The following is a 144179-nucleotide window of genomic DNA, read 5'->3' as shown; positions in this document are numbered from 1 at the left end:
AAATTAAGAAAAAACTTACAAGACATTAAGGGTCATGTGTGTCCGTAAGATAACAGTAACGTGTATCATGTTTTCCACGTGCACGGTTAAGCGGTGGTTGATATACGTAACAAGACTTTTCAAATTGTCATTGTAACTTTATATACATAACAATTATGTTTTAATTGTGTTCACTATACCAATATGTTGTTGTTAAAGTTTCTCTCGTTCTGTGCATATCATGTGTATGTACTGTACATATTATGTGCATGTGGTGTGTGTATATAGTGTATTATGTGTAGATGGTGCGTATTTACATCTTTGATACTCTTCGCATCAACATAGTTTACTACTTTTTTACCTTTGATTCAGAGGCATGCCCTGCAAATACAAAAAAAAGCGAACGGGTTCGTGAAACAATTTTCTTTGATTCAGTTGATTTATTTCGTGCCAGTTCAAACTGCAATTTTTTCAAATCCTAGAAATATTTGAACTCAATCAAATTTGATACCAAATTAAATTAATGAATCTTCAATTCTTCATATAAAATTTAGGTCATTTATTTGATTGCGTCATTTTTCTGATTTCAAAGAGATATCTGTGAGCTATGGGTTTTTGGGTTGAGCTCAGATCTGTGAGCATAACACGTGCATGTCTTGTGAATGTCGTGTACATACAGTTTATGAGCGAGCTTAATACAAAGAGAGCGAACGAGTACGTAAAACAATTTCGTCCGTATCCTTCTCTCTTCCTTCTTTCCACCTTGATTTCTTTCTTTTCCCTCAAATTTATCTCTTCTCCAAAAGGCAACTGACTTTTAATACGTTTTTTTTCATTTAATTGCATCAAAAGCCAAACCCTATTTTAGTGCTTGTAAATTTGGATCGAGAGAGGGAGCAGAGGGAAGGAGGAGACAGAAGAAATGAAAACCCACATATAAATAAGAGAAATGATAAAAAAAATAAAATTAAAAAATAAAATATAAAGGATTTGGGTTTCCTCCAAGAAACACCAAACCAATCACTTCAACTCCAAAAATCCATCAATTAAAAAGAAAAATTAAGCAAACCCAATTCACAAAACCTACAAATGAATACGTAAAAATCAAAGAAGATGAGTGGGTTGGAGAGAGAACTCATGTGTATATTCAAATTGTAGAGAGAGAGAGAGAGAGAGAGAGAAAGAGAGAAAGCTCGGATGAAGAAGATATGTGGGTTAGAGAGCCCTTGGATGAAGAAGATGGGTGAGTTAGGGTTCTTTGAACTAGAATTAGGGAGAGAGATTCTCTCTCTCTCTCTCTCTCTCTCTCTCTCTCTCTCTCCTCTGTTTCTCTCTCTACAAAATAAGAAATGAGAGTTGGAACTTTTGGATAACCCACTTATATGGGAGGACAATTTAATTATTTCAAGGTGTAGGAAAAATCATATTTATGTCTAATTGTTGTGCATGGTGTGTGCATGCCGGGTGCATATTCGAAATGTCATATTTCTGTCCCAAAATTAAGAAACTGTTCTATTTCTGGGTATTTTCTCCAAAAAAAAAAAAAAAAAAAAATTCAAGCAATAACCATACCTAGTATAATGATAAATTTGTATATGGTGCATGAGAAATTTTGAAAAGTAGTCAAATTGTGGGGCACACCGAAGGGCCAACGATTCAAATTTTTAGAAATTAACTCAAAGGGAATTCAAGTCCAATCAAAGTTACACTTTTCTATTTAAGTTGTCTTTTTTTCAACAATCGGTATCAAAGCCTTCTTGATCTAAGAAAATTATATTTCTATTGTTGAATAAAAGAGAACTATCGCAGTAAACTATAGAATATTTTGGAGAAGGAAAAACAACTTCATTCAGCTTTGCCTAACCATTCAAGGTACAAATTACGACTTAAATAAAAAAGCGTAAAACAAACTACCCAAGAAAATAGGAACAACTATTTTCAGGACTCCCAACATGTCTCCAGTTTTGGAGTACTCGTAAAGAAAGGGATTTACTATCCACCTCATCAACAGACTTCCTAGAATAGACAACCCATTATTTATTCAAACATAAGTGAATAACTCTAAATAAATATTAACAACCTCCTTTAAATTGAGCGTTCTTCGGACAATCAGTTTAAACAAAAACCTCAGTCTTTTCGATGATTCTTCGAGCAATCATCCAAGTCTCCTTAAACTGATTTCTGCGGAAACAGTTTAGGACTAAACTTCACTTTAGTCCAATGCAACTACTCAATTCATGGACAAGTGTTCTTGCTGTACTGATACTTGACTAGAGCTTCATTGACATTCTTAACACCAAACTTGACATGAACTTGATGCTGCTGTAAGATCCTGTAAGGGACATCAAGAACAAAATAGGATCAAGTGATTAAATCACAGCATTGGCAAACATATGAAGAACTAAGTATTAACAGCACATGATAAGGTACTAACCTGCAGACATGTTAATCGATGAAGAAGCCATCTCAGCACTCGCACAAACCTTTTCCTCTTTGCAAATCTCAATGCTCTCCCAAGAATAGGTTATTGGTGCAAAACGAGAGAGTTATTTGTGAGAGCAGTGGCTTATGTTTTTATACTAAACATATAGATTGCCCTATTACAATCCTACAAGGAATGCAAGACTATATTCCTTATATCAGTATGAGTTCCAAGGAATGCAAGACTATATTCCTTATATCAGTATGAGTTCTATATGTGAGCAAACACAATAGTCCTTAATATACCAATATAATCGGATTAACTCTTGTCAACATGATTTAGATTTCTTTATAATAATATTAATTATCCCAAGAATCATACTCATACTCTTACATTCTCCCACTTGAGTATGATTCATCACAATAGATAATCACCTCAAATCATTATAAAGGTGATCACTTAAGTCATTCATCAACACACTAGTACACAAACACAACCAGCTTACACAAACCAAAACAATGAATTTATAATTTCCTCTGCAACACAAAATATAGATTTAACTTACAAATCACAATGTCTAGTTCGTGTTCATAGCAATGTATCTAAGCTCAAGAGTAAACCAAGACGTCTACTTCCACTCATATAGACCAAAATTGATATAAAAAATACCAAACAAATTTAACAGTAAACTATCAACTTAAAATTATTCATAATGATATAAAATTATGAATAGCATAGTTATGATCCAACCAACAGCTTTATCATAACTAAAAATGATTCTCAAGCTTTTATTGATCTAACAATTGTTCTTTAGAACTAGGCCTGGCAATTCCTGACACGACCCGATAACTCGACACGACACGATACGAAATTAACAGGTGTTCGGGTCGACACGATAACGAATCGGGTCGTTATCGGGTAATCCGATAAGCACTTGTTAAGAAAACGGGTTGATTCGGGTATACACGTGGTTAACACGATACACGATAAGCAGAATATTATTTTTATAATTTTATAACCCTAAAAAAAAAATGCTGTAATAATTATATACATTAATTTAACAATTTTATACCCCTAAAAACTATAATAAATATATATATATTAAATTAACTATAAAGTCTATTATAATTATAATAATTATATATACTATAATAATTATACCCTCAAAATATTTACTATCTATAATAATTATATAATTATATAATTATATATATATATATATATTTAATTTTGAATTAAATTTTATAAAAACTATAATAATTATTAATTAATATGCATGATGCATCCATTGATTTGATTCCATTCCATTCCTACCGCCCTTTTTGAAGAAAAATAGATGGAAAATGAAAATGATAAGAAAAGTTGAAAATGAAACAAAAAAGTGAGGGAATTAGGGAAAGATGTTGGAGGGAAAAGTGAAAATTATAAGAAAAGTTGAAAAGGAAACAAAAAATAGAGGGAAAAATGAAAAATAATAGAAGTAGTGAGAAATTTATTTATTTAATTTGTTTTTTTAAGTTATTAACTTTTTATCACACATATGACATATTTCACTATTTTTATAATGATACATGTGATATACTACTTCGTGTACTAGTCAATTATACGTACAAAATAAATAGATTTAAATCTACTTAATAAATAAATAAATATATATATGTGTATATATATATATATATATGTATGTACACCATTGGAACTTGATGGGATACGAATTCTTCGAAACTAATTTGAACGATCCCAACAGTCAAACTTGTTTGTATATGCTTTGAGATCACATCAGCAAAAACTCGCAAAAAACAAACATTCAGAGATCAAGTAACGTGACAAAACTTTTCGACGCTTATAAACGAAAAATCACGATTTAACGGTTATTTTAACTTCGATTTTGATGATTTTTTATAGCTACACTCCTCGACCCTATATGAATACAATGAATGAATTTGATCTTCAATTTAAAATATTTACATAAGTAGATACTACAAAATCTTCTGTTATACTTGATGAAAGTATAAATAAACTCTAAGTGTTAGTTAATCTATTGTTTTTATGGGATACGAATTCTCTTAAACTAATTACAATCCCAACATCAAACTTGTTTGTATATGCTTTGAGATCACATCAGCAAAAAATCACAAAAAACAAACATTCAGAGATCAAGTAACAGGACAAACCTTTTCGACGGTTATAAACGAAAAATCACGATCTAACGGTTATTTTAACTTCGATTTTGATGATTTTTTACAGGTACACTCCTTGACCCTGTATGAATACAATGAACGAATTCGATCTTCAATTTAAAATATTTACACAAGTGGATACCACAAAATCTTATGTTATACTTAATGAAAGTATAAATAAACTCTTAAGTGTTGGTCAATCTATCGTTTTGTTGGGATACGAATTCTCCAAAACTAATTTCAACGATCCAAACCGTCAAACTTGTTTGTATATGCTTGGAGATCACATTTAAAAAAAATCACAAAAAACAAACATTCAGAGACCAAGTAACGGGACAAAGCTTTTCGACGGTTATAAATAAAAAATTACGATTTAACGGTTATTTTAACTCCGATTTTGATGATTTTTTACAGGTACATTCCTTGACCCTATATGAATACAATGAATGAATTCGATCTTCAATTTAAAATATTTACACAAGTGGATACCACAAAATCTATTGTTCTACTTAATGAAAGTATAAATAAACTCTAAGTGTTAGTCAATCTATTGTTTTGTTGGGATACGAATTCTCCAAAACTAATTTCAACGATCCAAACCGTCAAACTTGTTTGTATATGCTTGGAGATCATATCAACAAAAAATCACAAAAAACAAACATTCAGAGATCAAGTAACGGGACAAAGCTTTTCGACGGTTATAAACAAAAAATCACGATTTAACGGTTATTTTAACTCCGATTTTGATGATTCTTTATAGGTACATTCCTTGACCCTATATGAATACAATGAATGAATTCGATCTTCAATTTAAAATATTTACACAAGTGGATACCACAAAATCTTATGTTATACTTAATGAAAGTATAAATAAACTCTAAGTGTTGGTCAATCTATCGTTTTGATGGGATACGAATTCTCCAAAACTAATTTCAACGATCCAAACCGTCAAACTTGTTTGTATATGCTTGGAGATCACATTAACAAAAAATCACAAAAAACAAACATTCAGAGATCAAGTAACGGGACAAAGCTTTTCGACGGTTATAAACGAAAAATCATGATTTAACGGTTATTTTAACTCCGATTTTGATGATTTTTTACAGGTACACTCCTTAACCCTATATGAATACAATGAATGAATACGATATTCAATTTAAAATATTTACACAAGTGGATACCACAAAATCTTATGTTCTACTTAATGAAAGTATAAATAAACTCTAAGTGTTAGTCAATCTATCGTTTTGTTGGGATACGAATTCTCCAAAACTAATTTCAACGATCCAAACCGTCAAACTTGTTTGTATATGCTTGGAGATCACATAAAAACAAATCACAAAAAACAAACATTCAGATATCAAGTAACGGGAAAAAGCTTTTCGACGGTTATAAACGAAAAATCACGATTTAACGGTTATTTTAACTCCGATTTTGATGATTTTTTACAGGTACATTCCTTGACACTATATGAATACAATGAATGAATTCGATCTTCAATTTAAAATATTTACACAAGTGGATACCACAAAATCTTATGTTATACTTAATGAAAGTATAAATAAACTCTAAGTGTTAATCAATCTATCGTTTTAATGGGATACGAATTCTCCAAAACTAATTTCAACGATCCAAACCGTCAAACTTGTTTGTATATGCTTGGAGATCACATTAACAAAAAATCACAAAAAACAAACATTCAGAGATCAAGTAACGAGACAAAGCTTTTCGACGGTTATAAACGAAAAATCATGATTTAACGGTTATTTTAACTCCGATTTTGATGATTTTTTACAGGTACACTCCTTAACCCTATATGAATACAATGAATGAATACGATATTCAATTTAAAATATTTACACAAGTGGATACCACAAAATCTTATGTTCTACTTAATGAAAGTATAAATAAACTCTAAGTGTTAGTCAATCTATCGTTTTGTTGGAATACGAATTCTCCAAAACTAATTTCAACGATCCAAACCGTCAAACTTGTTTGTATATGCTTGGAGATAACATAAAAAAAAAAATCACAAAAAAACAAACATTCAGAGATCAAGTAACGGGAAAAAGCTTTTCGACGGTTATAAACGAAAAATCACGATTTAACGGTTATTTTAACTCCGATTTTGATGATTTTTTTACAGGTACACTCCTTGACCCTATATGAATACAATGAATGAATTCGATCTTCAATTTAAAATATTTACACAAGTGGATACCACAAAATCTTATGTTATACTTAATGAAAGTATAAATAAACTCTTAAGTGTTAGTCAATCTATCGTTTTGATGGGATACGAATTCTCCAAAACTAATTTCAACGATCCAAACCGTCAAACTTGTTTGTATATGCTTGGAGATCACATCAACAAAAAATCACAAAAAAAAAAAACATTCAGAGATCAGGTAACGGGACAAACCTTTTCGACGGTTATAAAAAAAAAATCACGATTTAACGGTTATTTTAACTCCGATTTTGATGATTTTTTACAGGTACACTCCTTGACCCTATATGAATACAATGAATGAATTCAATCTTCAATTTAAAATATTTACACAAGTGGATACCACAAAATCTTATGTTGTACTTAATGAAAGTATAAATAAACTCTAAGTGTTAGTTAATCTATCATTTTGTTGGGATACGAATTCTCCAAAACTAATTTCAACGATCCAAACCGTCAAACTTGTTTGTATATGCTTGGAGATCACATCAACAAAAAATCACAAAAAAAAAAACATTCAGAGATTAAGTAACGGGACAAAGCTTTCCGACGGTTATAAACAAAAAATCACGATTTAACGGTTATTTTAACTCCGATTTTGATGATTTTTTACAGGTACACTCCTTAACCCTATATGAATACAATGAATGAATACGATATTCAATTTAAAATATTTACACAAGTGGATACCACAAAATCTTATGTTGTACTTAATGAAAGTATAAATAAACTCTAAGTGTTAGTCAATCTATCGTTTTGTTGGGATACGAATTCTCCAAAACTAATTTCAACGATCCAAACTGTCAAACTTGTTTGTATATGCTTGAAGATCACATTAACAAAAAATCACAAAAAACAAACATTCAGAGATCAAGTAACGGGACAAAGCTTTTCGACGGTTATAAACGAAAAATCACGATCTAACGGTTATTTTAACTCTGATTTTGATGATTTTTTACAAGTACACTCCTTGACCCTATATGAATACAATGAATGAATTCGATCTTCAATTTAAAATATTTATACAAGTGGATGCCACAAAATCTTATGTTGTACTTAATGAAAGTATAAATAAACTCTAAGTGTTAGTTAATCTATCGTTTTGTTGGGATACAAATTCTCCAAAACTAATTTCAACGATCCAAACCGTCAAACTTGTTTGTATATGCTTGGAGATCACATCAACAAAAAATCACAAAAAACAAACATTCAAAGATCAAGTAACGGGACAAAGGTTTTGGACGGTTATAAACGAAAAATCACGATTTAACGGTTATTTTAACTCCGATTTTGATGATTTTTTTACAGGTACACTCCTTGACCCTATATGAATACAATGAATGAATTCGATCTTCAATTTAAAATATTTACACAAGTGGATACCACAAAATCTTATGTTGTACTTAATGAAAGTATAAATAAACTCTAAGTGTTAGTCAATCTATCGTTTTGTTGGGATACGAATTCTCCAAAACTAATTTCAACGATTCAAACCGTCAAACTTGCTTGTATATGCTTGGAGATCACATCAACAAAAAATCACAAAAAACAAACATTCAGAGATCAAGGAATGAAACAAAGCTTTTCGACGGTTATATACGAAAAATCACGATTTAACGGTTATTTTAATATATTTTTATATGGTATAGTATTATTATTTTATTTTTTTCATAATTATTTTGGTAAACTTCTCATAATTTGAATGATTTTTAATGTTTGGTTTTTCTATACTTAGTTTATGCGGAAGAGAGTTCTGACGTGGAAAACCTCACTGAAAACATCTTCAACATAACTCTTCAAGGCAATAGATGAAGTCAAAGTTTCAATACAATTTCATGATGATCGATGTAAATTGAAGATTTTGTAGAGAGAGGTGTAAACTTTTGAGAAAGACTTACAATCTTGAAAACAAAAACTCTTTCATTTTGCATATCCTTGCACATTTAATATTTGTAATAGATTAGTAGTGTATGTATTATTTTTTTATTAGGCTCTTATTTTCGAATGTAGATATAGTACTTAAACGACAAATGTTTTAATGTTTTGAAGTAATATTTATGTGGCAATGTGTGATATGTGCAAATTTTTTAAAAAATTTTTTTTTTTCTTAACGGGTCGGGTCACTTTACCCGTTGGGTAAAATGACCCGACCTGTTAAGGACCCGTTAAGATAACGGGTGTGACACGACACGACTCGTTAAGATAACAGGTGTTACACGAAAACGACACGAACACGACAGACACGACCCGTTTGCCAGGCCTATTTAGAACAATTAATCACAGATATATTTGGAAAACTGCACTGAACAAAACCATAACTAACTGCAAACAAAACAAAACAAAACAAGCTAAATAAGCTAAAATACTTAGCTTCCAGAAAGCTTTTGTAGAATACCTCCTTTTGAAAAATAATCCATTGTCATCTTCTAGTAGCTCTAACACACTCTTGAATATAGCAGCAATCACTCCCACTTTTCAAAAGCTTCCAACACTCCCATTTGAGTAACATGAGTCTTGAAAATCCCATTAGGCAATGCCTTTATTAAAGGATTAGTAAATCAAATTAGTAGTCAAATGCACTACTATAATTGCACTTTGTCTAACTTTCTCTCTAACTTTCAAGTATTTCACATCCATCAACCTCAAAGCTGAAGTTCTTTTGTTGTTCTTTGAGAAAAACACAGCAGAATTATTATCACATAACATTTAATTGGTCTCTGAATTGAATCTACAATATTCAACTCATTGATGAAACTTAAGCCAAAATGCATGCTTCATGCCTTCAAAGCATGCCACGAACTCTACTTCCATAGTAAAGGTAGAGATCACAGTTTTCTTTGCACTTTTCCAGGAGTTGGCAACTCCATTTAACATGAAAACATAACCACCAGTTAACTTTCTTTCGTCCAGATAACCAGCCAAATCAGAATCTGTGTAACCAACTACTTCTAGTTCATTCTCTATGCCATAAACTAACATGAAGCTCTTTGTTCTCTGCAAATACCTTAATACTTTCTTTGCAGCTATCCAATGTACTTCTCCTAGAATTGATTGAAACCTTCCCAATAAGCCAACAATGAATGCAAGATCAGGTATAGTGCAAATGTTTGCATACATTAAGCTCCTTACTAGAGATGCATATGGCTTCATGTTCATCTTCTTTTTCTCTAATTCATTCTTTGGACAATGTTCTCGAGAAAACTTGTCCCCTTTATTGATAAGTACATCAGCTTTGTTACAATCTTCCATGTTGAATCTTGCTAGAACTTTCTCAATATATCCCTTTTGTAACAGCCCCAAGAATTTGTTCTTTCTATCTGTCATAATTTCTATTCTAAGAACATAGTGAGCTTGCCTTAAATCCTTCATCTCAAAGTTTGAACTAAGCTTTGTCTTGGTTTCTTGCAGTAATTGCAAGTTTGAACTTGCAATCAAGATATCATCTACATATAACACAAAGAAGATAAAGATCAAACTTGGAATATATGCAATTATCCATTTTGTTTTCAGTGAAGCCATGTGCTACAACAACTCTGTCGAATTTAATATACCATTGCCTGGAAGCTTGTTTAAGTCCATAGATCGACTTATTAAGCTTACATATCATATCATCTTTCCCCCTTTCAACAAATCTAGGTGGCTGTTTCATATAGATGTCTTCCTCCAAATCTCAATTGAGGAAAGTAATCTTTACATCCATCTGGTTCAATTCTAAGTCATAATAAATTGTCAAGGCCATAATCACTCTTATAGTATTTTGAAGAAACTGGAGAGAAAGTATCATTGAATCAATTCCCTCTCTCTGTGTATATCCCTTTGCTACCAGCCGAGCCTTGTACCTCTCAATCTAACCTTAAGCATCTCTTTTGGTTTTGTAAACCCATTTGTAGCCTATGGGTTTATATCCACCATTAGAGTCTACCAAGGTCCAAACCTTGTTTTTTTGACATAAACTGAAGCTCTTCTTCCATTGCTTTCTTCCATATAACTGCTTAAGCACTAGACATTGCTTGTGAGTATGGTAAAGGATGATTTATGTCACCCAAATCAAATTCAGTTTCTTGCAGATAGACATAGTCATTTGAAATTGTAGGTTTTCTCACTCTAGTTGACTGTCTTAGAGATTGCTGCACAATTTGATGATTCTGGTTTTGAGAATCTTCATTAACCACTGCTAAATGATCATCAACATGTGGTTGCAAGTCATTTTCAGCCATCTCTAATTCCTTATCTGCGGTTTCAAATTATGCATGCGAGAAAATAAGAATTTGCACATACTGATTTGCTGTAGGATCGATTTCTGCAGGATTGGTTTCTTCAAAAATGAAATCTTCATTTACTAAGTCTGCAACATCTTGTTCTTCTATGAATACTGAATTATGAGTTTCTTGAATTCTTGAGTGACCTTGTGGACAATAAAACTTGAAACGTTTGGATTTCTCAGAATATCTAATAAAGTAGCATGTTGTTGTTCTAGCATCTAACTTTCTTTCATTGGGATTGTAGAACTGGCCCTCATATTTACTTCCCCACACATGGAAATGTCTGAAACTTGGCTTTCTACCAGCTCATACTTCAAATGGTGTTCTTTTAATAGATTTTGTTTGAACCTCCGTTCAAAATGTAGCCTGCAGTCTTGAGTGCTTCTCCCCACAAGAAACTAGGTAACTTAGACCTTGATATCATGCTCCTGACCATCCTAATAAGTGTCCTATTTTTCCTTTATGATACACCATTTTGTTGTGGTGTGCTAGGAGTGGTGTATTGTGCCACTATCCCTTGTTGTCGAAGGTAAAATGCAAATGGACCCTTTTGTTGTCTAGCCTCAATGTACCTGCCAAAATACTCACCCCTCTATCTGATCTAACAATTTTAATTTCTTTGTTCAATTGTTTCTCAACCTCAGTCTTAAAGATTAAAAAGCATTCAAGTACTGCTGATTTTTCACTAATGAGAAAAGTATAACAATATCTAGAAAAGTCATCAACAAAATTCACAAAATACCACATATGGTTTTGACAGGGAAATGACCACAAATGTCAGTATGCACAATTTCCAAAAGATTTTCACTCCTTTTTGCATCAAAGTTCCTTGTATTAGTCAATTTTCCTTTCATGCAATCAACACACTCTTTTGCATTTTTGAAATCAATTGCAGGTATCAAATTATCTTTAGTTAGTTGCAAAACTCTTTCTTTTAAAATGTGTCCAAACCTTTTATGTCATAAATCATATGAGTTTCTTTTTCATGCATTCTTTTTGTGTTGCCATTCAAAACATAGGATGGTTTCTTTTCAATAATGTGATCCAACTTTCATAGTTCATCATATAAAGTAGCAGTCCATAATAATAAATCACTCTTGTTTCTTTTGATAAACTTAATGTATTCATCATCACACAGAAAACCAAGACCTTGTTTCACTAATTTGCACTAAATATCCAGAATCAAACAATGTGTTGGTAATGTGCACTAAATATCCAGAATCAAACCACCATAAATTAGTAGGAATTTCAATCAAGTTTGACTCCACACAAACATAGACATCATTTTTATCTCTACTCCTCAGCCAATCTTTGAATTTCTCACAATCCTTTCTATAATGACCTTTAAGCTTACAATGATGACATCTAACCTTAATCACATCTTTTATTTTGACATTAAGATTGTTAGATTTAGAGGGTTTGGAATACTTAGCAGGTTTACTAGACATATCATCATAATGAGGATTTAGATGCCTTACCAGAAGTCACCATGGTCTCTTTATGGCCAGTTTGCACAAAGTTCATAGATTATGTCTCTTTACCTTTCTCTTGCTCTACCAAGTTTTCTCTTGTACACATTGGGCAATTAACTCATCCACATTCCATGTCTTATCTTGGGTGTTTTATGGCACTTTTAGTTGGCTATACTTCGCTGGAAGAGTTTGCAGTATCATAAAAACTAGTTGCTTCTCATCAATATTGACTTCCATGGAATTGAGTTTATTTGCCGCATCCATCATCTTCATTATATGATCTCCAATGGATGCATTACCTTCAACCTTGTAGGTTGTCAGCATAGACATGTATTAACTGATCTCTGCCTTATCAGATTCTTTAAACTTGTTCTCAATGGCCTGGAGATAATCAACAGCAAGATCATGCTTCTTAATTCCTCTTCTCACAGTGCTTGTCATCCCACTTTCAAGAATGGACAAAACAATTTTGTTGGCCTTAGTCCACCTTTCAAACTCAACCTTTTCTGACTTGGTACTTTTGTCTATCAATGGTGATGGCCTAGGCGTGTCTAATGCTATATCAAACTCATTAAGAGTAAACAATAGACCAATTTCACGCCTCCATCTCTTGTAATTACTTCCCCCAGTGAGAATAGGAACACTTGCAAGATTGAGAGTTTTAAAAGGAACTGCAAACATGGAGAAAATGAAATCACAAAAGAGAACTATAAGTTCTTGATTTCAATCCACAATCACTAAAGACATCACTGTAATGAACCAATTGTCATATACACAAAACTTTTCAAATGTAATTGAAAAGCATATATAGATTAAACAACCCTACAATGATGAACAAATTGTATTCTGCAAATTCACAACTCATGGTTTTTTCCAGTTCCCACAGATCATCTCTTTTGGAAGTATTAGAATGTTCACGCAAAATTCAAATTTCTCAATTTGAAATTCTATCGAATAAATCAGAGAACATCATATCCTCATAAATCAAAATTCGAATAACTGTTGTAAATTAACAAGAATTACCTCAAATTCACAATCTTTGAGATCACACAATGGAAATTAAATATTGAAATATGAATCCACAAGAGATGTGTTTCCTAGATTGTTACTTGGATCTATACCGAGAACCCGATGAGGCGAGTGTGAAACTAGCATTGTGGAAAAAATCCCCTTTCCCTTCAGACCAGTAACAGTCAAAAGTTTGAAAACTTTTAAGAAAACCCTACCTTTTCTCTTTAGTTGTCAACGGTCAGCTAATTCTTAAACTTAACAAAACGCCAAGAACGACGTCGTTTATTTTATAATTGATCTAGCACAGATTGGTTCTTCAATTCGAGTGTGAAAACTTCAAGTTAAAAGCGTTTTCCAATTGAATTTAATCACAAGATTTATTTAGGCTCTGATACCACATTTAAGATCATGTAAGAGACATCAAGAACAAGATTAGTCTCTTCCCATGAACAAAATAGGATCAAATGATTAAATCATAGCATTGGCAAACATTTGAAGAACTAAGTATTAACAACACATGATAAGGTACTAACCTGCAAACATGTTATCGATGAAGAAGCCATCCCAGTACTCGCACAAACATTCTTCTCTCTGCAAATCTCAATGTTCTCCCAATAATAGGTTATTGGTGCAAAACAAGAGCGTTATTTGTGAGAACACTAGCTTATGTTTATATACTAAACACAAAGACTGCCCTATTACAATCCTACAAGGAATACAAGACTATATTCCTTATATCAATATGAGTTCTATATATGAGCAAACACAAGAGTCCTCAATATACGAATATAATCGAATTAACTCTGGTCAACATAATTTGGACTTCTTTATAATAATATTTGTGGAGCTTAAAATAATCCCAAAAATTCTAGAGGCAACACGTGAATTTTTATTCAAGAAGGACAAGATTGCCCTCAATAAATGGGCAGGCTTCTCAGATGCTCCCACGTGCAGCTCACATCCTTGGAGGACTCAGCAGCTAAACACAACTGCCCACAGCTCACCTGCCATTGGCAAGGAATTAAAGATAAGGATTAATTACCGAAATCCTATCTTTAAGGCATTCCTAATTGAAGATTGACTCCAATCAAGTAAGTAATCCTAATTTAAATCAATTAGGGATAATAACCCCATTATCTCAAGATATTGTTTCCTATTAAATATCTTGGGAATATTTAGATAATATCTCTCCATCAAACACTATGGCCGGCCCTATCCCTATAAATGCCCCATATTCTACCAAATTTTTAGGGCTTTTGCAACCCTAAAAAGTAAAGTCTCAAACACTTGACTCTCTCAGAGAAACTAACATAGGCATTGGAGATCCGTTGACCTAACCCCCCCTCCCCCACCTCGTGGGCACATGAGGCTTAGGTTTTTAATCAAAGGTGTTGATTGTTTTGCAGGTGCATTTTCATCAAGACTGAAGACGGCAAAAATTTGCATCGACAAATTGGTGCTTTCATTGAAAGTTGATTCAAAATACTCGAAGAAGCCTCTCGCATTTGTTTCTTGAATTTTCTGTTACGTTGAATTTCTCACATGTCGTATCAATTAATTTTTTCTATAAAAGTTTCTTGATCAATCCCTGGAGAAAGGATACTGATGTGATAAATAATAGCACTCAAATTAAACCCTCTTTTTGACAATTGTAGTATAGATATAAGTAGGGATCGTTCTAGGCCAGGGATTAGGAGGGATTGCTAACCTAATGAAAACTGACTCAAAGATACAAAAATATGCTTAAAAACACTTAAACAAACTCAAAGACTCTTGACTAAACTTATATGACTCAAAACAAACTCAAAATACTCAAAACAACTCAAAACAATCAAAGAGACTTAATTTAGACTCTAGGACTTAATTTGGACGAAAATAGAATTGGTTTTGATTCAAAAGACTAAAAAACACTCTATAGGACAGATTTGAAACAAGTAAGTAAAGGGGATTGGGTTTTGGACGAATTTAAGAGAAAAACAAGTAACTAAAAGACTTAGAAGAGATTTGGACGAATTTGGGAAAACCAATGGACGATTAGATAGCTAGAGGATACTTTTCCACACATGATACATTCAAACACAAATTGATTTCCAGTTGCTTTTCCGATAAACCATGAACCTTAACACCCCAGATTAACCGTGACATCACTAATTAACCCGCATATTTTCCTTAAGTTATTGGATTGGATGACATCATACGACAACCCAAAGCATTCTTCAAAAGTTCCCTACATGGCATGATTTGTCCTACCTCTTTATAAAAAAAAAAGTCTAACCATCTCTTCAACATAAAGAATGACCCGAATAAGTCATTTTGCATATACGTCAAGAGATTCAAGGTGGAGAATGCGAAGATTATCGGATATGATGACAGCATCGCATGCTCAAGGTAGATCACCCACTTTGCGGAGAATTGATCATAGGGAAGAACTTGACCTTGGCAAACTCTTGCGCTTTAACAGAAAAACACTCCCTTTAGGATGAGGAAAAACACTCCCAGAAATCACCTAAGCAGCCGCACAAAACGCAAGACTGACTCAAAAGAAGGAGAACGATAAACTGCTCAATAACAAAAACAAGCCTGGAGACAAACGAATGGATCGATCCCTAACGAAGGGAAACACATCACCCAAGATGTACACCAAGTTCTCAATGAGTTGAAGAAGAGGTCTTTCACCCCAGTAGTAGCAGCTGAAGTGCAAAATGATGACTCTACCTCCGCCCAATAGCAATCACATCATGCAGGTCAGGAAGATGACATTAAGGTCAACAATGGCCTGGCAGATAAATCAGGATGGAAATCCAATAAAGACGCCAAACACATCTTCTTTGACCCTAAGCAGCGGTCAGACAACGCTGAACACACATCTAAAAAAGATCTGAGCGATCCTAGATATGAAGTCCCTTACTACTCTAAAGAAGATCCAAGGTCTGACCTGACGAGCAGCTGCACTCAGTCAATTCATCTCACGACCTACAGCTGATGCAATCCAAGCCCGAAACAGCAGAGTATTTATGCATCTATATAGCGGTATCTGAACAACAATGAGCTTTACCCTCATACGAGAAGAGCTGAGGGCCCGACCACTTGTATTCTATAGTTCAAAAGCTATCCTAGATGCGGAAACCAGATACTTAAAAATCAAAACTTTGATTTTAGCACATGCAACCATATAGAAGATGTAACTTCAGACGTATGCAATCATCGTCATAACATGATATTTCGCACAATCCAGACGCACGACGTTAAAGGCGTAAAAAATGGCGGACATTCCGACGAACGCAATAACTCAGCCAAGAAACACCCCAGAGAAAGCCGAGCACATCGTAGCCGCACCAGCTCCACCTACAGAAGATTTCCAGCATTTGCACATCGACGTATAATCCAACTACCAGGATCAAGAGTAGGCCTAGTTCTGACTCGGGCCTATATGACATGACTAATCAATAGCAATACTCTAACACTCTACCGTTGTCAGCATCCAATGATGGCCTGACACCTCAAGAAGGTACGTAGCAGCTAGCGACGTTCTAGGCGTACATACTCACTCAGGTTCTGCGAGCAGAAAATGCCCACACAGACGCATTAGCAAGCCTAGGCACCATCAGCTCAGGCGCTCCATCCCAATTAAGTACTTGTGAAACCCAAGCATAGATAAGAAACCAGCAGTCGAGGTGGTGCATATCAGCACAACACCGAGTTGGCAAAATCCTATCATCGACTACATAGTCAATGAAACACTTCCCGTAGATAGACTGAAGTCCAGGAAGTTGCAGATGAAGGCAACGCACTACTACATGTGGAACAACATGCTCGTCCGAAGATCCTTTTTAGGACCGCATTTCTACTGCATATCACCTCCCAACCACCTGAAGATTCTTAGTTCAATCCACGAAGACGTTTATGGAAACTACTCTAAAGGCCGTTCCTTGGTGCAAAAAGCTCTCAACGTTGGCTATTACTAGCTATTACTGGCCAACCATGCATCAAGACGCCAAGAAGTATGTACAAATGTGCAACAGCTGCCAGCTCTTCAAGCCCGTGCCTACACTACCTGTCAACGAACTTTATCCGCATACGCCTTTGTCTATTCATGCAGTGAGCGATCGACTTAGGGCAGATGCATGATGATCGTAGTAACCGACTACTTCACAAAATGGGTTGAAGCCAAACCTATGACTACAACTACCCAGACGAACATAGAGCGCTTCATATAGAAGAGCATCATCTTCCGCTTTGGCATCCCACACTCCATCAACACCGATAATGGTTTGCAATTTGTGGGCAAAGACTTAGTGAAGTTCTTCGAAAAATATGGCATCAAACAGCACATTTCCATGCCCCTGTATCCTCAGGGCAACAAGCAGGCCGAGACTTCTAACAAGACCATCCTCTACTGCCTTAAGAAGACCCTCTCAGACAAGAATGGCAAATGGCCAGACAAGTTCCCCGGTGTTCTATGGAGGTATCGTACCACCAAAAGATAAGTAACCGGCGAAACTTCATTCTCCCTGGCATATGGTTCTAAGGTGATCATTCATCCCAACATCATTATGCCAAGCATCAGCACTGTACTTCCAAACTTCGAGCAAAACGAAAAGGAAATGGCCACTAATTTAGACCTGGTAGAAGAAGAGTGCAAAAAGGTTATCACCCATATTGCGGCCTATTAGTAGCAGCTCCTCTTCAGCTACAGCAAAAGGGCAAAAATTCTGCAATTCCAGCCAGGAGACTTAGTTCTTAGAAAAGCCTTCATCACCGCCCGACAGGAAGACTCCACGAAGATGGCTTTGATCTGGGAAGATTCGTAAAAAATCAGCCAAGTAGGCGGAAGGGGCAGCTACACCCTCACCACTATGAACGACAAAGAAATCGACAAGCAGTGGAATGCCTACAACCTGCAAAAATACTACGTGTAACCTCTCACCATTCCTTGGAGCCTGTTCAAGACTTAAAAAGTTTGAAGACTTAAGCAGCTCGACGAATAAGACCTCATATGCCGAGAATTATCAATTGTTATGCCATTACTGCCTATAAGCGAAGTTAATAAAAGCCTCTATTTTCAATGAAGATTGAAGGATTTATTCACAAACCTGTGCTACATGCATAAACAAACTGATCAACCCTTTGACAAGCAGAATACGCATGCTGCTATGCAGACATGGCTTAAGCTCTTCAGTGTGAGAGGGTAAACTAATTCCCCAACACCCATCTAGGGTCTGTTCTCCAGTGCGAATGGGTAAACTACTCTGGAATATCCAAACGTGGATAGGTTGTACGACTGCTCAGTTCCCCCTAAATGCATCAACTACCTGCGTCAGACGACTCCCTGAATTGGCCAAAATAGTCCTTCCACTAGAATAAACTTAGCCAACAGAAGGATTCAATTCTACGAGATCTTGGATCTCTAACCGGAAGAGACAATTAAGTGTAAGACCCCTGCCCATGAAAGATGTCGTGTGACAAGATGGTCTATCCTGGATGCGTAAATCTTCATGAAGTGGCTTAATTTTAAAGTGTTGCAATACTAGTTAAGCGACCTGTGGGATCAAAACTGCAACTCGAAAGGATATGGCCTCTGAGGAGTGACTTCGCCTACACCTCACGCCAAAAAATGCCTCCGAAAGCTAGGGATGACACTTGAAGTAGATACGTGGGTCGTTTGCTTCTGTAAGTAAGACACTTGGCTGACACCCCGTTAGTTAAAAGCCCAAGGCAGCCCGTAAGCCGAAACTCACACCTGCTATGACTATGCAAACTCGCCTACTTACTTATAAGCAGCACTTTCGGCCGATGACCTATGGTTTAAGTTTTGTTGGGACAAAGTCGAGTATCACGAGTATAGTAACTACGCATACCTTCTTTGTTTCCTACGAGAAGCAAGAGTCTGGCCAATGGCTCTATAAGTCAAAAATCTCGCAACATGTCCTGGGAGGGCTAAAGCTCAAGAAGCCACTAAAGTCGAGAGTCACGACTATAGTAGCTACGCGAACTCGCTTGCTTTCAACAGAGGCAACGAGTTCGGCTGCTGGCTATATAAATTAAAAATCTTGCATTTTTCCTCTTGCAGGTAAAGCTCTATGAGCATCAAAGCCAAAACTGAAGCCTAAAGTGATCACGCGAGTCAACTGCTCCATCAAAGTAGCCATCCCAACCACCCATCCTAAGGCAAAGTTTTGCAAGTCGCCTCCAGCAGGCGAGGCTCCCAAGGCCCAAAAATGTCACGCCTCGATCCCGACATACGTCCAGGATCGACACGTGACGTCACCAAATACTTGTCTTTAACATACCCCGCCTCCGGAAAAAGGTAAAACATAACTTAAGATCCCACTGCATAATTATTCTTCGTAGACTCTATGGCTGCATTTAACATCCTTGTTAGACTGCCTACGTACCCTAAATAGGGATCAAGCCATTCGTAGTTCATTACTTCACTACACTCAAACATTCATTACATAAGTCGTTAAGTCCCAACGAAACACCACAATGCATATCATGCAATATTGCAAAGAACAAACGACGAAGCACAATCATATTCTCTCGCCATATTTATCAACAAGTCTAATCATAACAACAATGATATCCCACATAATAATCCCACATGACGAGTAACATTTCCACTTCATCCATCACATAAATCATCACGTTTCCCACATAAAATCACAATTCGTAGCGTGTAACACATTAAAGAATTAACAAAGCACAATATTATTCTCCAAAAATATTAATCAACTAAAATAATCATAATCACAACACTCATCTTCAACGTCACTCTACAATCCCATCAATTAATCAATTCGTGAATCAAGATGTATAATCATAGCATTTAATTACGTTCATCAAGCAATGCGTTAACAAAATATTTCACGAATTAACCACGAAACTCTATATAATTCCCCACTTGGATTACAAGTAATAAACATGGTAATTCTAATTTATTTTCACAATATCTATTGTGGGTAATTCCCATCTACTCGAATTTAGGATTCTAAGATCACCTTACGGAATGAACAAGAGCAAGGATTCTGGACCACTTAACGGAATCCAACAACATCGGGTTCCGGACCACTCAATGGAACCAAAATATCAAGCGGTTTCACGTAATCTACCCAGACCTGTCATATGTAAAGTCCATGTCTACATTATGGGATTGGTGCACTGGCAAATCAGGCACTCAAATAAGCTACGAGGCTCGGGTGAGTGACAATAATATAAGCATGTGATATAATAATAAAACCAGCCATCAATCACAATTTATAAACCTTGAATATAAATCATTCATAAAAAAATCAATACCAAACTTTTGAAAACTCCGAGGGAGTCACCCAAACATCCAACGGTTTGTCTGAAACAATCACAACATCACACAACCACATTCTCATACATACAATGAAAAGTAGGGTTAGAGCGATACAGTTCGGCCAAAACCTACATCTTTGAAGCTATCTCAATCTAAACTCAATGAAACCCAAGGTGAATACGAACATGAACCATCACTCAACGAAATCGCGGATTAAGAGAGATTCTGGACCATCACATAACGGAATCCGAGTGGATACGATTCCAGGCCATCACTCAACGGAATCGCGGAATGGAGTAGGAAGGATTCCGGACCATCACTCAACAGAATCCAAACCAGGATACGATCCCGGACCAGCACTCAACGGAATCGCGGAGTACAATGCATAACCACTAATCAATGAAACAACACATGAATCAAGTTACTCAAGTTATAAAGGCTCAACGAAACAAGAAATGAAATAATGAAACACGTTTCGAAACAACAAACCCCATGACAATGGGTTAACGGTCCACCACTAGCCTTCACCTTTCATCAAATCAAGCCAATCATACAAAACAAACCATATTTCCAATATGCACGTCAAATCCCACTTCATAAAACTACCTTGATGGCTAATTATAAAAATTAACAATTTATAGGAAACATAATTATAAAACCATTTCATATTCACATATATTAAAGTCAATCACATTTCATCATAACATACCATCTACACAAATCAACCACCTTTCAAATATGCACGTCAAAACACATATCACGATCATCATCAGTACACAAGCCAAATCATGTTTAATAAACATAGGTCTATGGCTAAATACACACACACACACACACTTATATATATATATATATATATATATATATATAATCACATTTCAATAGAAATCACATTATAAAACCAAGTCATATTCACAAATGATACCAATATAAGAAATCAAGGTAATAACAATATCACATATGTTCAAGTCACTCTCTAACCAATGTAGGCCCACTAGACTTCACTTAAGTCTCCCATATTACTAATTTTATTATTTAGAACGTTTCGAGACATGTTGACCACAATTCAACTCTCAGTCAACGATGGGGTCCACAACTCTACGTAATTTGATCCTGAAGATCCACACATCGGATTTATGATCCATAACTTCCCAAAGTCCACATTTTGCTTCTAGAATAACATACTAAAATTTTATTATGATCCAACGGTCAGATTGTCGTCAATCACACAAAAAAGTGGCGGTCCAAATTGATCACCACACCAAACAATTGAATTTTGGGAAACCAAGCTAGAAATAGGTTCACAAGGTCACTAGAAGGTATTTAGAACCTAGACAACACTCGTGAACGATCCCACGCACCGCCACATGCTGTGGTAGTCAAGAATGAGGGTTTAGAAACCCCAAATTTTCAACATTAACTAGATGAGCTCAAATTTACGTGGAAGCTAGAGCTCAACAAGGGAAACACTTTTCACAACTAGGTTGACGATATATTCTAACCGGAAACCGTGCAAATTCACCGGAGAAAACCAGATTTCTAGGTTTCTAAACGCCCAACTCTAAAATGAATACGAAAGCACAAACTAAGCATACCAACTTGAAGATTACGAAGAGTAGATGAAGTTTAATACCTCACTCGAAGGAAATGGTTGCCGGAATCACCGGAAAAATGATAAAACCGTCGGAAAAGTCGTGGGCTTTGTGGCTTCGAACTGCAAAGATGGAAAAGAAATTGGAAAATCTAACACCACAGAGATATAGGGTTCGTCAAGAGCTTTCCATGGACACCAAGATCACCCAAAACGGAGCTCGGATGAAGAAGACACAAGCGGGTCAAGTTTGTGGGTTAACGGTTCCAAATCTCCCCTAAAACAGGTTAGTAGCAGCTTCCCTTGCCCATTTTTTTCAGAAAACCTCCCCTTTTCTGGAGGTTTCACTCCCATTTATAGCATTTTGGTAAAATTACCAAAATGCCACCAACTTCAAACGACTCCAACTTCTCCGTTCTGACTCGGAAATATGATTCGTTTACGCCTACGCGTTCATGGAATCGAACTCTACCTAAAAAATTCAAGAGTTGACCAAAAAGGTCGAGAAATTTAGAAATGACTAAAGTACCCCTCACTTTGTTTTTCTCAAATTTGGAGAATTAACGAACTAGTTCCAATCAAAACTTCGAAATGCGTCAAGAAAATAAAATAATAATTTTGGGTACGGGATATTACAAAAAAGTTGAAGCTGAAACTTAAGTGGTGATAGAGGATCGATTGCTTCACTGAAGCAACACACCCAACCACCCGTCCTATGGTGAAAAGCTTCGCAAATAGCATGGCAAAAAAAAAAAAAAAAAAGGGATAATGCACAAACAAGGAAAGCTGTTTATTAAATTTCTAGCAAATTGATAAACCGGCTCGAAGGCCAACAAAGTTCAAGCACAGCTGAACAAAAAGGAAAAGAAGAAAATTCCTAAGTGTAAGCAAAAAGACTGCTCCTTGGCAGACTGCGCAACCACCGGTTCCTCGATTGCCACGCCTTCAGCAACCGCACCACTACTAGCAGCTAAAGCATCCATCAACTCATCCTCAGTCGTCCCTTCCTAGACTGCCTGACCCTCAGCTACTCCACCAAAGGTAGCCTCAAATGAGAAATCAAGCAGCTCAACTAGAAAAATGGAAAAAGTCTTGAAGTCCTTCTCAAAAAACTCATAATCTAACGGCCTGCCCTGAAGATAATCTACATAGCCAAGCTTGTAAAAATCGGCTTGACAAGAAGCAAGCGTTACTTCTTGACCAGCTTTCTCATTCTTCAGCTGCATATTCTCCTCAACAAGCCCAGTGCGAGCACCCTGCAGCTCATCTAGTTCTTTTCTCAGGTTCTCGCTAGCAGATAGCGTGCCTTATAGATCTACTTCCTGGACTCAAGCTTATTGGCAATCTCCTTGAGACGAGACACTTCAGCATGCATGAAGATAAGCTCCTCATCCTTGGCAAAACAAGCATATTGTAGCTCCGAATTGACATGTTCAAGTTCCTCAACCACCGAAGAAACACGACTGACTTCCTTCTTTACAGCTTCCAACATCGCCTGAGTCGCACTAAGCCTAGCATTTAAATGGGCAATTTCTAGCTGCAAAGAAGTGGGGGCAAAGATATCAAACCTCTTCAAAACGACAAGTTCATATTCGAGTTTCTCGATCTTTTCAGCAGCCGAGCAAAGCTGAGCCACCAACGCCACTTCAGCCTCTTTAGCACATTTGACAGCAGCCTGATCAACGCGCATAGACTTAGCTGCCAGGATCAAAGTCTTATGCATTGTAGCAATCAGGGAGAACCCCCTTGAGTAGGCAGGATGCTTCGCAAAGGAGTCTAAGCGGATGAAAACTTTCCCAACACTGTCAACAAACTTGGCGTATGCATCGACGTCCTCAAGCAAGTCAACCCTTAGCAGCACACAAACCTCGGGAAACTCACCAACCTCAGAATCGGTGGATCTCTCACAACTGCCTATGCAAGCAAATTTCCTCTTCTCAACAGACGAGTCAGTCACGGCAAAAAGATGAGCAAGCCCAGACTCCCCCTTAGCAGTAGAATCCACTTTCCAGCTCCTCATAGCGGCGAGCCTTTCAGAAGTGGAACCAAACTTAGCTCTCAACGGACGCTTCGATACAAACCAGGATACCAGAAGCGTCACTAAACTCTTTCGATAGGCAAGTCTCTCAGCAATAGATGCGGTCACCTTCCGAGCAGTAGGTTTCACATACTCAGGCTCAGCGGTCTTCTTCGCTCCCTTAAGGGAAGTTAGATTAATGACAAGCTTCTCGGTAGCAGACGAGCTCCCACAAACAGCAGAAGAAGTTCTTGGCTCCTTCTTGGCCGAAGGCTCACAAACAATTGAGGAAGATCTCTTCTTTCCACCCTCATTGGCAGCAAGCTTTACAACATCGATCGGGCGAGTCAACGCCTCGTCCTTTATCTGCTTTTTCTCTTTCCTCGGAAGCAGGCCACCAAAGACCGAGAGCCGGCCCAGGCCAGACTATCCCTCTCTCGCATATCTGCTACATGGGTCCCTGCCCAGCAACTTTCAAGGTTTGGCCCGGGCCAACCTTTCAGCGCCTCAACGCTGCCAATACCTGACAAGCCGAGTCGATCCTCTAGTTGCACCACCTGCAGCCTCGTGGCACCCCTGCCACGCCACTCACACCTTCTTAGCACCCACCAAGCTAATTTTTCAAGTCCCAAGACTCCCAAAAATTCAAGAAGAAGAAAATTCAAATTTTTGTTACCTTGGTGCAGCACAGAGTAGAAGAATTACAACGAGAAACGACTTTTTGCAAGGGCAAAAAAAATAAAAGAACTCTAAGGGATAGGGGATAAAAATTTCCTCTGGCTTCTCTTCCTTGTTGATATAATGATTGTTCTCCAAATTTATTTAATCCCCTGCTTAAGACAGAATTAAATAGGTATTGGGGGCAATTACTTTTCTTTTCCTAGAAGAAATCTATCTCCAAATCAAGAAAGAAGATCAAGTTCAAATTGGGAAACAACTTTACAAGCCTAAGCAACTTAGGATTCCTACATCTACTATCATTTTCCTGCGTGCAGCACAGTAGGTGTGGGGGCATTTGTGGAGCCTAAAATAATCCCAAAAATTCTAGAAGCAACACGTGGACTTTTATTCAAAAAGGACAAGATTGCCCTCAATAAATGAGTAGGCTTCTCAGATGCTCCCACGCGCAGTTCACATCCCTGGAAGACTCAGCAGCTGAACACAACTGCCCACAGCTCACCTACCCTTGGCAAGGAATTAAAGATAAGGATTAATTACCCAAATCCTATCTTTAATACATTCCTAATTGAAGATTGACTCCAATCAAGTAAGTAATCCCAATTTAAATCAATTAGGGATAATTACCCCATTATCTCAAGATATTATTTCCTATTAAATATCTTGGGACTATTTAGATAATTTCTCTCCATTAAACACTATGGCCGGCCCTATCCCTATAAATACCTCATATTCTACCAATTTTTCAGGGCTTTTGCAACCTTAAAAAGCCTCAAACACTTTACTCTCTCAGATAAACTAACTTAGGCATCGGAGATCCGTTGACCTAACCCCCCCCCCCCGGCCAACCTCATGGGCGCGTGAGGCTTAGGTCTCTAATCAATGTGTTGATTGTTTTGCAAGTGCATTTTCGTCAAGACTGAAGACGACAAAAATTTGCATCGACAATATTAATTATCCCAAAATTTATAAGAATCATACTCATACTCTTACAGCTGCTGCAACAAATCCATCATGGTTCCTTTGCATTCTCTATGCTCTCGTGCTATGCAAATACATCCATCAGCCGGATGCCGTTTCATTCCATGCTCTCAAACCCCAATGTTCACCTCTCTTGCCTTGTATTTGTTGATGTGCCTAGCCACCAACTCTCTGATCATGACATGATTTCAAGGCTACACTCATGTTATGTCATAACCCGCTACTCACGGGTGTGACAAATCATCCCCATCAAAGCATGACGACTGCCTTGTCGCCCGTCCGTCTCCTCCATTTGGGCCATCGCTCTTTTGGCCTCAATGCCATCTCAACATCCAGCTTTCATCCCTGCTGCTGCCGATGATCTCTAGTGGTTCACTATCGCCTTCCTCAACCTCACAAACCACCTCCTTGATATTCAAATTCCCAAAATTCACAACCTGTGCAGAAGCATACCTTCATCCTGGTACCACTTCTGAACGCGGTCGCGAATCTTCTGCGAAAGCCCTGCACTCAACTTCCCTTGTTCTCTCACAATCAGCAACACCTCCCTCTGCACAGGCGCCGGCAACAAACACGGCCTCGCCCTATGAATCCTTCTGTTGTAATCCTTCTCCTGGTTCCCCAAATACTCGTGCTTTTCCTTATTGGTCAAGTCCGGGTCCATTTCGATTTGATTCGAATGCGCCATCAGACCCACAATGATGCATCAAAACTTGTCTTGCTCTCTGTAGACGAAATCGTCACGCCCAAAGTCCCATCTGGGTTGGTCTTCCCTTCCAAATCGATCTTCTCGAGCATCCTGCAATTGGCTAAGGTCTCGAGCTCCTTTTGCAACTGGGCTTTGGTGTAAACGCCGCAGGGTCTGAGGAATACCATGAAGAACGAGTCTTCGGTGCCGACGATGCTCCACGGCCGCGGATCGGAGAACAAGATCTCGGGGACCTTGTATTTCTTGAACCCACTGAGCTTGTTGAGCTGGACAACAATGTTGGCCGGTAACCCATGTGAGTCCCACTCTTGGGATCTTCCGCCATGGCCGTCTGAACCTTGGAACCCTCCCGTAACCAAACGCAGGATAGAAGGGTGCAGCAGGTACGAAAGGCCTCCTGGACTTCCTCAGGAGTACATGATAATCAACATTATCAACATAGATGGATCTAGAATCCACCTCCTCTTTCTCAGCCTGAGATGGAGAACCACTCCTGGAATCTTGAACAGTGCCCATCTCCTTCTGGACCTTGGCCGGCATGTCGCGGAGAGCGCCGGCCTCCTCCTGTATCCGAGATCCCTGAATGACATGTCGACGTATTTTCCATCTTCGTTGGGGATCTCGGCACCGTAAACCTCGTGCTCCTGTTGTTTCTCCATAGCTCTCCGATATGCTCTCCATCGCTTAGCCTCTCACTGGTTTTCCGTCCATCTCTGCTGAGTCTGCTCTCTCTCAATCTCGTTAACACTCTAACCCAACATTCTAACGGCATGACTTTAAAGCATCCAGAATCACCTTCATCTGATCTCTCATTAACTCGGTCCGCTTCACAAAAAGGCTCCAATTCAGCAACATGCAGCTTCCCCTACTTCTTATACAGCAAATCTCTTTTGTTGCAATAAGGTTCCGACATTATCAAACCCCAATCTCTTTAAATTTTAATATATCAGAACTTTTTTCTCATTTCCGCAATTTTTTCTTCTTTAATTAATTTCCAAACTAGGGTTTCTCGGTTGTTTTAGTTTTAATATATCAGAACTTTTCTCTCATTTTTGCATTATTTTTTCTTTAATTTGTGTATGGGACCCTGTGGATCTCTTAGATTTTTTTTAAAAAAGAATCTCTTAGAGTTTTGATGCACAATTGCACATTTTATTAACCAAATCCGAATCAGAGACACAAAAGCCAAAAGTGTGCACACATGAATCATTCATTCTATGTATGAAAAAGCAGAAACATTGAAACATTAAATTAAAACCAGATAAGCAAACCACATATATAGATTAAAAATACAAAAGCGAGATACACAGAATTAAGTACTTTTGGGAGGACTTTAAAAGAAAAGGAACTGTTGGGAGGAGTAGAAAAGCTGCTGAATCATATGCATTACAATGGTATTTGATATTGTTTGAGGTGATGATGTGAGAATTAGAGATCTATTAGGGTTTTGGGGCTTGGGATGCCAAAGCTAATTATGAGGAAGGAGGACGGTGAAAAAATGAGCCAAAGTAGACTACTAAACGATCAAACATCATGCGTTTCACTGATTTTCTCTTGGCGGGAAACACACTCCCTACTTTTGGCTTGAAGCATGAGTAGTATTGCGTCTCCCGCAGAACCATCATCTTTATTTCCCGATCATCTGGATTCTTCTGCTTCTTCATCCCTTTCTCTTCATCCTCTTCAATATTTGCCCTCAGTGCCATCTCTCTCTCTTGTGTAACGTGTATGTGTATGTTGTTTCGGTTGCGAGTTTCTGTGTTTTGGTTGTGGGTTTCTTACTCTAAGAAGAAGGGGTTTAAATAATGAAAAAGAACAACTAATGATGAGATGACTAGATGAAAGGACAACCCAAAAATCAACTCAGGAAACAACGACATGCACGAGGACGAGACAAATAAAATCACTTTCAAAAATGAAAATGGGATGCATTTACAAATGCCACGTGGTTTTGGCGGCCCACTGCACATACTTTCATTGGAGTTTCTTGCAGTGCCCACTTGCTGGAACATGATATTTTGGGAAGATTGATTAGTATTTTCAAACCAACTAACAACTAGAAAAAAAAACATGTAATATTGTCAATATAAAGAATATACGGAAGAAAGTGATTGAGCTTGAGGAAAAAGGTAACAAAAAGCTATATGAAAGTGGTTGTAAATCTTCATCCCTTAAGGAAACATCAAAATTGCAATTTGGACTATAACAAGGTCTCAAGTTTATTTGTAAATCCACTCTATTATTCAAGACATTTAATATTTATCAAGACAAATTTATGGCGTACAATTTCAACATACATATAGATAAATTCACTTTTTGCAAGAATCGAATATAAGACCTATCACTTACAAGTGAAGAGGAATACCATTAGATCATAGTACTAAGTGGCAAAACAACAATAATTTTGAAAATAAGTGTTTATAAGTCAGTTTCAAAATTGGATAGATGAAAATTTTGAAAATAAAAATTATAAAGAGAAAATAGTAATTATGTGAGGAATTGTTCCCATTATATGAGATAATTAAAAATACATACCAACTGAAAAATGGATAGTTTAATATACATAATTTTATTTATATAGTTTACTTTTGTTTCAAACCTCGGCGATTCAAGGAAATTTTTTCATTATGAAGATACAATGCGTAAATTTAAAATTCTTTATTAAGAATTAAACATATTCATTTTGAGTTATATATATTATTGAGCTTTTGACATAATCTTATGTGTCACTTTCTTTTATGTCTTTATTGATTCTTTTTCTTTACAAATAATAAAATAATCTCACGAAATATATTTGATGGAGTTTTAATGAAAAGGGCTTCTAAATTTATTTTTTTTTAACCAAAAATCATCTAATAACTTTATTTAATAAAAAAAAGACTTGAATTTTAATGAAACTGATAAAATTTTAATATAATAAAAAAAATTAAAAAAGCATACACTATTTCTACAAATGTTCGCACTATTTTTTAAAATGTTCACACTATTTCTAAAATTGATGACATTATTTCTAAAATCAGTGCCACTAAATCTTGAAACGAGGATACTATTTCTAAAATCGGAGCCACTAAATCTAGAAACGAGGACACTATTTCCAGAACAACGCCACTATTTCTAGAATTGATGTTGCACGGTGAAACTATTTATAGAAATAATGGTCACTATTTTTTGTAAAATTAATTTACAAAATTAGACTTTAAAAAAAAAATCAGTTTATATCAATGTGTCCTTTTTCAGACAATTCCACTTCATAATAATTTCAATTTAATATTTTAAAATTTGATAAAAGCAAGTTTTAAAATAATAAATCAACAAAATAAATTCTAATTAAAAATAAATAAAAAACATACTCGCGCGCGCGTGCATACACACACACACACACATATATATATTATCTCTAAAATTGCATTAATGAACCCCTTTTTGTCAATCAAAAGATGATGAAAAGGCATATTTGTCTTCTATCATAACAAAAAAGTTAAAGATGATAATGTAATTTTACAGTACAAAATTTTACCTTTTTTTTTAAACCTCACTTTGCATGTAAGTTTATCATCTCTAATTAAAAAATAAATAAAAAAAAAAAAAAAAACAACAACAACAACAATAGCAACCTATCTCCCACTCTCCTCACTCACAAGTTCTCTCTCACTCTCTTCCTCTCTCTTTCAATTTTAACAACCAAATTAAAAAATTTCACACATTTTATGGGCGGGCATTTACTAGTATATATTTATAAAGAAAGAAAATGAACGGGAAGAGAAGAGAGACAAGGGGGTGGGGGCCAAGTGGAAGATGAGAGAGGAGAAGTGGACAGATGGAGGAGACGTTGGAGAGAAGAGACAGGAGAGAGGGAAAGAAAAAGTTGGGGGCGAGGAAAAGAAAGGAGGGAAAGAGAAAAATTAGTAATTGAATTGTTTAATGTCGAGTTTTGGTTTTTGGTTAACTCTCAAAGTTTTGAAATTTTTTTATTAATATTCTTTATATTTAAACTAGCATTTGCTTACATATTTTGTGTGTATGAACACCTTCTTCTGTTTTTAGAAAATGAGAAGGGGGGAGAGAGAGAGAGAGGGGGAGAGAGAGAGAGAGAGAGAGATCATGAGGAAGTAGGAGGTTTTTGTTTTTGGTTTTTTATTTTTTTATTTTTTTTTATAAATATTGGAGGTATTTTAACATCACCTATAAGTGAGGTTTCAATAAAAACAGTAAAATTTGAATATGTGAAATTACATTATTGTCCATCTTTTTTGTTGTATGATAGAAAACTAATTTGTCTTTTCACTCTCTTTTGATTAACAAAGAGAGTTTTATTAATTAATAGAGATTATGAAGAAGACGGCGGTCTAAACTCGAGATACGGTGAATTGACGAAGACGACCACATCCCCTGAGACCAATCTACCACTACTAGTGATTATTGATTTCTAGAAACTTTATATAAGAATCTTATATAGACAACTTTGAATTGAATTAAAATCATTAGCATGGAATGGAGGGAAGCTTCCTGGACAATATCCCCATAGATGTGAATGAAGTGACATTTCCATGGGAAAAAATACTCCAGATAACGTGTTAGTTTTGGTTTCCACTTAATGGATAGCATCCAATTACGTTCTCAACGAAACGCATGCAGTGACACCAACTTTTCTTCTTCTTCCATGCATCTTCCTTGAGTAACATTCCTTATGACTAGATGTTTGAGGACCAAGGCATCGGCTTCTGTGACACAAATCAAACTCTAAGTCCATATTTTCTTTTACCCACCAACCATGGTAGCCGAAAGAGTGGATTGGAAGAGGAAAAAAGATGGAACCAGACCTAGATAAAAGAATAGTGAAGTGGAAATACAATCGGCAACTTTTGAACAATTAGGATTGAAGTTCCAATTTGTTTTCGAGTCCACATATCTTATCTGAATTGGTACAACCTCATCTTCATTCATCTAGGACTTTATAACCCTAGATTTACGTAATGGTTACGAATCGTTCTCAATTCTTTTTATTGTTCTTTTTTTTTTTTAAGTAGGTACGGTAGAGCATATCGGTACACAACATTGTGATTTAAATGCTTGAACGTTTTGTTTTGGTTTTGGGAATTTACAGAAAATATATAAACCCCTTAAAAATCAAAGTAAACGTGGAGACCAGGTCATTCAAAAGAAACATGAATCGATAAGAACAAAAACATAACAGAAAAAAAAAGCCGTGGAGCTTTATTAGGCCTGATTTAGTACTGAGGTGATTCTGAAAAAAGCTGGTATAAAAAAAAGCTAGGAGTTGTTTTTGTGTTTGGTAAACATTCAGTTTCAGCTTTTTTTCACAGTTTGGATGAAAAAAAGCCAAAAACAAGAAGCTACAAAACCCAGCTTTGAAAAACCGGCTTTTTTTCACATCTGTTTTACATAAAAGTTTACCAAACACTATAATACTGCTTTTTTTTTCAAAAGTACTTTTACAAAAAAGTTTACCAAACACTCTATTGCTTTATTTCATAGCTGCTTATTCTCACAGCACAGCAAAAGCAGTTTTTTTTCAAAACACAGCAATACCAAACCAGCCCTTAATTAGGTTTCGAAATACATCCCAGTGGGTTATTTATTTTGATGAACCAACAAAATTTACCAAGATGCGCTATGTAACTTCGTTTGGCAAAATACTGTTCCTCTAGACAGCTCTAGCATTGCTTAACTCATCAACTGAGTCCCCTCTTTCAAAAACTGCAGCAGCCCCCATACCTGAGCCTGCAACAAGGACACACACACAGTCGCGTTTCTTATTCTCGTATCAAGCCCTCAATATTCTACCTTCATTCATAGTTATATTAGACGGAACAGCGCAAAAGGATACCTATGCACATGGAGATCACACCAAAGCGGTTATCCTTGCCACGGCGCTTCATCTCATTCAGGAGAGTTGCAACACAGCGAGCACCTAGCACACAAAAACAAATACAATATTCGCCTCAGATGACACAGTGAACGAGTAGTTGTGTCAAAACATATCAGCTTTAGTTTATTGCAGAAATTTAAGATAAGATTCTAATTTAATTCGTCAGTTCGTATACCTGTAGCACCTAAAGGATGCCCTAGAGCAAGAGCGCCTCCGTTAACATTGACTTTCTCAGGATCAAGCTCCAATTTCTTGATACAATATATATATTGAGATGCAAATGCCTAAATGAAACCAATAAAACTGCTTAGTCAAAATCTTCAAAGATAAGCTAATTCATCTTGAAGCTTACAGAAATCAATAGCAATGCATTACCTCATTTATCTCAAATAGATCTATATCATCAAGCTCAAGACCAGCAGACTTCACTGCCACCGGAATTGCAGCAGCTGGACCAACTCCCATGACAGCGGGATCCACACCAACAGCAGCAAAACTCCTGCACAGAGATCATAAAGTTGTATCCAAAGTACAAAGAAAGCTTTAGCTAATTCTTGAACATATCCATCTCAAGGAAATTAACAACATTACCAATGAAAAGAAATATTAAGAATGGATAAACCTCTACCAGCCCATCTCTCAATTTTCGGTTTCTTAATAATTAGAGTTCTTCACTATTAATTTGCAGTATCTGTACTATAAAGTCAACTCGAGAATAGGAAGTCAAGCAATTAAATTGAACAAAAATAATCAACGGCATACCTGAAAACACCAAGAATAGGAAGTCCCTTCTGCATAGCTAAACTTCTCTTCATAAGGAGGACTGCTCCAGCACCGTCACTCACCTGGCTAGCATTTCCTGAAAGACAAAAGCAATGAACTGATTCACAATGCTTGAAACAAGTTTAAAAAAGACGAAAGACTTGTGTAAAATTAAACGAAGAAACTGTCCTGCATAACTAGCAGCAAGCTTTATGATAATTGAGTGACAAAATACCTGCAGTTGTAGAACCATCTCGTTTGAATGCAGGCTTTAGTTTAGCCAAATCGTTCATGTTTGCATTTGGACGGATCCCATCATCCACAGAAATTGTAACAGCCCTCTCCTCTCCAGTTTTTGGGTCCACAATCTGATGATACAAATAACCAATTACAAGAAAATAAAATACCATTTTACTTATGTAGGACTCTTCACAAATAAAGGGAGCACATTTTTATATTTACCTTAGTAGATACAGGGACAATTTCATCTTTGAATTTACCGGATGCTGCGGCTGCAGCAGCACGCCTATGTGATTCTACCTGTTCACAAACATTCATGGAATTACAGATTCAGCATTACCAGTTTATCGAACAGTTAATGCATGTTTTAACTTAAAACAGACAGAAAACTCACAGCGGCTCTGTCTTGTTCCTCCCGAGTCACACCATATCGCTCGGCAACATTTTCAGAAGTCATACCCATGGGAAGAACGCAGTCGCGTGCTTGTGCAAAGATATCCACCTATTGACAACATATATCAGTTCAAAATAACACCACGTAAACAAAACTATCAAGTAAACAAGGAGAGTTAGATTATACTTTAGGGTTAACTTTACTTAATCCGCTAATGTTGTCAACTGTCATGGACTCCAATCCAGCTGCAATGCCTGCATTCAAAAGACAGTTCAAGTCCATTGATGGAGACCACCTAGCGGCTAATTAGATGCATGCATAATCAAGAGTTTTTCTCACCAATGTCGTAATATCCTACTTTTATAGCAGCAGCTATATCAGCAACTGCCTGAAGGCCAGATGAACATTGCCTGTTAACAGTTCTAATGGGAACCGTATCTGGACAAAACCAACAAACCATCACACTATAAGCCAAACCAAACACAAAGAAGGGCCTCCAAAACATCAATTAAAGCTAAAAACTTACCTGGAAAGCCAGCGTAAAACGCTGCCATCCTGCATTCAATTGCTCTAAGTGAGCCGGGTGCCAGAACTGTACCAACAACTATATCCCCCACCTCATTTGGGTTCAAATTTGTTCTCTCTATCACTGCCTGCATAAAAAGCACACCAGATGTCAATATCCAATCCCCCTTTCTATTTGTACATGCGATACTCTACTTTAAGCTAATCCAAATTGTGAGAACGAAGATTCAAACTCCGCTGCGTAGAGGTCAGGGGGTAATACATTCACAATTTGTAGAAACACATTCATTTCTCTGCAATTAAGTTGGGAACTGTATCTAACCTTTAAAACAGGCGCCAGTAAATCATCAGGCATAGTATCCTTAAAACCGCCACGCTTCGCCTTGCAAATGGCAGTCCGGTAGGCTCTATGTAACATGATTTTGCAGCAAGATTCAATAGAGAGAAGCTTTAAAGCTATCAACTTTATTACAAATTCCATACAAAGATACAAATAAGAAAAATTTAAAAACTTCATCAAATCAGTTTAAAATTTTAAATTACTCACGCCACAATCACTATATCGTCTCCAAAAGCAGATGTTCTATGGTATGCAGCACTATCCCCAGCTGCACATGTTGAAGCCTAACAAACCATTTCAGAAGAAATAAATTAAAATAAAATTAAAATCAGCTGAATAATATAAAGCAAAAATATTTACAAAATTAATAAGTGAACTGAAAAGAAAGTGGATAAACTTACAGAGAGAGCAGCAGATTCATAATCTGGAGAAGAGACGGAAGAACTGGGTCTCAAATGCTGAAGCACAACCTTCTGTCTGTTAAGTGCTTTATCCATCTCTCCCTCTCTCTCTCTCTCTCTCTCCCTCCTCTCTTTCTCTCTCTAGAAAATGGAATGCAGAAAGCTCTCCTTGATCAGTACAATTTGTGGAGCAGCAAAAAATATGCAACGGTTTGTGGGAATTTATAGGATTATGATTGATAAGATCGACCCTTGAAATTTCCAAGTAAGGACTTGACCAAAGACACCAACCCCCTTAGTCAAATTGTGAAACGGAAGGGCTGATGCTACCTGATATTATACTCCGTTTCAGAAGACCACGAGTAACGCCACCAACCACAATAATTCCCACGTTTTCCACTGAAACCAACCACAGCAAACGTGAGTCTATTTTTGTCCATCATCATTTAGTTACGATGTATGTTCGTCATCTTATTTATTATTATAAGATAAGTTTAAATTTTAAGATTTATACTTATCTATTACACGAATTTTAAAATTCAAATTTATATAACGATGATAAATAAGATATTAAATATACACCACATTAAACGATGATGAATAAAAATGCTTTCTAATAAACACATCCATTTTTGCTTTTTCATTCTTCTAGGAAAATACAACGAACCAACAACTGCCACGTTTTTCCACTGAGACCAAGAGTAAAATCCATTTTTGCCTTGTTCGACGAGTGATACAAGAATAAAATATGAGAAAAATTCTAAAATGTCGGCAACCAAAGGTCAACATAAGTCCACAATTCCGTTAGTTAGGGGTATTTTCGTAATTTTAAGACGGGTCGTTACATTACGTTTGGTGGGTGTGAATCCACATGAGGCCAAAATCATTGACTCAGGGCTGCCGTGCAATTTCGTTTTCACTTCTTTCTCAAAAAATATAATTTTTTTTTCTTTTAAAGTATTATTATTAAGAGGATGGGAGGGTTCGAAATGAGGAGTTTAGATGACGCATGGGTTGGAACACAACTCAATATCTACAAAGATATTAGACCATATGTTTAAGTAAAAATCGAAACTAGGGCACAATAAATAGACAACAAGCCATATATAACACAGTTAAGTACTCTTTAATTGTCTATTAGTGTCACTCCGATTCTATTTTTATTAAAAATTTATAGCCGGTTTTATTTGTACATATATCTCCTAGACGAAGAGCCATCGTCATCAAAGGTTGGTGAACGCACATTTTATAAATCAATAAGAGAAAAGGGACAAGGTAAAAGGTAAACCAGACAAAGTCCTATCATTTGATTTCTGTGTATATAATATATACATATGGACAATCGTTTCTCCAGCAAAAATACATTGACACCAAACTTAGCAGAAAAACTGTCGATCGCCTCTTCCCAGCATGCTAGTATGACCCGGTGTTATTTTACAAAAGAATAAAAAAATTATGTAGTCTCTTATCAACAGAAGAGCAAATCAATACACCGACGAATTGTGGGGATGAATTGATCGCCGTCAAAGTTTTGATCATCGACCGGAAGGGTTTCCGTTGGAGATATCATATAATTCTGGTACCTGGCAAGAATGTCAAACATTGGGCTTTATCTGGCTTGTCTGATTGCTAGGTACCTTCGCCTGAAGTGCGTTGGACATAGCTCGCAACCTGTTGGTTATCTCGGTGAATGATGGACGGATGTCAGGATCAGGTGACCAGCACTGTTCCATCAGGTTCTTCCACTCAGAATCACAACGTTCTGGAATAGGAGGTCGAAGAGTGTTCTTCACAATTCCACCTTCGTTCACAAGTTTGCAATCAGTTGAAAAATTAATATAAAAATTTGAAGTATCCATGTTGATCCTAATTCAAAGAAAGCAGGGGAAAGATATTTAAAACAGATCCAATGAGATTTTTCAGCCAACGAAATTTCTTCATTTTATTCGCCATCAGTACCGATGATATTGATAATTAGGTCCATGACATAAACTTACCAATGATGGCACCGCAATGCATATTGGCATATGGTTCCTCCCCGGTCAAGATCTCCCACATTGAAATTCCAAATGAGAAAACATCAACCTGTCAAAATTAATACCATAGCGTTAATTACAAAACAAACAATTGTCTTTGCCTTCAACATTGCTGACATATATATATATATATATATATAGTCATACTAACCTTCTCGGAAACCCGGATGCTGCTGCCATTTAATAGTTCTGGTGCCATCCAAGGAAGAGTTCCTCGCACACCACCAGATACCAAGGTATTGCGTTTGATTCTCGATAAACCAAAATCCCCAACCTAAAAGATCAATTCCCAATCATCAGCATTAAAGAAAAATCTTTTATCCAAGTCCCCAGGGAAAAAATAAAGTAATGAATGAAACATTTTGATATGTGGCTAAAATTTCACATAAAAGGTTCCACAAGGGATACAAAAAGGGGTGTGCTATCCACACACCTCTTTTTACTTCTTACACGCCCTTTGTTAATTTCTGTCCTTTGATCTTCTTCAACTCATCCTATCTGACGGCCGAAAATTAAAAAGGTGTGTGAGAAGTAAAAAAAGGTGTGTGGATATCACACCCCATACAAAAATGATCACTTTCTCACTTCTACCCTCCATTTAAGAGAAAAGAAAACTCCCACTGGATCTACCCAATTGCATCAGCCGGGAAACTTTTGGCACCATAATAGTCAACCTAGTTTTATAAAATTTCCCAATTCCGCTTTAAGGAATTTCAAGGTCTCCGGAATTGTATAAGGACTACAAAGAAAAATGCTTTCTAATAAAGAGCTTTTATGTCAATCCCTGAACATGAAACTTGGTTCCAGATTAACTTACCTTGCATATAGGTCGTTGAGGATCCCTCAAGTTGACTAGCAGATTGTCACACTTTAAATCAAAATGGACAATATTCTTTGAATGCAAGTATTCCATGCCAAAAGCTGCATCCATGGCAATTATAAGCTTTCTACGACGGTCAAGTGATCTGCATAGGAATTCCATGTTCTAAGATATACATAAAAACTTTAAGAAGCAAAAAGGAAAAGAAATGACAGAAAAATTACCTATCCTTTTTTAGTAGGGCATGCCTCAGTGATCCATTCACCATGTACTCAGTTACAGTTGCCAACGTTCCTCCAGCTCCATCAGGTACTACTCCATAGAATGCAACCACATTTGGATGATGGAGAGCTGAAAGGATTTGCGCCTCTCTCCAGAAGTCTTTTGTCTAATACAAGCCAAATGAACAATCAACTTCACATGTGTGTCAAATGAAAATTACAAATATTCGCAGAAATTTACAGATTGTCCATAAGGTACACAGTATTTTCCAGATAAAAATGATACACTTGTTTGAAGGCAGAAGGTGTATGTTATAATAGATGCTAGAAGCCACAGAATGTCATATTACTCAAACATTTAATGTCACGAGTTATTGTCAATAAAACAACCACAGATGTTAACTTTTCTCAACACCAACTGTGCAGGTACTGGGAAAAATAACAAAACAAATTTGTTCAGGAAACCCACCAGTCGGTCTTGCTCTGATGATCTTCCTGCAAAACAGCTCTTTTTTATTCGCTTTATAGCAACATCTGTTCCCCGCCATTTTCCATGATAAACAGTTCCATATGTACCAGATCCTAATTCCCTTAATTCTTCAAGATCAGCATTTTTTATAATCTGGATCACATTTAGAAAATTCAGTTGCATAAAGAAATTGAACTTTCGTAAATTCCCAAAAAATGCTGGAAACTGATCTATTTACAAATCAGAGAGCATTTTAGTAATACTATTATCTCAAGGAGCGACACAATACTACTATCTACACACATATGAGAAGTTTACAAGCACATGAGTGATTGTTGTCCGCACCACACATCCCATTGTTATCAGTGAAAAAATCTCTCCATACAGACTACATATCTATGCTCTTAAGAGGCAAGAGGAGCAAGAGCCATCTGTTCTCATTAGGGATTTAGGAGACTCGAGAAACATTGAAATGAGAATCATTGCATTTACCAAAAGACAATCCCATCATATATAATCATCAGATGCTATACTTTTTCAAGGGAATTTAAAAAACAATGAACTCTTTCTTCTTTGAAGAAATAAATGATCAGACCTTTCAATTAATACAATGATTGGTATCCTCAAAATTGACCCACAGCAAGAAACCTCTTCAAGAATTTTTTTTTATATATAGAATGCTGCAACATAAGCTGGCAGCAGCGGGGACTCCAGTCAGCAGATGTAAACTTGTGTACTATAATAAACAAAAACATGTTCCAAACAAGAAACTTAAGACATCAGCGGAATACCTGCAAGCCATAGATGCTGGCTTCCATTTCAGCAATCATTGCATTACTAAATGATTCATTTTTGTCTTCTTCATCAGCCTTATCATCCTACAAATAACGCAAACAGTAATTCAAAGTTCAAATCTACAAGTATATACATAACTTGCAAATCAGATACAAACTTCATCAATTTTACCTCATACTCAGACTCTTCATTGACGCTCTCCACCTCTGTTGCAGTAGGAGATATGAGATCAAGAACAGGTTCGTCCACAGCATATGGGGAAACTGGTGATGAAGACTGAATGCCAGAAGTAATACCGTTCGTTATGTCTTCCACAATTTTCACTGACTCCAACTGTTTTTTATCATTCCTCATTGTTGGGGGTTTTGTTGGTGCCAAACTAACATCTTCGACATTTGAGCTCAACTTCTCAGCATTCTTATCAGGGTAATTTACAAAGTCATCATCAAGAAGAGAGATCTGTCTTTTAAACGCAACATCTTGGACTGGCTTATGCAACACCATGTGGTCACTCTTTTCCAGTACAGGATCATGAAGAACTGTCACTGGGTGCACATGTGCAGAGTTCATATGCAGGGGTTCTTGGAAACGCATATCCTTTTGACTTGCAACAAGTTCTGGTCGTGCAGGCTCATGGGAAACTTGGCCATTGGACAACCCTGAGATGAGATCAGCCAAAGAATTTTCATCACGAGAATGCTGTTTAGTACTTGGAAATATGCCTGCAACTTCAGAATTCCTGGCCCCTGAAACATCATGTCCTTTTTCACCACTAGGCATCACTGCCAAAGCACAGTCCTGATCATTGGCAGTTCTTTGACTCGTGACAAGAAGATCGGCAGGGCTTTTGTCACCCTGGAAGCTTTGTGAATCCTCCACCTTCTTGTTTACCAACGGTTGTAAATTAATTGCTGCAGGAACAACCCCAGCGGCAAAAGTAGATGATGGTTCGGGGATTATATTAGGAAATCCATTCCGATAATCAACTTCAGTGGCAGGTGATCTTGTCCCATAAAGGGTTTCATCTTGATGTAAGAAAGGATCCTTTTGATTGACCTTCTTCGTCTGCTCCAAAGTCAAAGAATCTTTCTGTTTAGCTGTCCGGCATTTTTCATGAAAATCATTACATTTGGGAGAATCTTCATTCCTGCCCAGTGATTCTAAACATGGAGATGAATTCGGCAAATCCAGTCTGCTGCGCAATCCTATCGATTCCGTACCATGTAACTGATTGTGTAACCTAGGATTCAAAGATTCAATATTGTCACGCAGTAGAGTCGGCTTTTCTTGAGAAATAACTGAGTTTAGCAGCAATGACGATTGAGCCTTTGCAAAAATTAAGGGGGATGGTGGGCTTATTCCTTCTTGTGAACAATATACAGACCTCCTTCCATTCTCTTGCAGTTTTGAATCAGAATATGCATGATGCATGCCAGGATGACAATCAACGTAATCATTAGATCCTGACAACATATTCTTTGAATCTTCTTGGTGTGAGACAAGCTCAGGAGAGAATATTCTTTCCTTCTGCACTGGCCTCTCATGGGAGAATCCATCAAAATCACCAACATTTTGACCGACAACTAAAGTAGACATGGGATCTTTGCTGGGATTGTGGTTGAGACTATGTCCTCCATGGTATAGGCCCAGTTGTCCATCATCAGCTTGCTTACAAGGGTGGTGATAATCCACAAGAGTTACTGCCCCCTGTGGATGAATTTTATAACCTTCCGTGCTATTGCTGGAGTTATCTTGTGGTGGTTGAGCACTTATAAAAGAACTGCTAATCTCATTACTGCCCTGGCATGAGTTTAGACCATGTGATTGTAAATGAACACCCTTGGAATCTCCTTTCTGATGCAGAATGGGAGAAAAGGAAGACTGAATGGGAGACCGAGTCACATCCTGGGGTTCACTTAAATTTTGATTAGGATGCAAAGCTTTAAGATCACTCCTAATTTCCATAGGGAATAGGACAGTCTTGGTTCCCTGTTGACTTGCTTCAGTAGTCGAATTCTTACCTCCAATGTTTTTCCTAGGACTAGGATCTATCATGCCATTTACAGCTGCAACATATTGGTAATCAGGGTTACTTTGATGTATGCTATCTGCCTCAAAGGAAGATGTGTTTTCAGATTCACCTAACGGAATCAAAAAGATTCGAGGTCTCTGAGAACCCTCATGCCTTTCAAGGCCATGGTACTCCTCTATCATATTTTGAAGATCTTCATCAGAAGAAACGGATATAAGAGCATCAAGATCCTCGCTTGGGAGCTGGTACTTGATTGTATGAGGTTGGTTGCAAAAACTGAAAGTTTTCTTCACAAGCTCTTCCCATGAAATACTTTTCCTGAAAGAAATAATGCGCGTCTCCCCCCCAACATATCTGAGTTTCCCATCGCTAGGCCTGGGCAAAATTTTTCCACCAAAACTGCAAAGAAACTTCATCTTCCCAGATTGAGAACCATCCAATGCTCCTGAACCATTAACAGTGTTGGAATGATGGGACTCAGACATATACATAGGTAAGGCAGTTGGTCCAAACCCAGTTCTGTCAACATTCAGTTCTCCAAAAGCCTTCCTTGATCCTTGTCCGCTATCAACCTCCTCCCTGTTGCATCTGCCTAACTTGTCAAGACAAGCCTCGCTTTCAATATCTTTACTGGACCCTTTTGCCGAGATAAAGTCAGACGTATCAGATGCACACTCGGAATCCATTCTCCTCAACCCCAGAAGATCAGTAAGATCCTGATATCCCAGCCGATTATTCTGATTATAATTCAACGCAACCCCATTTTCGCAATTCTCAACCATATCAGTCACAGCAGGAACTCTTCTCGCTGCAGAACGATCCTGAAGAAACTCCATAGAAAATTCCTCACCTGTCTGTACAGAAACATTCTTATGTACATTCTTTACTGTGTTTGGGACAACAAAAGTCGCTTCTTTCTGGATCCATTGACCTGATGTGCCAGGCACCTCATTGGTCATGGTATCAAACAAGTGCTTGGACATACTTAGCTGCATACGAATGATCACTCAGCTACCAGAAACTCTCCTTCAAAGTGACAAGTTAAGACCAGGCATACAAGTCACTCTTCATACCAAAAAAAACTTCTACTCTAATACTTCTTTTTCCATTACAACGAATCCTTTGGCAAAAACCACAATCAAATTCAGAAATCATGTACATTATCTCCCTATACTTCCATAATCAAATAATAATATAGTATCTCTATGATCAAATCACCAAACTGAAACCGCGAAACTCCATCCATCTATACAGAAAAAAGAATCCCACTATCTATATGTATTTTATTCAATTTCAACATATCTAATCACAAACACGAAAGGAATTATCATTTGCATGCTGGATTAGAAGAAGCTGAGACCATCCAACAAGAACAAACACAACTTCCCCTAATAATCCATCATTTCCTGCACAGTCACAGATCCAGAACACAATTTCCCTAAGAACCCATCATTTAAAACAATCCCATGTCATCCTACAATCAACATGTTGAAACTAGAGCTAAGCAGATCAAATACAGAACAAATTCCAAGCGGGCATGCTTAAAACTGAGATGGGTACCGATCAAAATCCAAAAAAAAAAAATGGAAAAGGCAAACAGAACTGGAGATAAAAATTTGAAATTTTAGAGTACCTGTGTGTTGAAGCTGGGTTTGGGGAGCTGGGAAGCTGTCATTTGTGTGAGGGGAGGGAAGGAGGAAGAGAAAATTGGGGGAATTGGGGAAAATTGAGGGATTTGGATTTTGGAGAGATGAAAAGGGAGCGTGGCTTACGGCTACAGGTTCAATCTCGGGCGTCGGAGAGCGACATTGCCGAGAATTAAGCGGCATCGACCCGCACGCGGTATTGCCTTTCCATATATTGTTAATTAGTTTATTATTATTTTATTAATTTCTTTGATTTGAATATTCACTCTATCCTACGTGGACTTTTAACTTTTTAGTATTTTTCACAAGAAGATATTAATTTCAAGTACAAGGTTTATTTTTTGTATTCATATAATAATATGCACATAAAGCATAGTTTGGAGGGTTACATGTAAAAGTTTAGAAGTATTTCTTAGACATATAATAATAATAATCTTAAAAATTAAATCATAGTTCTATTATTCATAACTTATAGAAAAAATTAATAATACAAGTTACAGTTGTCCACGACGCATTTTCTTATTTTGAAAACGTTGCGTTATAACTTTGTTGTCAATTGAAGAAAAAACATTGCTCTCAATATAAACCACTATGTTATCATTTAACCATTGATCTCCTATTTGGTTACACACCAGATTTTTCATAATATTCATAACGAGAAGGACTCTCTCCATTGAAATAGTAGCAACCAGAAGAACCAAAATCAATGTAATTACGAATTATACATGTATGAAGACCGGGTAATATTTAAAAGAAAATAATAAAAAGAGCAACTCTTTTTTAAGGTATTTTGTCAAATTGTTGGAAGATATATATGAAAGACAACTCCAACCTTCAAGGGGGGAGCACCCAAATTATCCATAGAGATTCGCCAGAGTTCAAAGGGTCAGTTGACCCTCTTTGCCCCTTCGTGCGTCCGCCTCTGTATAAGGCATCTTGAAGTTACAGTTTGTTTCATACTTTCTTTTCAATCGTTGAATTTATTGAAACAAAACGACTACATTTACAGTTTACCTGCTACTAATTACTCTCTTATTGATGTACATAACTTGTAGTAGTGAATTTGATCCATAGACATTAAAAGTGAAGCATGAACTAAAACTTGTTATCCTTATCAAGAGAGGTTTCTGAATGTTAATTTGTAAAATGCAAGATGTTAATCTCTATTAGTGCGCCTGCATGGCAACATGGCAAATAAAAAGAAATAACAAACCAATACATGGGTGGGGACTAGGGAGGCTGTATCTGCGCATGTTTGGTTTTATGTGTTTAGCTTGGCTAGGTTGTCAATGTCATCTGTGGCTTTTTAGTGGCTCCACCAATGTCAACACTCCAACAACGACTTGTTTTTTCTTTCTCAAAGTTTGCTAAACTTTGAGAATATTTGTGTTGACTTTGACTGTTGGCTACTTAGTTGTTGCTTTGTGACGAGCAGATATGGAGTCTCTTCTTAAAAAGTCTTAAGTTGTGTGCAATAAATATGTTATCACCTACTTTTCAATTGTAGCTAAATTATTGTGTACTTCCACGTGGGATCTTGCATTTCAATGATTTCATTCCTTCATCTTACACGTTTGTTTGGACTCGTTAAGTTTTATTGGTCTAAAATGAATTACATATTAGTGTATGCGTGTGTCTGTTACAGGCAAGATTAAATTCAATGGGATAAAGGAGGATTCGTCTAGACTAAATCCCTCTTTGGGAGGTCTTAGCCAGACCCCAAAAAAAAAAACTACGAGATTGCTCATTTTGTCTCCCTTGTCTGCAAACAGTCCCTCGAACCCAGTCTCTCATGCATCGTTTGCGATGGCTCGTCGCAAAAATCACCCTCGTCGCCCAAATCACCCTCGTCGCCAACTCCAACACCTCGCCCAAAACGAACTCGTCACCTAAATCAACGTCATGCTGGAAAGTTTCATGCATGCTTGATGGGATGGTTTTAGACGGATCCCGACACCTCGCCTAAACTGAACTCGTCACCAAAATCTCTCATTGTCTCAGAAAACCCATCACCAAATTCTTGGCATTCCTCTGAATCCAACTACAACAATTTATTTTTGGGAAGAACTCTGATCTGGGTTAAGTGGATTTGAATCTCAAAAATAATTTAGTCTGACATTGTATCAAACACATCATTATCCTTATACTACTTGTCCATGCTAAGCCAATCTAGCTTAGTCCCTGAAGTTAGTCCAGTTCGAAATAGTCTGATGCAACAAACGTACCCGTAATGTAACAAATTACGCCAACAAGAATATACTCATAAAATTTATGTTTTTTGGAATGACACTCGAAAGTAGAGAGCAGAGGATATGGTATTTGGGATTAGTGGTGGATCTAGGAAAATTTCTTCTTAAGTGTAAAATGCAGCCCAAACCATGCCACGTTTTTCTTTCATGCCAACAATGCAAGCTGAGGCCACTTTTGCCCCTTATTGCCTTACCTTGACCTTGTTAGAAGACTTTCTCAATCAACTTGACCCATGCCAAATTGTAAAAAAAAGTTATTTTCATAAACGTATTTGCTCCCTTTTATACACTTATGTTTATTTTTGGCTTTTAGACTGAACAAATAAAAAGAGAATTAAATGCACAAATAAACAAGGGTATGTTGTAAAAAAAAATATATAAAAAAAAAAAATTGAGTGTGCCGATATCATTTCCCTAATTATAATCAAGGAAAGCTAATTTATTAATTTTGGAACATTATGAGTGGTCACTGGTCAAGTACTAACACTAACAGTTATCTATCGAATAGGAAGAAAACCCAAATATTTTTATAGTTAAAACTCCTACCTCAACAGAATTTGACAGTGTTCAGCTCCCACGGTGTTCGTCTACTTGCTCAGCAATCACCTTGTGCTCCTCTTTCTTATCTATAGCTAAGAAAAACCATTAATTTAAACTTGTACAAAATACTACACAAGCCAAACCTGTGTCCAAAGTCAATTGAGGACTTTAATCAAGCACTTGATGCTCAACTTTAGAGCTTTAACATGCAATAAGATGCTTTCACTTTTCCTACTTCCACCAATTCTAATTTAAGGATTCTCAAACCAAATGACAATCAGATTTTTAAAGGGAAAAAAAGGAAATAACAGCTCTCTCTCTCGACTGGAAGAGAAAGCAACACAATGGAGAATTTCTACAACACACCCTTCCTTTGGTCTCAAAAGTATATTAAGGATCTTCTACAAAAAAATAAGATGGCTGAGTCTAAACAATGTGCTACTCCTTGTCTAATTTATAATAGACTTCTCAAGGATTATGAACAACCCTTTAATATTCCCAAACTATATAGAAGTGCAATTGGGGTATTTCTATACCTTGTGTTCACAAGACCTGATATTGTTTTCTATGTGCGTCAGGTTGTCAGTTCATGCATGAACCAATGGTTTCATAGTTTCTTGATATGAAGAGAATACTCAGATACCTCAAAGGTACTGTATCTTATGGTATCAAATATAGCGGGTGTGACTTGTATCTTAAGGCATTTAGTGATGCAGATTGAGCTGGTAACCCAAACGACAAAAGATCAACCACTAGGTTGGTAGTCTTTTTGGGCAATAATCCAATTTCATGATCTTCAAAGAAACATCAAACAATTAGAAGAACTTCTACCGAGGTCTTTTCACAATTGCATGATTGGATTAAGTTCAACAATTACTTGGTTTCTTACAGATTAAGTTGCCTAATCCTTCTATTTTGTTATGTGACAATCTATTAGCTATAGCATTGTCATTTAATCTTGTACACCATTAGAGGACTAAACACATTGAAATTATGTGCACTTTGTCAAAGAAAAAGTTGCTAGCAAAAAGCTTCTGGTTTAGTTTGTGTCTTTTGATGAACAGTTTGCAAGCATTCTCACCAAAGGTCATAGTGCCCCTGTTTTCAATACTCACTGTCACAACCTCATGCTTGGATAATTCAACCATGAGCAATAAGCATCTTCCCTACAGAAAACTTGACCCTCGAGCTAAAACCAGGGTCTAGGGCTGGGCACGGGTCGGGCCGGGGCCAATTTTGAAGGGACTGGACCGGACCTGGGTTCAAAGGAAATGGGTCGGGCAGGGCCGATGATTGCATTTTCTAACATAGGAATTGGACCTTACCCGACTCGGTTGAAACAGACCGATTCGGCCCGGGTCCACAGGTCCTTTTTTTTTTTTTTTTTTTTTTTTTTGAAAAAAAAAAAATAATCAAATTTGTAAAGATTGCAAACTGCATAGATTTGCACATATTGCAACTGCACAGAGTCACAAACTGCATTTATGCAGATTTTGCACAAATTCACCATTATTCACATCCAATCTAAATACAAAGTCCAACATCCAAGTTCATAAATTAACAATACATCCAAAATAACAATATTACATCGTCCAACATCTAAAAATCAAATCAAGATACAAAATATCCGAAAGTCCGAGACATCCAAATTCTAAGAATCAAATAATCCAAAACAACATAAACATGACATCCGCAATAAATTTCAAATTAACATCCAAAACAACCACACCCAACGCCCAAGTTCCAACAACAATCCTCATTGAATCTGTAAGCAAAAATAGAATATAAACATGACATTTTTAACGTCCAACATCATATTATCCTCATTGAAATTTAAAGTTTATTCATTTGAGTTTAAAATATTACCGCAACTCATTTTCCTTTATTCGTTAGAGTTGTTTGAGGAGCTTCAATTTCAGGAACACTTGATGAGATGGTTGAACTTGTAGATATAGTATTTGCTCTTCTTCTTTTATATTCTACAACAAATAACAAACGTTAATTGTAAACCAATTAATATAAAGTTATAAACCAAACTATACAAAACAAAATAATTACCTTCTTCACACTCTTAATAAAATTCAAGCTCCGCGGGATTTGCTTCATACTCAATGTTGTCAATTTGTTCACTTTTTAACCAGTTTTGGAGGTAAATCAATGACTCCACTGTTTGAGGAAGGAGACATGATCTACAAGGGTCAGTTACTCTCTTTCCTCCACTAAATGCACTTTCACTAGCAACTGTTGACACTTGAATTGGCAAGACATCTTTCGCTATCAAAGCAAATGTGGGATATGTGCTCCTCCCTTTCAACTTTCACCATTTCAAAACGTCAAATTGTGAACCATGTGGTACTTTCTCTACAGTGCCAAGGAGATACATATCCACCTCATGTGCAAGTGCAATATCCTCGGTGTCTTCTAGTTCTTTCTCCTAATCATCCATGATTTGGCTAAATATCATTGGATTTTTTGTTGGCATACTAGAAGATGATTGTTTTACCCTTGAAGAAGAAGTGTCAAGAACTAAATCTTCTTTACCCTTTTGTTGTGTTTGTGAACCAAAAGCTTGGCAAGCATATTCATCACACATCGCCTTCAACAATGTCTTCACTTGATTACTTTTCTGTTGAATCTCTTTTTCAGGAAGTTGTAATTGATTTCTACACAAGTGCATGTAGCGCCTCAATTTGAACCTTGGGTCTAAGACAAGGGCAACTACAAATATTTGATTAAGGGACTCAATTAAACCAAAATACTTTCAATATTTGGCTCTCATGTTGAATGTCATATCACGTAACACCAACTCTACAGTTCTTCCAGTTTGCATATATTTAGGCAAAAAAAGCTTTTCAATCTCGTTTTCCATAGCATTGACATCATGAACAGCTGTATTAGATGTGGGATACTTACTTGCACTAACTTTCAAAGTTATAAGATAGAAGACCTTCAAAAATTCCACAAACACTTATGCACCATCCCATTATTCCTCCTTAGGTGGTCTAACCCTCCCTTTACTCGCCACTTCTTCTCCTTCATCATTAAGCACATTTTCACTGAAATAGGTGGAGTATATATTGGCTTCATCATCTTCGGACATCCTTTCAAATGCTTTTTTAAACTTCAAGCAAGATTCTAGCATCATGTATGTGCTATTCCACCTAGTAGGCACATCTATAACAACTAGACCCCTACTATCCAACTTCTTATTCTCCACACATTTCTTGAAATAACTAAACCTTTGGGGACTTGATCTCACAAATTGCACGACATTTCTAAGAGCATCCACACTTGTATCTAATCTTTTCAACCTATGTTTCACTACCAAGTTGATAATATGAGCTAAGCACCTCACATGCATAAACTTGTCATTCATAATCATTTTACTATTAGGCTATTTCTGCATTTTATGAACAACATACTCAATTGCCACTTTATTAGTCGATGCATTGGCAACTGAGATACACATCACCTTTTCAATCCCCCGCTCAACCAAACATTGCTCAATCAGCTTCCCTATTTCTTTGCCTTCATGACTTGAAATCAAACAAAAGTTTAGAATCCTTTTGTGCATATTCCATTCATCATCCACAAAATGAGCAGTTAGCACCAAGTAGTTCAAATTTTGCACACTTGTCCATGTATCAGTAGTCAAGGTCACTCTATGCTTATGAATCTCATTTTTTAACTGATCTTTCATGGTATCATACATACTGAATAAATTCCTCATAATAGTTCTCCGAGATGGAACACATAATTTAGGCTGAACTTTACACATCATCCGCCTAAACCCCTCACTCTCCACACAACTAAAAGGTACCTCGTCGATCACAATATACTCAACAATACCTTCCACTGCCTCTTCTTGGCTCCACCCTTTAGCAACAAGCATGTTTTTAACGTCCCCAGAAGGTCCATAACTGCCTAGAACCTTTTGCAACTCATCAGTTGGTTTATATGACTTGCAATGTTTGTTGATATGTTTAATGTAAGTACTAGGTCCACCCCCACTAGTATCACATGCAAAAAGTGCGTTACAATGGTTACACTTAACCTTCAATACTTGTACCTCCGTCGTCTCTTTCTTTCCATCCTTTTCTACTTCTTGTATTTCCGATACGGTACACTTAGTGACATAATCCCAATCGCAAGATCTCTCAGAAGAAGATCTCTCTAGTGAAGCTATTATAGTTGGTTGTTTTGTCTTTGGAATAGGTGATGCTTTTCTTTTTCTGGAGGAGGAGGGTTTTGGGGGAGGCATTGATGATTTTGACTGTGTGGGTTATGCTTCTGTTGGTGGTTGTGGAGGACATGGTGATGTACTAGCCGTAGATGATGCTACATTAGTACTAGGGGTGCTTTGACTTTGAGAGTGAGACATAATGTAGAAAGAAATCTATAAAAAAATTAAATAATGGAAGTATATTCATTAATCAAATAAAGATATTTCGAAATATGCACACCAATTTCATGAAATTACCACAAAATATTAATCATCTCAAGAATCCATTAACTTAATCTTTCAAATTCAAGAATGTGTTGTATACATATAGAACTAATAGAATGATAGGAGCAAATTTAATTATACCTGTTGCAGATTTGTAGTTGTTAGAGAATAGAGATGCTAAACTTTGCAGAAACCAACCTCAAGAATCTGGCGCCAGTGCCACCCTTTCCAATCCCAAAATTGTACGACTGTGAACTACAAGTCTACAACACCATACAGAAAACCCTACATTTTTTATTCAATGAAATAAAAACAAACCAACACAGCTAGAACAGAAACAAGCCACTGGAACTTTTTTAACATTCATTATTTACTTCTTATTTTTATCTTCTTAAGATTGAGTGCAACTAATCATGGATTTGCAAGTTTAATTTGAAGTTCACATCAAACCCTAACGGAAGACAGAATTAGGACATATAGAACTATGCAAATATTTGGGTGTGGGAACTATTCTCACCAGAAAAACATATTACCTTCGAATGCAAAGTACCACTTTCAAATCATGTTCAATACAACTCAAAATATAAAAGCAGAAGCTATTAATTAAAAAAGAAGAGCATTCCCAAGTTGCTATACCTCAAAGCACAAATAATGTCATTACTCCTGCAATCCATACCAAAACCAGGACAGAAACAATCGAACACACAAACCACCAAGACTGGAAAAAGGAAACAAATCACACACACACACACACACAAAGACATGACCAAAGAACAAAACCAGATAACAACAACAAAATCCAAATATAGCAGTGATGTTGAAACTAAAGAATATGGCAAATTGAGAAGACTGGTCCATCTATAATACGACACTAACAAAATCCAATGATAATTAACTCAACCATTACACAACTGAGAAGACTGATCCCAAGTGAGAACCATCTGCATATATATAATTGGTACCATACTACCATTAAAGTAGAACACAATTCCCGCCAATTCATCAACAATACATGAGTTTGCATGAACATAATTGTGAATTTGTGACAATAAAAATTTATGAAAACACTGTTAACCTTAATATGAACCTTTAGAGTGAAAATTTAGTACAAATTTTGCTTATTCTGCAGGTACGAAAATTCAGCTCAATTAAGTATTAACTCTGAAAACACCTAATAAACAAGCTAAAAAAATTAGAAAATCCACCAAATCAGCAAGAACAAACATGAACATCCCAATAGATTGAGCACAGATTACATACATGATACACCCTAATAGATCAAATCAAAGTTCAAACTACAAAGTTACAAACATTAGAGGTTAAAGAACCTATAAAATAAAAATAAAAAAGAGGTTAAAGAATTCACCTGAACTAGCGACGGCGATGGAGTGTTGGTGATCGCGACGGCGGTGATGTCGTCGGGAAAGAGAGAAGGAGAATCAAGAAGATGGGTGGTGCGAGTGCCTGGGTTCTCTAGGTTTGGGGTGAGATATCGTCGAGGAGAACAATCGAGAAGAAAATCAGCTGTGGTGGTCGTCAGGGCCCAAACTCATGATGGCGGTGATGTTGGGGGTGGGCAAGGAGATGACTGACGAGAAGTGATGAAGTGTGGGTGGTGGGAACCGTGGAAGGGACGGGCTCAGGGGAGGGGAGGGGAGGGGACAAGGTCAGAGACGGAGAGGTCGAGGTCGAGAAAGAGTGAGACTCACTCGATTAGATTCAACTAGGGTAAAAACCAACGGTCATGATTGGAAGGTATGTTTATTTTCAATTTGGGCCGTCCATTTCAATTACAAACGGGCCGGTCTGGGGCCCCATTTTTCTATACATCTGGAATCACCCCGACCCTAAAATTCCATTGCCCCGGTCCGCCCCGCCCCATTTCCCCTATTTAAAAACAGGACCCGCCCCGTACTAGCCCTGAATCGACTATACCCGCCCTTACCCGCGGGCCTAGGGCCCATTTGCCCAGCCCTACCAAGGTCGTCAGGCTTTTTCTCCCTAACCAGATGTTTCGGTTGTCCATGTTGGCACACATGTTTTATTATTATATTGTTGTTATTTTTATTTTTATTTTTATTTTTATGGGTCAAGAATATTAGAATTTCTTGCCGGTTAAGTATTTGGGTCTTAGATGTGTATGTAGTAATGTGCTTATATTGGGCCAGCACCCAACTAAAAAACCAACCTGGCACTCAGTGAAATCACTCCAGCCCAGCATTTTGACCGGCACCCAGCCCAAGCTGGTCTCCAGGCCAGCCCAAAATCGACAGAGGCATGAGCCGGCCCGTATGACGCCATGTTGACGTTAGCGTGACGTCGTGGGCCTTTTTTTAATTTTTTTTTCTGCAATCTCCAACTGCATCCTCACCGCAATCTCCATCTCCATTACTCTCCGTCGCGTCTCCGACGCCTCCCGATCTCTGGAACCCCATCTGATACACCCGTACGCCTTCTTCATCTACAACCCATCTCAAATTCCTCCTTCCTCTTCCCAATTTCCACTCCGCCAATCCTGGGGCTCCGATTGCTCCGCGCAGAGATAACTCTCTCTGATTCGAGGAACAAGAAGAAAGACCTGCTGGTATTTCGATCCAAATGAAATCAGGCGCATAATCAGTTTCCTCATTTGAAGAAGAAAACATGGAGAAAAAGGAGAGAAAAAAAGAGTGGGAAGAGAAACGGTTGGTCGAAGAAATAAGGGGAGAAAGGACCAGAGAAGGAATGTAAGCAGTGGGAAGGAAACAAAAATGCTAAACCTTTCGAGAGAAAGGAAGAAAAAAGAACAAATAAATTAAATGATATAATATTAATTGATGTGAATAAAATAATATAATATTAGATGAACTGAGTGCCAGCGGATTTTTAGGGGTGAAGATGCTTTGGCCTATTACTATACAATGGAGTCCATTACTGTTCACTTGAATGAATAAATAAGCTGGGTGCTGTCGTAAAGTCTTTATGAGTGGAATTGCTCTAGGTAAGTCCCGGTCTGCAAGTTACCAAACATGGTAAGACTTAAGAGTACAAGTAATTAGCAAGTAAAAAAGAAGCGTAAAAATAGCTGTAATCCAATGTTTGTCGGAAATTAAACAGTAAACAAACAGCGCGGCAGTTAAAAAATTACAGGTCCCCCCGAACGGTTGTGCGCACGTGTCTCCTACTCAATCAATTACACAGCGATTACGAGCACTTCCTTCCTTCTCCCACCCACCACTTTTTCCGGACCGACGCCACCGCAGGATTCTCGCTTTCGAATCTTTCCACAATTTTCTCGCCATCCAAACACCCCCCACGCCACTGTCTGCGCTCGCTTTTCCCCTAAGCTTCCTCGGATCTTGATCATCGCAACAAGCCTCCCCGTCAGGAATCAGTGCCGATTATGGAGGAGCCGCCGGAGAAGCGCCGGGACTCTTCTGCGAGTTCGGGAGAAGTTCCGGTGAGAATCGAGGATGCAACTGGCGGCGCCAGTAGCGAAAATAGCGTAGAATTGGAGAAATCGGTGGACATATCTCACGGTGGCAGTAGCTCTACAGGTTTGTCGGTTTTACTTGGAATTTAGATTCTGTTTGGTTGATGAGAAAATGCAAGATAATTAATTAGATTTTGTGTGCTTTTTCTTGGTAATTAGTTAGTTAAATTGCGTTTCTTCTCAGTACTGTAGTACTCAGGAAATTCAAATTTTATGTATTTTCTTAATCATAAAGAAGAAATGCTATAATTGAGGTAATGGAGATTTTGGCGTCCAATTGACAATCACATTAAGTAAGATTTTATGGTGATGAAATCGGATTTTACGCAATTCAGGAATTTCTGGCGGGAGCTTGTCTAAAGGGAAAACATTGCCGCCGGCGGAGATATCACCAAACCCTGAGAGACGAGAATCAAACATTCCGGTTAAGTTGGAAAGATCAAAAACTGACACCACCAGACATCAGAACAAGTTGTCCAAAGATGCCGCAAAGATTTTCAACGACAAGATTCCGGTGCACCATAAGGTCTGATTTATCAGAGATGATATCTGTTTTGTTCCTTGTATCATTTTAGTTTTGTAGCCTTAAGATTTTCGAATGTTACGTGTATCACTGATGGTCTCAACATTTGATGTGTAAAATATTGACCAAAAAAAAGTTGATGTGTAAAAGATGATGCACAGTAATAGATTGAGATAAGATCATGGTGGCCAATCCGCATCTATTATTCAAATCTTTGACTAATCCTGGATATAATAAACAGTAAAAGGCTATCCGAGTTTTGTTTTATAACTCAAAAGATTCAATTGTGCAGCTTAAGTTGTTAAATAGAATAGCTACGGTGAAAGATGATGGAACCGTAGAATTTGAAGTTCCAGCCGATGTTGAACCTCAATATCTGGGAGATTGTAGCAGAACTGCTTCTACTGGAGCTGCCGATGATGAAAATCTTGATACAGAAGATCTTCAATGCATACCACCAATACAAATAGTAATGCTTATTGTTGGAACTCGTGGAGATGTGCAGCCATTCGTTGCAATTGGAAAACGTTTGCAGGTTCTCACTTTTCACATATTCAAGACTTATATAAGTGTTTTCCATTGTTGAAATTTAATTGTCGAAAATAGTAACCATTTTGATAGCATGGTTAAATGGTATAAACTCTTATGATTTTGTATTAAAGATTTGATTGGTGTTTTAGAGTTTATGGATATTCAAGATGGTTAAAAGCATATGTTAAAGTTTGTTTATGAAACTATTTTTGTTGCAGGACTATGGCCATCGTGTAAGACTAGCTACTCATTCAAATTTCAAAGAGTTTGTCTTGACTGCTGGTTTGGAGTTTTACCCTTTAGGCGGTGATCCAAAAGTCCTTGCTGGTTGTATGTACCAAAGTGCCCTATATGCTGATTTGTTTGGTTGCCTTTAGTGGTCATCTTAAAATATTTGTCAAAGTTTAATATGGTTCCCCCATTAATTTCCGTATAACCAGTTTACTTATATGTCTTTTGAGCAGATATGGTTAAAAATAAAGGCTTCCTGCCATCAGGGCCTTCTGATATTCCTATTCAACGTAATCAGTTGAAGGAAATTATATACTCCTTACTTCCTGCTTGCAAAGAGGCTGATATGGATTCTGGTATTCCCTTTAAAGCGGATGCAATAATAGCAAATCCCCCAGCATATGGTTAGCTTTTGACACTTAATGATTTTGAGTAAAAAATTTAAATCTTTTATTTTTTTTTTTTTATGGTCAAATAAGTTGGATTTTTTTTGTGGCAACTAATTCTCTCTGTGTTTGGGAAATGGAGGGTAGGAAATTTGGTTGCAATAATTTTCCAATTTTTATAACTCTGTATTAAAACAATGTTCCTTTTCCCCCCTTTAAAGAGTTTGTGTGTTCTGAAGTAGTTAAACTTTGTCTTCTGCTAAGATACATCTACATTTTATTGTCATATTTCACAAAAAGTATTTCCACTTACAATTGCATTGCTTTGTTTACTACTAACCACACAAATGCTTCTTTAGGGCATACTCATGTGGCGGAGGCGCTAAAAATTCCTATTCATGTGTTTTTCACCATGCCATGGACGTAAGTCTTGTTTGGGTAATGGAATCTTACTGAGTTGTATACTGCTTTAATTATTTTGGAGTTTGGGTTTCTGCATTTTTTCAATGTTTTGTCATGATTGTCAATGTTTAAGTATGTATTGTCTATTGTGTATGTTTTACCTTTTCCTACCAGGCCAACTAGTGAATTTCCACATCCTTTGTCCCGTGTCAAGCAAACAACTGGATATAGGGTGAGTCCTCTGATTTTTAACCCTTATTTATTTTTATATATATTTTCCACTTCCTGATTTATAATTAACTCTAACTTTCTGTCCTACGTAAATTTTCAGCTATCATACCAAATTGTTGACTCCTTAATCTGGCTTGGTATACGGGACATGATTAATGATCTTCGCAAGAAAAAATTGAAACTAAGACCTGTCACATATTTAAGTGGTTCGCAAGGCTCTGATTCTGATGTGCCATATGGATATATATGGAGCCCCCATCTTGTTCCTAAACCAAAAGGTACTTTAGTTATATTTTAATTGCATGTTTTAGTCTTCCATATATAATCATTTGGAGTCCCTCAGGTAAACAAGGTAGGATTGTTTTGAGAAACTTGTTGAGTTCAACAGAAATGTGGCTGTAGGTTGAGTGGCAATAACGTAGATAGTGCCGCCTAGGATAGTATATTGGACTCCGTTTACAGACGTATCTCTGCATTTTTTATTATTGAACATTCTTGCTTAAGAAGGCTTGAATCTTAGCAAAGTATGCCAATGTATGTCAGTCTTTACTGAATAATACTTGGTTTGCAGATTGGGGACCTAAGGTTGATGTGGTGGGGTTTTGCTTCCTTGACCTTGCATCAAATTATGAACCTCCAGAATTACTTGTGAAGTGGCTTGAAGCTGGTGACAAGCCTATATATATTGGCTTTGGTAGCTTGGTGAGTTTTGTTTTAATATACATATTTCTATCTCTGCAAGATTTCCTATATGGTAAAGCATACTTGAGCAGCCTTGGGACTTGTTTGAGTTTTGTCCAAACTTGAGGTTGGCCTCCATAATTATCCATCAATTGATAGAATAGTTGACTTGCTCAGGACACCGTTTATTCACTTTAAAACCGCTTAGTACATAATTGAGATTGCTATTTGTTGTTAGTCTACTGCAAGCTAAAAGAATGAATCTGATTAGTTATACAACCAAAGTTATTTACCATCTCAAGGATAAAAGAAAACTAGTGTTCTTCGGAGACATCCTTTGATTGCTTAAACAGAGTCACAGACACACTTACAATTTGCACATGCATGGATGTGTACAATTTGCACATGCATGGATGTGTGCATACACACATGCTGACACACAAACACACATGTAATTACGCACATACCTATGTAGCTTTCGTGACCAGAATCTACTTCCATGTGTCAGCCTGTTCAAGAGCCCCAAAAAATGACCCAAATAATCGTGGAAGCATTGGAAAAGACGGGGCAGCGGGGCATCATTAACAAAGGATGGGGTGGCCTAGGGGAATGTAAGTTGTTAATTCCGACAAACTTAGTACGATTTCATTGTTGTTTGGAGGTTTCCGTTATTCTCGTTTTTCCCTATCTAGCTGACCCTTTGGAATGCACTGATTTATTTCACTTAATTGTGTCTCCTCAGTGGCTGAACCAAAGGACTTCATATACTTATTGGACAACTGCCCTCATGACTGGCTGTTTTTACAATGCAAGGCTGTGGTGAGATTTAACACCTTAGTGTTGTGGTTTTCTTTATGTCATTTTAAACTGAGAAGAAAAGGGGGAAACAGAAACAGGGAACACCACCATTTGGTCGGGTCTATTTTTGTGGTTGGATAAATGGGCATCGGAGGGCAAACACCACCTTTGAGCTGGGAGCCTGGGTCCTTTATCTCTACTATGCTTTTGTGATCTATAGGAGAATATTTTCCGATGGGCAAGTGGATGTGAAATTATTAGGGTGGTTGCTTTCTTACTTGTAAAATTTCATTCAACAATCTCTTAATATTTCCAGTCTTCAAGTGTTTGTTTCTCCACATGCTCTAGAGTAGTTTTGGATTTTAAACGGTTCTTATGGTTTTCTGCCTTTCCTTCAGGTGCATCACGGAGGTGCTGGAACAACAGCTGCTGGTCTAAAAGCTGCAGTAATTGTTTGATAACCTATCTAGTGGTTGAATACTTTCAGTCCGTGTGATTTAGCCCTTGCCTAAACGTACATTGTTTTTCTTTTTAGTGTCCAACGTACATTGTTTTTCCTTTTTAGTGTCCAACGACGATTGTTCCTTTCTTTGGAGACCAACCTTTCTGGGGAGAGCGAGTACATGCCAGAGGAGTGGGCCCTGCACCCATTGCAGTTGATGAGTTCTCACTTCCCAAGTTGGTTGATGCAATAAGTTTCATGCTTGATCCCAGGGTAATCTTTTTTTTCCAAAAAATTGAACAGACTATATACATTCGAAAGGCATGTAAAATGCTACCTCCAGCATCTTACATGAGTGGCGAGATTCGATGTTCAAGTTTCTAGGTTTCTATTTTAGAGGTTCCGGAACTTCAGTAGAAGTACAAGCAAACCTTAACTTTGTCAGTTGTTTGATTCTCGTAAGAAATCTTCATGAAATAGTTAGGAAGGCTTATTATCTTGGTGCAAACTGAGCTTACTCATAAATTACACCAGGTGAAGGAGCGCTCTGTCGAACTTGCCAAGGCTATGGAGAAGGAGGATGGCGTGACGGGAGCAGTAAAGGCCTTCTTTAAGCATCTTCCCTGCAGAAAACCTGACCCCGAGCCAGAACCAGGGCCGTCGAGCTTTTTCTCTGTACGGAGATGTTTTGGTTGTTCATGAATCCTGGATGGCATTTTCAACTAGCCATTCTCCCTGCAACCTACTCCCCGAATGCGCTCACAAAGAAAAAGAAAAGCACAGGTCCCTACTCTCTAGTCGTGTTCATAATTCTCGATCTTGAAATTTTTTTAAATTAGTTTATATTGTTCACTTCCAACATTTGTTCAGAGAAAGGGCATTATTGTTCTGAAACTTGTAAATTTCATACTATTTTGCAAACGAAAATCGTCTTTTCCCCTCAAAAGGTTCACCGGGGCTTTAGTTTCTGTGGAAATTTTACCATACATCGGGAATTTTGGCCGTTAGACTAGCATTCAATGATCAAGATCCAACGGCCAAAAATCTAAATGTATATGATGTCACAAAACATACTAGAAAGTCTGCAGTTTCTGTTGTCGCAAGAGCCAGTTCTAGTGTACAAAGTGATTGAATTTTTTGGAATTTTGCTGAATTATAAAATTGATTTTGAAGACAAAAAAACAGAAAACAAACGTTGGGTTCTGAGTCGGAGATAAGTGGCATGGAACTCTGACTCAGTGCTGGATATTTTGAGCCTCTGGGTTGGTGCCACGTGTATACAGAGATGAGATTTGAGATTGGCGGTGGAGAATTGGAGGAAGGAGAGTAGCGGTCGTTAGCCCCATCACTCCTTTTATAGAGAATCGCAGAGGATTACTGCTAATGCTGCTGCAGACGAAAAGAAGAAGCCATTTTCCCATTTGCATTGCAGAGAGAGAGAGAGAGAGAGAGACCAATCCTTCCACATTGGCTTTGGAGATAACAAACCTGATCATGTAAGCTGAGCTTCCTCCGACAATCTGACTTCCACTCTCTACCCCTCTAAATTAGTTAGCCACTTCACTCTCATTAATCTGGGTTTTTTTGCATTGCATATTATCTTCAAATGATATGTCAAATTTTAAACATCAAATGATATTTGATAGCTTACGTAGCAATTTTATATTTTGTACAATTTTTTGTTCACCCGATATATTAAATATTAAGTCATCTAATAAATTTTTTATCTTTTTGCAGGTCCAATGATTTAGGCAACCAATTGGAAAACATAACAACATTTATTATATATTCTATTAAAAATTATTTAATAAATTTGACATCTGCTACCGCAAAAGGATTTGCCTTCAATTGATTCAGTGCCACGTAAGAAATTGAAGCCTCAATTGGAGAGAGTTTATTGCCAATTTTTACTATTGTATGTCTACGTGACAGTTTTGATATCTCATTTGGAGATGCTCTAAGTTTGAATCTCCCTCTATGTACCAATTTAGAATGTTGTGTTGTTTTTGTTTTTGAACAAACGATAATCTACACTAAGGATGTGAGAGATTAGGTTAAGCCTCAAAATGATGTCTTGTTCAAAAGTTATAAAAAACAATTGTCAAGATAAGAAACTGTCCCATGAATCATGTATCTTCGATTCTCTCTCAAGAAAAAAAAAAATGGTTAAAACATGATGAGAGGATAAGAAACTGCTCACTTGAGTTGCAGACTCTGGCACGTGTATCCTTAGGTATTGCACCAATATATCCGATTACAAAACGACCATCGAACAATTCCTTAACTAGTCTGACACACTAACGTCCCTTGATTTTTTCTATCTATCTTAAATTAATCACTCACTTGCCTTTGATTAATTTAGGTTTTCTTAAAATTGTCAACTTGGTTAATTACCAAAAACAGTTTGTCAAGATAAGAAACCGCTCCGCTTCGCTCCACTGAAGAGTTGCAGGCTGCATGGTTTAGCACACTGGTTTTCATTGGGGCAACAGTGTCTTTCCATATCTGTAGGGGACCTGATTAGCGAAGTAGTTCCTAGTCTTCGACCTTCATTTACTCATCACTTAATCACCCAACAAACTTAATTACTGCCCACCAAACCACTAAATTACAGATAATTGGGGAAGAAGTATTCATTGGTTAACTATAAACAGATGATTAATTAGGGTTGGGAAATGGAATTTCTATCCCTCTCTCTCTCTCTCTCTCTCTCTCTCTCTCTCTCTCTCTCTCTCTCTCTTATGATCTTATCTCTTGTGTTCCCAAGCCCATACAGCCCTCTGTGTCAAGCACTCTCTTTAATAATTATACTGAGACTCTTCACATTCTCCAACTCTTTGAGAAGTTAGGTTCTGAACTCTCTTATTTAACACTTTTGATCAGAAAAACACCCCATGCGCCAAACCTCCAAGACACTTATCCCACATCTTCCTTCGTTTTCTCTGTCGCTTATTTCTCAACTCTCTACCCATTTCTTCAACTCTTCTACTGCCTCTCAAGGTTGATTGCTCAACCTTACTGAATTTTCTCACTTGGGTTTTCCTTCTTTTCGAATATTTGTTCACCTTTCTATTTTAATTTTCGGTGCAGACATGGAAGACGAAGAGAACGGCGTCACGGAAGTCGATCACCAAGAGAGCAATGCAGAAGAAGATAGAGACGCAAACTCAAGAGTGTTTCCGTGCCTCTTTTGTTCAAGAAAGTTTTACAGCTCTCAAGCACTGGGAGGGCACCAAAACGCTCATAAGAAAGAAAGAACGGCTGCAAGAAAAGCGAAACGCGCTTCTGACTACGCTTCCTCGATGAATTTCCCAATACTATCCCATAACACACAACCCCACATGGTTTTTGCTCCAAACTATCACTTAGGCCTCTTGCATCCTTATATAACTGCCCATGCTTCCAATCTCCGATACTTTGCGAATCCTGACCAGTTCTCATCAGACAGTTTCGGATCCAACGGAGCACCAAAGTTTGAGAATTTAGCATATTATGGTGGGAATGGCTCGTCGCCGAGCAATAACATGAATGGTCATCAGTGTGAGGAGGATGAGCAAAGTTTCTTGAATTGGCAGAGGAGCATAAGATACAATGGCCTCAGTGGAGGAGGTTCATCACAACATTCATCAATGGCGAATGGGAATCACAATTCCGGGATTGGTGGTGAATGTAAGGGTAAAGAGCAAAAGCTTGATCTTTCTCTTCATTTGTAGAAATAGTGAGGGTGGATTGTGGAGTTGCAATTTTGGTCATGATAATAAGCATCTCTTTAGCTTTAAGTTAGTCTTTTTTGAGATATTGTACTTGCAAATTTGTCATGGGATTTTTTGCCTTATTGACATGATTAGTTGGATATAACGATTTCTCTATACATCTTTTCTCGTTTTGCACATGTAATTTTATTTTATTTTTAATTCTTTTATAGTTTATTCAACTTCATAGTAAAAAATGAGCACGAATGTGTTGTGTGTATGTGGAAAAAATTAGCGTGAAAATATTTCATTTTAATCAGTAGTGCGAATTGGTAGGTTAAATAGAGAGCCAAAATAGTCGAGTGGTTTAGAGCAAAGAAAAATGCCTAATTAACTTAAATGAATTGAAACTCTATGAATTGTAGGCACAACACATCACCCTTTACATTTACAAGTGATAAAATGAGTGTCCTACATAGGCATTATGCCTTCAATTGAATGTTTAAAAATAATCTCATATTGAAAATTGACAATTGGTTTCTAATTTCGCTGATGTTGTCATAAAACTTCCACACAAGTCGTGTTATAAAAATAGTAAGATGTAAGTTTGGCCAATAATAATAACAGTTTGTTAGCATGTCTCTTTAGAATTTTGACGTAGTATTGATTTCTACAAGGTTGTGCAGCAACAACTGAAACGGTGTATTAAAGACTTGAACAATGGTTTTGCAAAGCAGCAACAACATTGATAACAGATAAATTGCAAAAGCTTTGTAGAGAAAAGGCACAATTCTGAGAAGACGGGGACAAACATGAAAGTTTGTAGAAAATAGTCGAGTGGTTTAGAGCAAAGAAAAACGCCTAACTTATATGAATTGAAACTCTATGAATTGTAGGCACAACACGTAAACCCTTGCATTTACAAGTGATAAAACGAATGTCCTACATACGCATTATGCCTTCAATTGAATGTTTAAAAATAATCTCACATTGAAAATTGACAATTGGTTTCTAATTCCACTTGTTTTGTTATAAAACTTCCACACTAATTGTGTTGTGAAAGCAGTAAGATATAAGTTTGGCTCATAATAATAATAATTTGTTGTCTTGTCTCTTTTAAAATTTTGACGTGGTATTGATTTCTACCAGGTTGTGCCGCAAAAACTGAAACTATAAGAAGTGAAAATCCTAAATCCTGCAAGAAAATTATTCTCCTACTCCAAGAACTTAGTTTTTCTTCTCACACAAGGAATAGGGGAATAGGAAAGTTGGATTCCTATTTGTACTAGATACATACTCTCTCACAAGGAAATTAGTTTGGGCCTTGTATTGTCATGATTTGGGCTAAAATTTGGGTCTTTGAACTCTTCTAATTGGGCTTCAAAATCAACATCATAACCATTGGGGAAATAAAGGAAATAATATCAAAACAAGTCCAAAAGGTTAATAAAAAGAGATTCAGATTCAGATCCATTAGGTATAAGGGGTTTGCTGTCTCGACTCCCATGTCTCATTTGTGCCTTTAGTAGTTGATCACTTACTTTTAAGCTTAGATTATTGTTCTACTTTTCGATGTGGAATTTTGCACAATATTCCTTTCAGAGATGACAATGGTTCACTGTGGGACGTATGCGCGACATCTATCCTCATAACCGTGAAAGTTATTCATATCTATATTCATCACCACCAAATCAATTATATGGTATTTTATAACCATTCTCGTCGAGTAATACATTCCTTATTGGTTAAAAGTTTATCCATTTCATCACAAGTTTTCTCATACTTAATGAAGAAAAAGCGTTTTGTTCATATGATTTGAAGCAACATACAAAAAATATGGTTAAAAAATACTATCAATCAAGAACCTAACAGTAAAATTGACATCATCAACCCAAAAAAAAATTATGATTAAAATTATTTTAAAATGTAGAACGGGACAAATTTCAGGAACGGCTATATAACCATATCCAAAATTGAATAGAAAAGTTTTAGTTTCCCCTATTTGTTCCCATAATACGCAAATATCCATATCAAAATCTTTATTTCGAGCTAAACTACACCAACAAATCCAAATTTAACTTTTATCTCAAACAAATAATATAATTTAAAACTTCAAAGTTAAAACCCAAATCATGGGTTTTAGACTAGTATTTTTTGAACGTAAATATAAGAAATTAGGTATTGCATTGAAGAAGGCGGTCGAGTTTCTGCTAGCTAGAGATTGCTAACTGAAAAAATTAATGGCCAAGAATAGTCTGAACACAATGTTGTCGAAACCTACTTTTAGAGTAGTGTAAACACCACTTGAAGTTGGAGAAGAATTGGAATTGCCAGCGGAAAAATAAACACAGGTCATCAAACACAATCAAGTAACATGGGATGTGTTGTGAGCTGGATGCAAGTAAAGCTATGCATATAGAGATCTATCACAAATGGATAACACAACCCATGTGGGCCAAATAATGACATTGAACAACGACTCAAACTCAAAAGGACAAACTTAGTACGCCTACCAATATGATCCTCTGCCTGCCTCCAAATGAAGAGGGGAGAGAGAGAGAGAGAGAGAGAGAGAGAGATTAGGAAATAGTTGTGGTCATTATATATGAATTTTTCAATGCCATGTATAAGCGTGTGTGTGTGTGTGTGTGTCGTTAGGTCAATGTATATGCTTGAGATGTAAGATTGAGTGACTTGAAACAATTTAAAGATTGAATCTTTTGTTGGAGAAAAACTTTGGGTGTAATTAAAGATATGTCTCTATTTTATTGTCTTACTTATCACGTGATTGTAATAATTTTTTTTTTTTGTTTGTGATTAATTATAATGATTCTTCAGTGATTAAAAAGGGGAGAAATTTTGCACTCTTTTAAACCATGGAATGTGACAATCGAGTTTATCTTTCTCTCTTAGTATAGTAGTCATGCTCTCCTAGACTAAATCTTCTAAGAAAACTGTGGTTACCCACCACCATTGGATCTTAATTCAACAGTAGGTAGTTATTTAATTTTTGTTGTATATGTCGTACTTTATTTTCCATTGTTGGATTAAGATCGAACAATAGCTGACATATTTTTCTTAGACTATATATAATCTCTAGGGAAACGAAACTCAAGAATGTAGAATGACAACTACGACTGTCAGATGTGCAATGCAAGATATGCGACGACAACATCTTGTAAAAAAAGCTCAAAAAGGTTATTGAGACTTTGAGGGTTAAAAGTTAGGCTTCATCGAGCGACAAAGATGGGACTTGGATTTAGTGGCAGTTTTGGCTTCTCAAGCAATTATTAGTTATTTCCATTTGCCAGGTGTCTAGAGCAATAATGCTGGACAATATATCAAGTTGATAGAGAGACGAGGAGGGAAAATTAATTTTTCCGAGGAAAAGAGACAGAAGAAAAAACAATAAATGGAGAAAAAGAATAGTATGAAGCATGATGAATAGGGATGACAATTCTAATCGTTAAACCCGTTAATCGTGGATAATTGCCCGAATGGATTGGATTTGAATATGAAAATTCGGGTATGGTTTGGATATGGGGAAAAACCGTTAACTTTATTCGGTTATGGTTTTGGATATGATTATAGGGGTACCCAATCCATATCTGTACTTGAATCCGATCCGAATATTATATATATATATATATATTTGATATATATATATATATATATTATTTTATTCAATTATGCCTTTTGAAGTCTTGGAATCATGCCCACAACGTTTCCAATTATTCTTATCCCTATAGTACTAATTCATTATGCATGCATCAAACCCTATACTCTCTTTATTATGCACTAAACATCATACATGGGACATACCAACAACCTCATCAATTCAATACTCTTATTGTTATACTCAACCAAATTAATTCATTGAATCATTTTATATATCAATTATCAAATGTTCCAAGTTTATCAGATTCATCTCTCTTCAAGAGTCTCACTATCAAGGAATTGGTGCATGTTGTAAGCTCATTCTTTTTCATGTTATTTGATTCATGCAAATTATCAATTAGCGTCAGTTTTTCAGTTTATTACATATGTTATGAGCCCATAGAATTATGCAAAATTAAATCAATAATTGTCTTCTTGTTTGCTGTCATATATTTAGTTTACATGTTTTATCTTCCCTTCGTATTTGTTTTTGTCCTCTTTTTCTTTTTTATTGGATCAATTTATCGTATTGGCTTATCATGAACAACTTCAAATATATATTGTTATGTTTTTTGTAATTGGATGTGGCTATTTAATGGCAAAATTAGTATCTACTAAAATTTATAGTGCATCAATTGGATGAATATAATTTTTTTTTTTTTTTTTTTTTGACGAAGATGGATATAACTGATAACCGATTGAAAATCCGTTACACGGTGGATATGGTTATGGATAATCCCCGATGGTTATTTTGCGGTTATGGGTATGGTTAATTTTCATGGTTATGGGGATGGATATAACATTTCCGTCCTCAAACCAAACTGTTGCCATCCCTAATGATGAGTTTATGGCATTAATGCCGCGCTCCAATCATCCAATATAAGAATCATTTTGTGGTATGAATGAATGGATGTAGGCAAATAGGCAGTGTAAACTACCTACCTCTTGGCCTACAATATGTCCACTAATTTATACGTATCAATAATGTACCGTTGGGTGCGTATTATGGAGCCACTTTTGCGTGTGCGACAGGCTGCAGATTCACCTAGGTATATATCTTTTCTTAATTCTTAATTTTTCTTCTTTCTAAGATCAGAATTAGGCTTTAATGCCTTAATTTGAAGATTTTGGTATTGTAATTAGATTCAATTTGGAAAATTGAATTAGAAATTGGGGGTTTTAGTGTCAAATCAAATTTTAGGGTTAGGAATTAGGAGCATATATTTCAGCGTGATTCCTCTATAAATATGAGCAGTCTCATCTTCTACACACAGAGGCCCGTGATTGTCTGGGTATAGTTTATTTGTTAATGAAGATCAGGCCCGTGATTGTAGTCTATATACAGTATCGAAGAATCAGTCAGCCACCACAAGGTTATTGTAATTAGATTCAAAATTAAATTAGATTCAATTTGTAATTAGGCTTTAATTCCTTAATCTGAAGATTTGGTATTCTAAGGTCAGAATCAGGCTTTAATGCCTTAATCGTGTGTGTAGTTAATGACCTCAGAAGAGAAATGTTGTTCTATAAGATTGATTTGTCATTTGTAACTGGGTTGTGAATATCTGCAGCAGGCTTGTAGACAAGAAAGGAATGGGGTTCAAGTTCGAACTAATTTGAAACCTCCCCAGGTGGTTTTAAATGAGATTGTTTTGGGTACATGATAACTCTGACGATTATATGATTTTTATATGTTTATGGGGATAAATAACATTTACATCAACGCGGTATCTCTGTAATCTTTTAGGTAAGAGTATCTGTTTTTGCCAAAGATGTCATAACAATCTGGTCGAAAATCCTTATGAATAGAGTGTTGTGGAGTCTAAGGACTATATGGTTCTTTGCAATGCTGTTGACGTCAATCCTTCAAGCTAACTTTGTGCATGAAAATTGACTGATGTGCAATGCTGTTTATCTATTTTGGGTTTAAGAGAGTATAATTATCTTTAGTTGCCAATATTGGCTGTTATTGAGACATTATTGACTTTATGCTGAACTCTTTATTGAATTTTGCAAGCTTGGACTAGGTGTTGTAGCTCCCCGCCCATCCAAGTTTGTACCTTCAAATGATCCCTTGAAAGGAAATTACGTTACATGTTGGATGCCGCAAGAAGAAATGCTGCTAAAATTGCGGAGGAGTCCACACTAGCTGCTAAAGATGATGACGATGATGTTGATGATGAAGAAGACAGCAGAACTAGTGCCTTTGCAAAGAAAAGACCAGCAGCTCTAGTTCATGAGAAATGCTAGTTAATTTTTTTTTTTTGGAAGCTGAGAAATGCCAGTTTGTGTTTATGTAATTATATGGTATGGGAGGCAAATGAGCTGCATTGCACAACATTGTTGTATAAATTAAGTCACTTTCTTAAAACCTGACATAATTTTTTGTTATTATTAAAGAGGCTTGTGTGTTTGCAAATCACTTTTGCAGCTTCCTCTCCTATTTTTAATTGAATCCATGGCATAACATAACTTCAATTATGTGCTAGTGTAAAAAATATATCATAGATAAGTATATATGTGTTAAAAAAAATAAATAAATAAATTGTCCCGTCCCGTCCCGTCCCATGCTTACATTGTACCAAACAACAGATGGAACATAGGTAAGTTAGTCATTTAACATTTTGGTTCCGTTCCGTCTTGCGCTTACCAAACGTAAAACGGAACAATCATCTCGTTCCGTCCTGCGCATACCAAGCATAACATGGAACCTCTGTTCCGTCCCGTCTTGTCCTGTCTCGTCCCGTCTGTGTACCAAACGGTACCTTATTGAACACAAAATGAAAATTAACATTAAATTTGAGTAAAAACGCTTCCCATAGAGTCTTGTTCTATAGGCCATTAGGTGATTAAATATTTATGGTCACCCATCTTTAAATTTTATATCAAAAGTAGAGATTAAAACACTAAAAACACATTTATGTATTATTCGTCCTTGATATTAAATCTAACCCTAGTCTCCATTCATAGACGAAAATCATGGAGCAAAATGTATGCTCCCAGGTACGTACCGACATGTAGATTTCGGAGAAAAGTACTATGTATGTCTTAATGAATATCCTAGCTAGGTTCTCACTAACCAAAATTTTAATTAGTTAAACGCATATGTTTGTGTATTATAAAGTGGCTGCCCCATGTTAAAATAGTTAGGGTTTTGAACCAACCAATGACAAAGGCAGATTCCTTCCCAGCACATGCATGCATACCTTCAACTGCAAGCCTACGTGCCGATCGAGGAGAATGCATATGACTTATCACAACCGAAATACGAAATACAAAAACAAGTATCAAAAGTTTCATTATGTCAATTTTCAATAGCTTATAGCACCTCTCGTATCACATTATCGTCCATGAATAATAGAAAATATTGCATTGTTATCATTGACTTTTATCAACAATCATACGTATATATATCAATTAGGGTTTGGTTAGTGGGTGTCAACTCATTATATAGAATTATAGTTGATTTACTTGTTGTATTTGAATTTATATATTACGTACACAAAAAATGTTTGCATGCATATGCACTACAATGATTAAAATCAATGTCAAATACAATTCCATAATATGGTCAAGTTAACGGGCAATTACAAGGTTAAGGATTACCCAATTCGTGAATTGTTTGACATTATTATCAATGATGAAGTTATTTTAACTTTGGAGTGCCATCTCAATCTTTTGAGTTTGGTTGTAAATGATTTGTAGATATGAAACTTGAAAGAGTTTATTTATTCAATGACGGAGCCAAGAATTATTCAGTGGATGGACTAAGCTAAAATTATTGAACTTGCTAGACAAATTATGTAAACTGAAAATATCAAAATAATTGAGATTTCAAGTATGAACTCTTAAAACCCAAACAATAAACAAATCAAATAAACCCGCAGTTAGATCGTGAACTGAATGTAAAGTGGCAAGAACTTACTAATTATCAAAGAAATCAATACGCTTGCAGACTAAGAAGAGACGTCTGACTCTGTCTCTGCCTTTGTCTTTGTCTATGTGGATGACTGGCTCCTTGGCAAAATGCTTGGCTACTGTTCTAGACTTCTAGCCTTCAAAAAGCAAAAAGGTTTGGATGAATGGAAATTGGAATTGACAGCAGTGTGTCAATTGGCAAAGACAAAAAGATACGGTAAGTTTTCTAGGCATCTAGTCTTCAAAACTTTCAAATGAATATACGTTCTTTATTCGCTAAAAGCCCTGTATTAGTTAAAGTAATTAGTTTATTTAAGATTTATTAACTCTTATTTTCTTATAAGTAGCCATAGTATGTAGATTTTTCATTTGCTAGCTAGGCTATGACAAGTAAAAATCATAAAATAGCCTACATGATTAGTACTTTTAAGTTTAGGATGTGTTTGGTTGGGCTCATTAAGTTTTACCAGATTAGACTAGACTACTTATTAGTATAGTCCATTGTTTGTTAGACATAGGGATTAGCTGGTACTTGCTCCGACTAACCCCTTCCCTAAAAGTTCTTAGAGAGGACCCCCAATTATCACAGGATTGCTAAGCCTGTCTTTGAGAGCGTTGCTCGCTAGTCATTCTCGGTCGTCCTCCTCACTGGTCCTCCTTGGTCGTCCCCCAATTACCCTCAGCCACCTCCAAAGCTAATAGCTATCTCTCTCCTCTCTCTCTCTGAATCTACGGAATCTGACACAGAACCCAAAACCAAAACCCACCGATACCCAAGCACAAACACCAGAAGTGGAAGATGAAGAAAGTCACCGTCCCCAATCGGTCCAACCGTCCAAGCCGTCATCCAATTCATCCCAGAACACCCAGAAAAAACCCACCTAAGTGGCCAATTTCTCATCTAGGTTCAACCCCGCCAAGAACCCATACCCCAATTCGACCAAAACCGAAATCTTTGAATTGATTTGCCGTGCTCTAGAATTTGTTAGAGGGAGATAGATGAATCTAGACAAAAATGATGAAACAATAGAAAAAGTGGGAAAGGGGAAGGAGAAGGAAAATAGGTTTTGTGAAAGAGATGATTCTAGAAAAAAAAAAGAGAAAAAAAAAAAAAAAGATAGATGATTCTATAAAATAATAAAAAGATAAATTAATAATAAAATATTAATAAATATAGAATAAATAATATAATATTTCAATTTGTTCATTATCCTGCTTCTTAATTCAACTCTGCACCAAACACTTCACTAAGTCAGTCCAGTTTAGTATAGTCTAAGCCAGTCTAGCTTAGTCCTTGAAGCTAGTCCATTCCGAAATAGTCTGGTGCAACAAAAGCACCTTAAAGAACTAAAACCCTATGTATGCTATAGCCCACTAGAACCATATACTTGGCTCTGCCTGTGCCTTTGTTTATTCTCAGGTCTGTCTCATTATCAAATGCACCAGTATGATGGTAACTAATTTAACGAATACGTCCTTTTATATTTTGTTGAAGTGTCTTTGTGTCACATCCCGACCCGGGCGGGACCACTTTCCGGGCTCGACTCCACCGTAACACAATATTGTCCGCTTTGGGCCCCCAGCACACCCTCACGATTTTGTTTTTGGGAACACACACGAGAACTTCCCAGTGGGTCACCCATCATGGGATTGCTCTCACGCACTACTCGCTTAACTTCGGAGTTCCGATGGAACCCGAAGCCAATAAGCTCCCAAAAGGCCTCGTGCTAAGTAGGGATGGGAATATACATATAAGGATCACTCATCTGGGTGATATGGGATGTTACAATGTCAGTTTGGTATCAAAGCATAGGTTTGGCAGTCCTGTACTTTGTGAGTATTCTAATTGTTTTGGTGTTTTCTGTCAGAACTATGCAGCCTCGTAGGGAACTACGTCGCTCTGCTGAGCCTAGTTTCCCTGATGTAGCTCAACTAGGGGAAGCTATCGCCACCGCTATTCAGTCGGTGCTCTGCCCTCCCAGATGACTCCTCTGGAGACTATGTACAATCTGAAGCTGGATAAGTTTGAGGGCGACGAGGGTTTTGAGGGAGCGGAACGGTGGCTAGAACATATTGAGAAGACCTTTCGTGTTCTGCATAATCAGGGGAATCTCCTTGTTGAGAAGTGGGTTGAGACGACATCTTAGTTTTTGGGTAAGGATTCGGCATCCTGGTGGGAACAGGAGGTTCGTCGTTTGTCCCCAAGGGATATGACTAATTGGGAGGTGTTTAGAGAGTTGTTCAGGAGAAGGTTTGTGCCTCATGAGTATATAGACCGCAAAAAGCAGAAATTCACTGAGTTGAGACAAGGGAAGTTGACGGTGAACGAGTATTACCGGAGGTTTACTAATTTGTCCCATTATCATCTGGATGTTGTTGCCAATCCGGCAGAGATGCTTCGTCGTTTCCGTTTGGGTACTAAGAAGAAGTGGCGTTCTATGGCGACCACTACCCCTTGTGACACCTACCAGGAGTTCTATGAGATTCTGTTGAGGATTGAGGATTCCGAGAACATGCCTAGCGAGAGTGAGGAGGAAGAAAAAGATGGTAACCAGAGGAAAGATGACAAGGGCAAGGGTCAGACGTCACTCGGACCTCGCAAAACCCAGAACTTTAAACGGGGTAGAACCAATTCTAGTTCTTCTAGCGGTAGTTTTAGTGCCACTGGTCAAGGTCGTGATGGTAGATTTGTTGGGGGAGCTAGAAGCCAGAGGCAGGGTGATGCTAGTAGAGGAAAGGCTCTGGTTTGCCACAGGTGTAATAATCGACATTTTGGAGAGTGCAGGAGAAGCAGCGATAGTTGCTTCACTTGTGGGTAAATGGGACATCGGGCTGCAAATTGTCCCCAAAGTCAGCAGAGGCCCCAGTAGACTTTTTTGCCACCACCTGCACCGATCTAACAGGTTCCTGGTCCTGGTAGTTACAGGCAAATGGGTCGTGGTGGTGCCTATTACTATCAAGGCGATGTTGTTCCTTATGCCCAAGGACAGTATCCATATCCCTAGGATCCATATTCTCAGAGTGGATATCCCCAATATTCTGGTGGCTATATGTCGTATCCTCCAGTTCTAGTAGGTGGGTCTCAATAGTACCAAGGATGACAGCCTCAGCAAGGGGAGATTGCTGCGAGTAATGCAGGATCTTCAAGGCAGTCTTATCAGCCTAGTCAGGGGTGTGGTGCACAAAGTTGTGGTGGCCAAAAGAGTAGAGGTTGTGGTGGACGGTAGCAGACTCAGGAGCGTATTCACGATATCTCTCTGCAGGATGCTCAAAATAATCCAGACTTGATCATGGGTACGTTAAATATCCTTGGTTATTTTGCTAGAGTATTAATTAACTGTGGTGCTCACATTCTGTGGTTTCTCATACCTTTGCTTAAGTGATGCAACCTCACCCTACAGCTCTAGGGTATGATTTAGAGTTTGCTATGCCTAGAGGGGAGAGATGTATTGTTGATTGTGTGTATCCAGGATGTCCAGTGATGGTGGAGGATGTTATTATGCCAGCTGATTTTATCCCGTTGGATATTGTTGACTTTGATGTGATTTTGGGCACGGATTAATTGCATTTCAATCGTGCTAATATTGATTGTTACGGAAATAGTTACCTTCCATCGTCCTGGACTACCTGTGGTTACTTTTGTGGGCGAGCAGAGTGGGGTGAGACATGGCGTTATTTCTGCTATGCGAGCGAAAAGGTTGTTATTGAAAGGTTGCCAAGGATACTTAGCTCATGTGGTGTTGAACGATGCTGCTCCTAGTGGTGTGGAGGATGTAAGGGTAGTCAGGCATTTTCTTGATGTTTTCCCTGAGGATTTACCTGGTTTGCCGCCAGACCGAGATGTGGAGTTCACCATTGATTTGCTTCCAGGTACTAATCCTATATCTTTGACTCCTTATCGTATGGCTCCTGCTGAGTTGAGGGAATTGAAAGTTCAGTTGCAGAAATTAGTGGATAATGGTTTTATTCAGCCTAGTACTTCACCTTGGGGAGCTCCACCGTTGTTTGTGAGAAAGAAAGACGGAACTTTGAGGCTATGTATTGATTACCGGCAATTGAATCGGGTAACGATTAAAAACCGTTATCCATTGCCGCGTATTGATGATTTTGTTTGATCAGCTTCGAGGTGCTTGTGTACTCTCCAAGATTGACTTGAGGTTTGGATATTATAAGTTGAAGATTAGTAGGGAGGATGTCCCTAAGACAACTTTCAGGACTCGTTATGGTCATTACAAGTTTCTGGTTATGCCATTTGGATTGACGAATGCGCCAGCTGCTTTTATGGATTTGATGAACCAAGTATTCCAACCATATTTGGATAGGTTTGTTATTGTCTTCATTGACGATATTTTGATATACTCTAAGTCTAAATCGGAGTATGTTCGACATCTTACTTTGGTGTTGAATAGGTTGAGGGAACACCAACTGTATGCTAAGTTTAGCAAGTGTCAGTTCTGGTTAGATCAAGTAGCATTTTTGGGGCACGTTATTTCTGCTCAAGGTATCTTGGTGGATCCTTAAAAGGTGGCAGCTGTGGAGAAGTGGGAACAATCGCGAACCGTCACTGAGGTGAGGAGTTTCCTTGGTTTAGCAGGGTATTACCGACAGTTTGTGAAGGATTTTTCCATGATTGCTTTACCATTGACGAGGTTAACGAGGAAAGATGTTAAATTTGAGTGGGATGATAATGTGAGCAGAGTTTCCAGAAGTTGAAGTATTGTCTCACTCATGCACCTGTTTTGGCACTCCCGGACAATAGTGGTGATTTCAAGGTCTATAGTGATGCTTCCTTGAATGGTCTGAGATGTGTGTTGATGCAGCATGGTAGGGTGATTGCTTATGCCTCACGACAATTGAAGCCTCATGAGTTGAATTACCCTACGCATGATTTGGAGTTAACAGCCATTATCTTTACGTTGAAGTTGTGGAGACATTATCTTTATGGAGAAAAATGCAAGATCTTTACAGATCATAAGGGTCTTCAGTATCTTTTTACGCAGAGGGATCTTAATCTTCATCAGCGGAGGTGGTTGGAACTGCTTAGTGATTATGATTGCACAATTGATTATCACCCTGGTCGTGCAAATGTGGTAGCTGATGCACTTAACAGGAAGTCTCAAGGTCGTATTAATGAGTTGTACGCTAGTCGCGTTCCTCTTCTGGCAGACTTAAGATCCACAAGAATGAGGTTAGAGGCAGAAGATCAAGAGGTGGCTTTACTTGATAATTTTCAAGTTAGGCCAATTTTAGTTGATCGTGTGCTTGAAGCTCAGATAGCTGATGAGGAAACTCAAGAAATAATCCAAGCAAGGAATCAGGGGAAGAGGAAAGACCTCAGAGTTCCTGAATCGGATGGCATGCTTATGCAGGAAGGTAGGATGTTTCTGCCTAATAATTTGGATTTAAAGAAAGCAATTCTCGATGATGCACATATCTCGGCTTATGCTATGCATCCAGAAGCTACTAAAATGTATCATACCATTTGACCATTTTATTATTGGCCGGGTATGAAGAGGGAGATAGCTGAATATGTGAGTAGGTGTGCTGTTTGCCAGCAAGTTAAAGCTGAAAGGAAGAAGCCGTTTGGGTTGTTGCAGCCGCTTCTTGTTCTAGAGTGGAAATGAGAAAACATTACTATAGATTTTATGTACAAGCTTCCGCGTACACATAATGGTTTTGACAGCATTTGGGTGATTGTTGATCGGCTTACTAAGTCAGCACATTTTATTCCAGTGAGGGAAAAGTATTCTTTGGGCCGATTAGCTGAGTTGTTCATCTCGAAGATCGTGAAGTACCATGGTGTTCCTGTGAGTATTGTCTCGGATCGTGACCCAAGATTTACTTCTAAATTTTGGGTGGCTTTTCAGGAAGCTTTAGGTACGAGATTACTTTATAGTACAACATATCATCTTCAGACAGACGGTCAGTCAAAGAGAACTATTCAGACGTTGGAGGAGATGTTGAGATCTTCGGTGTTGCAGTTTAGCGATGCTTGGCACAAGTGGTTGGATTTAATGGAATTTGCCTACAACAACAGCTTTCATTCGAGTATCGGCATGGCACCATTTGAGGCGTTGTATGATAGATCTTGTCGTACACCCTTGTGTTGGTCAGAGGTCGGAGAAATAATTTTGGTGAGCCCGGAGATTGTTGAGGAGACTACTCAACATGTTCAGGTAATCAAGTCTAACCTGAAGGCGGCCCAAGATCAACAAAAAAGCTTAGCGGACCGTCATGCTACGGACAGAGTTTATGAGGTTGGCGATTAGGTGTTTCTGAAGCTTTCACCGTGGAGAGGTGTTGTACGATTTGGGAAGAAAGGTAAGTTGAGTCCCAGGAATATCAGACTGTACATGATCATTGAGCGAGTTAGTGAAGTGGCTTACAGGCTTGAGTTGCCTTCTAAGCTAGCAAAAATGCATAATGTTTTCCACGTGTCTATGCTTCGACATTATGTTGCGGATCCGTCTCATGTGATACCTCCTCAACCCTTGGAAATTAATCCGGATTTGACTTATGATGAGGAACCAGTGACGATTCTGGATTGGAAGGAAAAGGTTCTGAGGAACAAGACTGTGAATTTGGTGAAAGTTTTGTGGAGGAATCATTTAGCGGATGAGGTTACTTGGGAAACTGAAGATCGGATGAGAGATTTGTATCCTCGGTTGTTCTTTGATCACTAGTGGTTGGTGTGAGTGCTTGTTATGAATTTCGGGATGAAATTTTTTTAAGGTGGGTTGGTTGTGACAACCCATCCCGGATTTTTCGTACCGTAGGGGTAAGATGACGGTTTTGCCCCTAGTGTTTTGTTTCGTTGTATGGTTATTTTGGAGTTTTGGTGGGCTGATTTTGGACCACACACGCACCCACACACTTTCATCCTCATCTTCTTCCTGTCCCGAGTCTCTCTCTCTCTCTCTCTTTATTTTCTTCTGCTTGTGTACGGACAAGACTAAAACACTCGAAAACATGGTAGATCGAGGAAGAAAACTATACATTTGTGCTCATGAGGTTCTTAGGAGTTCAACTATACCCATTTTAGGTAAAGGAACCTTCATTTTCACGTCGAACCCAAGGGGTTCATTTAGGAGTACTCTTCATGCACACATAAAATCATGTGTTTTTGGGAATTTCAGGCTTGTAGGAAGCTTGGGATGGTTCATTTGAAGGTTTTGGACGTCGGGATCGTGAGTTGCAGGTTTGGCTGGATTTGGTGGAGTTTTTCTGGCGAGATTTCGTTGGTTTTAGTGCTTGAAAGTGGTAAGGATTTGTTCCTCTAGTTGTAAGCTTCATTTTGGTACTCATTTTCGTGAAATTTGGGTGAAAAACGAGTGAGAAATGAAGTTTAGAAATTTTCCCGGCGACGGCGACGGCGCCGGAGGTTAGCCGGAGAAAACGACGAAATATTCCATCAGTTTGGACGGAATATTTCTAACGGCGTTAGGTTAACTTTAACGGAATCTGTCATATATAACAGAATATTCCTGGTGGCGTTAACTGACGCCGTCAGTGTGCCTGCGCGTTGGCGGCGCGTGCGGCGTCGGAAAATTATTTTAAAAATATGGAGATGTTCGTGAGGTTGAGTAGATCACGTTGGTGATTCACACACCCCATTTGAGCATTGTTTGAGAAGTTATTACCTAGTTTGGGTTATGTGCTTTAAATTAACGTTTCTATAGTTGTTTCGCATATAGGTGAGACCTATCCTGAGGACAAGCATAGTCACTCGAGGCAAGGGGGTTACGACCCTTCTACATGCCAGTGAGTGGGCTTTTGGTTTTCCGTCTATACCTATATACTTGTGATTTTCCCAGAAAATGAAATGAAATGTTTATATGTTTTAAATGACATACTTTGCGTTTGCCTATTTAATTATGCATCAGTAGTTGCATATATATATATATATATATATATATATATATGTATATGTTTGGTGCTGCAGACGCACAGGTAAGTGCCAGGTAAGTTATGGCTTATATTTGTGTCTAGTAATGATTTGAAATGCACAAAGAGCTTTATAACCTGCACCCTCAGTGTTAGTGCTCCCGCCCAAAGTAGGGCACAGTCCTTCACGTGATGTTCACATCCCGCACCACACGCTCATCTTGGATCCAAGTTAGGTGCACAGTCATGTCGTACATACCACTTTAGGTGGTTCCGACTCGTAGGTGACCCGCGATTATTCGCCCAGTCTTCACGTAATCGTAGCATTTGAGCGTATTTATTTACACCTAGTCCTGTCGTACATACCACTTTAGGAGGTTCCGACTCGTGTGCAGGTATAGTTAGTGAGTTGGAGATTCGAGCTTTAAATTCAGCCGTACAAGTCACGTTAGGTGACTCCGGCTGACAGATTTCATGGCATTGATTTAACATTACCTGAGTACTTGGATTTTGTTTAGAGGCATTCGACATGGCATATTTCTAAGCATGTTTTATATATATGTGGATATTATATTTTCTGGGAAACTATACAGGTTTTATGGCGAGGGGTTAGAACTTTTGTTATTGAAATGATTTTGAAAAGCTTTGTTTTTGCCCACTCACGCTTTCTGTTTTGCGCCCCTCCAGGTTCTAGTTTGGATAGCTCTTTTGGTGGCTCTCGAGGGATTCCCGCATATCTGACAGATTATCACCAGTGTAGGACCACCTCTGGGTGTGTTTATTTGGTGTTTGTTTCCCCCGGACTGCACTAGGTCTTCCGTGCTTTGAATATTGTTTTTCACACTTACGCTTGCACATGTATGTTATCTACTCAGTGTATAGCTTGGTTTTTATTTATTCGTACTTTATTATTATTCTTAGCTTCCGCACTGTGCACATGGTTACGTCACTCTCACATGACGGCCAGTATGCCCTGATCTCGGTCGGGGTGTGTCACTTTGGATTGATCACCTCTTGAATGTTATCTAAAATGTCATCTTTGATTTTTGTGTCAATTATTAATATTATAATAAAACACAAAATGTTACTATTACCATATTTTTTATACCACATTTGTCTAACCTCTCTAATAGAGATGAGATACACATGTGTTGATGGACCCTACCTCGATTTGAGAGGTGACATGAATGTGTTATGAATAAATGTTGCATTACTATAATAAAACTGCTATCATTTCTTAAAAACAAATTAGGGCGAAAGATTCTAAACGACGTGGGATACATGTAGGCTTGCATATCATATGATCAAATTTTTGTTCCTAGGGTGCAATACACTACGGTTGAGTTAAGTACGTTTGATATATTTGTACTAATTAATAAAACACTCATTGTCAACCAAAACTATATGAAATTATTAATTTAACCCTCTAATTAAAACAGAACATGAATAACAAATATGGGGCAGAAATGTAATTTCACACAACAAAATTTTGATTTTTTTTTAAAGTCTCACCTATATGTAATCCTAACATATCTCTAATCATAAAATAAAATTAAAAAATTAAAAAAAAAAAAATCTCTCACTCCCTTCCTCCCTCCTTCTATTTCAAAAACAAAAATAAAAAATTTTCTCACACACTTTATTTGTGCCCATATGGTATTTTTTATTAAGAACTTAATCAGATTTGTTCAATCACCATCCTCAAATCCAGCATGAATCTTCAACAATTAATTAGGTTGCCATCCGTTTACGCGCAAGTTCATTCTCTAATTCACCTTGGATGTTTCTCCGCAGAGTCAAAGTGCATTGCATTCTCTAGACAAGGAGGAACAACATTAAAACCAAATACAAAAAGACGGTTTACGGGCGAATTTGGTTAAGTTTTGTAACTTTAATAAAGTTGCTTCTGTTTGGTTTGAGAATCATTAGTTGTAAAGTAGAATAGTTAAGTAATTGGTAAAACGTAATTTTAAAAGTGTTTAGCTTGTAAAAAGCAGTGTCAGAATGTATATTTGGTAAAATTTTATATAAAAATATTTAGGTGTGCATAATAACTAAAATGAATAAGATATGGTAAATATTGTGATATTGATTGTTGTGATAGCGACGACGACGATGGGATGTAATGGAGGGGTGATGCGGCGATGGTGTGCCAAGAGTAGTGATGATGAAGGAGTTGGTGGTGGCGCCGAAAATGCTGGGGAGAGGTGATGGGAATTATGATGGTGGTGGTGGCAGAAGTGCTAACAGTGGAAAGTGATGGAAGATGGTGGCGGGAAAAACAATAGGAGAAAAGTAGATGATGTCATTTTTAAAAACTACAGCGGTAATAATGAGAATTAAAAATATATATGACATATGTTGTATTCTGCTTATTACAAAAGTAATGTTAAAAAACAACTTGAAACGTGCTTTTAAAAGTTGTGGTTAATAGTTAAGAGACTATTGCATGCTTTTAAAATAAGCAACGTATTTTTATTTTTCCAAACACTTATTACTTCTTAATTCAAGGTGAAATAACTTTTTAGTGAGAAAAAAAACTCTCAAGCAGTAAAATTACCTAATTAGCCAAAACATCAACAACAATAATAACATCCCTTGAACATGTGAAAAAGAAATACTATTAAAAGCTTCCTAGAAATTGGGTTTTTTTTTTTTTTTTAATAGAAGAACTGAAGAAATACAATATTCATTGATAAAATGGAGGATAACATGCTATACAATGGGTCTCGATAAAAATCTTGTGTGGGATGTTATATAATGGGTCTCGATAAAAATTTTGTCAGGGTTTTCAACCCAGACAAAAGAAAAAAAATGTTCCGCACCAACATTACATAGAAGTACTATCCTGAAATACAAGATCAGTAATTACATCAGGGGTTTCTCAAACCAAGTTACTTGTTGCTCCAATGACAAACCAAGCCTTGCCAATCTATGTGCCACCTTATTGGCCTCCCGATGAGCGTGGACAATTTTGAAACCAAAAAACGAATGGAGGAAGTTTCGAGCATCATTTATCACATGCCCCAGAGAAGAACATTCCACTATAAATTTTATTTTTTATATAAAGGATACTAGGGACGGAAGAATTCAAGCTCAAGACTTCAAATACAAAAAAAAAATGTTCTTAAGTAATTAAGCTACAAGCATCTTGCAATTTAACTTTCCACTTGAAGTTTACGAAAATAATGAAAAATTGAGTTCGAATATTTATATCAGAATGTAGCCAATCTATCCAAATCTTTTAAGCATGCCAAAGATAAAATTGAGTGGATTAGGTGAACCACGATTGATGAACGAACATGGTATATGATTAACAGAACGACAAAATAGACACCTCACTGTTATGGGCTTTTGGGTTGTGCATTGGATTGGATGTCCAATCAAATGAGATTTTCTTTAAACCTGTTAACATGATATTCTCTCTCAACATCACTTGATTGTTTTCTTTAAAATTCATTAGCTTATAAGTAGTTAGATTATTTTTTATACTGTCAATTAATTTTTTGGTAGAATCTTAATTTCTTTATGTTATCAAATCGTGTTGTCAACATGTGAAACCCAATGTTAACACGGGCTCTATGTCGCCTTGTTTGTGTTATCCACGTGTTTGACTTGAAAATTCGCCACATACATATTGTCTATTAATTTTATAGTGAAATCTTAACCTATTCACATACCACATCTCTTTTTCCATAGATCGGATAAAAAAACACTCAAATTAAGCAACGCTATCTCAATCTACACCTTTTTGAAAACTGATGTTCACACTCAGAAGCCAAAACTGTCATGAGATTTTTTTTTTTTTTTTTTTTTAAATATAGTCTAAAGGGATAATTACATTTTAAGGAGTGTACATATGATGATTTTTTTTAAGTATCAACTATTTTTTTATCTTCCTAAGCAATAGACAAAAATTATGGGTTCGTTTGATAATTGTTTGCAGTTTTCAAAGCAAAAAAATAAAAGCTACTTTTGCAACTTTGTATTTTGTTTTTTAAACCGAAAAACTTGTTTAATTCATTTCCAAAAAAAAATTGGAAATAAAATAGTAATCAAACAACCCTAATTTATATGTAAATGAAACAATTCATTTCAGTATGGTGACTCCATGGAAACAACTAACAAATGATCCTTCCCTGAGAATGTCAATTAGGAAAAACTCTTTAAATTTCCACAATGTTAATAACAAAAATTGATCTCCAAAACAGTCATGAGCAATTTTTTTTTTTTTTTTTTTTTTGATATGGGAGTGTGCATATATGATGATTTTTTCAAGCATCAACTATTTTTTTACCTTACTAAGTAATAGACAAATATTAAGGGTTGGTTTTGTAATCGTTTGCAGTTTCCAAAAATAATTGAAAATAGAAGTTACTTTCGCGAGTTTTTTATTTTTTTGAAAAAAAAAATATTTAATTCAATTTAAAAAAATAACTAAAAATGAAAACTGAAAACAAATAATAGTAATCAAACAATCCTAATTTATACATAAATGAAACAATTCATATCAGTACGGTGGCTGCATGGAAACAAGTAACAAATGATCCTTCCTTGAATTAAACAATTGTTAAGTACGATTGTATTAAAATAAAATAAAACAATTCATACCAGTTTGGTGGAAAATAAAATAATTGTTGAGCACAATTGTATTAAAATAGAAGAGAAAAAACACTAATCGGATTTGAGTACGGAAGATTACCGAAATAACCGGTGACCTAGCAGATCGCGAAACTTTGATTAACCGCAAGTGCCGTACTCATTCGGAATTTTATAGGACACCCTGTCAGTCGTCAACCTTTTATATATTCCAGCCAGTACATACGCTTACCGGAAAGTCAGTTACTCCCACGTGGCTGCGTGGCTCCAAAATCCAGCGAGTACACGAGACTAAAAGACACCGCGAGTACGTCATATGAACAAGATGGATCAGTAAAAACAAAAAAGAAAAATATAATTAAAAAATGGAAATAAATGAGTTGACGTGGGCAGTCGCGGTTGGTGGAGGTGTGAAGATAGAGGAGAGATTGTTAATGTATCCGGAATACAAGCTAGTAAATCATTTGTTTTTATATAAATAGTGAGATTCTTGTATTAAAAAATTAATAGCATAAAAAATAAAATTTTTTATCACTTATATATTAAGACGTGGTGCACCACTAGGCACAAAAAAAAATTTCTCAACAGACAAAGACCAAAAAGGGTGCGGCACGTGACTGACCGACACCCACCTTTGACAAGTGGCGGACTTTAAAGAGAGAGAATCAGTTAATGACAGTTAAGGGTGGTGGTAAAGGTTGTCAAATGTTGTTGTTTACTTTAGTGATTAACTTAACCAGGGTTTAATTAAGTAAGATTAGAAAAGTGATTAGGCCCGGCCAGTTCACTATATAAACACTGCACTATGACAACTTTTCTTTGACTCCATTTGCCTGCAATTTTTCCTCCTCCTCTTCTTCTTTCGACAACCGATCGAGTGCGATTGTTTATATAAATATAGAGATTAGAGAATGAGAGCTTGCTCTGAAGCAACAATGGCGGTCTCTTTGAACTTGTTTTTGTTACTTTCGACAATGGCGGTTCTTCTAGCTCTGCTTGCAAGCACAAATGCCTCTGCAGAGAGTGGCAAGAATGTTAATTCAAGGTATATGCAGTTCCCCCTTATTTATTTGTAGCTGCATTTCAAGTGGAGTCTATATATGAGTTATGAGTGCTCATTGGATTAGGGTTTTTGTTGTGGTAGGTTTATGGGACCAAAGGAGTCAATCAGCTCCAAGAACTCGTCAATAGCAGAAAGGTCAGTTTTTCAGTAGTCGTTGCTATTGCTATCTTTTTCAACTTCTCGGTTTTAAGAGCGTTCAACTGGGGATGTATCCTCCTCTCTAAGCTTCTGAGATTTTCGATACTACAATTTTTAAACAAACTAATAACGTAATGTGAAAGATAGAGAGACGTAGATTTATTTTCAATGACAACTCAATATTTCCCCAGCTGGTTTTAGATCTTCTGATCTGGTCGTCGAATTGGCTAAGAGCGCAAATTATAAATGTTTTTTTTTTCACGTACGAAAAAGTACCCTTTTCATATCATGTACAGTTATCCAATAGCAATATGAATGCTTGGAGTAATTAAATTAAATCATAATTAATCATATCATTTCTGCAATAACTCACTTCTCTCTCCACGCTTATCGGGCGGTGTGTCTCTTTGGGCTTATTTAATTAGGTGGTTAACGTTAATAACTTTTAGTAACTCTTTCTTAATTAAAAACAGAGTACCAAACTTTTATAAATAAAAAAATTGTTTTGATTTTTTGTTTTTGCAAAATTGGCGATGTTTTGTTAATTTGCAGGTCTGAAGAAGCTTTGAATGAGCACGCAGTAGATAATCCAGATGAAATTGCCTCTATGGTTGACATGTAAGTCTCTCATTTCTCTCTTTTATGATTTGCATTTACCCTAAATATATTTTAAATTATCATGGAATCATATAAAAGAAGTGTCACATGGCATTATGCATCTTTGCATCAATTAACTCACTTTTTCATTACATGTCCTTTCCACATGCTTATATCTCGGACTAAAATTACACGAAATGTAAGTTTTTATGTATTTTCTTGTCTTCACGTACGTGTCGTATACTATGCAAAAAGAGAGATATATACGAAAGAAGAGAGACGGTTACAAAGAAATACATTCGGGTTCATACAAGTCTCTCTTCTGTTGTCTTCCTATATGTAGGTTCAATCCAGTTAAATACCATTTCAAATTTTACCTCCAAAAACTCTATGAAAAAAACAGTCAACAGTTCAGACTTCAGAGCAAAGATAACCCTACTGGGTTAGATTTGGTACTCCTATTGTTCGAGAAAGAAAATCCCAAGGACCACCTTTTTGTAAATTTAACCTAAAACACATGTCATGGTAAAAAAATAATTGACTGAGAATCCAAAACTATATCCTTTTTTTGGCACATACATTGTAATGTTGCTTCTTTCTCTTGTAGTACAAATTCCCTGCCATCTTATATTCCAAAGACCCATTTTCCTCCGTCTTTAATGATTTAAATAATCAAATCCTTTATATTATATTAATAGCATATTATTATCTCAATCATTAATTAAATAGGAATTTGTGTTTAAACATTTTGTATTTCTGGGGAATCAACCACCCAGTTGTTGGCATGTTCTTGCAGCAGCAACCTCTCTTTCTTTTTCCTCACATGCCCATGTCGCCAGATCCGCTCCTCACGTTTTGCATTATTATTTTCTTGTCTTTTTTTTCTTTCTCCTTCCCCTTATCCAAATCTCATTCTATCTCCATCAGCTTTATGTGCCAATGCATATGTTTGTGCACCTTAGGGTTGTTTTTCCACCTCACTAAATTCTAAAGCCTCCTCTTCACGTGGAAAGATTGTTAGCGTGATAGTGAAACACTAGCACGTGGTATAATCAGCTGTATTGTACAGATGGATGCTGGTGTAGAGTTTATTGTTTGATATCAATAGACAATCACTCATATATATTATATATTGCATGCAAACAGATTATATCACGTAACAATGTTACAGTACCACACAATAACTTATCTAAAAAGTTAGTTAATTGCAAGTGGCCCTCTACCATAGTGGTGGAGAGAAGTGACGCCCTTGCATGATGCCGTGGGTTTGAACCCCGTTAGTGGAAAATCTAATTTCTAACTTAATGACAATATTGCTCAACTAAAAAATAAAATAAAATAAAATAAATAAAGTTAGTTAATTATTGTACTTTACTAGGAGTAAAGAGTTGATCCCTCTCAGTTTAACTTTCGACATGCACTTCTTCTAGGAGTTTACAAAGCTACGTAGTATACTCATTTGGACTACGAAAAACTAAATTCAAAATGATAAAATTGCTACCCGTACTTATTTCAAGACAAATATCAATCACTACATACCACACTTCAGTTATATATCATATAAAACCATATCCTGTTTGCACTCAAACTCTCTTAGTTGCCTTTCCAACACCAATCATGGGAACCAAATTTGCAATAATTAGCACTTTAGAATCCAATGCTTTTTATGTGATGAATACAATGCACTCAAGAGTAAAAAACTTTCATCATTCACCCCATCATCATATGAACAATCTGTCTCATCCATATCAAGACACAGTCAGTAATTACATTATTTTCCCCTAATATTATGTTTCTAACACTCATTTAACTGTTTAATTCACTTAGAAATGATCATAATTCCCCATTTCAGTGGGGTCTATTCTGCTTCAATTTTGCTCCCCATCCCCAGCCTGGCAAGATATCGCAGATCTGGTTTTGTACCAGAAAACCTTTTTTCTCATCAGAATTTTGTTTCTTTTTTTAGCCGATCCAGCACCAGCAACTAACCCTACTGACAGAAACTACGTTGTTCAATAGGTCCGCCATGACCTCATTCAATGCTCCCATGCAGTTTTTATAAAACCCTAATTCTCCACCGACACAACAATATGAACAAATTAAAAATATTGTGCAACTTACCATTTATTACTCTGTGTCACTAAATTTAGGAAAAAAAAAATAAAATAAAATAAAAGAAACCCAATTTCCGTATGGACCGTACCCTTCTTATCCCTAATGTTTATTATTATTGTCAAAATATTTTATGTCCCTACCATTTTATTCGCATGGCCCTTTGGCCCCTTTAACATTATTTATGCATGTGACATTACATTATTTGCTTCACATGCTTATTTATTCATTTATTTAAATTAACAATGTGATGATTTATTTGTTTATTTGTAATTATTTTCAGGAGCATTCGTAATAGCACAGAGAGAAGAAATTTGGGATTCTTTTCGTGTGCAACGGGGAATCCAATTGATGATTGTTGGAGGTGTGATCCACATTGGCAGCTCCACCGCAAGCGCTTAGCCAACTGCGGCATAGGGTTCGGGCGCAACGCCGTGGGCGGTCGCGACGGAAAATACTATGTCGTGAACAACCCCGGCAACGACGATCCCATCAACCCTAGATCCGGAACACTCCGCCACGCTGTCATTCAGGATAGGCCGTTGTGGATTGTGTTCAAGCGTGACATGGTGATCACACTAAAGCAAGAGCTAATTATGAACAGCTTCAAGACAATTGATGCACGTGGAGTCAATGTGCACATTGCATATGGGGCATGCATTACGATTCAATATGTTACTAACGTCATCATCCATGGGCTGCATATCCATGACTGCAAACCCACCGGAAATGCCATGGTCCGGAGCTCGCCGAGCCATTACGGTTGGAGAACGATGGCGGACGGCGACGCGATTTCCATTTTTGGATCCAGCCACATTTGGATCGACCATAATTCTCTTTCCAAATGTGCTGATGGGCTCGTTGATGCTATCATGGGCTCTACTGCACTTACCATTTCCAACAACTATTTCACCCACCATAATGAGGTACGTAAATAGGTTTGTCCGGATTGCTTTCGTAAGAAACATTTACTCATAAGCACCTTTATCAGAAGCACAACAAGAGATTAACAAAAAAATTATGTTGGTAATTGGAAAAGGTTATGCTACTGGGCCACAGTGACTCCTATGTAAGGGACAAGCTTATGCAAGTGACAATTGCATACAATCATTTTGGTGAGGGACTTATTCAGAGGATGCCGAGGTAACATTTTTTTAAGTGATTATTACCTTGCGGGTTGTAAGTCACCGGTCGATCGGCTGCATTCTGCCCGTCTACCAGCTGATCACATTCCGCAACCATCCTGCAATTGAGAAAACTGTCACATGTTCTGAGTTTATTAATTGGTCCCCAATTGAATTAAATTTGCAGGTGTAGGCACGGGTATTTCCATGTGGTGAACAATGACTACACACATTGGGAGATGTACGCCATTGGTGGAAGTGCCGAACCCACAATTAACAGCCAGGGCAACAGATATCTGGCCCCTAACAATGCTTTTGCTAAGGAGGTATAAACTTGAAAAAAATTAAAAAATTAAAATAAAAAGCTAATTTTGATAAAGGAGTTAAAATGCACAAATAAAATCGGTTATAAATTGTAAGTAAATGAATTAGGGAAAGGTAATAGCCAATAAGCTGTATATATATCGAAATTTAATGCCCCGTTATTGTCTGCCTCTAATTAAGATGGCAAGGTTGGAATTTGATCATTGTAAATTTTTTAATTGATAATTTGCAGGTGACACATAGAGTTGACCCAAATGATTGGAAGCACTGGAACTGGAGATCAGAAGGAGACCTGCTGCTGAATGGAGCCTATTTCATTGCATCAGGAACTGGTTCCGGAGCAAGCTATGCCAGGGCCTCTAGCTTGGGGGCCAAGTCATCTTCCCTGGTTGGCTCCATCACGGCCAGCGCCGGCGTCCTCAACTGCCAGAGGGGTTTCCAATGTTAATTATATTTCAATCCCATAAAAAAAAATAAAAAAAAATAAAAAAAAAGAAGAGAAATAAGAACAGAAGGAAGAAAGAAATTATTACCCATTCTTTCTTTCCTTTGATTATTGGTGAGTTTGCAGCACTTATATTTACATCCCTTTCCCACTATTTGCCCCAATCAAATATTTGAGATGAAAGCCCCGGCGAACTTCGGCCAGTTACTGGACCAGGCGAGGGCGCCGCTCCACGTCCAGAATACTGGACGTGATCTCTCCCAAAAAGTGTACATTTTTTCTAGTCACATTTCTACCTGTTGCATTTTTGTTTGTTTGTAATTGTATTTTCTTTGGTCCATATAATATTGTAATTGCACTTTAGGCAATGAAATATTTGATGACAAGGCCACATTGTCTTACATGTGACCTAAAAAACATGAGCACATTTTATCCAACTAAGCTTGTTTAAGATTTTGCATGTACAAGCTATGCAGTTGTCACCCTCTTTGTTCTTGCAATATGGTTAGGCAAGGAAACAAAGAAACCAAATAGGCTAATGTTCCCAGATAGCGCTATTACGGTAACAAATAGTCTCATGGCATCCGTAAGAAATGACTTCGTCATTCTTGTTTTCTCCTTCCACATGTCTTCAATTGTTTCGGCTCCTTAATTCTCCATCATTTCTGTTTTCTCTCTATACCGTTCTTCTTTTGTTTCAGCTCCCTAATTCTCCTTTAATTATTTATTCGAACATCGAAAAATAAAGAGTGGTGCAAAAATCATTCCCTTATATCAATACATTGTTGGTATTATCACAGCACATCAATTGCAAATTATAATTTATATAGCATAAGTACCATATGTTGCAGGCACAACATGCAGGAAGTTCTCCTGAGAACCTTGCTGCAATAATAGTGGTATTTAAGAGTTTTTCCCAAAAAATAAAGCCCATTATTCTCATGAGCTAAATTGATAATAAAACAAAAATAAATTATAAATAAATAAGAATTTAGACATTCTTAATTATTACAAAGATGATTAAGTGATGATGATGCTTACCATCCTATTTATGAGAATATTTTTGCTCACCATCCTATTTATCATTATTGGATGAATTTAAATTTCGAGATTTGTGTAGTGAATAGATACAAGAGGAAATTGTAGTAATGGTCCCTCAATTTTAACCCACTTCTAGTAATGATCCCTCAACTTTAACTCAATTGGAGAAATTGTCTCTCAACTTTAACTTAATTGTAGCTGTGGTCCTTCCAACATGACTCATTTTGACGGAATTCTAACGGAATTGACAAAAAAAACTATAGCTGCATATTTTGATGAGTTAAGTGATCAATGGTCATGATGTTTTAGTTGAAGAACCATTGATAATAAATAGAGTGGTGAGCATTACTACCATCACTTGAGAGTGATGAGCAAAACTGCACCCTTGTTTTATAGTGAAACATTGAGTGCATTTTTGCTCACCACCTTCAATTACTGGTAATGCTCATCACCATATTTATTACCAATGGATGAGTTTAAATTCTGTAATTTGTCTATCTAATACATAGATCTCGAAATTTAAACTTATCCAATGGTGATAAATAAGATAGTGAGCAAAAATATTTCCTTAATTTTTCTGCATTGAAATTTGCAGCGCGCACACACACACATATATATATATATGTATATATGTATATATATATATGTGTGTGTGTGTATGTATATATATGTGTGTGTGTGTATGTATGTATGTATGTTTGGGATTTTGGGTACACATTCCAGCACACTTGCTTGAAAAGGAAGACTAAAAGAGAAGCATGTCATCACAAAACACATAGACCATGAATTGATTTTTCATCCTAAAAATATAAGCACCAAATGAAGAAATCCTATCACCATGAAGTCCTACAATTCTCTACTGAATCAGAGATACACAACATTTTCAACTGCAAAGACGCTTAGGCTAATTGATAAAAGAGCAAGCGTTAGTGCGAGCGAGCGAACGAAAGAAGCCTTCAATTTAATGTAAGTCATAATTTTGAACATTTTTTAAGAAATGGCAGCTTCAAAATGGGGTACCAATCTCACTCCTCGTCTCTGTGGGGCTGTACAAAGTAGACCTATTCCTTGGCCTGTTCTCCTCCAACTGCTTCACAACTTCATCCATGGAGGGCCTAACCGATGCAACCGGTGCACAGCAACCCATTGCGAGCTTCAGAGCCTGAAACAGACCTTCTTCCATGGGACTCCTCACCCCCTTCAGTACCTCCACATCGAAAACCTCCAGTGTCGTCTCCTCCAAGACTGCAACTTTCACCATCGAAGGCAAATCCACAAATTCTCCACTCCTCCCAGTTTTACCAGGCTTCTTGCCTATCAAAATTTCCAACAGAAGAATTCCAAATGCATAAACATCTGTCCTTGAACTACATTTCTTCATCTTTTGAAGCTCTGGTGCCTTGTAACCGTCATTCTTTGCAACTGCCACCATTTCATCAGCTACTGTAGGGATCATTAGCTTGTCAAGCCCAAATTCTGTGAGCCTAGCTACAGAAAACTCATCCACTAGCACATTCTTAGATTTTACTGTCCCATGAGTGATAGGTGTTTCAAGACCGGTATGAAGATAAGCTAGTCCTCGAGCTATTCCCAGTGCAATCTTGTGTCGCCGAGCCCAGTTCAGCACAGGTTTTCCTGCTCTGGTTTCTGCATCCAGCAAAAACAGATGAAAAACAGTTAAACAATTCTGCAGTGAGTGTCGATAAGTTAACAAGTAGGTAGCAAATAATATGTGAACCCTTTGAACACGTATGCATTTTCTTCAGCAAGCTTTCAGAACTCTATTGGTCATCGGTTGTAGAAGATATGTTGATTCCAATTTGAGAAACATAGGGTTAGGAAAAAGAGATTTTGAGGTTGCTCAACGTGAGCCAGCCTAAATATAATCTGTTGTTTCCAAATCTTCCAAAGGGCTTTTATGAATTATCAAAACGACCCCTACGAAAGAGTTGAGTGCAAGATCCCTGTAATTAAGTTTCCACTCTTTCATATCCATATAAATTGTACAAAGTAATCGTATGCTGGACTGGGAAAACAATCCATCTCCTGTGACATTTAATGCCAGTGAATCCTTTCAGGTATCAGAGTCCTCCCAAGCCTAGGGCAGTGAACTGTTAAACTCTCGTTTGATCGTGTTTGCCGATGTTACAATTAGCTATTACTAGAAACTGATATCTAGGACGATAATCGAATATTGATGGTTTGAAATGTTTCAACAATCACAAGAGGCCAAGGACATAAAATGTATCAACTACAAAACAAAGTACTGAAGTATTTCAAAGCTAATTACTTAATAGACAAACATAAACTATTCAATATCACAGAACAACTGCATAAGCACGAAATAAATGCATACCATGTAAAAGATCATGGAGGCTTCTGTGAGGAAGATGGTCATATATCAGAAGCTTCTCCCCTCTCTTCCCCTGGTAGAAAGCTCTCAGCGGAATCAAATTCTCATGCCGAATCCTCCCCAATTGTTTCACCACAGGAAGACAAGAGCTCCCATCCTTGCAACTACCTTCCCTCAACAACCTCAAAGTAATGGTCACTCCATCTGAAAGCTTTGCCTTGTAAAGAGTCCCATAGCTCGTCTTCTCCAAAACTTGTCCTGTGGCATTCAACACATCCTCCAACGTCAAATGCTCGCCGCCCTGAAACAAAATAAGCCTCCCTTGATCACCACCCCCACCACCGCCACTTTCCTCATCTTCTTCTTCCTCCAACTCATCTTCACTCTCTTCCCTGCTGTTTTTCTTCTTGTTTTGCACATATCCAATACACAATGAAGCCAAAACCACAGTTGCAGTCATCAAACTGATAACGATGCCGGCAATTGCCCCGGGACTCAACCCAGAGCTTCCACTGCAACTTTTCAAAGGTGCCCCACAAAGTCCAGGGTTGTTACCCTCAAAGGCCTCCACACCAAACTTTGATCCACCAAAAACAGGCAACACCCCACTAAAATTATTATGTGAAAGGTTCAATTTTTCGAGGTTTAACTGCGCTAAACCCTCAGGAATCGGACCCCAAAACATGTTACTCCCAAGATCAAGCTCTTTAAGCCCACCAAACTGGGTTACAAATTCTGGGAAATTCCCAGAAAACTTGTTTCCACCAAAATCAAGAAACTGAAAATTCTTGCAGCTGGAGTTTCGCAATGCAGGTTCAGGAACCGACCCGGACAGCGAATTTGCATGAACCCGAAGGGAAATCAGATTGTCACACAAGTTCCAAATCGAGGGTGGTAAAACCCCATTCAACAAATTTCCTCCCAAATCAATGTCAGAGAGGGAAGAGCTGTACCCAAGCTCCAATGGGACGGTCCCACTGAGGAAATTGATGTTAAGGTACAAACTTTGGAGCATTGAGAACTCCCCCAGCTCTCTGGGGAGCGAACCAGAGAGATTGGCAGATGGGAGCTGAAGGGAGAAAAGGTGGAGAGATGGGTCTCGGGAGAGAGACAAATTGGTCCATTGGGGGGAGGTTAGGTCAGTGCAGAGCAAAATAGAGCCGTTGGAGAAAACCCATTTGAGTCCCCTCCATTGGCAGAGAGGCACAGAGGAGTTCCAGGAAGATAAGAGCAAGTTCTGAGAGTTACCTTGCAGTGAAGCTTTGATTTTTCCCAGGAGAAGCTCGACATCTGCAGAAACAGACTCAGTGGGGGTGCTGTTTAAGTGTAGGAGGAAGCAGAGGAGGAAAATGTAGAGAGAGAAACGTTTCGAAACCTCCATGGAAGAAGCAGAGGGTTTAGAGAAAGAGAGGAAAGAGGAAAGGTGGTGTTGTAGGTGGTGGGCAATTCAAAGAAGCTCTGTTTTTGTGGAAAAGCTGACAACAGTGTTGACTATGAGTGATCTCCTAGTCTATTATGGGTAGGGGCCTTTGATTTGATATCACATCCGTACTATGTTAATTATCCACCGTTGGATTGGTGCATAAAGTTTCAATTTTTAGCGGGTTAATTTTGTGATTGGGCCCCAATACTTTTGAGGTTTTTGTCACTTTGATCCTTCGTATTTTTTTGTTCTCAAATTGGTCCTAGACTTTTGTATGTGTTTGCTTTCTTTGACAACGGACATGGTATAACATTTATAACAAAATAATAGTGTTTCTTAACTGTTTGATTTGTTACAATATCATAGAATCCTCTTGCATTATTGTCCATATTCACCTTCACTGAGATTTGCTTATCTATTACGGTGTGTTTAATATAAAGACAAAAATGTGACTTTCGTTATAAAAAGTTAGATAAAAAGATTTTGTCATTCTTGAGGTGCAATTAATCTCCAATGCAAAGACTCAAATTCTAGACGAAGTGGATTTATATATTTTGATCTTCTTTAATGCAAAGAGTTTTAAGATTTAAGCCTTTGTATTGGAGGAGAAAACATTGAACTCAAAACCCATATTTGAGTTTTAACAATTTGGTTATGTGCATTGGAGATGACTAGACTTAAATATCATTTTTTTTAATCACTATTTTTCTGAATGGCGTGGGCTCCACATTGGACTCAATTCTCAAATCGAAATTCATATTTGTATCTTGACTTCGTTGGAGACTTATATATGAGTTTTAAGTCTCCGGTGCATTGGAGAACCTTAGATTCACATATAAGATTTGTGTCCAAATTTGTCAGTGCAATGGAGATGTTCTTGAAAATCCATTTACTTTGACAAAATGTCCTCTATCTACTTACATGTGACTAGTTATGCCTGTGTGTAGTAATATAACAGATCAAACTAAACCAAACCAAAACAATGGATTTGGTTCTTAGTTTTTTTATTAATGGGTGTTAAAACAATAATATATACACAACTATTTTACATGTGTCTAAATTTAATGCTACATTGATTTGTTGTTGATCCAAACATTGGTTCTTGTTGATATATTCGGCCGTGGGTTGGTTTCAACCAAAAAACGAACTATTTTTTTTTTTTTTTTTTTGAAGGTAATAAGAATTTATTAACAAACTATCAACGACATACATGGTACATGGCCCATGCATCTTGAACGTAACCAAGAGGTCACACATGCCAAAACAACTCTACACAAATTCACAATTACAAACTCATCCTAAAACACTACAATTCCCCAACCACCACTAAGAGTCATATCTAACCAACAAAAAAGATAACAACATTGCGAGTTGTAGAACCACTGTAACAGCTAGCATCACGAGGAAAATGTTGCACCACCTCTGATGGTCTTGCAATTGTTAGCAAAGAAGCACTACAACAAATGTCGACTTTCCTCCTTATAGTCCTTTGCCATGCACAAAAACCAAAACAAAAACAAAAACCAACCTTTGCTTTGAACAATAGCCGCTGCTTAAAGATCCAAGTTTGATCCGTAAGTCATAGCCATCACAAAAGCTCTTCTCAACATAGTGAGAGAGCAACTACAATCACGAAAACCCTTTTCGCCACATGAAAAGAGTGACCACAACCAGAAAAGAAACACAAAAGAAAAAAAAAAAAAAAAATTAGAAGAAAGAGATCAAGAGAGATTGTCGCCGAACCTAAGGCCAACCACCATGGTCGGCAACTAAGGGATTTTTCGTTTAGATTTTTCCTTCAGGTAGCGGCCAAAGTTTTGATTACAAAATTCATAAAAGCCCAACTAAACTTAGTATTGTCTACCGTTAGGCAAGTCAAAATATTTTTATTAAAGTTATAACCACATTCTTTTTATCTCTTTGTACATTCATGTTTAATCAAGTTCGTTATTTCTTATGTTACTATATTGTTCTCATTTAACACAATTTAGAAGCTAATAAGTAAATAAAAAATAAACAAAATGAAAGGCCAAAGTGAAACTGACACTAAAGTTCAAGGACCAAAATTAACTAACTTTTACCAGAAACTCATTCAGTCTGATTGTAGCACGACAAACAGAACACTCCTCAGTCCTCACTCTGTTCAATAGATTATTGGGGTTTGCTTTTTGATATTTAATTTTTGTTCTGCGCGGTGCACGCCCACCTTTGGAATTGGATTTATTTTTTATTTTTATTAATTTAAACTCATTGGGTTGCACCAACGGTTGCTTTTCAAGGCACAGGTAGGTGCAGGTGTACTGAAGTTACTGTGGCCCTTAACCTAGAGACGTACACGTGTCTATGTATTTGAGTGTCGGTTTTGATGGTGTTCCACACGCCGCATCCTGTGGGTCCGCATGCTTGTGGTTGACAGGTTGTGAGTCAGATTTCACAAAGCAAAAGTTTATGAGTGGAAGATAAAAGCATGGCGTTGGATAAAGAGGGTGTCAAAGGTGATGCTCGCATGTGGTGAGTTCCACCATTCCATCATGTGGGTCACAATTTAGTATTGATTTTTTACATGTATGGAGTCATTCGTATTTGTAGATTAGGTCAAATGGTTAAGACTATAAATGAGCTAAATTTGAACTTTCCGTGTATTAGAGTAGTTTAGTTTAGCTGTTAGAACTTGTCAAAAACAAAAGAGAAGTGACTCTGCAAACCAATATTCATTTATGATCGTTAAGTTTTCTTATTTTCTTAAATAAATTAAAAGACGAAAATAAACATGTGTGTGTAAAATGAGAAAAATGGTGTGTGAGAACTATTTCTCATAGAAAAAACATGTCATAATTTGATATCCTTGAAGAATTTTTCCCAATTTAACGAGTGATTTTTTTTTTTGCAAGTTAGATTACGATTTACAAGTAGAGAGAAATGTTTTTTTTTTTTTTTTTTTTTTTCTCTCCGGAGCCAAATAGGCCTTTTAGAATATATAGTTGAATATACTAGGTTGAAGGTTTCATTTGATAAAAAATCATATACATGAGGAATGTTAGCTATTTTTTTATTTACCTTCTCATTTGAGACTTTTTCGTTCATCTTTTGATATGTGGAATACACTTATATATAAAACTAGAAAGTTAATGTTCTGAAAGGGTGCATTTTTGCTTACATTCTCAAGTAGTAGTACTGCTTACCACCCTACTTGTTATTATTGAATGAGTTTAAATTTTAAAATTTGTGATTATCCATTACACAAATATCAAAATTTAAACTTAGAAAACGATAATAAATACGGTGGTGAGTATCATGATCACTTGAGAGTGATGAGTAAAGATATTCTCTTTCTTTATTAGACATGAAGTGGAAGTTAATTTCATACATCTAGTGACGCTCTAGAAATCAGGCAACTAACTTCACTTAGTGTGATAAAATTTTGTTGTTAGTGGTGTTGCTGTTGTTATTAGACATGAAGTGGAAATTAATTTCAAGAAATAATGTTCAAATTAATGACTAGGAAATAAAGATTTCATGGGATTGATTTCTGTTCATACTCCCGCGTCACGCCAGTCAATCTGAAATTGATCGTTCCCTTAATTGCATGTTTTTCATCATCAATCCCTCGTCTAATTGGACGAATCTCTCTTTTTGTTTTAAGATAATTAATCAAGTTTACCGACAGCTGTTTGTTAAGCATGGTGGTGACACACTGATTGCTTCTTTTGGTTTTCCTCTTTAAGTTTGAAATAACTTTTAATTTTGGTCACGAGGTTTTAATTTTATTTTTTTTTATAGATTTAAATGTCAAAATGGTCTTTGTGTTTTATTTTATCAGCCAACTTAGTTAATGTGATTTAAATTTGGCCAAATTGGTCTATGTGTTTATATCTGTTAGCTAAATTCAAGACAATACATTAAAAGACTGTTAAAATTAACATGTGTCAGGCACGTGAGAGGACAAAAACATAAATTTATGTACACCCACTAACAAATACAATGTATTTGTATAGAAATTGACACTTCGTTCAATTCACTTCAATATTATGCGATTTAGGACATGTCAATTTCAAGTATCTTTTAATAGATTGTCTTGATTTGGTTAATGAATGCAAACACAAGGGACCAATTTAGCCAAATTGAAAACACAATGACTAAATTGGTCGATATAGTAAAACGCTAGGACCATTTTGACATTTAAGCCTTTTTTATATTATGCACTGAAGTTAGTTTACACCTTCTATCTATTTGAATGTTTAAAACTCCATTAAATTGATAATTTTTTTTTTTTTTTTTTTTGTCAACATGATGCAAATGTATCTTACACGTTTATTCATATAAGAATTACACACTCATTATGTCATCAATTTAATAAAAGATTAAACAATCAATCCTACCAAAAATATAAATTAATACAATTTTAATTACATGGCGTAAAACGAGAAAAATTGAAACTTCATGGCTTTTTAAAAAAGCCCCCCAAACCTCAATGATGCAAAATGTAATTAGCCTCCCCAAAGTACATAAATCATGCATTCCTCCAATTTAAATTTTAAATGTTGACTATTCATAAGTGAATCCAGATGATCACTATAATCTTTCTTGTTTCTCCCAATTTGAATTGCTTAATCATTCTGTTTAATAACTTTGGCTTTTGGCTGGAAGTCAAAGTGCTTATGAAAAAACCCCTTTCGGTCAATGGCTGCATGCGATGCTACTTGCCTCAATATTTTGGGTTTGTTACTTTCGTGTTGATATGTCTAGCTCTTGAAGCAAAAGTGTTAAAGTTAAAGCAGCAGGAAAATTATCACGCACTCTTCCTCTTCCTCCTTTTAATTTTTATTTTTTTTTGTTGGAAAGGAGTGCATGATAACTATTTTGAAGTGCAAATAGCAGCTCCTCCTCCAGACAATGAGTACGCACGTAGACTTCTTAGACTATGTCAAACATAACAATATTGTACATTCATCACATAACGTAATGGTTAACTTGGAGAAGAATCTGAATACAATTGAATTGATAATGTAGGCATTTACCAGTAATCCTTGCAAGAGCATAAACCATTTTCGAAGTGGTGGAAGCGCTTGCGATCCCTGACAACAATCTTGCGTTTATAAATTTTCGAGATCAACTTTATCGAAGAGTGACAATCTTCACATATGCGTAGATTCTTAACAATTCGAAGTGTGGTTTGAGCGGCTGTACTGATTAAGCCAAAGGCAGTTGCAATCTTTTCACTGTGACAACGTAAAGCACTTTGTTTTTCTTCTTCATCCATGTTGAGCAACACTGGTGTGGTGTTAGGCCTATGGCCTTCCAAGCTCAGTTTTTCGGAAATCTCCTCCAACATTGAATGGATTTCTCCGGCTCTAGGATGAGAGTGGTCTTCCACCACAAACTCGTGAATTGCTCCATCAAGCTCAATCGAACTACCTCCCGGGTCTTTCCTAATGTCCATATCTTTCATCCGCAATCTCACCTTTGCTACTTCCTCCCAATTTCCCAAAGAGGCATACATGTTCGAGAGAGCAATGTAGGATCCACTATCACGAGGAGCCAAGTCCATTAAAATCTCTGCCACACGTTTACCCATATCGATGTTCCCTTGCATCTTGCAAGCACCGAGTAGCGCCTTCCATGTAACATCATCTGGCTGAATTGGCATGTTCAGTATAAGCTCTTCAGCTTCTTCTAACAATCCTGCACGCCCTAATAAATCAACCATACATCCATAATGCTCGATTCTAGGTTCTAAGCCGACTACATTAACCATATGGTTGAAGAATGATCTCCCCTTCTCCACCAAACCGGCATGGCTACAAGCACTCAAGATACCAATGTATGTTACATCACTAGGCAGCACACCAGCTTGTTCCATCTTCGAAAAATAATCTAGTGCATCCTCAACACGACCGTGCATAGCAAGTCCGCTAATTATGGCATTCCAAGTTATCACATTCCTTTTAGGCAGTTGCTCAAAAACTAGAAGTGCCTTCTCAATGCTCCCACACTTACAGTACATATCCACCAAAGCAGAACCAAGCACATCATCAATCCCGATTCCATTCTTGTTGGCATACAAATGTATCCACTTCCCTAGTTCAAGTGCACCAAGCCGTGATATCGCCGGCAAGACACTAACCAAAGTCACATAATTTGGACACACATTCCCAATCTGCATATCCCGGAACATTTCCACAGCCTCCTTTAAAAACCCGTTTTGCGCGTACCCGGATATCATCGCATTCCAGGACACCACGCTTCTGTGAGGCATTTTATCGAACAGCTCCCTTGCAGCTCTAAAATCCCCAACTCTAACGTACCCATCAATAATCACATTCCACAAAACCACATTGCCCTCTTGCTTCCTTCCATTCAAAACACCAAAATCCCCAACACTCCTAGAAAACAACAAATTTGCATCCTCCATAACCTCACACATTACATACATCCTCACCAGATTGCTCACAACAAACCCATCACATTCCAATCCAAACTTCACAGCCATGCCATGAACACACTTACCCACCTCAAGATTCCCCATTTTTGCACAGGCTTTCAGCACTGAAGGGAAGGTGAACTTATTGGGTCCCACAGAACCATCAGCAACCATTTGAGAAAAGAAGAAGAGGGCATCGAGCGAGTGGTCGTTAACAGAGCTCTCTGCGAGAGCTCTGATGATTGTGTTCCAGGAAAAGTAATTGGGTTTCTCCATCTGGGTGAAAACGGAACGGGCGCATTGGATACTGCGGTGGGTCGAGAGGGCGTAGAAGCGGAGGATTTCTGCGGCGGCGAGGGGGTCGTGGATTTGACGGGTTTTGATAAAGTGGGCGTGGACTTGGTGCAGGTCTCTGATGGTTTTGCATGATGTGATTTGTGGGAAGAGAAAAGATGGGTGAGAGGACGGTGGAGTTGTGGGGTTGCAGACGGTGGAGGTCATGGCGTAGCTGGGAATGTCTGGTGAAGGAGAAAGAGATTGAGCTCTCAGCTCTATGGGATTTGGATAATACAGTACTAGGATTTGATAGTACTTGATAGTATTTTAATGAACTTTAAAACCTAGGTGTTAATTAGATTTTAAAAGATTTTGAAATTATGGTGTAATCAAATTAGGATTTGAAAGAATACATCCAAATCCATGAGTAGTCAATTAGGATTTTAAAAAATGAAAACTAATGAAAATGACTTGAAAACTTTGAATTTTAACGATAAGAACAAAATAAAGAGTAAAATGAATAGTATTAGGATTTACTTTTTAGTATAAAAATGAGATTTTTCGTTAAGATGTATAGTATCGGAAACTTTTCGTTAAAATTCATTTTTAAAAAGTCCACAAAAATCCAAGTATAGTGAAAATATCAAAAATTTGCTTGGATTTTAATGAATTAGGGATTTTGATGGATTTGAGAGTGGGTGATATAAATACCAAACACCTTAAACAATCTAACATCCACCTCTAGGATTTCTTTTCTTCTCTTTGGAGAAGAAGACAAACCATCTGTCAAAAGAAGAAGAAGACAAACCATCTCTCAAGATAAGAAGACGACATACAAAGTTCCTTTATTTCTTAAAAATATATCCACCAAATCCAAAATCTCACCCCAAATTCAGCCCCCACAAAATATCCATTCCCTATTCTGCTATGTCTATATTATTCTTCTCAACCCTTTTTATAGCTATTTGTTTAGTTGTTTGTTTTAACTCTGTTTGGTAGCCTAGAAAATGTCGGAAACTGTGGGAAAATGGAGGTGTTGTAGGGATTGGAGTATGGGATGTTGGGGTTTTGAGTAACTTGGGTGCTGAAGTGAAAAATGGTGAATTGGGTTGCGAGTTTTTCAGTTTTGGAAGCTACAACAACAAAGAGATGAGCTTTAGGATTCAATAGTATTTTTGTCTTGTACTTGGAGTTGTTAGCTACTGGAGCAAAGATTTATTAATTTTGTATGCTTGGGTTGGGTTCGATTAGTTGGAATTAGCTTGACCTAGATGTCATCTGAAACCATCAATGATTTATGTTTTGGTTTGTTAAAATTTTCTTAAAAAAACTATAATTCAAATGAGAAAAGTAAAAATATATTGTATTGATTTGTATTTTGATATCATATACGTTTTAGATTGTGTACTGAGAAATAAATTTATTTTATGTTGCAGAAATCAAATAAAAATCCTAAGAAATCCATGAAAAAAGTTCATACAAATCCATAAGAATCTATAATATAAATCCATACAAATCTTCCAATTATAAAGTCCATTAAAATCCTTTAAAATCTGTCACATCCCCGCCCGACTTCACCCTGCCCGACTTCACCGTAGCACGATATTGTCCGCTTTGGACCCCTACCACACCCTCACAGTTTTGTTTCTGGGAACTCACACGAGAACTTCCCAGTGGGTCACCCATCCTGGGATTGCTCTCGCGCGAACTCACTTAACTTTGGAGTTTCGATGAAATCCGAAGCAGTGAGCTCCCAAAAGGTCTCGTGCTAGGCAGAGATGAGAATATACATATAAGCCTTGCAGGATCCACGCCCATGGGCAATGTGGGATATTACAATCCATCTCTTAGGGGCTCAACGTCCTCGTTGGCACACTTCCGGCCACAGATTAACTCTGATATCAAATTGTCACATCCTGGCCCGGGCCCCGGACCCAACTCTACCGTAACACGATATTGTCCGCTTTGGGCCCATACCACACCCTCACGGTTTTGTTTCTAGAACTCACACAAGAATTTCTCAGTGGATCACCTATCCTAGGATTGCTTTCGCGCGAACTTGCTTAACTTTGGAGTTCCGATGCTCCGAAGCGAGTGAGCTCCCAAAAAGCGAGTGAGTTCCGATGAACTCCGATGAATATTTTATTTATTTAATTATTATCTGACATTGGTTTAGGTATATTTTATTTATTTAATTTTATCACAATGTCGGTTAAAACCGACAGTAGGGTGGATATATTATAATTAAATTGCTAATGAACGCGCTTTAAACCGACGTAATGTTCAAGTATAGATCGCTTTAAACCAACGTTAATGTCAGTGTCGCTTTTAATCGACACTGCGTAGTGGCGGATTAAGCGAACAAACCGACACTGAAGGCCTTTCGTGACGCTAGCATTAGTGTCGCTATTCTAATCCGACATTACATTGTTTTATGTCGGATTTTTGCCAAATTTCCGACAGAAATTGGGTTTCTTGTCGGTTTTTGCTTCGCCAGTAATAGCCTATATTGTAATGGGTCCTTAACAGGTTGGGTCACTTTACCCAACATGTAAAGTGACCCGACCCATTATGACCCGTTAAGAAAAAAATATTTTTTTTCTTAAATTTGCACATACCACATATTGCCACATAAATATTACTTCAAAACATTAAAACACATTTGTCGTTTAAGCAGTACATCTACACTCGAAAATAAGAGCCTAATAAAAAAACATCCATACACTATTAGTCTATTACAAAATATTAAATGTGCAAAGATATGCAAAATGAAAGAGTTTTTGTTTTCAAGGTTGTGAAGCCTTTCTCAAAAGTTTAAACCTTGTGAATGGAACTCAAAGCTTAGATGTTATTCCTTTTACAAAATCCTCAATTTTCATCGATCATCATGAGAAAATTGTATTGGAACTTTGGCTTGATTTATTGCCTTCAAGACTTATGTTGATGATGTTTTCAGTAAGGTTTTCCACGTCAGAACTCTCTTCCACATAAACTAAGTATGGAAAAACCAAACATTAAAAACCATTCAAATTATGAGAAGTTTACCAAAATAATTATGAAAAGAAATAAAACAATAGTACTATACCATATAAAAATACATTAGCCTCCAACCTAATGCACAATGGACGGCTGAGATTAAATCTCAGCCAATCCAATGGTCACCAATTTTTTAAAATTAATTATATATATAATTATTATAGTTTTTAGGGGTATAAAATTGTTAAATTAATATATATAATTATTATAGTAATTTTTTTTAAGGTTATAAAATTATAAAATTAATATTTTGCTTATTGTGTATCGTGTTTCTCATGTGTATACCTGAACCAACCTATTATCTTAGGTGCTTATCAGGTTACTCAATAACGACCTGATTCCTTATCGTGTAGACCCGAACACCTATTAATTTCGTGTCGGGTTATCAGGTTGTGTCAGGAATTGTCAGGCCTACCTACACCACCTCATTTTGAGACATTCGAACCCACCCCCAGATTCGCCTCCCCATCAACCACCGCCTGTTCTGAATGAACCCCAGCCCCTTAAACCACTTCAGTGTCAACATCGTGGCCCAACCCTGGGGAAAACCTCGGCGCCTCCATCCTCCATTCTCCATCATTGCTCAAGACCCAGGCTTTCCAAGCACCGATCCCAACGTGGGATTACCTACCTGCATCTACTTGCCATATGGTACACATGTATCATCCATACTCAACCTTTAAAGAGATGGCATTGATTACACTTATGATCAAGCAACCCACATAGGAAACGGTACGTCGGGAGACGCTCGTATTGCACCAGAACTCTAATAAGCTCCCCGCCCTCCGATGAAGGCAACCTCAATTGCACACCCCATCAGAGAGGTTTAAACACATCAATGGCAACCCTAATGTGCATGTATTTGCCAAAATAGAAATCATTATTGCAATCGACCTTCATGCACCGACCCAAGACTACTCTAATAACCTCCCTCATGAATACGGACCTAAAAACATTGCTCCCGCAGTGGAACGTCAACCGAAACCTAGAACTTATTAACTTCCGCCAATAACAACAAGGATTTACTGAAGAACCACAGACTATCCTTCAGAACAACTCAAAATTAAAGCTAAAGAGGATGCAATTATCACCGATCGCCGTGGCCTCCACACTTACCTTAGGACGCCATAAATCCTTAATTACCCCTATAACAATATTTGGCCTCAAATACTTATGGGAGAGAACCTTACCAACCAAGAAGAATTTTGAAACCCTAAGCCTCTCCGTCGTCGTGTTGCTGATCACCACCTCCAGATTCTTAGACTCCGACAACTGCAATCTTGAGTTGAAGAGCCGAAGAAACCGATCCATCCTGTCACTGAAAAGAGAAAGGACCGTTGCCACACACCGATTCGTAGTAGCCGCCGCCCACAAACCCTAGACTCGAAACCCTTACGTGCCGTGAGGACGAGGGGACTTTGCGTATGCACTTACCGTCCCCAATTAATAAAATCTAAAAATGAAGAATTAATTTCACTTCTCACTATTGCTAGTATTAAACAAATTTCATGACTCATCAGTAGAATAATACTAGAAAGATCATCTATTTAAATGATATTTTGTAAATCATCTAACGTGATTATTAATGATTAAATTATTACTTTAAACTAGTCTCTCTAACATTATTCATGATATTTACTACTAGTCCAGATCTATGGTTGCCATTTGACCGGTAAAAAATATCTGTGGTTGCCAAGTGGTATTTCTCCTCTGGTTTTTGAGTTCGTAAGCCACTTGTACCGTGGACGCATTACACGTACACTTGAAACCAAAACAAAGCTTACAACTTTACTTCGTATTTACAGTGGAAGTGGATAATCCCATTGCTAAAACCATCCTCTGAGTTCTAACAAATCAACTGAATCTCACTTCTTTAACCCCAAATCTTTACTACATGTCGTCTACAGCCGGCCTTGTGATCCCCTGCACAGGTACCAGTGCAAATTTGAATCTTTTTTTAAATGGGTTTCTTAGTTTGATCGGAATTATATGATTCTGGTAAATGATGGGAGTTTTGTGTTGTGGATTTTGCAGCGGCGGTTGCATGGGAGGCAGGGAAGCCGTTGGTGATGGAGAGGGTGGAGGTTGCTCCACCTCAGGCCATGGAAGTTAGGATCAAGATCAAATATACTTCACTTTGCCACACTGATCTCTACTTCTGGGAAGCCAAGGTCAGTAGCAATACACACACACACACACACACACACACACACACGCATATATGATTTTATATGATTACGATTTGAAATTTGTAGATTTGTAAACTACGAGTAGAGTTTTCCGGCCAATTTTGCCATCTCTTTCTTTAAGTTGATTGCAAATGCCGTTCGTGCTAGAAAAGCTAGAGGATCATTAGTTCTTTAGCATATATGAACTTCGACAACAAATTTGTGGAACATGTGTGAATTTTAACCACGAAATGCAGTCGTACTCGAAACTGAACAATTGGCGTGTAATTGTTCTCCTATGGAATGTGGCTTATCGTCCGGTTTATATGTTTATTATTACATTTACTTATTTGGGTTATATTTTTCTTCTGGGATTCAGGGCCAGACACCTTTGTTCCCTCGAATTTTCGGCCATGAAGCATCTGGGTACGTTGTTTATTAAGTCAACCTTATGTTTTAACTTCTAACTTTCACCAAATATTGAGTCCCATACCAGTTTGAGAGGTGTCTGATTGCAATTCTGGTTTTAGTCCAGGTTATGACCTACGAATGCTTATTGTTTTGACAGAATCGTTGAGAGTGTTGGGGAAGGCGTTGAAGGCCTCGAGGTTGGTGATCATGTGCTACCTGTTTTCACCGGGGAGTGTGGGGACTGTGCGCATTGCAAGTCTGAGGAAAGCAACATGTGTGACCTGTTAAGAATAAATACAGACAGAGGGGTCATGCTAAGTGATGGGAAAACGAGGTTTTCTATAAATGGGACTCCGATTAATCACTTCCTCGGCACATCCACCTTCAGTGAATACACTGTTATTCATTCCGGCTGCCTTGCCAAGATCAATCCCCTGGCTCCTTTGGATATAGTTTGCATCCTCAGCTGTGGCATCTCGACAGGTTTGGTGTTCTACTCAAAACATTACGGTCTTGATTTATGCATCCAAAGCTGATGAAATGCTGAATATTTTCTTTTCCAACATCAGGTTTGGGTGCCACTCTGAATGTAGCAAAACCGAAAAAGGGATCTTCAGTTGCTATCTTTGGACTTGGGGCTGTTGGGCTGGCTGTATGTCTCGGACAAACTCTGTTGATCCAAATACTTTAATATATTGCATTTTTTCTTTTTTCTGTATTTACTGATATAGGCTTTGTCTAGGCTGCTGAAGGTGCAAGAATTTCTGGGGCATCACGGATTATTGGGGTTGACAGGAATCCCAAGAGGTTTGAGGAAGGTATTATAATTTTTGTCCACTGTCATTTGCCATGGTTTAGCAGGTATTTTACTGGAAAAACATAGAAACAGATTCTTGCTTAAAACTTTCTTTCCCTGGTTTTAGCCAAGAAATTTGGAGTGAATGAGTTTGTGAATCCAAAGGACCATGACAAACCAGTCCAGGAGGTGAAAACTCATTTGTTGTTCTTAGTAGATGTTACTCCATATATCAACATAGATCGTTAAGTTGTGTACAACCTTCTAATTTAGTAATTTGATCTACAAAATCAACAGGTTATTGCTGAGATGACCAATGGTGGAGCTGACAGGAGCATAGAGTGCACCGGCAATATTAATGCCATGATCTCGGCTTTTGAATGTGTTCATGATGTATGTTTTCTGGTTACAGCAGTTACATTTTGATTGCTTCAGTTAGGTTGAATCGGTAATTTATTCATCATGTTCACAGAGTCACCAGTCTCCCGTTCAATGTAGAATATGTGTGTGCTAGTTCATCTTTTAATGCTTGCCTATCTACATTCTACCCTGACCTGCGGCTACAGTTATCAGCTTACATCCTTTCAATTGGTATTGCAGGGTTGGGGTGTGGCTGTGCTTGTTGGAGTACCGAACAAGGATGCAGTCTTCATGACTAAGCCCATTAATGTGCTTAATGAAAGGACGCTTAAGGGAACTTTTTTCGGGAACTACAAACCTCGGACAGACCTTCCTTCGGTTGTGGAAATGTACATGAACAAGGTAACATAGTTTTTGTCTAAGATTTCATCCACTCTATCAAGCATTCAATTCCTTTATTGCAGATTCTAATGAATGAAGCCTTTCCTTTTCACTTTTCTGAACAGAAATTGGAAGTAGAGAAGTTTATAACGCATCGGGTGCCTTTCTCAGAAATCAATAAAGCCTTTGATTACATGACAAAGGGAGAAGGCTTGCGGTGCATCGTTAGCATGGAAGAGTAGCTATCAGTTCATAAACAAACTTCAACAAGTTTCCAACTTCGATGGAACAACTTTAGTGTTGCCCAAAGTATGCAGTGTTACACTGCTTAAGCGATCTTCTATGTTTAATCTACCAATGTTATGTCAAGTTGGGTTCAAATGAGTACTTATCGACACGTTTTTTTCGTAAAAGAGTAACTCATGTGCAAGTCTCAACATTTCCTGCAATGATAAATTCATCTTCACCTTTCGAAAATGAAGTACCCTTATCACACATATAAGAAAACAAATATGTATTACTGCGGTCCGCAGCCAACGACTACCTGATTTGATCATCACAGGCCATTTGACAAACAGGACCTGAAGTCGGTGGAAATTCTTAATTCCGCCTATCCGGTCACCCGTGTAAACCATCACAGATGACAGATCTTTGATAAAACAAAGCAGGGTCTATAGAGAGCACTAACGGACCTCTGGTGACGGTGCTCGTTCGACATTCCAGAGAACCGGAGGGTCTGGGATCAAAATAGAGACTCCTTTGGAGAGGTGACCGGATGCTATTTTTTCTCAATAAGCCCTACGTGCTCGGTGCTCATACAAGGAAAGCATGCATACAAGGTCCAGAACTTTAGCACACTCTGAAAACATGGCCGCCTGGGTAGGCTGTCTTTGGACTTGGGGCTGTTGGCCTCAGCTGTAAGTTTCGGAAACAAAGTGATTTTCGTATCCCCGTTTTCTTCTAAGTATTATACAAGAAATACGAAAAAAATAACTATCATTATTCTTATAACAAATTGAATTAGAATTGAGAATATATATATTCGACCGAGCCGAATTCAAGTCTACTTCGAGTTATGTCGTAATTTATTTTTGAGTTGCTCATGAGGTTTACGAGCCAAACATACCACCAATGCTCAAGCTTGGTTTGTTTATTAATTGAGCCGAACTAGGCTTGGCTTGGCTCATTCATGAGCCGCAGAACACGGTGCAAGCCTGAATTGTTTCGAGCAACAACACAAATTTCGAAAGAAAAATGATATCATGAAATAACTGCATAGGGAACCCTTCACTCATGATGCAAAGGGTGTATACCACTTTCTATCTATCTCTGTCGTTTTTTGACTTATCATATGAGGAGGAGATGAGAGAAAAAAACGTATATAGACTCATTACAAGTTTTTTTAATCGGTTTGATTGTCTATTTTTTAATGTAATAATATATATTTTTAATATAATATATATAAGGTATCCTCCGGTTAATTCAAATCAAAGCAATTGGAAGTTGGACTCGGCCTATATGACATACATCACCAACACTCCATCTTTTTCATATATTTCATACTTCACCAACACTCCACCCTTTTCATATATTCCATACATTGCCAGCACTCCACCTTCCAGTCCAAATGGAATACGTTTCACTTTCAAGATGCCTTAATTCATCAAAGTGTTCTAGAGAGAGAGAGACTCATCTTCTCTCTCCTAAGAATAAGTTAACAGAGTCCCGTGGAGTAGTTATTGGAGGCCATTTTTTCTCAACATCCTCCCAAAAATAAGCAAAGAATTGCTCGACCTTTGATATTATATTTCACCTGTTTGCCAATTGGCATTTTCATCTCTTTTTTTTTTTTTTTTTCTAAGTAGAACACTCTGTGAATTACACACCATGCACAAAATGCATAAGAGTTTTAGAACATTGGTGCACAATGACCATTTCTTGAAGCTCCTAAATAACCAAAAATCTCGGTTCCTTAGACCGGAACTTTACAGCACTTCGGCTCATGCTGGCCGTGCGATCACCAGCAAAGGTTCAGCGCAAAATTTCTTACTTTCGAAGAACATATGTACGGATTTGATCGAATTTGTGATCATCTAAAAGATGGGATTTTCTGTTGTGGTTTTTGCAGCGGCTGTTGCTTGGGAAGCAGGGAAGCCTTTGGTGATAGAGAAGGTGGAGGTTGGTCCACCGCAAGCCAATGAAGTTAGGGTCCAAATCAAATACACCTCTCTTTGTCACACTGACATCTACTTCTGGGAAGCCAAGGTCAGCAAATACATAATCCATATAACCAAGTATACATGATTTTATGGATTAACCGAGAAATATACGCAAACAGAATCTGGTTACAAACTTTCAATAAAAATTTGGACTGGAAGGATACTAAAACGGTCCTATTTACGCATATTTCTCTCAAACTTTTCATTTTACTTTTTCTAACTTATTAATCTTCTGTTATTTGTTTTGCTTCCGGGAATTCAGGGCCAGACACCATTGTTCCCTAGGATTTTCGGACACGAAGCAGCTGGGTAGGTTGTTGCTTTTAAGTGAATCTTACCAAAAGTTAAGTTGGTATTTATGTCTAGTTGCTTTCCAGTCTTGATTCTTTTTCTTTCTTATGTTTCCCAATATTTTTGTCCAAATTATGAATGCAAATGCTTATTTTTCGGGACAGCGTCATTGAGAGTGTTGGCGAAGGCGTTAAGAACCTCAAGCCAGGGGATCATGTGCTTCCAGTTTTCACTGGGGAATGTGGGGATTGTCCACATTGCAAGTCTGAGGAAAGCAACATGTGTGAGCTGCTGAGAATCAATTGCGATAGAGGAGTCATGATTGGTGACGGGAAAGCAAGGTTTTCGCAGAATGGGACTCCGATTAATCACTTTCTCGGCACATCCACGTTTAGCGAGTACACAGTTATCCACGAAGGCTGCCTTGCCAAGATCGACCCAAAGGCACCATTGGATAAAGTCTGCATCCTCAGTTGTGGTGTGTCGACTGGCTTAGGTGCCACTCTGAAAGTAGCAAAACCAAAGAAGGGTTCTTCAGTTGCTATCTTTGGACTTGGAGCTGTTGGCCTCGCTGTAAGTTTTGGGAACAAAATGATTTTTACATTCCCGTTTTCTCCCATTACACACCTCCCTTTAATTTTATCGATGCTTGGTTCTCTCTTGATTTATTCAGTCCTAAGGACAGAAAAAGAGGACCGCAGGGGGAGGAAACGAGAGTTCGATCAAATACTTAGCGTTGTTTCCCATTTGGTGGTTAGAATTATAAGTGTTTCTCTTTCAGGCTGCAGAAGGTGCAAGGATTTCTGGGGCATCAAGGATTATTGGGGTAGACTTGAATCCCAATAGATTTGATCAAGGTATAGTTGAAATTTTATACATTGTCGTCGTTAAATTACCATGGTTTAAAAACTATTGGCAAAACATAAGAAACCAATTCTTGCTGAAAACTTTGGTTTACCTGGTTTAGCCAAGAACTTCGGAGTAAACGAGTTTGTGAACCCGAAAGACCATAACAAGCCAGTGCAGGAGGTGAAGACTCGTTCTTAGTTTACACTTAAACCCCCTCACAGATAGTTCAACTATACTCAATCCTCTATCATATCTTTACAATCGACAGGTTATCGCTGAGATGACGGATGGTGGAGTTGACAGAAGCTTAGAGTGCACCGGGAACATTAATTCGATGATCTCCGCTTTCGAATGTGTTCATGATGTATGCTTAATTTTTATATTAACAGAAGTTACAATTTAAGGGTCGATAACTTTCAACTCAAGAAACATATATGTTTGGATTGGTAATGAAACAGGGGTGGGGTGTAGCGGTGCTTGTAGGAGTGCCAACCAAAGATGCAATCTTCAAGACAAACCCCATGAAAGTACTTGATGAAAGAACCCTCAAAGGAACAATTTTCGGCAACTACAAGCCTCGGAGCGACCTTCCCTCTCTCGTGGACATGTACATGAACAAGGTAACCTAAGTTTATTCGAAAAATCTCCAATACTTTCTCGAGTGATCGGTTCTTCGATTGTGGATTTTAACTAATGTTTTCTTGATCACTTTCGATACAGAAACTGGAAGTAGAGAAGTTTATAACGCATCAACTTCCTTTCTCGGAGATCAACAGAGCTTTTGACCTAATGTTGAAGGGGGAAGGCTTGCGGTGCGTCATTAGCATGGAAGAGTAGGATTAATGTCCAAATTCATATACTAATTAACTATAAAAATAGCAATCAAGCTCTTAATTAACATCACAAGATAACCAATGTGTATGCGAGTCAGTGCCCAGAGACTCAAAATCAGATCGAGGCTCCGATGCAGACTCAGATAGCGGAGGAGCAGAAGCTGGTGGCGGTGTACAATTTGATGGTGGTTGAATTATAAATACATGATACAAACTGGAGAATGAAGAATCGAACACAAAATCTGTAATGCAAAGAGGAATGTTATACGTCGTCGTCTGATGTTATCGTAACATCTTTTTAAAAGTTGTGAAAAACAAGCAAGCAGATTTTGTGCCGCCACTAACTATACACCATCACAGTTTCCTACCATCCATCAATGCTAACTTCTGTGGGAAAGACCATTCTTTTGTGTTTAATAAGATCTCCATGAGCTCTGCAAAGAATACAAGTATTTAACTTCCGCACCACTTCTCGAAGAGGGGCGACGCCTCACAGTCAGGTTTGCTGTGCTAGGCCTTTCCTAAAAGCTTAAACCAAATCCCTTGTTCCACCCATGTGATGTGGCTGTTACTTGTACTTCTCCATGATTCTTCTGGCTTCTTCTAGACTGTCGTCCATCCCGTCCTCCTTTGGTGTCGAGGTGGTGCCTCCACTTCTCCTCGGCCCTCCATCATTATTCAAAGCAATGAATAAAAAGTATACAAGTCCCATCGTAGCCTGTTATCATTGAATGCTTACTTCGATACAGTTATATGATATATGTACTTAAAATACGAAGACTATCCATACAAGAATAATGTTCTCTTATTGACGATGAATATATTGTCTACATAGCATCTCATTTCTTTGAAGGCTTATTTTTTCTTATGCCCCTTGGAACTCGAACATTATCCCACTTCCCCCCTCAAACAAAAATATCGCCACTTTGCACCTTGAAACTCAATTTTCGCTCTACTTTGGTTAGATTCCTTCTATTCTGTTAAAAAGAGACGAAATCTGCTTACGTGGAAGAAAAACTGGTCCCAATCTGGTGAATCCAAGCGTCCCATTCTCAATGAAAAAGATTCAAAAGCAAGAGCAATTGTTTCAAATCAGGTGGGTTCCAAATTTCCAATTATCTACCTTTTCATCCCGACTATGTCCTTTAATACTACCAACCCATGAGGCTTAACTCAAAGAACTGAATACACAAATCACAACTAACACATCTCTCTCTCACTCTTCCCCGACCTCCCTCATCATAAGCCATACGGCCCATACCCACACCAGTATTAACCCCTCCCTCGTCAGCCGTTGTCCATCGAAGAGAGAGAGTAACAGAAAGTAATTATTATAAATAAAGGGAAGAGGGAGTGGGGAGGGCACGGGGAGGAGATGGGTTTTCAATTTTTTATTTTTATTTTTTTTTATTTTTTTTATTTTTTTTATTTTTTTATTGTCATGTCACCATAGAAAATGGAACTCTAATACCACCTACTAGAAAATTACTAAATTGCCCTTCCACATTAACATATTTAACGAAAAGGACAAATTTCAACCAAAGTGGAGCGAATATTGAGTTCCCGAGTGTAAAGTGACGATTTTTTTGTTTCAGAAGGGAAAGTGAGACTAAATTGGAGTTCTAGGGGGCATGCCCAAAAAAGGCCTTCTTTACAGTAAGACCATCTCGAAAGAAGATGTCAAATTTTAAACAAAAAAATTTTAAATTTTATAGTTTATGTGGCACTTTGACATTAAAATTTTTTTTTTTTCTCCACCCGACATGTCAAATTAAATTATTATTTTATTACATTATTTTCTTTTCTTTATTTTTGTTATATATATATATATATATATATATATATATATATATTGGTGAAGATTTGTTTTATATTTTAAAGAAACATTAAATTAATAGAAAAATAGTAGTTTGAAGCAAAAGGAACACCTTCTGCAAAAATAACAACGACATGGCCTCCTGCTTCAGTGGGCATGTCACCAGAGCAAATCTTGAGCAAAAACTCTTCAAGTTTTTGTGCGAGATCGACTTCCCAATTGGATTCTAGGTCACACTCTGGTTGCACTCTATGAAATCCACCTCCACTGCTAACGTTGCTTCCACCCGGATACTCTTCGAGTTTTTGTGCGAGATTGAGTTCCCAATTGGATTCTAGGTCACGCTCTGCTTGCACTCTATGAAATCCGCCTCCACCATCGCCGTTGTTGCTTCCACCCGCTTCGTCTTTGGCGTAAGTCATCTTCTGTGAGTTGGATTGGGCATTGGCGCATTGTGGAGGTGCTAGATTCACATTTGGTGGAGACTAGGGTTTTTCAATTTGGGGGTTTTCGAAAGCGATGATTTTTAGTCGATATTCGTCCACATAATGTGTGATAGATGGAAAATCAAAGATTTTCTTTGTGATTGCAGTTCGTGAGCTTTTCAACAGGACGATGGGTAGAGCAAGAGAGGGCAAAAAATTTAATAAAAAAGATTTAGTAGTTAATTAAAAATTATTTGAAGCTGCTGTCAAATTTGACAGCAACCCCTCCTGCTGCCTTTTCATGTCATGCCATGTAGGATTATAATGCTGTTTTTTGTTACTGTTATTTATGATGTGGACCTTTTGACATCTCCTTTGGAGATGCTCTAAGGTAGCAAAATAAGCAATCTACTGTTCTTGCAGGAGGAAAGAAATAGACAACATACCAGCACAAAGAAAGCTGTAGACAGGAAAGATTTGAGCACAAATAGTGAAAGAGTGAACGCCACCATAGTCACGGAAACCCTTGCAACTGCTCTCGGTACTGAATTCTAGCACCCCAAAAGCAAAATGAAAACAGAAAATCAACGATCTTCAATTTGTACTGAAAACAAGAAAAACACTGTGCACTGAAATGCAAATAAAACTTCGAAAGGGTAAGACTCCGCAGAATTACCGGCACGAGATTGGTTCCTGCCTCAACTCCATCTCGCCCAACCTTCCATGCCGTTTGCAGAGCTATTTACATAATTTAACCAGTAGTTAACACAAATGTAAACATAAAACTGGTAGTAACTATTTGCTCTCTTGTATGAGCAGGACAACAACAAAAGTAAATCATGTGATGCAGAGGGGTAGCAACATTGTTAATTTGATGTGAATTTAAGTTTTAAAGAACAAAATAACGTCCTCGAAGTGATAATGTAACTCAAAAACTCAACCACAAACCTAATATCTTATCCTAACAATTAAAAATCCCGACTCAAAATTAGCCTGCATTTAAAGGTCGTCATAGAAATGCCTTCTTGGACTACTTTTCATGGAATTAGAAGTGGATCCTCTATAAGAGTTTCCCGTTGACGAAAACGGAAAAATAACAATAAGGGGATCTATTCTTATGAACCTAGAACCGTAAAAGAACAAAGGTCATGTAACCAAAATTTCCCTAAGAAAATCACACTTACTGCACATTGCAAATCAGTAATCAGTCAGTGTTTCACCCACCAAATATTAGGCTTTCATGGGTTATGCATGATTAGCCAGTTCCCTCAACTGAAGTCTATATTCTTTAATCTTCCTGCAAGAAGATTCAAGTATTCACAAAAATTATCATTCTAGTCACAACTTCACTGCCTCTACAATAACCTCAATGTTTCATGCACGACAGAAATCATCGCAATTGTTTTTCGGGCCAGTCAGGTACACTTTCACTCTCCTAACCAAAAATCACTGGAATTAATACACAAATCTAAATCTAGAGACTACGAAATTCCATTATCTAACAGAAAACGAACATGCTTTCTGCATACATATGCGCATTACTTCCTACTCACCATTACTATTCAGCTGCAATAACATCATTTATCAGAATCCAGAAACCAAATACCAAAAACAGAAAAAACCCAATCCAGAAACATAAAAAATTAGACAAACCCACCAAATAAAAATGTTCAGGATGCCATTCAATACTACAAATTAGAAGAACAAAAGCAGTGAAGTGCAGCTAACCGTTGAAGAAGTTGGACTGTGAAGCAAATGCAATAGGAACAACAAAGCGATGATTCTGAGTCCTCTGCCTCTTAATCCGAATAGCTGAGAGCAAAGACTGCTTCTTTAGCCTTAAAGATGAATTGGAGGAGAAGAACTGAGAGTGGGTGAAAGCTAGGGATTGATTCTTGTAACAATTTGGGGATTGTGCGCTTATGCAGCACAGGCTTTGCAGCATAACCGAACCCGCCATCGAATTTATCTTTCTGCAAAAATGTCACGGAAAATTAATTGGGAGAGCTTCAACGGCCATTTGAGGTTTTACACACGAAGAAGGAGATTAGCGTGCGACTCCCTCTCAGCCTCTCAAGCGGTGCGTTGGAAAGGGCCTACCGATGCCCAAATTTAACTTGGCCCAAAATGTAACAGTTGTTTATTTTTCTCTGGCCTTTTTTCATGGGCCAATTTTTCATGTCTTTCTAATTTTTTTTTTTTTTTTTTTTTTGGCTTTCTATTTGCATATTAAGCAGAACCAAGTCAAATTAAGAACTTATTTGGATGTATTTTTAAAATAACTGCGTTTTTAGAGAAAATATTTTTTGGTTCCAAAATCACTTAAAATGTTTTTTTGCAAGCTTTTTGCAAGAATCACTAGTTATGTGCTTTTTTTTAGGAAGCACTTTAAGTATTTTTTTAAAAATAACTGAAAGCGTTTTTAGATAAAATGTTTTTTGGTTCCAAAAGCACTTAAAGTGTTTTTTGCAAGAATCACTAGTTATGTGCTTTTTCTAGGAAGCACTTTAAGTGTTTTTTTTAGAATTTACTTGCATTTTTACTAAAGATTGGTTCAAAAAATATTTTCACCATAAACGCTTTCAGTCATTTTAAAAGCACATCCAAATGAGTTCTAAATTAATATAACATGACTCAATTGATTATGATAAAAAGTTTCTTGGCAATTCCTATTAAGATTTCACTTTGTGAGAAGAAAATCTATCAAAAAGTATTAATTTATGAAGAAGGCCACATCAATTTAGGAGGGAGGCTATGAAAATCGATTAAAGTGGTTTAGACATGTGAAACAAAAATTTATAAATGATCTGGTTAGACAATGTGATTATGAAACAGACGCTCAGGGAAAAAGAGATAAACGAAAAGCCAGTAAGACTTAGAAAAAGACCTTAAGAAAAGACAGAGTATTTGGAGCTAACGAAAAACTTGGTGTAAAACTGAGCGAAATAATGTTCTACAATTTCAAACAACCGATCACACTTAGTAAGATAAAACTTTGTTATTAGTTTGTTATTGTAGTTGTTATCCAACTAGGACAGCAAGGCCACGTACCACTCCTTTAAGATGTAGTATTTGGTTAAGACCTGAAATGCAGATGTAGAGGTGGTATTTCTATTCCCACTCCCGGACGAAATCCAACCACATATTATTTGTGTTAAATGATCATTCCGGCCAAATTAAGGAAAATACTTACATCTTCCTATGGGTGTGCACCTTGTCCACCCTTGTGACTAACTTATTTTCACATTACAAATTTTATAATTAGAAATGTTTATTTTCTTAATCTTCATTAAAGATGATCTCTATAAAATATCAGTAAAATCTCTATTTGATATTGTTGACCCTAATAATTACAAGACCTACGTGGCGCGCAGGCCGAGCAACTAGTAAGCTAACTACGTCCTTCGGTTGAATGCGGGGCGTGCCAACTCGTCGGCCGAGCTCGGCCGAGGAGTACAATTTGTTGATATCGCTTGGAGCGCGTCGTTGACTTCTGTATCTTGCGATTGCGACCGAGGAAGGAACGCTCTCGGTCTCTGAGTTCTACAGCCTGAAGACAAGGCTGCCAATTCTGCGGAGTTCAATAATCGTCGGAGCCCGATTCGGTCACTGTGATTATATTCGTGAGAGTATAAGCACGTCGAATCGAGACCAAGGTGTATGGGCACAGGTACTCGAACGTGATATATGTCTTGATGGTAAACGTAGTTCGGCCGTCGGAATGCCGAACCCTGAAACTCACCTGTGAGTATCCAATCATAAAACCACTCGGCAACCAGTACGCCGAGCAATGTAATTCGTAACACCTAACTATGCCGAGAAAGCTTAGTAAGGTGACCTCTGCCAACAAAGGTTCAAAAACCTTCCTCGACCGAGACTTGGATAGATAATCGGCCGGCCTCGACGCAGTGCTGTTTATCCAAACTGAAGATGCCTCTTGGTCGGCTGATCCTGCGGCAGCAGTGCTGTTTATCCAAACTGAAGGTGCTCGCCGGTTGCTTCCACAGTGCTGTTTATCCAAACTGAAGGTGTGTCGGCAGGAAAAAGAAAAGGAAAAATCTCAAGGTGATTGAGAGGTTTTGCGCAGGGCAATTGTATGCTGAGTTGAATTGGAGGTCCTTTTGAATGGTGTTCGCGGCCTTGTATTTATAGAAGCAGATGTGTGGTGCGGCTTCACTTGTGTAGAATTTGATTTTAATTCAAACTCAACAGCTAGAGTCTAGGTCAAAGACTTCTCAAGGTAAGCAACAACCTATCTTTTAGATATCATTTATCTTTAAACAATCCGCTGGATATAGCCAATATTAGGCTTAGATAATCCAATATATATTAAGAGATAATATTATGATTAAAACCACAATATTATTCCTTAATAATAATTGAAAATTATCTCAACCACTTTATCATCCAACGGTCTAGAACTTTACTCATCTAACGGCCTTGATTGTATGGGCCGATAGCGTAAATTTAGGTCCAAACATTGCCCCCCAGTTTCCTTGAGCTTCGGCCCATAAGCCGAATGGTTAAGGAAATTAAGTCTTTCCAGCCAGTCAGGAGTACCTCGACCACCTACTTATCAGGCCGAGAGAAACCTGTTGCTGTGTTGAGCCGAGAGAACATGATCCTGGCTTCTTTTGACCAAAGAACAACTCATGGTTGAAGAGAAGTGATAAGCAATCATGAACCAAGGTCGAGAAGAATTAGGGGGTAGGAAAAATAATTTGGGGTCAATAGTTCGGCCGAACTTTCTTTTATTCGGCCGAAGAATTGTATTCGACCAAATAGTTTTGTAAAGTGGGCCGAGGCCGAGGCCAAGAAGAATTGGGTGAACCTATATATATATATATATATATCCCATTGTATTCGGCCGAACTTTCTTTTATTCGGCCAAAGAATTGTATTCGGCCATATTTTCTTTTATTCGGCCATATCGTTTTGTAAAGTGGGCCGAGGCCGAGGCCAAGAAGAATTGGGTGTAGAACCTTTATTTTCTTCGCATCGGCCGAGGAGCCGAATGGTCCAGGAATTTATTTGTCAACAGGTATCAAAAATTTCCCCAGCTTCGGCCATATAGTTTTGAAACTTGTAATTCCGCCAAATGACCATGAAAAACATATAGCTGAGAACTTGTTGAGAAACCACCACCGAACAAAATGTATTCGGCAAACTAATGTTTAAAATTCCATTCCTTTCTCCAGTTTCTTCGCCTTCAAAAGTTCCATAGACTTGGTTACATCACTTGGAAAGTATATTGGTACGAGACCGAGAAGAACTGGGGTCGAGGATAAAGTGGGGCCGAGACCAAGTAGAACTAGGGTCGAAGACGATGAAAGCCATTCCTGGAGCTCGGCCTGCCTATATATACATATTTATATATAAAAGTGGCATATATAAATATATATATATATACACACACGGCATCCTGATGTAAGCTAACTTTAAAACCAAGGTTAGGCTTGAAATTTCAAACAAATTGCACACTGCACTAAGCATCAGGCCATCACCGCTTAAATTTCACTGAGGAGAAGCTTATTGAGAGCAAGCCCATAATGTCTGCCCCCCATTTTCTTTACATCGGCTTGCATAGCCGTATGTTTAAGAAAATAATTTATTTATTATATATATATATTTAGCATACGGCAATAAAAGTGGTCGAACTATAAATAGGAGGAGGCCAACGATGTTTTATTCCAAGCCGAGATCGTTTAATATCAAAATTCTCAAATTGATTTTGCTCTAGGCCGAATAAAGAATTTTCTCCAAATATTTTTGACTTGGTTAAATATTTTTTACCATCGGCCGCCAAATGTGTTGGACAATTATTATGCTCCCCAGGCATAACAATTTCGCCAATTTCGGCTTTCAACTCGAACAACTTAGCCGAATGGGATTTCTCCCTATCGGCTTTATCACCAATAATCATATTGATTGGCGTAGTTTCGGCATCTAAAACCATGTCTCCAATTACCATATCAATTGATGTGGTTTTATGGTCCGAAGTCGAGTATCGGTATTGGTCGTCATTGGAACACTCCTCTAAAGAATCATTTTCTGAGTCAATTTTTGGCTCAGAAACTTGAACATTTTCTTCTAGGCCTACCACACTTTCAGTCTTGACCGAAAAAATAGGTGGCCTTTGTTCCTCGACCAAATTAACAATTTTCTTAGGCCGATGTCTGATTACGGCCGAAGCGGAAAATTGCCCCCCAGTCTTTTCAACCAACCATTCCTCAAATGGAATTGATTTGTAGTCGAAAACGTAAGGAAAATATTTTCCATCTAGCCAAGCATTAAATCGAGCCCTGTCTTCATTTACCCATTGCTCTTGCAGGGCAACATGAGCTTTTATTCTCAACATGTAAGCGAATGACTTTTGCAACTCTTTATGGCCACGAAGAACTTTTTCCACTTCCAACGATCTTTTTCGTTCTTCATTGTGTTTTTTCAATTCCTCTAGGCGCTCGTACAATCGGCTACGTTGAGCCAGATTGGAATCTTGATATATCATATGAACTTCGTAGTTTTAGCAATGGGTCCCACTGGGCGTGCCAAAATGTTGACCCTAATAATTACAAGACCTACGTGGCGCGCAGGCCGAGCAACTAGTAAGCTAACTACGTCCTTCGGTTGAATGCGGGGCGTGCCAACTCGTCGGCCGAGCTCGGCCGAGGAGTACAATTTGTTGATATCGCTTGGAGCGCGTCGTTGACTTCTGTATCTTGCGATTGCGACCGAGGAAGGAACGCTCTCGGTCTCTGAGTTCTACAGCCTGAAGACAAGGCTGCCAATTCTGCGGAGTTCAATAATCGTCGGAGCCCGATTCGGTCACTGTGATTATATTCGTGAGAGTATAAGCACGTCGAATCGAGACCAAGGTGTATGGGCACAGGTACTCGAACGTGATATATGTCTTGATGGTAAACGTAGTTCGGCCGTCGGAATGCCGAACCCTGAAACTCACCTGTGAGTATCCAATCATAAAACCACTCGGCAACCAGTACGCCGAGCAATGTAATTCGTAACACCTAACTATGCCGAGAAAGCTTAGTAAGGTGACCTCTGCCAACAAAGGTTCGAAAACCTTCCTCGACCGAGACTTGGATAGATAATCGGCCGGCCTCGACGCAGTGCTGTTTATCCAAACTGAAGATGCCTCTTGGTCGGCTGATCCTGCGGCAGCAGTGCTGTTTATCCAAACTGAAGGTGCTCGCCGGTTGCTTCCACAGTGCTGTTTATCCAAACTGAAGGTGTGTCGGCAGGAAAAAGAAAAGGAAAAATCTCAAGGTGATTGAGAGGTTTTGCGCAGGGCAATTGTATGCTGAGTTGAATTGGAGGTCCTTTTGAATGGTGTTCGCGGCCTTGTATTTATAGAAGCAGATGTGTGGTGCGGCTTCACTTGTGTAGAATTTGATTTTAATTCAAACTCAACAGCTAGAGTCTAGGTCAAAGACTTCTCAAGGTAAGCAACAACCTATCTTTTAGATATCATTTATCTTTAAACAATCCGCTGGATATAGCCAATATTAGGCTTAGATAATCCAATATATATTAAGAGATAATATTATGATTAAAACCACAATATTATTCCTTAATAATAATTGAAAATTATCTCAACCACTTTATCATCCAACGGTCTAGAACTTTACTCATCTAACGGCCTTGATTGTATGGGCCGATAGCGTAAATTTAGGTCCAAACATTGCCCCCCAGTTTCCTTGAGCTTCGGCCCATAAGCCGAATGGTTAAGGAAATTAAGTCTTTCCAGCCAGTCAGGAGTACCTCGACCACCTACTTATCAGGCCGAGAGAAACCTGTTGCTGTGTTGAGCCGAGAGAACATGATCCTGGCTTCTTTTGACCAAAGAACAACTCATGGTTGAAGAGAAGTGATAAGCAATCATGAACCAAGGTCGAGAAGAATTAGGGGGTAGGAAAAATAATTTGGGGTCAATAGTTCGGCCGAACTTTCTTTTATTCGGCCGAAGAATTGTATTCGACCAAATAGTTTTGTAAAGTGGGCCGAGGCCGAGGCCAAGAAGAATTGGGTGAACCTATATATATATATATATATATCCCATTGTATTCGGCCGAACTTTCTTTTATTCGGCCAAAGAATTGTATTCGGCCATATTTTCTTTTATTCGGCCATATCGTTTTGTAAAGTGGGCCGAGGCCGAGGCCAAGAAGAATTGGGTGTAGAACCTTTATTTTCTTCGCATCGGCCGAGGAGCCGAATGGTCCAGGAATTTATTTGTCAACAGGTATCAAAAATTTCCCCAGCTTCGGCCATATAGTTTTGAAACTTGTAATTCCGCCAAATGACCATGAAAAACATATAGCTGAGAACTTGTTGAGAAACCACCACCGAACAAAATGTATTCGGCAAACTAATGTTTAAAATTCCATTCCTTTCTCCAGTTTCTTCGCCTTCAAAAGTTCCATAGACTTGGTTACATCACTTGGAAAGTATATTGGTACGAGACCGAGAAGAACTGGGGTCGAGGATAAAGTGGGGCCGAGACCAAGTAGAACTAGGGTCGAAGACGATGAAAGCCATTCCTGGAGCTCGGCCTGCCTATATATACATATTTATATATAAAAGTGGCATATATAAATATATATATATATACACACACGGCATCCTGATGTAAGCTAACTTTAAAACCAAGGTTAGGCTTGAAATTTCAAACAAATTGCACACTGCACTAAGCATCAGGCCATCACCGCTTAAATTTCACTGTGAGTATCCAATCATAAAACCACTCGGCAACCAGTACGCCGAGCAATGTAATTCGTAACACCTAACTATGCCGAGAAAGCTTAGTAAGGTGACCTCTGCCAACAAAGGTTCGAAAACCTTCCTCGACCGAGACTTGGATAGATAATCGGCCGGCCTCGACGCAGTGCTGTTTATCCAAACTGAAGATGCCTCTTGGTCGGCTGATCCTGCGGCAGCAGTGCTGTTTATCCAAACTGAAGGTGCTCGCCGGTTGCTTCCACAGTGCTGTTTATCCAAACTGAAGGTGTGTCGGCAGGAAAAAGAAAAGGAAAAATCTCAAGGTGATTGAGAGGTTTTGCGCAGGGCAATTGTATGCTGAGTTGAATTGGAGGTCCTTTTGAATGGTGTTCGCGGCCTTGTATTTATAGAAGCAGATGTGTGGTGCGGCTTCACTTGTGTAGAATTTGATTTTAATTCAAACTCAACAGCTAGAGTCTAGGTCAAAGACTTCTCAAGGTAAGCAACAACCTATCTTTTAGATATCATTTATCTTTAAACAATCCGCTGGATATAGCCAATATTAGGCTTAGATAATCCAATATATATTAAGAGATAATATTATGATTAAAACCACAATATTATTCCTTAATAATAATTGAAAATTATCTCAACCACTTTATCATCCAACGGTCTAGAACTTTACTCATCTAACGGCCTTGATTGTATGGGCCGATAGCGTAAATTTAGGTCCAAACAGATATATATAAATGACTTCATGATCTCTTATTCGAATGAACATTTCTAGAGATGACCTTTAAATGATGAACAAGGAAACAAAGGATTTTGATTATCAAACTTATACGATAATACGTTTACGGCAAGACATAGATAAAGTGGTGCAGCCCATAATATTGATGCAAGTATCACCCCTAAATTAAGAACAAAACTTAGCTACTCGAAGATGAGTAGGAATTCCTACTCAAAACTCTTAGTATTTTAATCACAGAGCTTTGTGCTTATGATCATAACCGCTCATACTGTGAATCACACTGTAAAAATTATCTCTGCAAAAAATAAATTAAAAACTAAGGTTGTTTAGTCAATCTATTGTAGTAAATATATAGACGGTTTGTAATACTTTTACTGATACCGTTCATTTGTTTTTAAACAGTTTGATGATTAAACGACCTTAGTTTTAATTGATTTTTTGCAGATGCGAACTTTATAGGGTGATTTATAATATGAACGGTTCTGATTATAAACACGAACTTCTATAAGTTGACAACGAACAATTTAGAGAAATTTTGAGTAAGAGTTCCTATTCATCTTTAAATAGCCAAATATTATTCCTAAATTAATGCCTATTTTTGGAAGGGCTTCCGGGAAATCCTCAAATGAGAAGAGTAGGTGGACTTCTGGCGATAGCCTTCTTTTGTTACTGAAGATGGCATCTGACATTGCGTACGAGTTTTGCTCTAGTTTTCAATGGAAAAAAAAAAATATAGTCAAACCCTATTCTCCTTCGACCAAAAAGAACCCTATTCTCCTTCGACCAAAAAGAACCCTATTCTCTTTTTCTCGCAAGGAATTCAAACTTCTCCCTTTTTTAACTCCGAAGCGCAACAATAACGAGGAAATACCAACAATATCCAATCTTGTCTATCTGATCAATTAGTGAAATTTATAACCTCGTAGTCAGCATAGTTGCCTATTTTTCATTCATCTATAGCATTATTAGACCAGACAAGCTCTCGTCATTAGACTTGACAATTTCTTACACAACCCGTTAACATGACACGAAAATAACGGGTTTCGGATTAACACGATAGCTAATCGGGTCACATGATAATAACGGGTCCTTAATAGGTTTACCCGAGAGTGACACGCAGGTAACCTGTTTCGACACAATAAGAAACAAGTTATTTTGATGATTTTAATTTTTTAAACTACTAAAAAAAACTTACTATAAAATACCATAGATATAATGAATACGTATATATTGTTTATTAATTATTATTCTATATAAATTTTAAAATTTAAGTTTTATTTATTTATTTATTTTTATAGGATATTATAGGCAAAGATTGAGATTAAAAATCATGAAACACATTAAAAATAAAAGGGTAAATCTCAGTTTATTACCCTCATATTTCATGGATTTCAACATTTAGTATATCAAGTTTTTTTCGTCCCAAAGTCATACCTAAAGTGTTAATTTTGGAACAATTTCATACATCCGTTAGTCAAATTGTTAAGTCTACCATTAACTGATGACGTGGCACCTATATGGACAATGATTGGGCGCCACATGTCATTAAGGGGTCCACGTGGAGATTTTTTTTGTTGGAGAAGGGGTTCAAAAAAAAAATTCAAAGATTCAAAAAAAAAAAAAAAAAAAACCCAACCCCCCGCACCCTCTCCCTCCATTCTCTCTTCTGCAACCCGTACCCCTTCCCTTCCTTCTCTCCTCCTTCCTCCCTTATCCCTCCATTCTCTCATCTTTCCTCCCTTATCCCTCTATTCTCTCCTCATTCCTCCTTTATCCCTCTATTCTCTCTGCAAACCGCACCAGATCTACTTTGGGCCTCAAGGGGGTCTCCCCGCCAATCAATACCCGACGGATGAGGAACTTGGTGGTGTCGTGAGTGTCAACGAAAACCTCATTGCCGATGCCGATAGCTTCGATCTAGGTGTTGGGGTGGTAAGCGACGACGTTTCGTTGGACCCAGTTGGTAGCGAAAGACTGAGACTTGGCGGTGGAGGAGAGGACCTGTTGGGGAGGTCGACAGTAACCTTGATGTCGGATCCAGCTACCGCCCGGATCTTCTCCACCACTTTATCAGCTCCAAAATCTCCATGCCTCATCCGATCTTTTCCACCACTCCATCAGAGCTCTCCGTCTCTTCAGTAAGCTTGGATCCATCGCCTTCGACGACCCCGAGCGCCTCGAATCTCACCAAGGCCACTCAACTCCATTACGAGATCTTAGCTCTCTATAATGAATACGACCTCGCCGCCATTGATGTGGTCGATTCCGAACTTGAGTGGGTCAAATAGACTGGAGACAAGTTGCGTACAGAGGAGATATGGATGAAGGGTTTGAACTAGGCTGCAGGTATTTTACAATTTGGGGGAGTTGAGGCAGGCTATGGATCAAATGAGATGAGGGTTGTAGAAGAGAGAAATGAGGGAGGATGGGTGGGGGTTGCAGAGGGTGCGGGGGGATGAGGGAGGGAAAAGGTGCCGGGGGGGGGGGGGGGGGGGGGTTGGGGGAGGTAGAAGACAGGGTTTTTTTTTTTTTTTTTTTTTTTTTTGTTTTTTGAACCCCTTCTCCAAAAAAAAAAAAAAAAAAAAGTAGTCCACGCCCTTAATGACACGTGGCACTCAGTCATTGTCTACATAGGCGCTACGTCATTAGTTAACGACAGACTTAACAATTTGACTAACGGATGTATGAGATTGTCCAAAAACTAACACTTTAGGTATGACACTGGAACGAAAAAAACTTGATGTACTAAATGTTGAAAACCACGAAACGTGAGGGTAGTAAACTGAGATTTACTCAAAATAAAAATATCGAGTAATTTAAAAATACCAAACACATTAAAAAAAATATGTGTGTTGTAATTATCCCGATTTCTGACTTCTTGTCTGTTAACTAACGTGTACGAAATCAAAAAAAATATGTTAGTCTCGAAGTTTTATGTTACGATGGGTAATTCAATACCTTAAAAAACAAGGACTTAATTCATTAGACGGAGTAGTTGGTCTTATATATATATATTAGTTCTCATCATTATTATTGACTTCAACAATTTATCGTATTCTCTCGTTCTAAATAAATAAACATGTTCTAAGTAAATAAACATGTCATGCTGATGAGAAAATTATTAATGTTATTTATGTCATATTAAATTACCTGAGTATTTTCGTAGCCATAGCCCACAAGAACGTCATCGAGAAGCTATCATTTCATCCCGGAAATTGTGAGGAGTGTGTTCCTCCATAATCGATGTGTTTGTTGCAAGCTTGCCCAGAAATTGGGGGGACAAACAGGTTAGGGTCAAACGACGTCATAATGCAGGTCGTTTGGGTTTGGGATCACGTAATGTCACCTGAGCTAGATCTAGGTCGGTCCAAATACAGAATGGGAATGGGAGTGTGGATTCGACAATGGGCAATGTAATTGATTTGGGCTACCAAAGAAGGCCATGAATTACGGAACTTTTTGCCAAGAACAATATAAAGAAGTTTTGAAATTATTTTCATTTGAATACATTATAATTTACACATATCACAAATTAACCTTACAAAATTTGGTTTTCGATCTTTTAATTTATTTTTAATTTAATTATTTTTTCGTATAAATTCTAAATGTTATGACATAATCTAAAATAGAAATGTGAGAAACCTTCTCACGTACATCCTCATTTCAACATTTTTTTTACTTCTTGCTTCTCTTCTGTTTAACCTTCCCACGTTTTTAGATGGGATGGACATTTTTACTATCAATAAGAGTAGTTAGATCATTAGAAGAAAAAAAAGTACACAAAAATTCTGGGTAAATTACATTTTACCCCCTCAAGTATGAGGTCAATTGCAACCTCATACAACATGTTTAAAACATTTCAAATTCAATTACTTAGTTATATTTCTTTTCATTTTTATACATCCGTTGAAAAATCTGTTAAGTTAATCGTTAAGTGTGATGACGTGGCAAATGTAGGGTTCACATTTGTGCTAACACGAATGCTAACTTTGCACCATGTGAATAAAAAAATAATAAAAAAGTATTATTTAATAAAAAATTAATGTTTTTATAATTAAAAACTTAAAAATTTGAAAAGAGGATTTTGGTAGCTTGGTGAAGGAATTTTTTTTTTTTTTACTGTTGTCCCCAATAATCCAGTCCTCTATATCAGTTCACACTCATATACGCTTCCAATCACCATCACCAGAACTCACAATCTCACAACTCGCTCGCAGCTGGGTCCGTTCTGTCACTCCCAAGTTCGATCTTGACATGACTCAGTAGGGTGAGAGACAAATCTAGTAGTAGGGCTCCATCTGGTTCAACCCCAACACCTCGATTTCGTCCAACGAGGTGGATGTGGACAATGTTGGGAAAAAGATTAGAGTACACAACTCTAACACAAGTGTTGGAGAAACAACACAAGTAAACAAATTACTTGTATTACACACACAAAATATTACAACACACAAACTCTCAAAGACACTTTAGAACCAATGACACTCACTCACTTTCTAGAGATAAACTCTAGAACTCTCACACTCCTCACAAGACTACTCTTAGTTTTCACTCTCACTTGGTTGGTTGGTTACTTCTTCTTCTTGCTTGGTTTATTGTTGAAACAAATGGTGTGGATGCCTTCTCCTTTTATAGGCATGGATTGAACCTTGGAGAAGCATGGACACATCATGCTAAAGATATCTAGATAATTCCACTAACTTCCTAAGCTAGAATTATCTACACTAATCTTGCATGTTGATGGAAACCTCACCATTCTTCTAGACTTTTCAACCAACTTAAGAAACAACATTCTAGTCCTTTCTACAAAGGACTACTTTAACTTGGATAATCTAGCTAACCAACTTTAGTGAATGTTCTAGAATTCTTTGTTCTAGATTTGTGTAGGTCTTTCAATGAGATGGGGTTGATTTCTTTAACACTCCCCCTCAACACCATCTTATTATTCTCTCTAATCTTGGACACCCATTTGCATGATATGGGTTCCGCATCTCTTGGCCTTGCCATTGGATCCCAAGGTTGATTTTTCTTTAGCACAACATCCTCTTCGCCTAGATGTATGCCACTCAGAATTCTGTGATGCTTCTTTATGCATCTCAGCTTCAACTGCTTCTTCTATTATTGCTGCATTGGTGTATTTTTTATTTGGCTTCGGTATTCTCGTTGACCTCCTTAGTTGTGATTGTGGAGTTGATACTTCCACTTCACTAGGTCTTTCTTTTTCTGGTTGTTGACACACACCAGTTTGCCAAGGACTCTTAGGTACTTCTTGCTTGACATCGTCACCATTAAGCAATTCCTCGAGCTCATCCAGACTAGATTGGGTTTGGGCAACTTGGTTTTCCATTTCCTCATGCAATGTATCTTCAATCTCTTTCAAGTCAGGCAACACCTTATTTTCTGAGCACCACCAAGAAGATGCTTTAGCGTCCCATTCTTCCTTCATAGCTAGATATGCTACGGCGTCCCAGTCATCTTCAATTTTATTTTTTGAGTTGGCGACGTTACTATCTGCAAGTTTTTTGAACCAGAAATCCTTTGCCATGTGGCCTTTTTTTCCACAATTGTAACATTTACCTTCAAACCTTTTATTATTCTAGGACTGACCACGGTTGCCGTGATACTTCGGAGCTTTCCCTGACTGAGAACTCCCTCTTCCTTGACGACCTTTTGCCTTATCACCATTTGTTTTAGATCCTTCACCAGCATGCTACTTAAAGCTGCCTTTACTTTCTCTGTAGAACACTTCCTTCTCACATCTGAATGAGAACCCTCCGATTTGCTTTGCCAAAGCTTCTTGATCGGCAAGCAAATTCTCAAACTCAACAAGTGATGGTTGGTTTCTCCATCCTTGTACAGCGGCAACAAAGTCTCGATATTCGGGTCTCAATCCATGGATAATTATTCTTTTTATCCTGGATTCTACAATGGCAGCACTAAGATCTAATTCATAAATTTCATGGCAAATAGACTTTACCTTGTGGAAATATTCAGCAATCGTCATGTCTCGTTGGGAAAAAGATTAAAGTACACAACTCTAACACAAGTGTTGGAGGACAACACAAGTAAAAATTACTTGTATTACACACACAAACTTTCAAAGACACTCTAGAAGCAATGACACTCACTCACTTTCTAGAGATAAACTCTTTAACTCTCACACTCCTCACAAGACTACTCTTAGTTCTCACTCTCACTTGGTTGGTTGGTTACTTCTTCTTCTTGCTTTTTTTATTGTTGATACAAATGGTGTGGATGCCTTCTCCTTTTATAGGCATGGAAGGAACCTTGGAGAAGCATGGACACATCATCTAGATAATTCCACTAACTTCCTAAGCTAGAATTATCTACACTAATCTTGCATATTGGTGGAAGCCTCACCATTCTTCTAAAATTTTCCACCAACTTAAGAAACAACATTCTAGTCTTTTATACAAAGGATTACTTTAACTTGGATAATCTAGCTAACCAACTTTAGTGAATGTTCTAGAATTCTTTATTGTAGATTTGTGTAGGTCTTTCAATGAGATGAGGTTGATTTCTTTAATAGACAACCCCCTGCCTTGATGTTCTCGTGCTAGAGCTATGTGCGGTTCGTGGTCGATGAGGTCGCGAAAGGCTCGCCAAGACGGTGATTAATGGCGATGCTAAACAAGAAGGGATCGTTGTCAGTGTAGGAAGCTGTAGCAGTGCAAGAGGCTGTCGCAGCAGCATCGTCTTGACGAAGAAGCCGACGAGGGGGGATAAGAAACGAGAAATAACGTGTCGTAGGGAGATATGGGTGCAGCATCGGGGACAGTAAAGCCGATAAGGATGTCATTGATGGAATTATTAGAGATGAACAAGCAAATGGGGATGGAGTCGAATCAAGGAAAAGGCGGCGGCGGAAGAAGCTTCCCAAACTAAGAATCAAATTCTTGACTTTTTTTATTAACTAATCCTTTTTTCATTACTTTTAATTCACAAGGTGCAAAGTTGGCATCCATGTCAGCACAAATGTGGACCCTATATTTGCCACGTCATCACTTAACGGTTAATTTAACATATTTTTTAACCGATGTATGAAACTGAAAAGAAATATAACGAAATGTATGAAATTGAAATGTTTTAAATATGTTGTATGAAGTTGCAATTGACCCCATACTAGAGGGGGTAAAATGTAATTTTCCCAATAATTTATTTTGCTTTCTCACGGTAAAGGAAATGATTTTCCGTAGTGGATGGAAAGCTTAGTTTTTTTTAGGAAAACTAATGAAAAGAGCTTGAAAAGTTTTAGTTTTAATAAAAAACCATGCTATAAGTTTTATTTAATGATTAGTACAAGGCCCATATTAAAGCAGTCTAACTAAAAATGACCCAACTATAATAAATTATGATTTGTCAATTTTACCCCTAACTTTTTTAGGTTGAGTTCCAGATTTTCATCGTTAATGGAGTTCATCATTGTTTTGCAGACCTTCTTCTTTTTCTTTGAAACAAAAATATAGATTCTCATGCTATTTAATTTATATTTTGTATTATTTCGTTGAAATGTGATCGTCGTTATTATTCATAGTGATTTGAGGTAATGTTTTTCAATTTTTCTTCGTCAGTGGAGTTCATCGTTTATTTCTCCAGAAAATAAATTTGAGATCTGCATGCTATTCAATAACAACGACGAGTTACTGTTTTTGGACTGTAAAAATAAACTGTTTCTAGATTTTAAGTAACATTGTTTCTGAAATCTAAGCCACTATTTCCAGAGATAGTGTTAGTTTTTCCAGAGACAATGTTAATTTTTCCAAAGACAGTATTAATTTTTCCACATACAATGTTAGTTTTTTCAGAGACAGTGTTAGTTTTTCCAGAAACAGTTACGAATTCAAAACATAACGGGTCGCATTGTTTTCTAAAAAAGTGGCAAAAAAATCATACTATTTCCTAGAAATGTTTAACATTAACAGTGTTATGAAAGTTGAATGCCATGGTTGAAGTCACTTTTCTCTCTCTTTCTCGTCTATTTTTTCCATTTTCTTTTTCTTTTCCAGATTTTGTAATTGGGGAAGGTGGTTCTATCACAGGTAGAGATATATTTTTCTTTCTAGTTTTATGGAGAAATGGGTGTAAGGAATTGGAATTTTTGGTTTTTTTCATGTTCTATGGAAAATGGATTCAGTTTGAGTGTCCTCCTCCTTGATTCAATTGCACAGCTATTTTCCTGTTTGTTTCTTTTTAATTGTACTTTTGGAGTTTTGATTCAATAATTTAGGATTTTTCTTCTTCTCAAGGTCTGGTAATTCTCCAAATCTGAATCTAATTTGGACAAGGAAATTCAAAAATTGATATATGCACAGAGAATGAAGGAAGAAAAACCCAAAAAACGAAACGCTGATCGACGCTCTACTTGGAGCTGACGTGAGTTTTCTCCTTCATGAGAACAAACAAGTTTCAGGCTTGCGCCTCCTTGTTGGGGTAATTTTGGAAACTTATGTTTGTTTCTGTTGGGCTCTGTAATTCAGCCCATGTAGAATTGGAGACCTCTATCTTTATGGTTAATTTTGAAGTGTTTTTTATTAAAGAAAACTATATGGTGGTTTTTTATTAAAATAATCTTGGTCTAAGCCCTTTTCATTAAAACTCCTTTTTTTTTTCTTTTTCTTTTTCCCTTTTTAGCATGGGCCTAAAATGAAAAGGGCTTAGACTAAGTTTATTTTAACCAAAATTCATGCTATAACTTTATTTAATGAAAAAAATTAAATATTAATGAAAACCCCTTAAATTTTAATAAAATGGACAAAAGCACTTAAATTTTAATGAAAAAAATTTATATTACCCGCCCTTCCATTATAGACACTGTTTATGAAACTGAACACTATTTATGAAACTAAACGGTACTACACTATTTATGAAACTGAATGGTATTACACTATTAATTGGTCCACTTTCATAAATAGTGCATAGTTCTTGGTCATGTTTCATAAATAGTGCTTAGTTACTGGATCTAGTTTCATAAGTAGTTTCCACCTATTGGTTTAGTTTTAGAAATAATACCTAATTATTGGTTTCGTTTAATAAATAATGTCTACTTATTGGTCTAATTTCATAAATAATGTTTACTTATTGGTCCAATTTTATAAATAGTGTCTACTTATTGGTCAAATTTTATAAATAGTATCTCATTCTTGGTTTAGTTTCACAAAGTTTGAAACTTAGACCTTGTTTGGTCCTGTAAAAGCACCAATTGCGCCAAAAACGATGAGCCCATAAGTGATCCTTTAAATCGGAACCTTGAGAAGATTATGTTCTCAGTAATTATATTTAAAAAGTTATTGTCAATTACCATATTAAAATTCCCTCACATTTTTTACATACCTACAATAATTGAACCTAGCTCTCCATCCAATATCTTGAGCTTGGGTATCATCTTGGAGAAAATTTTCCTTGTGCCCGTAACACAAATAGTACACCACGTGTTATTATGTAAGTGATGGGAAATTTTATTTTTTATGTTATTAAAGTTTTAACACAAAAATTTCACCACTTATATAGAAACACCTGCAGTACGTGTTATTACTATCACCGCCACCATCAACACCCTTATCACCACCACCTCCAACTGCAACCACTAGCACTAGACCACCACTAATATCACACAGTCAACGACGCCACCATTACCACCCTTGTTGCCACCACCTCCAATTGCAACCACTAGCGTTACACCATCACTAACATCACACAGCCAAAGACGTCGCCGCCGCCACCATCACCTCCACCACCTTCACTACCACCATATCACCACCACTTCTGCTGCCACCACCTGTACTTGTACACCCCAACCATCACACCTTACTATTGGCGCCAGTGCGCCACCTTCATTGTCTCTCCCATCACCACCAATGTTGTTGCCATCTATGTTGTCGTGACTACTCCCACTACCATGTCCATCACCAACAACATTTGCCAATTAAATAAGAAAATATCCATCCTTTTTAATTTATACCTTATATCTTTATTTCGGCCATCACCAACAACGTTTGCCAATTAAATAAGAAAATATTCATCGTTTTTAATTTATACCTTATACCTTATTCTACACCTTAGACCTTAATTATAAGTGAGGAAATAAGTATGCTCTCGATGAAAGAACACAAAGCAGCATCCATCCTTATACTTCCAAAAATAAAAACTGTTACTAAAAATCTAAATGTGTAACTTTCTATATTTAAAAAAAATAACGAGAAGTTCATAATTAAATTTTTAGAATACCAAAAATAGTTCCCTAATACTAGTTCCCTAGCGTATGATAGAATCCAATTCCATATGAATAATCAAAATAATGACCATATACCCTTTCTTGTCCTTCTAAAAGAACAATTACCTTTTACATAAGTCGATCCATCTGTCGAGTGCAATGCGATGATATTCATTAAAAATACATAAAACGGCATAGGTCACTGATAACGACTGGCTGAAAATTATACATTTATAGTGCAGTTGAGTTTATATATTTTAATATGATCAAATAGTACACCACTTATAACAACATACAGCAAACAGCAATGTAAACATGTTTTTAATAGTACACGACGAATGAGGAGCATTATATCCCTTCCCATATAAATAATTTAAGAGTTTTAACTTCTACAAAATACATGTCAATAATTGACAAGCACAACATACACTATAAACTTAATTGGGGTGCTATATTATACCCGATTTATCAGCCCCAACACATATAATATCACATAATAATACACCTCCCTAATTAACCAAAACAATATTTTGAAACTGCCTGTACATTGTAACTGATCAGACCATGTTATCCAGAAACCAAAAGTCCTGCCATTCCTGACTGAAACCAACCTGCGTAAAAAGCTTCACTATTTTCTAACGCATTATGGTCTGCTCCATGAAATAGCAGCTTAACTTGACCAGAGAGAAAAATGGACCAATTAAAGACAAGGAGGCTTAGCTAGATATGATTTGCAGAGAGTCGTCGATCAACTGAGATTCATCAAACCCTAGGCTATCTTCACCGTCCATCAGCCGATTCGTTTCATGCATGTAAGAGAGAAGAAAAAACGTAAGAGGTATCTAAGTTGCAGTTGGTCATCTCTTTCATTTCCCTTATCTCTTACTTTACTCTTTCTTTCTTGTGTGCGGTTGTGGCTGAAGAAGGTGACGAACCATTGTTGCCAGGTGGAGTGCTTGCATGCTGGTTCCTTTGCGACTTTCCTGGCCTTTTGTTGCCCTCTGATTTTGGCCCGGCCTGCCTCTCTGATTTTGGCCCCGCTTGCCGTACTTTCACTCCTCGTATCATCTATACACATATATACATATACATTAACAAAAACATAATTAACACCATTTTTTTTTTATTTAGAGTGGATCGCATTACTAGCCAACTTGGTTTATACTAATTAACAACAATATTTGAAAAAATTACTAATTCTCTAATAACATTAATATTCATGTGATAAAAAAAAAAAAAAACTAATTAAAAAAGAGGATGTGATGTCCTTGATGCTTACATATTTGTTACATTTCACGTCGGAGTAGATGACTATGAAGTCTCCTTCTTGGAGTCCATTTGCTCTCACAAAATCTCCTTCAATAACATAAATCAGTTGAAATTTAGAAAGACAATTAAAACAATGCTTGATGCTTAATAAATATAATTCATCAATGCGCACCTGTGTTTTCAAGGAGATACATCCTGCTTTTGTTGTTGGGCCAGTACCTGAAACTCCACATACAAAGAAGAAAGGGGGGCAACAAAATTACTTATAATTTCTGAATGTACTAAAAGCAATGAAATTAACATTAATGAACCTAATATTTGTGACTGCAAAATGGACATTAAGAGACTCAATATTTGTAGAATACCTGTAGCGCATGTTCCACACACGAGAAGTCCCAATGTCCTCCATTGCAATGGAAATCCCATCTCTTGCATCCAATTCAGGAAGATGGGTTTCTGCTTCTTTCTGATATTAACACCAAAAACAACAATTTCCACTCAATACAATTTGTTTCCCATACAAGTAATACAATTAATCTTTCGAACCAATTAAGGAAATTAATAACTAACTTTTGGCAACACAATTCTTCCAAGACTACCCACATCACTCTGCTTCAACACCTTCTGAAGAAGAAACTTCAGATTCTTCTCAGATTTCCATCCCTTTACAAAAAACACAATTGCATGTAATCAATTGTTGTTCATATAATTCCAATCAATTAATAAATTTTTGGAGAGTATCCAATCAATTAATATCGAACGAAATAAAAATGCTAAGAAAAAACTGCACCAAATTACAAACCCACCTGACGCCTCTCCTGTCTTTCTTGTCTTTCCTGCACAGCACTACGACCGTGATTGTAATTCTGTGCTTGAGTACTAGCTGGCCGATCCATCTGCTGCACTGGCGGAAGTGGTGCGGCTTCCTGCATAATGCTAGGCATCATGGCCACCGCAGAAGGGGACGGGGCTGCTGTGGCGGTGGGCCAGTAAAACCAGTTGCCCGGATTGGCCTGCAGCGGCACAGCACCAGTGCAATTAAGATCAGTAGTGTTCCCAACAAGCCTTGTCTGCTGAAGATGGTGATGATCTGGCATTTGATTATTAAGTTGCTGAGAATTCTGTTGATGGCCGTGGTGCCTATGGTGAGACACAAGCCTTCTCTGCCTCGCCATCCGTTTCTTCCTTGCCTCTTTGGTAGCCGAAGACCCTAACCTCATCAACTGATGCTCACCATTCCCGGGAAAATATTGATAAGGCTGGTATTGACTGCCGTACCCGGCAAAAGCCTGGGGATGGTGTAGGGGAGGGGCTAGGTGAATGTTATTATCCTGGAATGACCCGTAAGGGGCTGTTCCCATACCGAACGGAGAAGACGGCCATGATGGCTGACCGGATTCAATCATGTGATGATGATACTCCGGAGATGTTTGGTATGGGCTTGGCCCATTCCCAAAAGGGTCAGCTGCCATGTACCCCATCATGGAAGGATAAGTCGCAGGCGGAGGAGGAGCCGGAGGAGGAGTGGGGATAAGTGGTCCCCCGGCTGCCGGATCATAGGCGGCTGCATGTGGTGGAGGCGCCATCCATTGTGTTTGAGTGAAATTACGAGAAGGGTTTGATTCAAATACTCTAGAACTAGGGTTAGGGTTAGGGTTTAGAAAAGGATCTTGGTATTGTTGTTGGGTGATTATGTTGGAGTCTTTGGTGATGATGCGATTGCTGCGCCTCTTTTGGAGATGGTTGGTCTGAACCCACTCAAGCACAAGTTTAAGCAACTGCTTCATGGCCTCTTTTCCTCCGCCCAAGCGCCTGGCGGCGCACTCGATCGTCGACTTCTTGATCTTCACACTTCTCAAGTCTTCGGCGGAGACCGTCTCTCTGTTGGACCTCAGCCACTCCAAGAACACCATGGCCATGTCGTCCGGATCCTTGTCTTCATTACTCAGATCCTTATTAGTATTCTCCTCATCATGTCCAACTACTTGTTTTTGTTGTTGGGGATTTGACTGAATAGTAGTAACGGTTTCATGATGGTCTTGTAATAGTTGAGCCATGGCTAATTGCTGATTATCTTGATCTTGTTGAAACTGCTCCATGAAAAGGCTGTCACTTTGGAAAATGGAAGAAGGGTCAAAAAACTCGTTGGGTTCAAAGAGATCCATGTACCGAAAAGTTTCCGTCTCATCCATGCAATCTATTCCGCCACCACCACCGCTGAGATCCAACGGCTGAGAGATCTCCATCGAGGCGGTGGAGGACAAGGCATGCGCATCAACTGTCTGATCATCAATCTGCGAGTGCTGGTGGTGGTAACTGTTCTGGTTGGGCTGCTGCTTTCTCTCTCCATCTTCGGGCTCCGCGTCCGACTTGAGAACGGCCCAAGAGGCTGCGGAGGAGGACGAGGAGACCGATGAAGAGGAGGAAGAGCACGTGACTGGCTTGACCGGTGCAGGAGTGGAGGATGAGGAGGAAGAGGAGGACATGCATGGGAAGTCCGGGAGAGGAGGGAAGTGATCGTTGTAGAAGATGGAAGGGTCATTGATATCGGCAAGAAGAGCAGTCTCCTGGCTATCGTCAAGCCACATCTCTCTGGGGTCCACTCCGAGAGTATCCTCCTGATCTTCTGCATGCAGATCTTGATGGTGATGAAGAACCGGAACCTGAACCTGAACTTGCTCCCTCTTCATTTCTTTTGAAACTTTTGATCTTCAATGAACAAAAACAAAACCCTTTCGGAATTTTTTGTGTATTTGTTGCCTTTCTGTTGGTATCAGATATTTTTGAGAAAGAGAGATTGGATAATACGGGGATTAATTCTTCTTCTTCTTCTGTGTACGGATAAGTGCAAGTGGGGAGGAAATAAGACTGTATTGGATTAAGGAAGCAAGAGATTGAAAGGACCCGCTTTTGGTATCAAACCCTTACACAGAGGCAACATAAAACATCTGGTCTATCAACAACAACAGCAAAGATATATATCTAAACCACACAAAATATAATAATAACTTAGTCACAGAAAGCGACGTCACCACTCTCTAATCCGTGAATCTATTCATATTTAATCACGTTATTATCACAAAACATCGGCCTCAACAAACATTGATTCTGCGCAGACCAACAGAAAAACAACTTCAACAAACCCTAGTTCTTCACAGGCAGGGCTGGAACCTGGCGGAGCCGCGGTGGAGAGAGAGTAGAATAGTGGAGGATATAGAAGTGATTATGTTCAGGAGTGTGGAGAGAGAAGGCGCATGGTTAAATGGAGGGGGGGGGGGGGGAAGAAAAATCTCTCAACAACCCCCATGTGTGGTCTGGTTGTTTCCGGGGAGTTTCAATGTATTTGCATCACCAAGATTTCTGATAAATTTTGGTTTTTTGGTTTTTTTTATTTATTTATTTTTATTTATGGAGATAAAGTTCAATTGGTTTTTTTCCTGGGGTTTTTTATCTGAATTTCATCCCTCTATCCATTCATATACATGACCTATTAAGTAAGAGAGAGAAGAAAAGAAGAGGCAGTTTTGGAGAGAGAAAGGAGAGTAATAAGAGATGACGGATTAAAGAAACAACAAAACAAAACCTCGTGCCTCTGCTTTCTCAGCCCTAACTCCGTATTTTGTGCCACCAACCATACGTTCCCACCTGAATGGTGCCACCGTGCGGTGCCTCAGCCTTTATTATTATTAACCCCCCATCATAATTAATTAAACTCATCTTACATATTTACATTAACATTGGCTGGCAATTAGGTTTTTTACCATTCTTTTTTTTAGTTCAAAGGGGTTCGTTTACATATTTTTTCCATGGTTACACCAATAAACGAACAAAAATAAAGCATATAAACAAACCCTAGTTACTATAAAAGGTAAAAATGCAATCGTATAATGCATGGAATGAGTCCAGTCTGTGAAAATGCCATGATTACACAAAAAAACAAACATGTAAACCAACCCCTAATTACTAAGGAATGTTAAATGGAACGGTTAACATCTTTGATATTTTTCTCTCCGTTTTCTCTAGAATTTGTAGAGAGAGATAGTGTGTATGTGGACCGACTACGCATTTCTAACTTCTATTGGTTAGATTGTAATTCCCGGAGTCCAATATTTAATTCCAATAAAATAAAAGTCCAAAATTTAGTCCAAAAACAAAATAAAATAAAATAAAAAGGTTCGATAATTGACCTAATTAACAAGCTTTGTCTGGATTCGCGGGTCAAGCGGCGGGCATCACCATTTGATGCTACGCGTCCATGCAGTTCTGACGTAATTCCCTTTCCTTTTCCTCTCTCTTTCTCCCTCTTATGAATCTGCCAATAACCCCGCTCGTCCGTTTCAACTCACTGTGTCTCTTCCCGATATCTGACGCCACTCTCCAAGCACCAGTTAGATTCACATCTACACAGTTCCACCACTCCTGACGGGCGAATCATGTTCTGCCACCTACCGTAAATCAGCTACGACGCGCGCGGGGCATCCCTTTCAGTTTTGTAGCTGGCTGCTTGTTATTGGCCGCTGGGATGGGTGAAGTGATGCCATTCGTCACCGCTTCTATTGGGCTTTCTTTCCGTACATCACAGTCACTTCGGGTTTGTTCTCCTACGACTTCTGGTTTGTGGGGTCCCACGTGGATCTGGGTGATGTTAGCCAACAACGAACAGCCACCTCGGAGGTTTTCCTTTTTTTCAAATATGTTTATCGTATTCTTTTGGATCTCTTCCATCAAATCATTGGGATTCGGATATTTGGACTTTTGAAATTTAATCAAACTATTACAATTATTATAACTTTTAGAGGGATCTCCTGTTTGTGGCCGTTATATCAAATTTTAAAGGTCCGGATCTCCAGATCCCTAGAATTTGGTGGGAGAGATCTAGAGGGGATCTTTTCCATCGGAAAGGGATCCTCTTTGGATCCCTTCCTCCTAAGCCACCAAGTCTAGGGATCTGGGCAGTTGAAATTTGATTCAACGGCTAAAGTTATTATAACTTTTAAAGAAGGCCCTTGTTTATAGTTGTTGAATCAAATTTCAACGGTCGGGATCCTTGAGGAAGGGATCTGGATAAGCTCCCGAACTAATCCATTGACACAAATAGTTCATGGAAGAAAATCAAGTTATCTGGGCCCTGGAGGATTGACAGGGCGAATTGCTAGCTTTCGTATACGAGATATCCACCATAGTCACTATGGACGCATTTGCCCCATTGATATGTCTGAAGGAATCAACGTTGGACTTATTGGATCCTTAGCAATTCATGCGAAGATTAGTTATTGAGGATCTCTAGAAAGTCCGTTTTATGAAAATTTTGAGAGATAAAAAAGGATGCTTTATTTATCACCAAGTAAATATGAATACTACATGGTAGCGGCAGGAAATTCTTTGGCGTTGAATCGAGGTATTCAGGAGGAACAAGTTATTCCAGCTCGATACCGTCAAGAATTCTTGACTATTGAATGGGAACAGGTTCATCTTCGAAGTATTTTTCCCTTCCAATATTTTTCTATTAGAGCTTCCTTAATTCCTTTTATCGAGCATAATAATGCGAATTGGGCTCTAATGAGTTCTAATATGCAACGTCAAGCAGTTTCGTTTTCTCAGTCTGAAAAGTGCATTGTTGGAACTGGATTGGAATACCAAGTGGCTTTAGATTCCGGAGTTACTACTATAGCCGAACATGAGAGAAATGTCATTTATACCAATACTGACAAGATCATTTTATCGGGAAATGAGGCTACTCTAAACATTCCATTAGTTATATATCAACGCTCCACACCCCTCCCCCCCGGCCCTCGCCCCCCAAAAAACCCACTCCACCCCACCCAATAGGCTGGCCCAAAGTGGAGGGCAGCTTTGAGCCCAGCACATAATGGACTGAGTAAGAAACCGGGTTGTATGACGTATAGTTGACGTCAGCCACGTGAAACCCTTTTTTTGAGCTAGGCGCGTGGAAAATACGCGCACGTGGGCATTAGTTGCTGACAGCGTCGCAAAGGTGGGGCCCATCGTGCATGCACATTATGGGATTCTGGCATGGGGATACGTGCTGCCTCAATGTCTGTTGGATTTCCAATGCTAAAAAAATTTGAAATTCAAAATTAATGGCTACTGACATAGCACAATCTGGACCGTTCGATTTTCAGATCAACGGTCCAGATTTTTCGGCCATAAAAATTTTATAAATAAATAAATAAATAAAATGTCAAAAATTAATAATATTTTTTTATAAATAAAGAAAATGTCATAGATTAAAAATCAAATTATTATTTGTTATTATTTTATAATAAAATATTAATAATATTTTAAAAAAATTGACTAGGCTATTTAGTTTTAGGAGTGAAGATGCACTTGGCCAATTACTGTTCATTAGGGTCAATTACTATTCATTTGGGTGAGCCAATTCATTTTTTAGGAGTGGAGTTGCTCTAATGAGGATACCATAACCTAATGGTGTATAGATTTTGTTCAAATTTAAACTGGATTTCTTCTTCTAGTTATGTAGTGATAACAAATGGCTAATAGGCCTAAAAGACCTTACCGTGTTCTCGGCATGGCGGGCATTCTAAATCTCAATGCCTAAATGACAAATGGTAGTCATGCCGTAACTTGACTAGGCATTGATTTAAAGATTGGCTTTTTAGCCAAAATGGTCTATGAGATTTGCATAACTCCGCACTTTGGTCTTTAAGATTTGAAATCGATATAATTGGTCCCTGAGTTTGTCCACAATCAATCATTTTGATCATTCCACAAAAATCTCCATAAAATAAAAATAAAATGATAAAAATACCCTCAATTTTTGTTAAATCATTTTGGCTATTGTTTATTGTATTGAGGTTAACTTTGTTATTTTGATCCTTATTTAACATAATTTTTCACCAAATGACCAAGATGATTGATGGTGAACAATCTCAGGGACCACTTCTATTGATTTCAAATCTCAAAGACCAAAGTGAAGAGTTAGGCAAACCTCAATGACCATTTTAGTTAAAAAGCCTTAAAGATTAGGACTTGGTTTTTCACTTTTCACTTAATGAGAATACAATAACCTAATGGCAGATAGATTTCGTTCAAATTTAAACTAGATTTCATTTTCTAATTTTGTTGTGGTAACAAATGGCTAACATGAGTAAATGACCTTACTGTGTTCTCGGCATGGTGGACATTTTAAATCTCACTACCTAAATGACAAATGGTAGTCACGCCGTAAATTGAGTGGGCATTGATTATAATTAAAGATTCGTTCGTCGGTCTTTCACTTTCCACTTAATGAGGATACCATAACCTAATGGAGTAAATATCTTCTTCAAATTTAAACTGAATTTCTTCTTCTAATTCTGTAGTGATAACAAATGGCTAACATGCCTAAAAGACTTTTTCGTGTTCTCGGCTTGGTGAACATTAAATTGCACTGCCCAGATGACCAGCAGTAGTCATGTTATATCTTAACATTTCATTGATTATAATTAAAGCTTGGCGTCAATCTTTCTTTTCACTTAATGAGGATACCATAAAAGTAGTAACACATTGGCTTTGTTTTTGAGAAAAAAATATGATATTCATTAATGATAGAAATATGAGGATAGGGTGCATACAATGGGCATCGATAAAACCTTGCCACGAACTTCAACCCAATCGAAAGGAAAAAAAGTGTTTCGCACCAAACAAATTAGGAAATATTATCCTCAAAGAGAAGATCCACAATTACATCAGGAGGTTCTTCAAACCAAAGAATAGGATTATCACAACTAAAACTCATTTGTGCTAATTTATGCGCCACTTTATTCGTCTCTCTACCGCCAAAACTAACTTTCCATTGGGGCAATGCCTGAATCATTTAGAATATTTTCGAACGACGAGTGATCCTGTTGACTATCTAGTTGAAGAGCTGCCATCACAAGTGACGCATCCCCTTCGAAAACCAAGGCTTGTAAATGCTTCTCCTTAACAAACCAAGCAGCATCCCTAGCTGCCATAGTCTCGGCCAGCAGAGGGGAAGAAATAACATTTTGCCAAGGCCGCCACAAAATCACCCCTATTGTTCCGAACCACCACCCCAACCGCGACCAATACTTTTATTTTCATCCTAAGCCGCATCAAAATTACACTTGTACCATCCTTCTCTCGGCTTCTTCCATTTTTTAGAAACTTTACAGCTATGTTTTTCATTTGTCCCATGCCAGTGTTGGAATTCTTTCATCCAACTAATTGCCCGACAAATTAGTTCCATCATTTCGAGTTCCTTTCTTTCCACATACTCCAAAGAAGAATAAGGAATAAATCGAAACTATCTCTGGACAAGTCACCTGCAAGTTTAGCTATCCAATCCATCATACTCTCCATTGAGTTTGTCCGGCTTCGTAGCCTTAACGAACAAGACAACCACACCGACGCTGCTCTCAGACAATTTCCTATCAAATGCACTAAAGTTTCATTTTCTCCATTACAAAACATGCACACATCATCCATGGTGATTTTCTTTTTGCTTAGGTTATTACAGGTTGGTAAAGCATTCCAACAAATCCGCCAAACACAAATCTTCACTTTCTCAGGTACTTGAGCCCTCCACAAGGCCTTTCATAGAAAATTAATTTATACGGTAATTGAGGATCCGCTACTTACTTAACCATGCACCTCACCCATGAATCTTGAAAGATAATATGCACTCTTGGTTGTAAATTTTCCATTCAGCTTCGCATTCTAAATCAACTGGTTTGGTGGTTTCCGTGTACTAAGGGGAATACTTTGAATCAAGTAAGCTTCCTGTTCCCAAAATAACTCATTTATAATGTCCAAATTCCAACTAACGCCCTCTTCTTGTGAGATCAACTTAGACACCGTGTCTGACCGATCCATCCTTACTGGTATAGGACTGAGCACTTTGAAGAAACTTTTCCTCGGTAACTAACTATCCCCCTATATTTTAGTAGATGCTTCATCTCCCACTCTCCATCAAGCTCCAGCCCTAATTACTTTGCGAGCTTTTATACTTCTTCAACCATAAGATGAATTTGTTTTCACCGATGCCGAAAGAAAATCAATTTGTGGATAATACTTGGCTTTAAAAATTTGGGATGCCAGAGAGGATTGTTCATGGATCAACCACCACCCTTGCTTTGCCAAGCAAGCTAGATTAAAGGCATAGATATCCTTAAAGCCAAGACCACCTTCTCCCTTTGGTTTACATAAATTTTTTCACTGAATCTAATGTATCCATCGCTTCCCTTGTTCCTTTCCCCACCAAAATTGTGCCACCATTTGATTCAACTCATCGCAAAAAGTTTTTGGTAGCAAGAAGGTTGGGCTACGATTTTTATTAATATCACATTGGCCTTGTTGAAATTGAAATTATATTTCATCTTTTACTTTTGTAATGATATCAAATGACTAACATGCCTGAAAGACCTTGCCGTGTTCTTTGCATGGTGGGCCTTTTAAACCGCATTGCTCATATGACAAAATGAAGAGCATGTCGAGCTAGGATACAAAGTTTATGGGGGAGGGGGAATGTCAAATCCTGGCCCGGGCCCCCACCACATCCCAGGCGACTTCATCGTAGCACGATATTGTCCACTTTGGGCCCCCAACACACCTTCACGGTTTTGTTTCTGGAAACTCACATGAGAACTTCCTAGTAGGTCACCCATCCTTGGATTGCTCTCGCGCGAACTCGCTTAACTTCGGAGTTCCATTGAACTCCGAAGCCAGTGAACTCACAAAAGGTCTCGTGCTAGGTAGAGATGGAAATATACATATAAGGCATAGAGGATCCACTCCCTTGGGCGATGTGGGATGTTACAATCCACCCCCCTTAGGAGCCCGACGTCCTCGTCAGTACACTCGGCCAGAGATCGGCTCTGATACCAAATTGTCACATCCCGGCCCGGGCCCCCACCACACCCCAGGCTCGACTCCACTGTAACACGATATTGTCCGCTTTAGGCCCCTAACATGCCCTCACGGTTTTGTTTCTGGGAACTCACACGAGAACTTCCTAGTGGGTCACCCATCCTGGGATTGCTTTCGCATGAACTTGCTTAACTTTGGAGTTTTATTGAACTCCGAAGCCAGTGAGCTCCCAAAAGGCCTCATGCTAGGTAGAGATGGAAATATACATATAAGGGCATAGAGGATCCACTACCCTAGGCGATGTGGGAAGTTACAATCCACCCCCTTTAGGGGCCCTACGTCTTCGTCGGCACACTTA

General features: G+C 37.7%; 12 protein-coding genes across 17 annotated transcripts; 6 read left to right on the top strand and 6 right to left on the bottom strand.

The window, feature by feature from the left end:
- Window positions 1–32293: 32293 nt before the first annotated feature.
- On the bottom strand, window positions 32294–35664 carry LOC137725358 (3-ketoacyl CoA thiolase 1, peroxisomal-like). Its single transcript, XM_068464016.1, has 14 exons — window positions 35382–35664; window positions 35188–35264; window positions 34963–35047; window positions 34642–34768; window positions 34455–34553; window positions 34302–34369; window positions 34116–34223; window positions 33944–34021; window positions 33717–33849; window positions 33482–33578; window positions 33095–33218; window positions 32895–33003; window positions 32678–32761; window positions 32294–32571 (listed from the first exon to the last, which is right to left on the bottom strand). Exons 1-14 carry the CDS (start codon window positions 35475–35477, stop codon window positions 32495–32497), a joined length of 1362 nt encoding a protein of 453 aa, XP_068320117.1. The 5' UTR covers window positions 35478–35664; the 3' UTR covers window positions 32294–32494.
- Window positions 35665–36657: 993 nt separating this feature from the next.
- LOC137725615 (uncharacterized) lies at window positions 36658–43586 on the bottom strand. 4 transcript variants are annotated; one of them, XM_068464364.1, is made up of 9 exons: window positions 43388–43586; window positions 39894–42743; window positions 39719–39805; window positions 38928–39080; window positions 38462–38625; window positions 38235–38382; window positions 37569–37691; window positions 37379–37466; window positions 36658–37182 (listed from the first exon to the last, which is right to left on the bottom strand). In XM_068464364.1, exons 1-9 carry the CDS (start codon window positions 43427–43429, stop codon window positions 36977–36979), a joined length of 3861 nt encoding a protein of 1286 aa, XP_068320465.1. In that variant the 5' UTR covers window positions 43430–43586; the 3' UTR covers window positions 36658–36976. The 4 variants fall into 4 exon arrangements, with proteins under 4 accessions (XP_068320465.1, XP_068320466.1, XP_068320467.1 ...); XM_068464365.1 differs by having other exon boundaries at window positions 39894–43160; window positions 43388–43561; XM_068464366.1 differs by having other exon boundaries at window positions 39894–42874; window positions 43388–43561.
- Window positions 43587–53799: 10213 nt separating this feature from the next.
- Window positions 53800–59273, top strand: LOC137725482 (sterol 3-beta-glucosyltransferase UGT80A2-like). Of its 2 annotated transcripts, XM_068464185.1 has the most exons (14): window positions 53800–54172; window positions 54444–54634; window positions 54924–55166; window positions 55381–55492; window positions 55627–55797; window positions 56139–56202; window positions 56356–56413; window positions 56513–56690; window positions 56984–57114; window positions 57602–57704; window positions 57836–57912; window positions 58290–58337; window positions 58457–58606; window positions 58868–59273. In XM_068464185.1, the coding sequence occupies exons 1-14, from the start codon at window positions 54019–54021 to the stop codon at window positions 59033–59035; spliced, it is 1848 nt and encodes a 615-aa protein (XP_068320286.1). In that variant the 5' UTR covers window positions 53800–54018; the 3' UTR covers window positions 59036–59273. The 2 variants fall into 2 exon arrangements, with proteins under 2 accessions (XP_068320286.1, XP_068320288.1); XM_068464187.1 differs by lacking the exon at window positions 58868–59273 and having other exon boundaries at window positions 58290–58363; window positions 58457–58580.
- Window positions 59274–61425: 2152 nt separating this feature from the next.
- LOC137724543 (protein LATE FLOWERING-like) lies at window positions 61426–62046 on the top strand. Its single transcript, XM_068463305.1, has one exon. It carries the CDS (start codon window positions 61426–61428, stop codon window positions 62044–62046), a length of 621 nt encoding a protein of 206 aa, XP_068319406.1.
- A 9426-nt stretch (window positions 62047–71472) lies between these two features.
- LOC137724777 (uncharacterized) lies at window positions 71473–79695 on the top strand. Its single transcript, XM_068463474.1, has 12 exons — window positions 71473–71565; window positions 71784–72344; window positions 72504–72589; window positions 72690–72823; window positions 72981–73141; window positions 73254–73607; window positions 73720–73899; window positions 74125–74249; window positions 74645–75038; window positions 75468–75776; window positions 75870–75921; window positions 79589–79695. Exons 1-12 carry the CDS (start codon window positions 71473–71475, stop codon window positions 79693–79695), a joined length of 2556 nt encoding a protein of 851 aa, XP_068319575.1.
- Window positions 79696–82889: 3194 nt separating this feature from the next.
- Window positions 82890–88297, top strand: LOC137725213 (probable pectate lyase 8). The gene is made up of 7 exons (XM_068463826.1): window positions 82890–83128; window positions 83228–83281; window positions 83837–83902; window positions 86277–86919; window positions 87033–87136; window positions 87305–87443; window positions 87674–88297. The coding sequence occupies exons 1-7, from the start codon at window positions 82995–82997 to the stop codon at window positions 87887–87889; spliced, it is 1356 nt and encodes a 451-aa protein (XP_068319927.1). The 5' UTR covers window positions 82890–82994; the 3' UTR covers window positions 87890–88297.
- A 1421-nt stretch (window positions 88298–89718) lies between these two features.
- LOC137726158 (putative kinase-like protein TMKL1) lies at window positions 89719–92729 on the bottom strand. Its single transcript, XM_068465038.1, has 2 exons — window positions 91284–92729; window positions 89719–90574 (listed from the first exon to the last, which is right to left on the bottom strand). Exons 1-2 carry the CDS (start codon window positions 92659–92661, stop codon window positions 89934–89936), a joined length of 2019 nt encoding a protein of 672 aa, XP_068321139.1. The 5' UTR covers window positions 92662–92729; the 3' UTR covers window positions 89719–89933.
- A 4951-nt stretch (window positions 92730–97680) lies between these two features.
- Window positions 97681–99692, bottom strand: LOC137726795 (pentatricopeptide repeat-containing protein At5g48910-like). Its single transcript, XM_068465755.1, has one exon. The coding sequence runs from the start codon at window positions 99623–99625 to the stop codon at window positions 97718–97720; it is 1908 nt and encodes a 635-aa protein (XP_068321856.1). The 5' UTR covers window positions 99626–99692; the 3' UTR covers window positions 97681–97717.
- A 4478-nt stretch (window positions 99693–104170) lies between these two features.
- LOC137724541 (alcohol dehydrogenase-like) lies at window positions 104171–107023 on the top strand. The gene is made up of 10 exons (XM_068463303.1): window positions 104171–104367; window positions 104471–104607; window positions 104984–105030; window positions 105173–105498; window positions 105585–105667; window positions 105758–105833; window positions 105939–106000; window positions 106109–106204; window positions 106412–106573; window positions 106678–107023. Exons 1-10 carry the CDS (start codon window positions 104331–104333, stop codon window positions 106792–106794), a joined length of 1143 nt encoding a protein of 380 aa, XP_068319404.1. The 5' UTR covers window positions 104171–104330; the 3' UTR covers window positions 106795–107023.
- Window positions 107024–108439: 1416 nt separating this feature from the next.
- Window positions 108440–110762, top strand: LOC137725719 (alcohol dehydrogenase 1-like). Its single transcript, XM_068464487.1, has 9 exons — window positions 108440–108581; window positions 108681–108817; window positions 109034–109080; window positions 109227–109635; window positions 109844–109919; window positions 110030–110091; window positions 110180–110275; window positions 110370–110531; window positions 110632–110762. Exons 1-9 carry the CDS (start codon window positions 108440–108442, stop codon window positions 110746–110748), a joined length of 1248 nt encoding a protein of 415 aa, XP_068320588.1. The 3' UTR covers window positions 110749–110762.
- Window positions 110763–111312: 550 nt separating this feature from the next.
- LOC137725718 (uncharacterized) lies at window positions 111313–115052 on the bottom strand. Of its 2 annotated transcripts, none has more exons than XM_068464486.1 (4): window positions 114714–115052; window positions 113662–113723; window positions 113432–113536; window positions 111313–111462 (listed from the first exon to the last, which is right to left on the bottom strand). In XM_068464486.1, the coding sequence occupies exons 1-4, from the start codon at window positions 114943–114945 to the stop codon at window positions 111313–111315; spliced, it is 549 nt and encodes a 182-aa protein (XP_068320587.1). In that variant the 5' UTR covers window positions 114946–115052. The 2 variants fall into 2 exon arrangements, 1 of the variants encoding a protein (XP_068320587.1); XR_011067540.1 differs by having other exon boundaries at window positions 111325–111462; window positions 113662–114282.
- An 18423-nt stretch (window positions 115053–133475) lies between these two features.
- LOC137723738 (B3 domain-containing transcription factor ABI3-like) lies at window positions 133476–136662 on the bottom strand. The gene is made up of 6 exons (XM_068462933.1): window positions 134779–136662; window positions 134543–134635; window positions 134338–134438; window positions 134145–134191; window positions 133983–134059; window positions 133476–133771 (listed from the first exon to the last, which is right to left on the bottom strand). The coding sequence occupies exons 1-6, from the start codon at window positions 136660–136662 to the stop codon at window positions 133586–133588; spliced, it is 2388 nt and encodes a 795-aa protein (XP_068319034.1). The 3' UTR covers window positions 133476–133585.
- Between the last annotated feature and the right edge of the window lie 7517 nt (window positions 136663–144179).

The sequence above is a fragment of the Pyrus communis genome, chromosome 2, assembly GCF_963583255.1.
Source record: "Pyrus communis chromosome 2, drPyrComm1.1, whole genome shotgun sequence".
Classification (NCBI taxonomy): Eukaryota; Viridiplantae; Streptophyta; class Magnoliopsida; order Rosales; family Rosaceae; genus Pyrus; species Pyrus communis.
The sequence above is the reverse complement of the archived record's forward strand: the minus strand, read 5'-3'. Positions and strand labels throughout refer to the sequence as shown.

Coding starts and splice junctions, on each gene's coding strand:
- LOC137725718 (XM_068464486.1), bottom strand. CDS start 114,945: ATGGCGGGTTCGGTTATGCTGCAAAGCCTGTGCTGCATAAGCGCACAA. Junction 113,537..113,661: donor CAGGAACCAATCTCGTGCCG/GTAATTCTGCGG, acceptor TTGGGGTGCTAG/AATTCAGTACCGAGAGCAGT. Junction 111,463..113,431: donor CTACAGCTTTCTTTGTGCTG/GTATGTTGTCTA, acceptor CAATGATAACAG/GCTACGATGGGACTTGTATA.
- LOC137724541 (XM_068463303.1), top strand. CDS start 104,331: ATGTCGTCTACAGCCGGCCTTGTGATCCCCTGCACAG. Junction 105,834..105,938: donor TCCCAAGAGGTTTGAGGAAG/GTATTATAATTT, acceptor CCCTGGTTTTAG/CCAAGAAATTTGGAGTGAAT. Junction 106,205..106,411: donor CTTTTGAATGTGTTCATGAT/GTATGTTTTCTG, acceptor TTGGTATTGCAG/GGTTGGGGTGTGGCTGTGCT.
- LOC137725358 (XM_068464016.1), bottom strand. CDS start 35,477: ATGGATAAAGCACTTAACAGACAGAAGGTTGTGCTTCAGCATTTGAGA. Junction 33,579..33,716: donor AGATGGTTCTACAACTGCAG/GTATTTTGTCAC, acceptor TTTGTCTTTCAG/GAAATGCTAGCCAGGTGAGT. Junction 33,004..33,094: donor ATCTATTTGAGATAAATGAG/GTAATGCATTGC, acceptor GGTTTCATTTAG/GCATTTGCATCTCAATATAT.
- LOC137726158 (XM_068465038.1), bottom strand. CDS start 92,661: ATGGAGGTTTCGAAACGTTTCTCTCTCTACATTTTCCTCCTCTGCTTC. Junction 90,575..91,283: donor CCTCCATGATCTTTTACATG/GTATGCATTTAT, acceptor TGCTGGATGCAG/AAACCAGAGCAGGAAAACCT.
- LOC137724777 (XM_068463474.1), top strand. CDS start 71,473: ATGCAGCCTCGTAGGGAACTACGTCGCTCTGCTGAGCCTAGTTTCCCT. Junction 71,566..71,783: donor TCGCCACCGCTATTCAGTCG/GTGCTCTGCCCT, acceptor TGGTGGGAACAG/GAGGTTCGTCGTTTGTCCCC. Junction 72,345..72,503: donor CTAGTAGAGGAAAGGCTCTG/GTTTGCCACAGG, acceptor CCGATCTAACAG/GTTCCTGGTCCTGGTAGTTA.
- LOC137726795 (XM_068465755.1), bottom strand. CDS start 99,625: ATGACCTCCACCGTCTGCAACCCCACAACTCCACCGTCCTCTCACCCA.
- LOC137725615 (XM_068464364.1), bottom strand. CDS start 43,429: ATGACAGCTTCCCAGCTCCCCAAACCCAGCTTCAACACACAG. Junction 39,806..39,893: donor ATGAAGAGTCTGAGTATGAG/GTAAAATTGATG, acceptor CGTTATTTGTAG/GATGATAAGGCTGATGAAGA. Junction 37,183..37,378: donor GCATTGCGGTGCCATCATTG/GTAAGTTTATGT, acceptor TTGTGAACGAAG/GTGGAATTGTGAAGAACACT.
- LOC137724543 (XM_068463305.1), top strand. CDS start 61,426: ATGGAAGACGAAGAGAACGGCGTCACGGAAGTCGATCACCAAGAGAGC.
- LOC137725482 (XM_068464185.1), top strand. CDS start 54,019: ATGGAGGAGCCGCCGGAGAAGCGCCGGGACTCTTCTGCGAGTTCGGGA. Junction 56,203..56,355: donor TTTTTCACCATGCCATGGAC/GTAAGTCTTGTT, acceptor TTTTCCTACCAG/GCCAACTAGTGAATTTCCAC. Junction 56,691..56,983: donor TCTTGTTCCTAAACCAAAAG/GTACTTTAGTTA, acceptor CTTGGTTTGCAG/ATTGGGGACCTAAGGTTGAT.
- LOC137725213 (XM_068463826.1), top strand. CDS start 82,995: ATGAGAGCTTGCTCTGAAGCAACAATGGCGGTCTCTTTGAACTTGTTT. Junction 83,129..83,227: donor GGCAAGAATGTTAATTCAAG/GTATATGCAGTT, acceptor TTGTTGTGGTAG/GTTTATGGGACCAAAGGAGT. Junction 83,903..86,276: donor ATTGCCTCTATGGTTGACAT/GTAAGTCTCTCA, acceptor AATTATTTTCAG/GAGCATTCGTAATAGCACAG.
- LOC137723738 (XM_068462933.1), bottom strand. CDS start 136,662: ATGAAGAGGGAGCAAGTTCAGGTTCAGGTTCCGGTTCTTCATCACCAT. Junction 134,439..134,542: donor GAAGAATTGTGTTGCCAAAA/GTTAGTTATTAA, acceptor TGTTAATATCAG/AAAGAAGCAGAAACCCATCT. Junction 133,772..133,982: donor ACGTGAAATGTAACAAATAT/GTAAGCATCAAG, acceptor ATATGTGTATAG/ATGATACGAGGAGTGAAAGT.
- LOC137725719 (XM_068464487.1), top strand. CDS start 108,440: ATGCACAAAATGCATAAGAGTTTTAGAACATTGGTGCACAATGACCAT. Junction 108,818..109,033: donor TCTACTTCTGGGAAGCCAAG/GTCAGCAAATAC, acceptor CCGGGAATTCAG/GGCCAGACACCATTGTTCCC. Junction 109,081..109,226: donor TTCGGACACGAAGCAGCTGG/GTAGGTTGTTGC, acceptor TTTTCGGGACAG/CGTCATTGAGAGTGTTGGCG.